The 101,699-nt window shown below is 41.9% G+C and overlaps 4 protein-coding genes across 5 annotated transcripts; 3 read left to right on the top strand and 1 right to left on the bottom strand.

The window, feature by feature from the left end:
- The first annotated feature begins 2,841 nt into the window (after positions 1 to 2,841).
- On the top strand, positions 2,842 to 27,514 carry xpo7 (exportin 7). Of its 2 annotated transcripts, none has more exons than XM_088356000.1 (27): positions 2,842 to 2,944; positions 5,912 to 6,058; positions 8,102 to 8,195; positions 8,271 to 8,503; positions 8,570 to 8,674; positions 10,468 to 10,633; positions 12,598 to 12,671; positions 12,746 to 12,865; positions 12,948 to 13,094; positions 13,658 to 13,830; positions 14,962 to 15,155; positions 15,243 to 15,348; positions 16,633 to 16,768; positions 16,997 to 17,070; positions 18,074 to 18,154; positions 18,338 to 18,401; positions 18,481 to 18,589; positions 20,942 to 21,048; positions 21,119 to 21,207; positions 21,291 to 21,398; positions 22,571 to 22,653; positions 22,737 to 22,951; positions 23,030 to 23,168; positions 24,548 to 24,705; positions 24,777 to 24,875; positions 24,948 to 25,075; positions 26,703 to 27,514. In XM_088356000.1, exons 1-27 carry the CDS (start codon positions 2,912 to 2,914, stop codon positions 26,794 to 26,796), a joined length of 3,276 nt encoding a protein of 1,091 aa, XP_088212126.1. In that variant the 5' UTR covers positions 2,842 to 2,911; the 3' UTR covers positions 26,797 to 27,514. The 2 variants fall into 2 exon arrangements, with proteins under 2 accessions (XP_088212126.1, XP_088212125.1); XM_088355999.1 differs by having other exon boundaries at positions 18,478 to 18,589.
- A 2,330-nt stretch (positions 27,515 to 29,844) lies between these two features.
- pbdc1 (polysaccharide biosynthesis domain containing 1) lies at positions 29,845 to 35,155 on the bottom strand. Its single transcript, XM_088356145.1, has 6 exons — positions 35,008 to 35,155; positions 32,555 to 32,620; positions 32,429 to 32,488; positions 32,211 to 32,351; positions 30,113 to 30,224; positions 29,845 to 30,025 (listed from the first exon to the last, which is right to left on the bottom strand). Exons 1-6 carry the CDS (start codon positions 35,035 to 35,037, stop codon positions 29,934 to 29,936), a joined length of 501 nt encoding a protein of 166 aa, XP_088212271.1. The 5' UTR covers positions 35,038 to 35,155; the 3' UTR covers positions 29,845 to 29,933.
- Positions 35,156 to 38,461: 3,306 nt separating this feature from the next.
- Positions 38,462 to 57,385, top strand: dmtn (dematin actin binding protein). Its single transcript, XM_088356146.1, has 16 exons — positions 38,462 to 38,618; positions 44,426 to 44,454; positions 44,529 to 44,606; positions 46,805 to 46,948; positions 47,960 to 48,004; positions 48,071 to 48,179; positions 49,424 to 49,468; positions 49,560 to 49,700; positions 51,771 to 51,868; positions 51,940 to 52,039; positions 52,115 to 52,170; positions 55,254 to 55,293; positions 55,369 to 55,376; positions 55,479 to 55,544; positions 56,633 to 56,713; positions 56,786 to 57,385. Exons 2-16 carry the CDS (start codon positions 44,446 to 44,448, stop codon positions 56,897 to 56,899), a joined length of 1,134 nt encoding a protein of 377 aa, XP_088212272.1. The 5' UTR covers positions 38,462 to 38,618; positions 44,426 to 44,445; the 3' UTR covers positions 56,900 to 57,385.
- Positions 57,386 to 66,727: 9,342 nt separating this feature from the next.
- LOC148350466 (uncharacterized) lies at positions 66,728 to 86,137 on the top strand. Its single transcript, XM_088320011.1, has 7 exons — positions 66,728 to 66,949; positions 75,137 to 75,247; positions 75,330 to 75,439; positions 76,891 to 77,172; positions 77,247 to 77,541; positions 84,519 to 84,597; positions 85,987 to 86,137. Exons 1-7 carry the CDS (start codon positions 66,793 to 66,795, stop codon positions 86,135 to 86,137), a joined length of 1,185 nt encoding a protein of 394 aa, XP_088176137.1. The 5' UTR covers positions 66,728 to 66,792.
- The last annotated feature ends 15,562 nt before the right edge of the window (positions 86,138 to 101,699 follow it).

The following is a 101,699-nucleotide window of genomic DNA, read 5'->3' as shown; positions in this document are numbered from 1 at the left end:
CCCCACACATACACCATAGCCCCCTTTTCTGCTTCCTCACGTGTTTGGAGTCCTGGAACAGAGGTGCTTAAAGTAAGATAAAAGAAGATAGGCATGGTGGAAAAAATATGAGGGCTCTTTGAACCCAGTTGGGCATTGTTAAGCATACTTACTAGAGAAGATATTTTACTTTTGACAATGCAGCCTACCTTTAAGGTTAATAACAAGAAAAAACAGCAACAACGTGAGGAAACAAATACAAAAAGATACAGACCTGCACCAATGCAGATTTGAATTTTTGTGCCAATCCAGGTAATCTTAGAAATCTATGCTGCTTTTCTATGTATATATGTTAAAACTATAAATATATGTTGAACTACCTATCCTTGTAACTCCACTCAGTAGCTTTACTTCCACATCCTCTCACATTTAGTAACCCTATAACTAGGTTTTTTTTTTCCTTGCCTTGCCTCTTAGGGAGTAGAGATAGAGTCCCTCTGCTTTAAATGGTGAATTGTCGCTTTTCAAGTCAATGAAAACCTCACACTTACCCATTCACACACTCTCACACATTAGGGATTCATTGTCTTGCCCAACACGAAGGAGCCAGGAATCGAACCTGCGACCCCATAATCCCAAGACGAGCGGTCTACCTCCTACTATGTTGGGAGAATTCATCTCCCAGAGGGAGAGGGCTTCCCACCACCAAATTTCACCCCCCAAATTTGGGATATTTGCTACTTTTTTCTTTTCTTTTTTGTGTATGTGTTTGACTTGCTGTCAGTCACCCCTCGCAAGGGATACGACCAGGATAGATAGATAGATAGATAGATTGAATGTTTGAGACTAACTGCAAATAAAGCTGTGACAATCTCAAACCCCAAATAAGATTAAAACAAAACAAAAACAATACATACCTTTAAATTCATACCTTTCCCCGGTGTTTTTTATGGTTTTTGATCATTTCAAATGATCTACGCCGTACAACATTTTTTACGGGAAAGTTTTTAGGAATGAATGATCTGGTTTTGACGATTTGGGCTCTAATCTGGATCGCTTCTATCTCTATAGCAGACGAAAACGTCACCATAAAATTGATATAATTGTCGCAGTACACTGGGATCAAGAATGTATTTGGTGGGTAAATTTACACAAATTATCTCATCTCATTAGCCGTACCGCTTATCCTCAGTAGGGTCGCGGGGGGGGCTGGAGCCCATCCCAGTCATCTTCGGGCAGTGGGCAGGGGACACCCTGAACTGGTTGCCAGCCAATTGCAGGGCACACGGGGACAGACAACTCACTTGCTCATTCACACCTAGGGACAATTTGGACCGGCCAATTCACCTGAAATGCATGTCTTTGGAATGTGGGAGGAAACCGGAGTGCCCGGAGGAAACCCACGCAAGCACGGGGAGAACATACAAACTCCGCACAGGAAGTCTGGAGCTGGATTTGAACCCACGCAGGAGGTTCCCATGACATGAACTGTGCCGCACAAGCGCTAACCACTGCGCCGCCGTGCTGCCCTACACAAATTAGATTTGTTTTTATTCTATGAGCAAATGTGCACTGCGTTGCGTTTGTAAGGTTTGTTAAGGGGAATTGGCTGAGGTTGACGGATATGCTAGATAACGTTGACGTCATTCATGATAAATGCTATCAGGGCCACTTGCGTTTCGTTTTTGTATGCTGTTAGATTACATAACCCAAATGACGTCATGATAAAAAAATATTCGTTCAACTTTTTAATGTCACCTCACACGACAAAGCCCACCTTTAAGGGTAGTAGTATAAAAAATAACTGATATTTACAAATAAATAAAGTAATCATCCCTTGACATTTATTGCACATTCCCGTCTGAGAATTTTACAGAAAAATGAGCTGCAGTTTTAAATATGTCCACTTGATGTCGGCAAAGCCAGAAGACAATCACACAACAACTGTAGCTGTAATAATAATAATAATAATAATAATTTCCTTGTATTGTCATTCTGTGTAACAATGTACACAGAACGAAATGTCGATTGCATCTGACCCGATGCAGCCGCAGCCAAGAGAGGGCGCCGCCGACCACTTTTTAAGTCTTAGGAATGACTCGGCCGGGGCGCGAACCCGAACCTCCCAGTCTCAAAGCGGGCGCCTTACCGTAATTATCGCTTGTCTCTGTCACTTTTGTTCCCTCTTTAGTTTCGCTCTTTCCTTCTCTTTTTATCTCTTTCTTTGCCTCTCTTTATTTTATTCTCTATCTTTGTCCCTCTTTTTCTATCTTATTCTCTGGCTCTCTCTCTTTCTCTCTCCCTGTTCCTCTTTCTCTGTCTTTTGCTCTCTGTTATTCTTGAGCTTTTTTTTCTCTTATTCTTTTTGCTCTTTCTCTTCGTCCCCCTTTCTCTATGTACTCTTGCGTTATCACTTTCTGTTTATCTGTCTTTCTCTTCTCTCCTTTCCCTCTTTCCCTTACGGTCTCTTCCCTCTCTCTTCTGTCTTTCTCTGTTTCTCTCATTGTTTCTTTTTGTCACTCCTTTCCCCCCCCTCTTTCTCACATTGTCTTTCTTTTTCTCTCAAACCTACTAGTCCGCCCCCGTGAGTTTTTCTCCTACCACGTGGCCCCTGAGGTGAAATTAGTTTGACACCTCTGATCTATTAGGACTAGACTTCATGGTCCTAAATCGTCTACCTGGGGACATCAATTCAAACAAGTGTGTAAAAAGTGTCTTCAAAATGTTTTCTGAGCTCTCTTGACACAGTGAAATCTGTATAGTTCATCAAGTAATGACAATTTTCTTGAATTTGTGTTGTTTGTCAGTTTCAACAAAACGTTGTTTGTATTATTTTTCAAATGTAAAAAACGTTGGCTACAGGACGTGTCGGCGGGCTGCCGCAGGGGGCGCTGTCGCGCGATTGACGATCCATAAGGGGAGTGAGAGGTGCATGAAATGGGGAAAAATGGCGGATCATGTGCAGGTGAGTGAGGGTTCGGCTTGTTTGTGGCCCCTGTGCTGTCGGTGCACGACGGGTGAACGTTCTCTCGAGGCGGCCGCGGGCATCAGGAGGTTCCGGCGAGCAGTCCACGCGCGGAGAGCGAAGGTCGGGCCGCCCGCAGTCGCTCAATACGCCGTGGGCGCCTTCGCCGTTCGACAGCCCGCCGTCGCGTGGCCTGCTGTCGCAACATCGGCTGCGCGGGATCTCTGCGTGTAGCGCCCCGGGAGCAAGCATGTCCTCCCCGGAGGGACGTCGTTTCAATGACCGCCTCGTAGACCGCTAGGAATGGTGACTCTTGGGGGCGGCTAAGCGCTCATGCTTCTTTCGCCCGGAACGTCCACCGTCTGCACCGCCATGGCGGTCTGGCGTACACCCGCAAAACACCCGAGTCCCACTTTACTAAATTTTTGCCTCATGTCCTGTTGTGAAACCTATCACTACAGGTTCCGAGTCGCTTGATAGCCATGCTAACGTTAGCTTAAGCCAAGACATCATGTTGTTTTTCCGTCCGGTCGCAAACACGCCACCTGAGTGAATTCTACCCTTTATTATACCGGGCTGAGAAACATTCAAATACACAGAGCTATTGCGCGCGCGGGTGTGAAAACGAGTAAAAAAAGCTTCCATTTCCTGTCGTGTTGTTTATGTTGGTTACTAAGCAGCGCCGCTTAGCCTGTTAGCGCCAGTTAGCTAAGCTATGCTATGCTAAAGTAAACTAAGCGCCGCTATTTCTAGTTTCATACTCCCGCTTTACGCTTTTACAGCGCTGACCGGTCAGATGTGTCTGTCGTCATCTGGGGCGCGCTTAACTCCGGCAAGTGGATCCATGCTCCGCAAACTCTACTGTTCTTTCTAATGAACTTGGATTGACGTTCGATACGGCGCGTCTTTGCAACTCGTCTGTTTTTGATATATAATGTACGTTATTCAAGCTCTTGCAGTCCGTAAATCATAATAATGAACCACACTGATGCTTGACTAGCTTGGACACCTGTCTTGCTACGATAGCATCAATATTATTAGTATTAGCGTCAAATCTGAACCAGCTGCTTCGAGAATGCACTTGGTGCAATTTTGGTTCAAGAAAACAGCTACTACTGTATTTTCTACATTTTAAGGGGCCCTTTCTGTGTACCAAAGTTATTTTTAGTAGATAATGAAGACAAGCAATAAGTAAAAATCGAAACAAAGATGGACCATAAAAACAACGAGATAAGAGATAATAAAAATGTCGCTGCTGGGTATTAAAAGCCACCATAAAGAAATGGGGTTTCACCCTGGATTTAAAGAGGCCCAGGTCAGAAACGAGCAGCATCTCAACTGGGTCCTGATTCCGGAGCCTGCGGGTTAGAAAACGAAAAGGCTCGCTCACTCCAGCCTTTATATTTGGCCTGGATACTTCCAGCAAAAGTTAATGCTTTGACCTCAGAGCTCTACCAGGATTTTTGTTTGTGGATTCCTTAACCACGAGGGTCGTAGGGGAACCATTTCCTGTGGTGTGTCTTGGGCAAGTGCAGCCCATCCCTCGCTAGGCCAAAAATACGCACAGTTCCAAGCTCATAAATGTGATGAGGCAAGGCCATTAAGAGATTTAAGAAAAAAAAAAAAATCAAATCAAATCCAATAAGAACAAAGAGACAATGAAATGAGTTAAGAACAAGAGAGATGTGTGCATGTCTGCAGGTGTTGGGTAAAAGACTGGGAGCAGCGTTCTCCACATGTACAGGTCGACTGAGGGAAGACTGTCAGACGCAAACATAAAGTGCATTACAATAGTCTAACCCTGAGCTTATTAGGGCATGGATAGTGTTCTCATAAGGCAAACTGGACTATCAGGCACATGGAAATAAAACTACAGTAAGAGCTACCAAATTTGTTTTTCTATGACTGTTGCTCAATTTATACAACTAAGTTGCATATGAGTGCAATGATTGATCAGTCCAAAAATGTTGCTGACCAAAATCGCAAAACATTGTATGCGACAGGTTCTTTATAAAAAGGCATACAAGCTAATGCGTCTTTGTAAGTCATCTGTAACACTAGCGGCCTAGAGGATAAATGTCTGCGCTTTTACCACCGCAACCCCGGTTGGAATCCCGTTGCATTCAATGATTTGCTATCCCGGTCAGCCAAGTTTTTAGATGAATCATTGCACAAATAAGAATGCTGTAAAACCTCGTCTAGTAACGCTCACGTTTAAAATGCTGTATGCATTTCCAAACATAACTAGTTTGCAGTATAAAACGCGCACCGGGTTGTAAGGCACACTTCAAAAAATTTTGTTTTATTTTTTTATTTAAAAGTTTTTTTTTTTTTTGTAATCGTCTGTAGAATGCAGTAATAATTCACCCTTTTCGTAACAATGGCAACAAAAATGATTGCAATTCTATAAGTTTGTTTTTTCTCTTTGCCAAAATGAACTTTGATACACCAACTCTCTCAAACACCGAGCTAAGGGCAATTTAAAATGTTCTGAAAAAAACAATTTCTTTTAATGGTCGACATGGTTATGTGTAAATAGAAAATGTTCGAACCGAAAATTTCCCGAAATATACAAGAATAATCAAACACTACTTATTATTTACAGTCTAATAACTTAAACCATTATTCATTTTAACATGGTTTTAGCACCAATGCTGGGAAAAAAAGTCTGGTTACTAAAACTCTCCAATTAATTCCAAACAGCACTTCTTAAAGAAGACCCAGAGCATGGCTATCAATACATATTTTGTCTTTTTTCCCTGTTTTATTTAAATGAGAGACCATTGCTAAAGAAACTCTTTGGACGCAACAGTGGTAGTCAGCATATCAACCGGCAATCAAGTTGATTTCATGCAAATTTGTGTGGCAGTGGATTAAATCACTCGTGTAGCATTCGTCACTGACGCCCCATGCGTCCTCTTGCTTGAGTGTGTTTATTACTGATAAGCGCTAACTGTGTCACTGCAGGGCCTCGCCCAGCTGGAGATCCTGTGCAAACAGCTGTATGAGACGGCCGACACCGCTGTGCGCCACCAGGCCGAGAAAGCTCTGGTGGACTTCACCAACGGGCCCGATTGCCTCAGCAAGTGCCAGCTGCTGCTCGAGAGAGGAAGTGTGAGTCTGCCGCAAACTTCGCCACTCAGCATACACGAGCACCAGAACTCACTTAGGCTAGACTAGTAAAAGACCTATTGTTAATTCTGGGCTACAGAGTGCACCTGATTAAAAGCCGCATGCGCAAATTTGACAACAAATCTCAATTTGTTCTTAGTACGAGCCGCACCGTAATTAAAGCTGCAGGCTTATACAACCAAAATAATAAACCAATTCCGTCCATATCTTACATTTTAATTCTGCCAAAACTGCTATCTTATACAGGGAGGGTGGGAATAAAGTTAATCTATTCATGCACCTCACAAATTAAATGACTATGCATTTGGCTATCAATGGGAGTCATAGTAACTTGCGATGTTTACCTTTGCGTCATTGTATGTCTTCACTTTGACATTCATTGTACTTGGCAGAAATCCCGATGCTTTGTTTTATTTAAACACACTGGTCTACACCAGTTTTAAGCCAGCTGATCGGCATTGGCCAGGGCAAACGGCCTCCAGATGATGCGGGGAGCTCAACACTGGGCCCCATTGGGCATTACAGATGCTGAGATCCGCAGGAAGGGCCTAGCACACGTTTGCAGTTGCCGCTAAACCCTCGTGCGACTATCCGCCCCACAAAAAAAAGAACAAACCACTCCACATTTAAAGCCGCCATGTTTAAAATATAGGAAAAAAGTTGTCGCTTTCAATCCATAATTAATGGTAGATCATTTTAAAACTAAGACAGAACTGAGACATTTTAAGAAATTGCTTTGCTGAGGCGAGTGCTAACATCTTTCCAAAGGTTAGACACAAAAACTGAGACCAGAACAAGATCCAAGCAACTTCAAAAGTGAGACACCAAAAGATATAAAGGGATTCCAGTCTTTGACAAGACTGACAATAAATTAAGAAGTTGAGAAGTGGGAGATTACACTATTGGCCAAGGGTTTGTATTGTACAATAGAGCCTAATGCTATGAGTTCAATTTGTGTAAAAAAATCTATTGGCAACCTGGGGTCAGTCTAGCGTGACAAGATTTGCATAGAATTGAACAGGTCCGAGTGTACACTTAGAATGCTCAGTTTGGGTTTCGTATGGGCATAATACAATTTAGCACACTGACAAAAAGATGAAGCTGCTAATTGTCCCATGTGTGAAAGCAATGCAGCCTAGCGCCTGTTACGGCTTAGGAGGACTTAATCAATTTTTGAAGTGGTTTGAATTGGCGGCCGCGGCGAGTACAGTGCTACATTTTCATTTGAGCTTAATTCACTCAAAGATTGTGCTTTTAGCTCAAATTGCTCGTGTAATGTTAAATTTTGCCAGGCGGAGTGACTGAGCATGCATACCAGATTGTATGATTTCCCCGTATTTTATGCGTTTTTTGATAATTTCAAATTGTGTACGCCGTACAATTTTTGTATACGGGCAAAATAAGGACCGATATCATCTTGCTCATTTGGGCTATAACCCGGATCGTCTTTGTCACTGGTAGCAGACGACAACGTCGTAATATGTTGCGAGTAAATAGGTGCCGTGTTTGTAAGGTTTATTACCGCTTAATAAGGGGAATTGCAACAATTTATGCGGGAGCAATAGTTTGCATACGCAAAATGGAATGAGCTGGTGCTGGTAGTGAGCGGTCTGGGGTGGTCTCTTGATAGCCTCTTGGACTGCTTGTGAACTGGACTTTCCTAAATATTCGAAGCAAAATATTTCTTCCAAATATAACTTGCATACCGAAATTCTCATCTTTGAAGGTGTTCATATAAATAGGTACCACTATATTAGTACTAATGTAGCCCGACCCGGCCTGCGGGTATTAAAGCTTGGCCCAGCTCAAACCAGGCCAAGTAACTTGATTAGAGGGACCAAAGCAAATCTGAATTTTCATATTTCATCTGTGAGGAGGATTCTTGTTTTTGGCTGAATCCGCCCAGTTCAAGCCTGGCTCGGGCCCAAGATCTTGCCTTCAACTGGTACCTTAAAATGAAACTACTGTGAACCCAATAAACCTGTTCCAATCATGTTGCATGGCGGCTCCTGTGTTTGTCTGCAGTCGTCTTATTCGCAGCTGCTGGCAGCCACCTGCCTTTCCAAACTGGTGTCAAGGACCAGCAACCCACTTCCCCTGGAGCAGCGCATCGACATCCGTAAGTAATAGAAATTGTCTAGATTCTTCCGTCATCGTCATCCTGGGGCGAGTAAAATTCGAAATTTGCCGGTAGGGAACTATGTGCTCAACTACTTGGCCACACGGCCCAAGCTGGCCGCCTTCGTGACGCAGGCGCTCATCCAGCTGTACGCCCGGATCACTAAGCTGGGTTGGTTCGACTCTCAGAAGGAAGACTACGTATTCCGCAATGTCATCGCCGACGTCACGCGATTCCTGCAGGACAGCGTGGAGCACTGCATTATCGGCGTCACCATCTTGTCGCAACTCACAAATGAGATCAACCAGGTATGAAAAGGCTTTGGGCTACCTGGTTGTTTGGGAGCTGGAGCCAAAGACTTCTTTTGTGGCTAGGCGGACACTGCGCACCCGCTGACAAAGCATAGGAAGATCGCCTCGTCCTTCAGAGACTCGTCCCTCTTTGACATCTTCACACTGTCCTGCAATCTCCTCAAACAGGCGAGTCATCACAGTTTAAAGAGTAGAAGTTCGCGTTACACTACTCTATTGTTATTGCATAGTTTGCAAGCAGCACACTATGCAAATTTCCAGAGAAGACAGCACTGTTTTCCTAAGGTCACTATGGTTAAAAACAAAAATAGCACAGAAAATGCACTTTTCTTTTACACTCATATTGCATTGAAATTTATATGCTGGTCTGAAAAAGTGCAATTAGTTATTTTTCCAAAATTGTGCATCCTTAGTTACTAACTTGCAGTGGTCAAACAGGTGATGGAAGTGATAATTGAGTAATCTTTCAAGTACTCAAGTAAACAAAAAATGACATTCAGTCCATTTTGTATGAAAAATAAGTACGATATACTAGACGTAAAATTTTAAGCCCGAGCCTGATCCGAATTTCAGGACTTTTTTTCTAACTGCCTTTTTTAAAGATTATTTTTATCCACCCGTCATTCTTTGTCTCTCAAAGTTCTGCGCTAGACTCTTAAAGACCTACTGCTGCTGTGGTTGATGTCCCAATTTTCAATTTGTCAAAATGATGGATGGCCTCAAAATTTTCATGTCAACTCTTATGAAAATCCGTCAATCATGAAAAAAAAAGACTGTTAATGTAACCTCACTACTTAACCGACAATTGCGTTAATATTTATGTAGTCTTGTTTAACTTGGATTTTGTTACAAAAAAACCCAGGCTTGCTTCAGGGTAGGTCTAGAAAATAAAGCTCGGGCTGGGTCGGGCTTTAAGACATGCGGGTCTGGCTGAAATTTTTTCACCCCAGTCTAACACCTCTCCAACAAACCATCATACAAAACGTGCTTTATATAAGATTTAGCTACTGGTTTGGCTCATACCATGTCAGAAAATACAATGATACATTATACATACATTGATCACTATTTTCCAAAGTAAAAGTAAATTTCTGAATTGAGGCCAAAATGATATTCGTCCAGAAAGCAACATCTTTCAAGACCCCCCCCCCCAAATGCTCAATAATCTGTTGAAGTAACACCCACAATGCATACCCTCTATTATATTATTGTAGAAATATTCTCTGATTTTAAGTGTTTTCCAAATAAACTAAGTGGCCCCTATACATACGAGAGTAATTGGTTCCGGGATCGATCGCTTATCTAGAAATTCCCGTATCTTGAACACATTTTCTCCATAAGAAATAACTGAAAACCAATTAATCAATTTCCAGCCTTCCAAAATAATGTTAGTTAACCATTAATAGCTATAAGAATAGTTTCCTTAACACTTGAAACACATTCATATAGTAATTGAACATAAAAACACAGTAATACGATACTAGTGAACATGGGAGTTTATTATGTCCACTTACCATGGAGGAAGTCGGCGGTGGCTAACGGAGGTAGTTGCGAGGTGGAAGAGGAGTGAGGGAGCACTAGAGACTGTTGATGTTGACAAGAGTGTGTGATTGGGTCTGTATGGCAGGAAACTCGCGCGTTAACTGGGATGAGTTGATTCTGCTGGTGAGCGGTTTTAAGTATTTGGCCTTCCAGTGATGGTGTTTAAAAAATTCCCATAACGTGGATTTCATCTCGTATGCTTTATCTCGTGAGATTCGTATCCTTAATTTCTTGTAGAGAGGCTTGCATGATGAGGGTCCACTGTACTAGCCATTTCGTTTTTCTATCTTTAACGCAAAGTTATTGACTTTTCTGATCAAATGTTCATTTGGTGCAGAAGATTTAAACCTGGAAGTAAGAAACTAGGTTGACGAAAACTATATCTCAAATATTTACGATTGTTGGGTCATTTTCACCAGGCGTCCGGCAAGAACCTAAACCTAAATGATGAGTCGCAGCACGGGCTGCTGATGCAGCTTCTCAAGCTTAGCTACAACTGCCTCAACTACGACTTCATCGGGACGTCCACAGACGAGTCGTCAGACGACCTTTGCACTGTGCAGATCCCCACGTCCTGGCGCTCAGGTAGGCGCCAGGCTGGCTTCCTCGTGGCATGCTCTTGACATTACTCACTAACATCAACCCGTGCTTGTTGAACTGAAGTTTAGTATAATTTTGAGTTATTTGCTTGCCATTAATGATTAAAAGCCCAGGCGCTGCACTTGATGCGGTGAAAATAAAAAAATGTATACATTTGTGATATTGTCTATTCTAGAGTTTCTTGACCTTGCCCAGGCACACTTGTTTTTTATTTAAAAAAAAATCTCAATGCACACGTCTGTCAAATGTTTAAAGAATAATTGCCCTCACCAATTTAATGTTGTTTTTTTATCTGAAATTATCGAGTTGCCTAAATTGACCGTATTGCTGGTCTTTCTTAGCATTCGTGGTTACCGTGGCTCTGGAAGTAATTCAAGTTATCGATAGTTGTTGATAACAATATTTTTAAAAGTTTTGAGTTGATAAGTTTATAGTTTAATAGACACCTAAATTAAGGAGAGAAGACGTTAATACATTTTGAACTTGCAAGGAGAACAGGTGAGGACTGAACACAAAACAACCACAATGCTAAATTTTAAGTCTATTCTAAAAGCACTCCCGTGAACCCTTTTAAAAAATCCTAGGTTACAAAAAGCAGATCATTCTAAAGGGTGTGGAAATCAAAGAACAGGAACAATTTTGGCTGATAGTAGTTAGCAAATTCGCTTAACACGTGAAAAGGTCCCCAGTTCTAGACCGGGTGTAAACGTTTGTTGGCCTGGAGAGGGACAGGCGCCACCAGGCTGTACTTGCCCAAAAAACAACAAAATGGAAATGGTGCCCCTACGACCATGGTTGTTAAGTGATCCAAGTGAAAATAATGTAAACATTTCATAATAGTCACAATAATGAACTGGCAGTCATGTAATCTTCTCGTAGGTGTCCAATATCAAAAAACGGATAAATTCATCACAACTTTTACTATATTTTAAATGTGCCAAAATAATCGGCTAGTGGAACAAAATTCTTCTTTTCTAACTATGTGTACAATATTTCTACTTAATTGGGTATTTCATTTTTTCTTAAGCAACTTCATCAAACGAAATATGTTATTTGATCTATTTCCCTGTACTACCTCATAAGCAGATAATCAGCAGTGTTTCCCATATAATTTTAAGAATCCGGGTGGTAGACCCTCTAGACCAGGGGTGGCGAAAACGTGGCTCTTAGAGCCGCATGCGGCTCTTGGCCAATAAGAATCCGGCTCTTTGCCTCATATTTTCTATATATTGTGGCTCTTTCCCTTGTTTCATGTTTAGTTTTTTTGTGTATTGAGAGTGGACACTTTCTTTGAAATCAACACAAGAACAATACTTGTTGTATTAAAAGGAGAGGAGTGTGTTATGGTAAATAATATGTTTTCAATTGTGTGTGTTTGTCATGGCAGGTCAGTGCGTGGTGTGGCTTTTTGACTCTCACAGTAAAACGTTTCGGCTCTTTGTGTCAAACTTGTTCCCCACCCCTGGTCTAGACTCTCTGGTTCCAGGGGCATGCTCCCCTGGGAGAACATTTTTTTTTTACATTTTATGTTCAGTTGACTTACAGATACATAGTACAAATACACACAATGGCATTTGTAATCATTTATATAAAGAGACATGTTAAGTTATTATGGGTAACTTCATATTTAAAAATTTGAAAATTTAAAATATATTTTTAATAATACAACTTTATAAGACTTTGGTGGGACAAATTAAAACCTGGTGGTCCGCCAGAATCTGCCTATGGTATGGGAAACACTGATTAGTAATCTGGTGCCACCTACTGATATGGATGAATGTTACAATTACTCAACTGATTACTGGAAGAAAGCATAGTTACTGAACGAAGGCATGCTAAGAGAAAATTGAGCAATTTCTTTTGGCACACTAGACAAGGTCTCGCGGCACACTGCATGTAAATTACTGGTCTATTTTATTATGTTTCTGACTTGGATGATTTTGTCACAGCTTTCCTGGATTCTTCAACTTTGCAGCTCTTCTTCAACCTTTATCACTCTATCCCACCGTCTCTCTCCCCATTGGTGAGTGACATGGTCAGCGCTCTACATTAGCATCTCTCCCGGAGCTGACATCCTCTCTGTCTGTGTGCGTGCAGGTGCTGTCATGTCTAGTTCAGATCGCTTCCGTCAGGAGGTCCCTCTTTAACAATGCAGAAAGAGCCAAGTTCCTGTCTCACCTGGTTGATGGCGTCAAGAGGATACTGGCCAACCCACAAGTGCGTCTTACCTACTGGGGGGTGTTGCACTTTTTGTGTGTGTGCACGCGTTTTCATGACCCTGCACATGCAACCCACCCAGTGTCTCCCGGATCCCAACAACTACCACGAGTTCTGCCGACTGCTGGCGCGGCTCAAGAGTAACTACCAGCTGGGCGAACTGGTCAAGGTGGAGAACTACCCCGAAGTCATTCGGCTCATTGCCAACTTCACAGTCACCAGCTTGCAGGTAAGCCACAGGTCATTGCACAATAAGTAAAAATTCAACCTTAAAGACTCACCAATGAAAGAATATTTACTAAAAGGAACAAGTGAATTAACGTATTGGATGGAGTCAACCTTTGGACATCATGCTCTGTTCCAATCATATTTTATTTGAAGCAGGGGGTTGGGCGTGAGTTTAAAGACTGTGATTCAGGAAGGCAAGCGGAACATAAATTCTTGTAATAATTTCTCTGTCGATTTTGCTCAACAACAACAACAATCTTCTGTCTCAGAGGGCAATAAGAATCTGCGAATATTTATGTTGGAAATCTCAACTTAAGTGGCTTTAGCAAAATTTAAATCCAAACAACAAATTCTAAAAATGATTAATCTGAGAATAACCCTTAACCCTTGGGACAAGGAAGCAAAGGGTAAATAAACTGCTGGAACGGTTGATTAGCAGGATAAGATGTGGAAAAAACAACAAGAAATCCCAACTGGAAATTAACGTTGATACTGATGAACATTTGAGCACAGTCGCTTAATTTATGTCATCCAGTGTGATGGTTTTATGCATGTCTTTTTCAGCACTGGGAGTTTGCCCCCAACAGCGTGCACTACCTGCTGAGTTTGTGGCAGCGCCTGGCGGCATCAGTGCCCTATGTCAAAGCCACTGAGCCGCACCTGCTGGAGACCTACACCCCCGAGGTCACAAAGGCCTACATCACGTCGCGGCTGGAGTCGGTCCACGTCATCCTCAGGTTGCCCCTCCCCATTCACCCAGAGAAAGCACTACAGTGGTCCCTCTACATACGAGCAAATTTGTTTCAGGATCATGCTTTTGGAATAAACAAATTCCTTCACATGAAATAATTAATGAATAACTGTCCTGTTCCCGACCTCCTATAAGGATGTACGTCAACCCTAAATAGCCATAAAACACATCTTCCTGATTACTAAAAGCACATTCACTCCTTGCACATTTGATCTCTGCACTATTGTTACTTACAGTGTTATTACTTACAGTGTTATTGTTTACAATATAATGGTACTGTGTACTGTGTACCTGACTTGTTAACCTGACTGCCCATCTTGCACATCTGGTTAGCGTCTCTTCTTGCACTATCGGCACTATGGTAAATAACACAATACAGCTTTATTTATATCTGTACACTGAAGGACACTGAGGGAAACTGTGGGAGTCAGATCCATCGACATTTCGTTCTGTATACACGTGTACTAGAATGACAATAAAGTAGATCTGAATCTGAATCTGAATCTGAATAATTAAACACAAAAAATACAGTTATAAGGTAAATGACAAAATAAAGAACAATTTATTCGAGATCTAAAAATGATATGTCTTTAAAAAATTCACCTGCAAGATTACATCACACATGTAAATTGCAGATATATTTGTGGCTCTGCAAAATATTGATTCACGACTGATTTTTTTATGGTCCCGGAGAAATTATAAAATATGATTTGAAAGTTCTTGTATTTGGCCATGAAAATGATGCACGAAGCCTGCGTAAAAATCGTAGACAGTCTGTTTCGTTTAAATTGACATCATTCTCCTATTTTTCTCTTATAACACCTGACCATATCCTTCTCCAGAAATGAGGAGATGCAATACGATAAAAACAAACTGCATAATATAAACAAGTCAGTGGGATCACCCTGATGCTGAGGGTGAGCGGTGTCGGGCGGTCTCTATTTTGAGCCCCCGGGGCTTCTCATGAACTGGATTTTCCCTTATAAAGCAACCAACGTTTTTGTTTAAAAAATTAATAATAATAATAAAAACGTGTGTAGAGGTGCTCGTATAAAGGGGTAACACTGTATCGACGTTAGCTCCCATTTGTATTTTGACAAATTGTGGTGCTTCGCAGGGATGGGCTGGAGGACCCGCTGGATGACGCCGGCCTAGTTCAGCAGCAGTTGGACCAGCTGTCCACCATCGGCAGGTGTGAGTACGAGAAGACGTGCGCCCTGCTTGTGCAGCTTTTTGACCAGGCGGCACAGAGCTACCAGGAGTTGCTTCAATCCACCAATTCTGGCGCCGCTGACGTCACTGTGCAGGAGGGTAAGTGGCGGGCGAGCGGCTGGGCTGAACCGGTTTGCTTGTGCCCGCTCTTCTGACCCTCTTTCTTTCTCTCCTTCCCCCTGGCAGGTCGCCTAACATGGTTGGTGTACATTATTGGGGCCGTTATCGGTGGGCGCGTGTCCTTTGCGAGCACAGATGAGCAGGACGCAATGGACGGGGAGCTTGTCTGCCGGTACCTGGCCTACCCTGTCTCTTTTTAATATCCACCTATCACACCACTGTAGCTATATCTAGTGCCATCTCTCTAGATATATCTCATATATTTCTTCCTCTATCTTGTTCCCTTCCATCACTTTTGTAGATATTTCTCTATAGTAATCCCTCCTGTTCGCGGGAATGGCGTTCCATTAAAGCACCGCGATAGTAAAAACTACAAAGTAAAAACCTTAATTTATTAATTATTCTGTTATACATTGAAACCAAAGAGCAAACCAAATTTACAAGCTCAAGCATTTGATTCACAAATAAAATTAGTGTACCATATAAACCAGCTCGTTGGCCTTGGGGTAGGGCGCCTGCCCTGAGACTGGGATGTCACTGATTCAAGCCTCAGCCGGGTCATACCTAAGACTTACATTATTGGTACTCATTGCCTCCCTGCTTGGCATTAGGGGTTGGAAGTGGGGGGGGTTGGTCACCTAATGACTCCCAACACATCAGTTGGGTTGGGCGAGGGGGCTGGGAATCCCCTCCTCTGTATCGATTTCCCAGAAAATAACGTCTTTACTGTGAAATGATGATTTTATGCATACTCTTCCCACTTTATTGCAGTTCTGTATCGATTTAGGACACGATTTGCTTCGCATTTTATATGTTCCCATTACGTGGACCTTATGAAAATAAAGTGTCTCGACGATAATCATTGTTTATTGAGCTTCCATATAAAGGATTATTTAGAGATTTACACCTTGAATCTAAGCTATAGTTGAAATCTTATCCTATGTTCATATGTACTGTACTCTCGACAGAACAGTGCAGCTCCACATATAGAAATACAAAAAAATAATTGCTCGAAGTCTATTTTATCTCAGAGCTTTTTGTATTGATGAAAAGAGCCATATATGGTCATAGGTACCCGACCTCTGTTTTATCATGTGTAGAAGTCAAACTTTGTTGGTGAAAGGAAGCATCTTTCTTTGCCTTTTGGGCCCGGTCGCAGTAGATCTAAAGTTCTGGTGGCTTTTGGAAAAACTTGAAATTTAACAAGACCTGCATGTATGTAATGTGGTTCATCAAGCTGTTCTTTCCTTATTGGTTGTCTTTTTCCTTCCAGTGTCTCTTCTGTCATTTGTTCCATCCTTCCTTTCTTTCTGTAGACTTCTTGTTGCTCTTGTCCTTGTGTTTCCTTCCTCATTCCCGTCGTGATCGTGTCTTTTGCGTTTCTCCCATGCGATTCCTTGTGGCGTTTCCTGGGTTTGGGGAGTAAATGCTCCTTGCTCTTCTTTCTCCCGTTCAGGGTTCTTCAGCTGATGAACCTGACCGACTCGCGGCTGGCTCAAGCAGGCAACGAGAGGCTGGAGTTGGCTATGCTCAGCTTCTTTGAGCAATTCCGCAAGATCTACATCGGCGACCAGGTGCAGAAGTCGTCTAAGGTGAGCGGGACACCTGACACAAATCAGTCTTTTCTTTCATCTTGTCCTTTATAATTTTATTTTGTCTTGGTCTCTTTTTCATCCTTGTTTCAACTTTGTCTTCCCCCCACTAACTTGTGTTCTCTAATTTCCTTCGGTCTTTCTCTTGGCCTGTGTAGGGTCAAATTATTATTCTCTTTGCTGGTGATTTTTGCTACCTGGCTAATGTGCAAACACGTTTGTTTACAGCTGTATCGCCGTCTGTCAGAGGTGCTGGGCTTAAACGATGAGACCATGGTACTGAGCGTCTTCATTGGTAAAATGTGAGTGAAATTAACGCCTGCTTTCTTTTACTTACTACTAATTCTGTAACAAGATGTAATAAGTACACTATAATTCGTTGGGCATCCGCAAATAATTCAATTTTTGAACCATGTCTGTTGTCATAATTTGAACATAGTGTTGGGGTTTTGGATGCTGTGACCTTGACTGTGGAAATGTGTTCTGATATACAGCTTGGTTGTATGGAGTTCAGTTGAGTAGGGTGGGGTATATTCAGTCTGCGGAACCAAGTCTTTAAAAAAACTCAGCATGCATTTCTTGTCATTCACCAAAACAATTGTTTTCAAACAAGGCTTTTAATGTTTTTTCTGGGTACATTTTTTAATCCTTTGCCATGTTATGCCCAGCAGTATTTGAAGATCATTTGATAGTTGTAACGATTTGAAAATTGTCTTTCCTGAAGTTAAAGTATTACGAGTTTGCAAATGAATTCATGAAGAAGATATGTAGCTCATGTAAAAGGTCTTTAGATCAAATGTTATACCACCTGTTCTTTAGTTTTGGTTTGAGACTGTTTTATTTGAACAAATGCGACATCCTAAAGCTACAAACTGAGCACTTTATACTAATTTACCTTTTTAAGGTCTTGGAAAACTGCTGGCCATATGAAAAATAAACCGCAGATATGAGCAAGAAAAACAATCTTTGTTTTTGTGATCTGAATTCGGTGCAGAGTTCTAAAGCAAAGAAAGAAGCATGATTTGGAAAAATATTCATAGGTTTTTTTTTTATATATTGGACATTTGTCTCCTTCTTACTTGTTGTACTTTATTTTTCCTTGTAATACTTTCAAGAAATTCCTAACATAATATCAAGGATATTTCTCTTTGTGGCTTTCCCCTCATTCTTTTTTTTTATATATTAGACATTAGTCTCCTTCTTACTTGTTGTACTTTATTTTTTCCTTGTAATACTTTTAAGAAATTCCTAACATAATATAAAGGATATTTCTCTTTGTGGCTTTCCCCTCATTTCTTCCTCCAGCATTACCAACTTGAAGTATTGGGGACAATGCGAACCTATCACCTCAAAGACCCTGCAGCTCCTCAACGACCTCTCTTTGGGATATCCTTCTGCATGTCACATTGGCCAGCTTGGTCCATATTCAATAGAAAACAGCAGGGCAAATCAGTCACAACAAAATAATTATTGACAAGCAATCCTCTCACAACAATTTAGACTCCTCTTTGACCCTTACATCGGCAGGTTGATGTCCTAGTTTGTAATTTCCTTGACTGCCACATGCACGTACAGCAGCGTCCGCAAGTTGGTGAAGCTGAGCGCTGTGCAGTTCATGCTTAACAATCACACCGTGAGTATTTGCGCCACCCGATAGGTATCAGTACCACCACAGCGACACTACGGCTGTCTGTTTTCTCGTTTGCCAGCAGAGCGAGCACTTCTCCTTCCTGGGTGTCAATAACCAGTCCAACCTGAGCGATATGAGGTGCCGCACAACATTCTACACCGCTTTAGGACGCCTCCTCATGGTCGATTTGGGTATGTATGGCTAATCGGACCTTAGAAATTTGGGGGATAGTTTGTTTTGTTTTCCAAACAGTAAGGCGCACCCGAAAACCCCAAATTGTCCAGAATTTCAAATGTCTTGTATAAGGACAAAATCGCATATGCGTAACCAAATTTGTGCAATTATTGATCAGTCAATACATTTTATTACCGGTGAAAACGAGGAACGGACTGCAATGGCATCAAATCCTAAGCATCAGGCCTCTAAAGACATGGATGTTTGATCACAATTGCTTAACATTGGGTGCAAGGGGAATCAAACACAGATCGCTGCAGGGAGAGTGCTGGGTCCTATCCTTTGGACCACTAGTGATACAGACAACACATGAAAAGGCATAGGGTCTTGTCTGATTATCACACTATTGTTAAGTCTCGATACCAGGTATGTTGGAGTAATGAGAAAACAGAACGTGATTAAGATCTGTGTTAAATTTTCACTTTTTCTCAGCGCAAACTAAGCATTGTATACTGACAAACGTTTTGAACAAGTGCAGCCATGCGTGTATCTTTCAGGACAACCTAATTATTTCCCACTAAGTCTTTCTCTTCAGTCAGTTCAATATGATCGAATTACTTCCCACAATGCCTTTCTCTTCCGTCAGTTCAGAATTGTCCGCGCTTCATATAGACTTTGCGAGTCGGCCATACAATGTTGTATATCAGTGGTACCACAAACCATTTTCATGTCTTAAAAATATTTCTGCAGCTGCGCTCAATAATCAACAGCTTAATACCGTGACTAAAAATAGTGTGCTAATAATATTAAACCTAAAACTTTTTTTATGTGTTGTCTGTATCCCCAGTGGGTAGGTTGAATCCGTTTTGATGAAATTGTGATCAGTGATATAATCCTACTGATACAACAATGGACAAATACTGTCCTTTTTTATTTTTGTGCAACCCTTGTTGTTTTAATTCCATGCGCCTCATTAACCGGTGTCCCTTATAGTGTGGAAAACACAGTAGAAGTTAGCCAACTCAGCAGTGTAGAAATTGGTGCCTTTCTGGAAAGTTGCTTGGCACAATTAAATAAACAGAGCACTGTTTACTTTAGACCACATATGTCAGAGTCAAGGCCCGCGGGCCACATTAGGCCCGCGAGAGGGTTTTACCTGGCCCGCGTGACGATATCAATATATTATTAGATCCGGCCCGCAGGCCGCTGCAAGCCAGCAGCCCGCAGTACGCATGAATACTACATTTCCCACAATGCAACGGGGACACGCCGAGCGGGAGCAAAGTGGGAGGCGGTTTGATTTATTCAGCAGTCGATCAGCAGCAGTCATTAGCATAACAGCAAAAATTAGCCCACATATACCCATCAACAATGGCTAAACGGAAGGTGGACACTGAAAACCGGGGCTTTCAAACAAGGTGGGAGTTGGAGTACATGTTCACGGAGGTAGCTGGAAAAGTATCAGCGTCAGCCTCAAACAAGTAATGTAGAGTTGTAGTAATACAGTACTGTATATAAATGTATGTAAATACAGTAATAATACAGTAATGTTTCCTGTGCAATTACACATTTGAAGTTTTTACTCCGTTCAAGTTTAAAAGTTAAATATGCACATAAAGAAGGTCTTGTTTTTTGTTGTTCCCCTCGGGAATTTTAAAGCTTTATTGTCTATGTTGACTATGTTGTTTTTGTTTGCCGACTCTGTCCTGGGAGTGTTTCTTGTTTTTCGGCTTTTCATGGAAAATAGATCTTGATGTGGACAACAGTCTTTTGATAAAATTGTCACCTATTTAGCAGAGAAAATGACTTTTGATTCTTATTATTTGTTAATCAGTAATTCCTTTTTTTCACACTAACCCAGAGAAAGCCCAGAAAGGAAAGTCAATGTACATTTGAGCAGGACAGATGAGGTCCAGTGTGTTGATTGCTATTGGTTTTAAGTAACAAGAGATTTTTGCACTTTATTTTATTGTATTTCGAGGCAATATTTCTTTTTAATAATTTCAGATGATTGAATGATAGAAAATGGTTATGAGTTGTTGTTATGAGATATGTTATGAGTTTTTTATATAAAGGACATTTGTATTTTGTGCCTGCTGAAATTAAAAATGACTGACAGAGTCATAAGAAAATATTGCTTTATTTATACAATCATATTGTAATATATTTGTTGTGTTTTCAGTAGGTTAAATCTTGGTTTCAGTAAAGATTGGACAGTCCGGCCCTCGGCTTGTAGCCAAATGTTTTATTTGGCCCTCCGTCCATTTGACTTTGACACCCCTGCTTTAGACCTTCCCTCTAGCTTTATCCATCAAATAAAATGCTTTTGAAATGCTAACATTTTTTTACCAAGATACTCGTCTTTGCAGGTGAGGACGAGGAGCAATTTGAGCAGTTTATGCTGCCGTTGACGGTGGCCTTTGAAGCAGTGGCTCAGATGCTGAGCACCAACACCTTCAACGAGCAGGAGGCTAAGGTGATGCGCGCTCTCACATCTAGCTAGTCAATCTCCTAGCGCGTATGCCTGAGGGAACTTTGTCTTGCAGAGGACGCTGGTTGGCCTCGTCAGAGACTTGCGAGGGATCGCATTTGCTTTCAACGCCAAGACCAGCTTCATGATGCTCTTCGACTGGATGTATTCTTTGCAATATCTGCTTAGCATAGCTTCACTTTGCTTTCCTGGATGCAGCATGATGGATCCTTGACACATGCGGACAGATACCCGTCTTACATGCCCATCCTGCAACGGGCCATCGAGCTGTGGTACCACGACCCAGCGTGCACAACGCCCGTGCTCAAACTCATGGCGGAGCTTGTTCACAACAGGTGGGTGTGTATGTGTTGTCTATGGCAGGGTTTCTCAACCGGTGGGTTGTGTCAAAAGTAGATGGTGGATCTGTATTCAGTGTGTTGTTGTCCTTTGCCTTGGCTAAATAATGCTACAAAAAATAACTGAGGGTCAATTACACTCCATAACACAATGCTTCACAATTCAATTTCACTCATTTTTGTCATGTTATTCTTCAAATTCTTTAAAAATGACAAATTAATATTTTCCTATTCAAGGTATTCCTCATAAAACATGTTTTTTTGTGATGCCATTGGTATTTTTTTTTTTTCCCCACTGATTTTCAACCCCACTTGTAATAGAATCTATGTACCGGTAGGTCACGCATTCGAGGTTTAAAAAAAAAAAAAAATCATTACCTGTGAGTAAAGGTAAGATCTTGGACCCAGAGCTTGATTCAAGATTTTGGTTAATGCGTGATTGACTTGGTTTTCAATCATTTAATTTCTGTTTTGTACTGGGTTTTTCCTCTTTCTGTTACTTTTAAAATAATTTCTTACTGTGTTATGAATGTAAGTATAGTAACCAGCACTAGATGTAGCTATTGATAAGGGAATGAGAGCCATTACTTGTTTACGGCAGTGACCAAATGTTATTGAAATCAGTTGTATGCGATGCCATGTAGGTTGTTCCAAAATAAACAAGTGTTCATCTTCCCTCAATCAGTAAATTCATGACACACTTGTTCATTGTTCTTTTTCTTTTTGTGATCGATTCTGTGTGGCTCTTGCAGCCACGGGGGAGGGTAGGCGGGGATTCCAGGGGGTTGCCAGTTTTGGCCAAAATTACCCTCCTCCCTATAAAATATGAAAACTGAGGTTTAATTTGGGTTTGGTCACTCAAATCAACTTAATTTTTTGGACTCAGGCTTTAATAGCCACAGGCCGGTTTAGGTTGGGCAAAGTTTTTTAGGCCCGAGTTTCTACCTGGGGCACATTATTAGCGTTAATTGAAACCATGGCCATTTATCATCAAGGCAAATCATACAAAGCAATGGGCGACGTGCGCTTTTTCAAGATGCAACCACTTGCGGTCCGTTTTGAGACGGTAAAAAGAATGGTGATAGGAATTCTCAAACGTTTTGGAAGCCACTGCCAGTGGCGTCCTTGTTTGCGTTCATCTGTAGGCTGAGTTTGACCTTTTGTCGCAGGTCACAGAGGCTGCAGTTTGATGTGTCGTCGCCAAATGGCATCCTGCTCTTCCGAGAGACTAGCAAGATGATCACAACCTACGGTGAGAGGCCTTTGAGTTTGAAATATATATGTGGTCCTGGTCCGAACAATTGATGGCATTTACATGTTTTATCTGTTGCTCAGGCAACCGCATATTGACCCTGGGCGACGTACCAAAGGATCGCGCATATAGTGTGAAGCTAAAAGGCGTGAGTGTGTGCTTCGCCATGCTCAAAGCGGTACTGAGCGGCAACTACGTCAACTTTGGCGTCTTCCGGCTATACGGCGACGATGCCTTAGACAACGCCCTGCAGACCTTCATCAAGTTGTTGCTCTCCATCCCTCACAGTGACCTCCTGGTCTGTGATCAACACACATTAGTGACACGCCCTACTGCCACCTTTTTGTAACACCGTCCTTTCATCTCCACCCTGCAGGACTACCCCAAACTCAGCCAGTCATTTTATTCCCTGCTGGAGGTCCTTACCCAGGACCACATGAACTTTATCGCCAGTTTGGAGCCTCACATGGTCATGTACATTCTGTCCTCCATTTCCGAAGGTCTTACTGCACTAGGTATGTTTTTTTAAGCGATTTACCTTCATCTGAACATTTTCTCTATTTGCCTATTCCGCATTGCATTGGCCTTAGTCGTTCATAGATATTGGCACTTCTTTGGCTGTTTTTAGGGCAGACCAGTTAGAATAGAATAATAGTGGGCAAACAAATAATTTTTTGCTAATTAACAATTTCCAAAAAATGGTTTGAAAATGTGCTTGTAGGATTAGGGCAAGTAATTTAAGTTAAATTCGATCTACTTGACGTTGTTGCTTATAAGTAAAATCTTTGGCAGTATCGGCAGAATGCATGTTGGGGTTGTTTACAAGATTGAATTGAAATAAACACTAAATACTTTAATGAAAATTATAATAATTGCAATAAATACTAAATACCAGGGATCTACCCCAAAATGTGACATGCTTAGCCCAAAAATGGGTGAAAAAAATTAAAAACATATTTAGATGTATAATTTTTCATTTTGTTTTGATGTGCAAACAGTCACTGTAAAATACTACAATTCAGGGACAATTTATTTTTATTATAATTATTTTTGTATTATTTGGTGCTGATTTTTTCACCCAATAATAAAAAAAGCAATACGTGTTTTTAAAAAATCCTGTTGGGCAAAAAAGTGGGGTTTTGGCTTGATTCCTAACTACTTATAATTTTTCTTGTGTTCTCTGTGCGTCTACTTTAAAAAATGATATGCAAATGCACGACCTTATAACGCTAGGGAAAGTCCAGAAGCACGAAGTTATTCGATGCAGGCTTCTGATAGGCTGCCGAGTATGCAAACTGCTAAACAAGCCAAAATTCCGAAATTTCCAAACCGAAAGATTTCGAATCGGAAAAAAGCAACAGTTTGATTTGACAAAATGAAAAAATATAAAATAGAATAAAAAGGTTTTTGTTTTTTTTTTTTTTTAAATAATTGAAAAAGTTGTCGGCCACCCGGGCAGAGACATTGTGTAAGTTGTACGCCCGACGTAAAAAAGGCACGCCCCAGGCGTCCGGGCAGACATTATTTCAGACACTCTCATTGTAGATTGCTACTATTGTTGTGGTATTCTACACAATTATGTCTTGGTGTGAATAGATAGGTGCCGGATTGTGTTTGCCATGTTTGTTATCACCTAATAAAGGGAATGACAATCATTAATAAGCGGAGCGTTTAGCTGAGTTTGACACATGGGGTATTAGCATTGCTTTTATGAGTCATTTGAAGGAAGCAAAATGGGATCAGCAGTTTTAAGTGTTAAAATCGACCAATGAAGTAAGCACAAATTCAAATTGATCTGTTATTAGCTCTTTATTGGAGTTTTTTTTATTATTTTTTATAGAAATACTGTAAAGTACAAAATTGCTGGGCCTAATTTATTGTGTGTGACCGGCAGACACAATGGTTTGCACGGGCTGCTGTTCCAGCCTGGACCACATGGTGACGTACCTTTTCAAGCAGCTCTCACGCTCCACCAAGAAGCGAGCCACGCCCATGGCTTCTGACGAGCGCTTCCTGCACATCATGCAACAGCACCCAGAGATGATCCAGCAGGTAAGCTAAAAAAAAATCTGGTCTAAAAACACTGGCACCATTCTGAGTGCACGCTTGCCCTTCTGGCACAGATGCTGTCCACGGTGCTGAACATCATCATCTTCGAGGACTGCCGCAACCAGTGGTCGATGTCCCGCCCGCTACTGGGGCTCATTCTCCTCAACGAAAAGGTGAGGCACGAGGTTTGCCGGCGAGCACGGATCAAAATGTTGACGGTGAGGCGTTTTGTGTTTGGTGCGCAGTACTTTGCGGACGTGCGAAACAGTATCGTCAACAGCCAACCGCCAGAGAAGCAGCAGGCCATGCACCTCTGCTTCGAGAACCTCATGGAAGGAATCGAGCGCAACCTGCTCACCAAGAACAGAGATCGGTGAGAAGTAAATCCTTTTAGTTTAAATGCTTTAATTTCCACTTTATTTGGTGAGTATTGGCAATTTTTTGTGTTGTCAAAATAAAAAACAAATGCATGGGTGCAGTGTATCAAATAAGTTAAAATCGAACATGTTTACTCATGAACCACATATTCAACTATATGTTTAAAAGGTTGGTGTTTATTTTTTTTTTTTTAGCACCTTGTAAAGGTAAAAAATAACTTAATTGATTAAAAAAAACACCAGGTATAAATACATGAACTATAACATAAACATGCAATTATTTAGATACACTCGGGTCAAAAAACTAGCATATATTTTACTCCATAGTTGAAAATTTGTTACAATTTAAATTCAAATGCATTGATCTGGTGCATTTTAGAGCAAAATCAACAAGCTAGATTGATGATGAATTCGTGACCTGGTAATTTATTGAATCGTAAACATAAGTCACTCCCACAAAGCTTGGAGTTCGATGCAAAAATATCTGCTCAACATTTGTTAAATCAAAAATTACTGGTGTTGTTCCGATGTTGATGGGGTCATATTTTTAAGGTATCGTATGAGCGAGGAGATGTAAATGGTCTGCATTTATATAGCGCTTTTCGAGTCAATGAAGAGATTCCAAAGCGCTTTACAATGTGCTTCACACTTACCCATTCACACACACACTCACACACCAATAGGGAGTCAGCCATGCAAGGCAACTACCTGCTATCGGAGGCATTAGGGATTCAGTGTCTTGCCCAAGGACACTTCGAAATATAACACTGAGGAGCTGGGAATCAAACCTGCGACCTCTTGATCCCAGGACGAGATGGATCATATCACCGACATGAGTTTTTGATTGAATTGAATCTCATATTTGGTTATCTGGTAAATTACTGTATTAAATATCGGTACCGCTGCTTTTGTGATTGACAGGATGCCGATTCTTCTTCAATGGTTTACAAGAGGTTATTGTAATATACAATTAATGAACTACAGTTAGGGCCCGTGTCCACCAAAGCGTTTTTCTGCGCAGAGTGAAATTTTCTCACTGCAATGCCGGTGCACCGCTTTTGTGCTCAGTTGCAAAAGTCGTCGGTGCAACAGGGGGCTGCACAGAACGCTTGGCACAAAGCTTTTTTTTTTTTTCTTTTTGGTTGCCGATAGCTGAAAAGTGTTGGACTTTGGGAAAACGCAAAGCTTTTCAATGTTACATTTTACCTAGCTGTCTAATCACGGTGCAGGCGGGACGGGACAAACACAACAACATCTGTGAGAGTGTGTGCTTTACCACAGGGGGTGGGGTTAATTAACCAAGATTCATTCTGACTGACGAGATGCGTATCAAAAATAACACACCATGGCGTTTGCAATCATTTATATAATGTGTTTTTGATTAACTTTGCATTTATATATATTAATACAAGTTCGAGACTGTGGCAGGACCAATTAAACCCTAGCAGCCCGCCAAATCTTCCTAAACATGGGAAAGGTTGCCCAGCGTTATAGTTCGACTCCAAATTGCTCAAGCTGTTGGGGAAAAAAAAGCTAACGGCATAGTTTAACCCAACGACATATCGACTCTTCATCGCTTGCTAGCATGGCCCAGAAGCCAACTGTGTGTCGATTGTGTCGCAGGTTCACGCAGAATTTGTCGGTGTTCCGGCGGGAGGTGAACGACAGCATGAAGAATTCCACGTGTGGCGTCAACAGCAACGACATGATGAGCTGACATTCCTCGGGGACATCGCCAAACACACCGGTGGCGCGCGGCCCTGACCTTGCCCGCGACCTCGGGCCAATCGCGTCACGCCCCGCCCCCTCCTTGTCGAAACGAGCATACAGAAATATATACAGATCTATTTTAACGCCAGTCAAGGAGGGGAGGTGGGCGGGGCTTGGCAGGTGGCCGGGCCCCGGGTGGGGGAAGAGTAACGCGCTTTCCCGCCTTGTATAGAAAACGACCAAGTCGAGTGTACATTTTGTTTGCTAACGTTTTCAAGGATGTTTATATGACGTTGACGGGACGATGGCGCTTTTCACGGTGCGGTCACCAGAAAACGAGAAAGGTGAGTTGTCATGTGTAAATAATCTTTGAAGGCACGTCCATTTTGCACTCCTACAATTTGGAAACACACAAAAATACATTTATGCGAGAGATGGGTGGGTTGGGTCAGTCGGGTATCCATCTTGGCCGGGTCCATTTCCTAGTACGGGTCGATGGATGCGTTGCTACCTGAGAGTGCTTCTTCCAACTTTTTGTTTACTTTCTGGATTCCTGGGACCAGGTTCTGGTCCTTTGTGATGTGTGCGTCAAGGTGCTGTGTGGAACACAAGCACCCCCGGGAATTTGTAAGGCGTTGTGGCGCGACTTCCCGGTTTGTGACTGATGTGAATGTGGAGTAGCTGCTGTGTTGTGACTGCAAATAAATCACCTCCTTTTTACAAGATGCTTTTGCTAATCGAGAGTTCTGGTCACGCGATGCAAGATGCTACACCGGGGGGGGTCGGGAACCTATGGCTCGGAGATAAAATTATACTTGTGCCAATCTCATCTGATAAGATGAGTCTTGCATGCATAACTGACGTAGCACTATTAATATTACTGGTTTGGTCCAGTCTATATAAAGAGATGACTCCCTTCTACAGTTTACAGTTGAGGTTTTGCCTGAGGAATCCTTTACATTGAGGCTCAGGAGATAATGGTAGAACACCTCAGAAAAACTAAACAGCAAAGCACAGGGCAATTACATGAAAGAAACTATTGACACCGCAAACTTCTGTCAGCACTGAAGGTAAATAAGTCGGTATCCTTGTTTGCAGTAATTTGTGACATTTTTACATATGTACTCTGCTCGCACCTTGTTTTGAAACAATTATTTATGGATTAAAAATGGGGTCAGAAATGAGCCTCAACGAAGTTCAAAGTGGTATATTTGTTAATGTGGGGCACGGGCTATGGCATTATTCTGAAATTTAATCAAATCATCTAACGTCACACAGTTAAATAAAATTGCTAAAAATAATAAGAATTTGAAGATTTTGGTAGTTTTGCTGAAATTGGTCTTAAAATATATGGTATGGCTCTGTAAAAAACATATTTCTATATAATCACCTTGAACTCATGTAGGTTTTAGATCAGGGGATGGTGCAAGAATTGTCTACAGCCCTTTTAAACTTTGTGATCAATAGCTATTCTAAAAAATGACTTGACCTCATATACTTTGCTATTATGGCCCTGGGTAACAAAGGTTCCTGGCACCTGTGCTACACAGTCACGTATGATTGAAGAAGCAAGTGTTTTTTGGGTAGGTGGGTGTGCTAGTGTACCGAGTGACCACTTGGGTCAAATCCTATGATCACTTAGCAACTCGCAACCAGGGTTGGGTAGGGTTACTTTAACTGGATTACTTTTGGATTACTCCAATACCAAATATGCTAATAAAAGACAAAAGAAACTAAATATGAATAAAATGACTAAATTTTGTGCAGGCTTGGGGAGTAACGGAATACATGGAACGGCAAAAATGATGTTGGCAAGCTGTTTGGATTTATTTTCATTTTGTTTGTCGCATTTTATGTTAGTTTTGCTGGAGATCAAAGCCAGGAGAGAAAGCTTACCACGTGTTGTGTCATAATTTTATTCATATTTAGTTTTTGTCTTTTATCAGCATATTTGGTATTGGAGTAATCCAAAAGTAATTGAAAGTAATCCAGGTAAAGTAACCCTACCCAACCCTGCTCGCAACCAGTCTTAAGAGTAATGCAATTACTTGGTGATAAGTACTGGTGCATTGATGACATTTTATAATGCCAATGTCGTTTACTTAGAGATTTTACATAGAATTTTAATATCTAATCCACCCATTATTCGTCCACTCGTGTTATTTAATGAGTCATTTGAAAAGTAAAGCCTGCGATCCTAACTTTAAGCCAGGAGATGGCAGCATAGTAACACATTTATTTCTTAGCACAGTATAATTAGCACTCCCTGCCCTATACAATCTCATCTAAAACGTATTTGCTACTATAAAATACTGAAATCCGGGTCAGTTTCATGCACATGATGTGTGTCACCTGTAGCGAATTATAGACTGTGTGTGGGGAGGGGTATGTAGCTTATACAGAAACAACAAACCAAAAGGAAATCAATAGGGCAAATGTGAGCACAGGATTTATGGTTGAGTGATGAATATTAATCGTATTTGTAAAATTATTTTTGCAATACACCATGCCTAGAAAAAAGAAACCATCTTGGGCAGTACTCTGCTTCGGAGGAGGAAATTTTGGGTATGAAGCCCAGAGGCAAATGGATATGGAGTGTCTCGGCTAAATGTTAGCAAGCTTTCCAGATTACACAAGACATATGAAGGGCTCAACGCTCCTACAAATTGTACAGTAATCCCTTACTATATCACGGTTTGGTTACTTCACGGATTTTAATTGTGGCCATTTTTTTGCAATTTTTCAACATTACACAAGAAATATGAACGAGCCGTTGCTTCCACGGTTTAGTTTTCTGAACACGTTTTCTATTTGTTATGTGGCTTCAATGAGTAAGATAATTTGTGACCAGATAATTACTTTCAGGGGAATGCAATACTAGTAATCTAAGGGGTAACAACATTACTTTTAAAACAAAGTTATTAGTAAGGGTAACTTTTTTTCATTGACTCGTCCAACAGTGTACCACACTTAAGCCACTCCCACTTATTCGTCGCAGTTGTGTGCCATTTACGGCCTTTTTGCAAGATGAAAACATTTTTCTCACTGCACCAAACACCGTAACATTTTTCCCTTTATTAACAAACTTAACACACTTTGGCACATCAGTAAAAGAAAATATTTTTTGAAGACAGTGCTTTTGGGTTAACTTTTGGAGGACTTAGACGTGAAGACGGTGTCGTTTAGGCCTTCTCTGTTTCGGGCAATTTCCACAGCAAAAAACTGGATCCTGGTGGCTAGAATAACAAAAATAGTAAGCCCAATGGCAGCCGACCAAAATTGCTCAAAAAATAAATCACAACGGACTGAATTATTTCCCCTACCAAAGATAGTGTTGTCTTCAGTGTAGCCCTTTTGACTGTCCAGTCGCAGCAAAGTTCCGTAGTTGAAGTCCTCCACCAGGCCTTCGTAAAGGTTACAGAAAGGGCGCCATCTCTGGACAAAATCGGGATTACAATTCGTATCTAGCGGTGAGCTGCTTTAATTAGGCCTAAAGCAGTGGACAACATCCTTTAATGTACCACAGACCGGGTTCATGACTCCTCTCGCGGCTCAATCATGAGCCCAATTCCACTGTAATCACTCACTAGGGATCCACATAGGAAAAGGCATTACTTTTTATCTTATCAAACCATTCTCTTAGGCTGAACTCTTTCCCCAAAATGCTCCATTACAACGTAGCACTATGTGTAAAAATAGTGTGATAATGACAACATAAATTTAATGTATTTTCCTTTGTCACCTACAATCCAAATGACCTAGAATTTAGGGTTCAGCGCCTTCACTGCCGCAACCGGGGTTCTATTCCCATTGCAGTCCAGTCAATACTTAGCAAATGAGGTCAGTGATATTTTAAGACGGATCAATCATTACTGTGATCTACTACCGTAGTATACTATCCTACAACCTCGGATTAGCGCACACCCAAACTTTGAGTTATGTTTTGGGTTGAAAAAAAAACGCATTTAAACAAACGAATATATATAAGCATAAAATAATGCCGATCATTTTTCTTTCTGTGCAGTCTGATAACAGTCCTTGGCTTGATGGTTTCTGACCACTGCTCTAAGTGGGGTAAGATCAGGCCTAAAATATTCAGCCAGACCCTACCCGTGGGTACTAAATCCCCTTGTAGCCCGATAAATTAAACTTGATTGAGGGACCGAACCCGTAATTAATTTAAAATTTCATTTAGAGGACTTGGGAGGAGGTGGGGTGCCTTGCGCAAGAGTTAGATCTAATCCATTGCACAGATCCTCCACGAAGCAAAAGAAACAATGAACAATGATTGGTGGATATATATATATATATTTGCTGGTTCGCGCCTCGGCCGAGTCATACCTAAGACTTATAACATTGGTAAAAAAAAAAATGGCGGCGCCCTCTGTTGGCTGCGGCTGCATCGGCTCGCTACAACGGGTCAGGTGTATCGACATTTCGTTCTGTGTACATTGTTACAAAGAATGACAATACAAAGGAAATTATTATTATTATATATATATACACACACACACATTTTTTTTTAGTTGGCGAGAGAAGCCAGTTGCAGCCCAAACTGGAACATAATAATTGGTATTTTAGGCCCAACTCAAATTTTGGGCTGGGCTCAGGCTTAAGATCCTACCTCTAGCTTTAAGGCACGCCCCCCCTTACAAAAGTGAGATTCAACCCAAATGAACACTGCGATATTTGACCATTACATCTCGCTGTATTGTCATACCAAAGAAAACGAGTGCTACAAAGCACAACGAAGGATACAAACTATGGAAACTCAAAATGACCAAACCGCATCATTTTCTTCTCATTGTTTTGCCCAGCCTTAAAGTTTGGTATTGTGGACAATCCTGCCAGCTCCCTCCCTCGGTGAGGCTCAAGTTCAACAAAAAACAAATTTCTCGACCTCAGTATGTAAAATGCAAATGTTAATGATTGTGATGATGAAGTTATTTTCCCAACTTAGAGACGTTAAATACTACACATTGTCCCTTTAATTATAATTAACCACACCATCAGGAAAACCACACCGCTTCATTCTCAAGTTTCCTTTATGCCCCTTGAATAATTATATCTCTATGATGGATAAGCAATTGGCTTTTGGGCAAATAGAAGCAAAAACACTTGTCTGAACATATCACAAACTATGGACCAAAGTAATGAGTGATAGTGAAATTACGTGTAGAATCTGTACTTTGGTATTGGTTACCACAGTTTTGTGAGCTATTGTAGGAATCTGGTTGGTTGGTTGCATCCCTTAACCACTAGGGTCCTATGGGCACCATTTCCTGTGGTGTGTCTTGGGCAGGTACAGCCTGGTAGCACCCATCTCCCTCCAGGCCAACATGTTCCGCGTGTCAGGTGAATGTTCTAACCACTACGGAAGCCCGGTAGCAATCTACAGAAGAAAAAGGTATCGCAACTAACCTCTTTGGCCTCTGCCGACTTGAGTTGTTCCGGGTCTAGGACTTTGATATCAAGGTCCCGGAATGTCTCTCTGAAGGTGGAATAGATGTCATCGTCCGTCTTGGTCAACTTGAGGAACTTGGGATCGACTGAGGAGATGAGCTGAAGGACAACACAAAACAAACTTAGAGCTCTTTACCATCAACGGCACATTTTCGCACCATGACGACGGCACTCACGTTAAAGTAAACTTCAGCGTGATTGTAGGCTTTCATGGCCCACATGACTTCCAGACGTTCCTAGAATGTAAATTGGAACATACGCTTGGTGTAAACGACCCACGAAGGCCTAGCAGCTTTACTCACGTCATTCCCGTAAGCTTCGGCGGGGAGAGAGAGGGCGTGCGCCGCAGCAGAAGCTCCATCAGGACCCTGAGGACCCAAAATGACATCAGGGGGGTAGCAGTACAACCAAGAGCAATGATCCAACACAAGGTTTTCTTGCGTGTCAACAAACACCATTTTACTCGTGTGTGTATAGGCAAACTACATCCTGCGCTTTAAATACCATAGCAAAAATTGAGAAGGAAGGAAACGTGGCAAACAACGAAAGTCAAAAATGGGGTACGAGTGCCATTGAAGTGCTGCTGGAAGGTACAGAAAATGGTTTAAAAATGTTATGTATTTTTAAACAAGATGTGATTTTAAGGTTCTGTTGGTAGTACAGTGGAGCCTCGGTTTTCAAACGCCTCTCAAATCGAACAAATCGGTGTCCGACCGAAAATTTCGAGAAATTCTTGCTTCGCTGTTCGGTCAAAAAAAATTGGAGTTCGAACGACGGTAATGCGTGAGTGCGTACGCTAGGGTGCGATGCTGAGCGGCGTACGGGTTTTTTAGCCCCTTATTATGCCTCCGAAGAAAGTCAGTGCAAGCAGCAAAGTTGCTACAGGTGAATAAAGAAAAGTAGTGTGTACAACTATTGCATTTAAGAAAGAAATAATAGCCAAATATGAAGGAGGTGTGCGAGCGCCTTCTACTGACCACCACAAAGGTAAGAAATCCTATTCATAAGATTACGATAACGCGAAGGTACGATTAGCCTGGGTTAGCTTTATGTTTACGCTAAACATTCAAGGTAAACATTCAGGGTGTTGGAACGGAGCCCAACATTGAGGGTGTTGGAACGGATCCCCCTATCCAATGAACCGCTCACCACTTGTTGTGGAGACCCGGGTGCTAAATGACTTGTAACTATCTGATTTTTTTTATTTTTACATTTTCATGTTAGGGGAATCTTTCGTACGGAAGATAACGCAAACGTATGATTAGCCTGGGTTAGCTTCATGTTTACGTTAAACATTCAAGGTAAACAAGTCCATTGTTTTTAATGGGAAAAATGATTTCGGTGATCGAACGAATCGGTTTTCGAACAGGGTTCTGGAACGGATTATGGTCGAGAACCGAGGTTCCGCTGTATACAAAATCATGCATGGACTTGCTCTCTCATATCTTTCAGATTTAATTTCCCCGTATGTTCTGGTCCGGAGCCTTCGTTCTGAAAATGCTGGTCTACTCGTGATCCCAAGAGCCAAGAAGAGATCCGCAGGTTCGAGAGCGTTCTCCATTCGGGCTTCGGTGCTGTGGAATGCTTCAGTGGAAATGTTTAAATCTAAGCTTAAAACACACTTCTATTCTATAGCATTTGAAAAACCTTTATTTTATGTTGACAACAATTGTGTATTATTTGCCCTCATGTAGGTTTTAGATCAGGGGATGATGTCATAATACTCTGTAGTTTACAAGTCTTTGATCTGTGCAGCCCTTTGAAACTCTTTGTGATTAAGGGCTATATAAATCAACATGACTTGACAATTGGGATTAATTTCTTGATTTGGGTCGCAGTTTATTATTAGGATGGAAGGGTGGTTGAGTCAAACCAGTTGTGTTTTGCTGCTGTTGGTGTCGGTGGATTTGTTCAGGCTGAGGACAGTCGACTTTGGCCTGGACGGATCTATTGACACTAACAGGGATTGTTGTATAATGAAATTGTGGGTGTGTTTGATTTTCGTGAAGGTTTGTTCGGGCCTCGCTTTGTGTTTGCTGTTGAAAACGTGGTGTTGGAGTATAGTATTGTGAATGTGCTTGGTTGCTGTTGGGATTGTCATGATTGTTTTCTGTTTTTGGTGTCAGTGAATTTGTTCAGACCAAAATCCAGACCAAAAATAATCGACTTTGGCCTGGACGGATCTATTGACACTAACAAAGATGTTGTATAATGAAATTGTGAATATGCTTGATTGCTATTAAGATTTTCGAGAAGGGTTGTTCAAACCTCACATTGTGCTTGCTGTTAAAAAAGTCATATTGAAATATATTATTGTGAATGTGCTTAATTGCTGTTGAGATTGTCATGATTGTTTTTTTTTCTGTTATTAGTGTCAATAAATTTGTTCAAACCAAAAAAAAGGTTGAGAACCAGTGCATTAGACCGAAAGCTAATGTGATCTTGCTTATTTTTTCAAGAAACCTGAGTTATAATTCTTACTACGATGTGACAGTATCGTGACATGGGTTTAGTTGCTCATTTTAGTATTGGGACACATCAAACCACCGTAGGGGGTCCCCGAATCTCCTATTGGTTTTTGGGGATATTAGAAGACTGTCCCCCAAAGTCACACGTGCTGCTGATATTACAAGTCGACGTGTCGTCGCTTTTGGTTTGGAAAACAGTTTGCCTTAGCCACCCAGAGAGAACCGTCTAAAATGAATAAGCCGTCCACCATTTTCACGTGTCTTCACATGTTTTGGGGTTTTCTTACCAGAGACGAGAGACTGTCACTCGACGCCATCTTGCCACCACAAAGTTCGTCTCCTGAGCGAACATGACCAAACGGTCTTTAAAGATAAGATAAATGATAGAAATGTAGGTACTGTTTTTTTTCGTTGGGGGTTCTCAGTGTGTTTTACAGTGTTTGGAATCTGATTTTTATTTCGTTGATACTTGTTCGAAACGAGCCTAGAAGGAAATGCAACCGAGCAAACGTCTTACTATTTTAAACATCTTTGATTTTGCGGTGGCGTCACGGAATATTTGTCCCGCCCCCTCACGAGCTAATTTCTCTCTTCTTTTCTTTTAAAAGGACATTGTGTTTTAGCGCCCTCTAATGGTAAAAACATCCTTCATTAAAGGGACAGTGTGCAATATTTAGTGCTTACTCGTGGTACAAAAACTTTTATTCAGTAGAAAAAAACATTGATTTTAATACTAGGGAATAATACATGAACTATCATCATGTTAATTTAATTCTCTTATTTCTGCAATATTTTTGGAGTGTTTTCATTGTAGTATTTCCGTAGTATTCAGTATTTTGTAATATTATTGTAGGTGTATTTTTGTGGTATTTCTGTTGTAGTATTTCTGTAGCAGTATTTCTTCCTTCTTACTGTAGTAGTATTTTTGTAATATTTCTATAGAATTTTTTAATTTTCGGAATGAAGTCCAAAATAATGTTTAAGATCCCTGTTTTTAAGCACTAAAATTGACATTAAGTTTTATAGTAATTTGTAGTATTTTTGTAGTATTTCTATGAAATACTTTCCTTTTCTGAATAAAATGAAAATAATATATTAGGTACCTTTTTTTTAAGCACTAAATTTGATATTAATTTATGTAGTAATTTGGTAGTATTTTTGTAGTATTTCTATAAAATACTTTCCTTTTCTGAATGAAACCAAAATAATATATTAGGTTCTTGTTTTTAAGCACTAAATTTGATATTAAGTTTTATAGTAATTTGCTAGTATTTTTGTAGTATTTCTATAAAAGTTTCCTTTTCTGAATGAAGTCAAAATAATATATAAGGTCCTTGTTTTTAAGCACTAAATTCTATATCAAGTTTTGTAGTGATTTGGTAGTATTTTTGTCGTATTTTAATAAAATACTTTCATTTTCGGAATGAAATCCAAATAGTATATAAAGGCCCCTGTTTTTAAGCACAAAATGTGATCTTAAATTTTGTATTCATTTTTGTAGTATTTTTGTTTTAGACAAACAAAGGGAAAATGGGGAAAAGGTTGGCAATTTTTACGAGTAGTACTGTACTTTATTTACTATTGTATATATTATCATTATAAATTGATCATTTTTGTTTGGTGGGCCGTATAAGGAAGCCTGACGGGCCGCGGGCTTTAGTTTGCCCACCCCGGTGTAAGTTATGTGTGTGGACAGTATTGAATTGGGTTTTGGGCCGCTAAAACTAGGTCCCGGGTGAGGACGGGCCAAATGGGGGTTTCTCACAAAAACAGCACTAATAGAATAATTCCTGTGTTCTTAAAGGGACAGTGTTTATATTTGTCCACTAGATGGCGCTGTATTGTGTGGTGCAACCAAAAATGAGTGCAAGACTACGTTCTACAGGGACTGATAGTGAACACCGCGGCCCGAATAGAAAATACTCTCGAAACTGTGGTTCCATTGAAAAACAACGGCGATCAGATGATGAAAGTGCTGTATTTGAGTCAAAGAATAGAAGGGGGAAATAAAGCAAAAAAGGAAATTGGACAAAAAGAAAGGAAAAAAGAAAACTAATTAAAGAAAAAGACAAAAACAGAAAAAAATGCAATTTTCTCTCTTTTTCTTGTTTTTTTTAATATTTAGTTTTATTTTCCTTTTTTATTAAGTTTCACTTTTGGTCTTATTTTTTCTTCTCTCTTTTTCCACTTTTGTCTTTTTTCTACTCCTTTGTAATGTATTTTTCTTTTTGTTTATCTTTTTCTTTCTCTTCTTTTCAAAAGTAATAAGGTCACCTTGAGTCTCCATATATTATTTTCTTCTGTCGTGCTTTTAGCACTCGTTTTCAGTGGCACGACAGAATACGGGGACTTCTTGTGGGAAAACAAGGAACACTGTCCCTTTAATTTTCATTTTAAGGCGGGGGCTTCAAACTATCCTCCCGAGGGCCACAATTGGCCCCCGAGTCATGATTTTGAGACCCCTGATGAAAGGGGAATCCATAACTTAAAGGTCCACTATTCAAATACGACCTTGAAAAGCAATCGTGTCACCCCAAAAGTTATTCATTTTTGAATTCATTTAGATTTTAAAAACGTCCCTATTTTAGATTGCTGGAGTTTTGGGGTGTTTACAGTTTGTTCTGTGGGTTTTTCTCATAAAGTGTGGCAACAGTGAGTTTGCATTGTTTAATGAGCCATTAGATAAAGGAGTCTTTAGCGATGTACATCCAAAATGGGGTCTGTTGGTGTGGCGCCTTGACTAAAAACTATGGTTAAGACTGTGCCCTATATGTACAGGACCGTACCCAATATCAATTCAGTGCTGTTCTAGCTTTTTACATGCTAAAATTGTATATTCTCCAAGCACTACTAAATAATTTTGCCAATTAATTCTCATTCTTTTATCTATTTTTCTCTCCTAAGTCTTTATCATGCGTTTTTCCTAGAGTGTCTTGCCTAATCTTATTTTAATCACCTTATTATAAACTATTTACCTATTATAAACTACCTTATTATCAATGACAATATAGATCATCTCATCTCATCAGCCGTACCGCTTATCCTCAGTAGGGTCGCGGGGGGCTGGAGCCCATCCCAGCAATCATCGGGGCAGTGGGCAGGGGACACCCTGAACTGGTTGCCAGCCAATCGCAGGGCACACAGGGACAGACAACTCATTCGCTCATTCACACCTAGGGACAATTTGGACCGGCCAATTCACCTGAAATGCATGTTTTTGGAACGTGGGAGGAAACCGGAGTGCCCGGAGGAAACCCACGCAAGCACGGGGAGAACATACAAACTCCGCACAGAAAGTCTGGATTTGAACCCACGACAGGTTCCCATGACATGAACTGTGCCGCACAAGCGCTAACCACTGCGCCGCCGTGCTGCCCCAATATAGATCATTCTAATTGTAAAATAGAACATTTTTTGATGACATATTCTTTCCTTGAGATGCCTTATTGGTATTTTGGTTCGAATTTGTTTTGTTAAGTGTGTTTTTTTTACTTTAAAACCCTAGTGTGTAATATTTGACCCTAAGATGGCACTGTATTTTAAAAGAAACGGTGCAACTATGTAAAAATGGACACAACTTCAGGACCAATTATTATTAAATTTTTTTATATTAACATTGTTATGGTAGCGTATGTATCTTTGCCTAGTATTCGAATTAAGTGTTTTTGTACCACAAGGGGGCATTAAATATTACACACTGTCGCTTTAAAAATGTTTTGTTTTCGTCTTCCGTTAAACGAGCGGTCCAGGTTGCTGTTCAGACGTGACGTCACCGCCTTTTCCCCTTACTCCCTCCCGCTGCGCCTCTGGATTAGTCACGTGACACCTGCCGTCGCGCGTGCACGACACTGGACCGCGTGCACGAGCCTCGACGCGCGCGCCCATCGGCCTGGATCAGGTGAGAACGGTTCTCATTCAAAAACAAACGCGTGATTTGATGATTTAGAGGTTTATTTTTTAATTATTACGTTGCGTTTGGGCTCAAGGTCACGTGACGCGATGCTCTCGTCGTGCGCGCTCATATACGTGCGCGTGCGCGTCTGTTTCATCCCTTCTGTTGTGGTCCTGGGAGCGATTGGTCCTGTTTGGCTTGAGCCAGGCCCTTTCTCAGAAAACGGATTTCTGGTCCTCCTCCACTTGATTTATTGTGCGTGTGTGCGTGCGTGCTCTATTATAAAATCAAACAAAACAAAAAAAAATTGGTCTTCATCAGATGCTTTGAAATGCTAACTAGCAACGCTATTGAGCCAAAGAAGGCTGGGATGCAAATGCTAAAACCAAAACTCTACAATTGGGAGGCAAAGGGGATCCTTATATTGGTATTTTAATGAGTACATCTGGCTCAGGGATAAAACAGAACTTAATTGCGGAATTATTTGCTGCAAAGCAGATTTGTTGCATGCATAGCTGAGACAACAGGATATATAGGGCAAAATCTTAGACGAAGGTGGTTTTTAAGATTTAATTCCCCCTATGTTCCTGCTTGGAGCATTCGCACTGAAAATGCTGGCCTACTCGTGTTTCCAAGAGCCAAGAAGAAATCCGCAGGTTCGAGAGTGTTCTCCATTGTTCTCCGCTCTGCCCTATGAAATTTGATCTTTAACCTCAGTGGAAGTGTTCAAATCTAGGCTTAAAACACACTCATATTCAATAGTTTCCGAATGATGTTGACCTCAGGGAGCTCTCAGCCGAATACTTATAACCTATATTTCATGTTAATAATGTGTGTATATTGCCTATCCCAAGAGCCAAGAAGAAATGCCTCAAGAGCGTTGTACCTCGCACGTCAAGTGTTAAGCGTCATTACGAGACGAAACATGAACATTAATTCAAGGACGGGTCTGGAAAGGCGGAGACATTAAAACAAACACAGACCCTGAAAACATTTGTCACTGCTACAAACGCCACCACTGAAGCAAGCTATCACATTGCTCACTGCATAGCAAAGCACGGGAAACCATTTACTGATGGCGAATACATTAAAGGTGTGTGTGTGTTCCAAGTTTTGATAGTTTCTGAAATAAGATTTTATTGAGCGTTCCATATCACTTGATTTTGATTGTAGTTCATTGTTGATGAAGAATTGTTGAAGTCATGGATGTCTACAGGCTGTTCCACATGTTGCTCACAGTCATTTTTTAGTTTGTTGATGAACAAGAATAGTGGAAGATAAATTGATTAGATATACAATTTCAATGTATATCCATGTTGTATATTCGGACTGGTGTAAAAAGACAGCTCTGTTGGATATAAGAAAAAAATTGTGCGAGTCATTAATCTTGGTGTGGCACACTGATTTACAAGAAACTTTGAAAGTGGCACTCCACACCAAAAAGGTTGCTGACCCCTCATCCAGATCAAATAAGTCCATCGCCTAATTAAATATTTTCCATGTAACAAGTAAAGTACAAGCAAGTAAACAACCTATGGCTAAAGCGAAATCATGGCAGGCGTTTGACTGTGTACCTGAAATCACCACCCGAGGCTATTTTAAAATCGTATCGGCCTTGAACCTGGACACAAGCCTGAAATCCACGAGCAGACACCACAGAGAGTAAAAGCTGTCCTCCTTCACCCAACAACCTCAAAGCAGAAACAGGAAGCACCATGAATTTTGGCCTAAACAGGAATTCCTCCTGTTATTCAACCATTTCCAAGAACAAAAGCTGAAGCCGTCTGACACCCAGTTCTTAGTTTGCTATTCCACTCTGTCCAACCTCCTAAGACCTGATCTTCTTGTTTTTTGAGCATTTATGTCCATGCATATGGATGCCAAGTCTTTGGAGGGTTAAGGGTCATTTGAGGGTTTATGACTGACACAGGACATGACCAAGTATCAAATAGGACCTGCCAGCTGAAGCATGCCCTGGCTGATTCCAACTGAAAATGCTTTCACCAAACATTTTGGGATGTTCTGCTCGCTTCTTCTTTACCACCCTCACCTGAACAGATCATAACCTGAATTTAATGTATTTCAAATAAAACCGGGACTTGTTCTGTGGACCTTTAGTAGGACCTGGACTTGTGTTGGACACTGCGAATTTGATCAAGACTCATGCTTAAGACTCGTTTTGCACACTTTTGGTTAGGCCTGGACTCGTTTTGAAATTGTCCAATTAGACCTGGATTCCTTTTGCAGACTTCCAATTGAATTGGGACACTTTTTGTGGACTTCCAGTGAGGTTCGAACTCCTTTATGGATGTTAGACCTGCACTCGTTTTTAAGACTTCCAACTGGATTACTTATTTTGAAGACTTCCAATTTGATCAGGATTTTCAATGTATCCTGGACTTGTTTAACAGGATTCCAACTTTCAACTGGACTTTGACCTGTTTTGCACACTTCTAATTGTACCAAGACTCATTCTTAAAATCTGTTTTGGAGGCTTTTGGTTGGTCCTAGACTTATTTTGCATTCTTCCAAAGAGACGTGAATTCGTTTGGTAGACTTCCAATTGGTTTTGGATTTCGGGTAAGGCTAAAACTCTTTCACGGATGTCCCATTAGATTTGAACCTGTCAGTGGACCTACAACTGGATTGATAATTCTTCTGTAGACTTCCTTTTTAATCAGGATTATCAATCTGCCCTGGATTTACGATTGGGTCAAGACTTGTCCTGTGGACTTCCAATTCAACTAAAAGCTGTTTTACATAATTTAAGGAATCAAAACCCATGTTGCAGTCTTCCAATTTGACCACTGTTTGTTTTCCAGCCTTCTAGTTGGACCAGGACTTTTGTGAACCTCCAATTTGACTGGTGCTGAATTTGCAGACTTCCAATTCGACCAAGATTCATTTTGTTGACCTTCGATTGGACCAGGACTTGTTTTGTGGATTTTTCATTTTGTGAACTTTAGACAAGACTGGTGCTGGACTTATTTTGAAGGGTTCTATGTAGACCAAGACGAGTTTTAGACTTTGATTGGACCAAGACTTATTCTGTCTATTCTGAATTAGAATGGTACTCATTATTTTGCAGCCTTCCAGTGAGGCCGGAACTTCCTTAATGGATGTCTAGTTAAACTTGAACTCCTTCTGTTGACTTACAACTGGATCAGGACTTCTTTTGTATGGGTTACCAATTTGATCTGGACTTTGAATCTGACCTGGACTTGTTTCACAGACCTATTATTGCATCAGAACTCATTCAGTGGACTTCCAATTCAACCATTCTGTTTTACATTGTTTAAGAAATGAAAACTCATTTTGAAGTCTTACAATTTGAACATTGTTTGTATTGTAGCCTACTAATTGCACCGGGGCTTTTGTGAACCTCAAATTCGACCAGGATTCTTTTTGTTGACCTCCGATTCGTCCAGAACTTGTTTTGTGGACTTCTCATTCTGTGAACCTTAAACAAGACTTGTCCCAGACTAATTTGATAAAAAAGTTCTATATAGACTAAGACCAGTTTCAGAATTAGATTGGACCAAGACTTATTCTCTCTCTTTCGAATCAAAACTTGACTCATTTTGCAGACCTCCAATTCTTCTGGAATGTGTTTTGCAGACTTCAAATTGAACTGGCAATTGTTCTGTGGTTCCAAGTGGACCAGGACTCAGATAACCCCAGTGGAGAAACATCTGATCACTTGGATGCACAAACTGACAGATGAGACCTCAAATTGACAAATGCCTTCCAGAAATCGCTTTCCTGCCCCCCCAGCTGTTGCTCCGCCTCCCCCTCCCTTCCCTGTTTATCGTCCCTGCCAGCCTGGCCGACGCCCTCTGCACTTATCTCCGTGGTTACGGTGTGCGGCTCCCATCGTGTATTTTTGTGTGTGTGAGTGTGCAGTGATCTTCATCACAGTGCATTAGTGGCTAGGAGACTCCGCCCACTTCTCCATCCATCTTCTGACTGTCCTCTGCAAGTGCATCTATTTGTTGCGGTGACACATCAGGCTTGCTCAAGTCCCCCATAAAATTCTCAAAAAGCCTAATCGAACTTAGCTAGGAAGAGGTCCATGATTTTGCCTTTTTGTCCATGGGCAGTGTTGGGCACATTAGTCAAGCCAAGTTATGTTTATTTGTATACCCCCTAATCACAAGAAGTCTCAAAGGGCTGTACAGACTACAATTACACCATCTCCTGATCTAAAACTTACACCAGGGCAAGGATAAACTCAAAACCCCCATTAGAAAAGAAGAAACCTTGAGAATTGGCCGCACATGAGGTAATCCCCTGTCCAGGATGACTAGGCTGCAAAGGATGTTGCAAGGGCATCAACAGACAAGAGAAAGCTCTTGAACTTTCAGATTTCATCTTGGCTCTTGGGATCACTAGTGGACCAGCTTTTTCTGAGCAAAGGCCCCAAGCAGGAACATGAAGGGATATTAAATCTTTGGTGTGAAATGACTTGAGCTGGTCAAGTAGAGTAGCAGGTGGATGTAGGGGTTCGGGCATGGGTGAATTACTGAAAAGTATTTGAGTTACAGTTATGAGTTACTCCATTCAAAATGTAACTCAATTACTCCTCAGATTATTGACACCAAAAAGTAGCGTGTTACCGCGGAAGTAAACATCTAGTTACAAATTACCGTATATACTCGAATAGAAGCTGCTAAAAAATAGCCACATAACGTCAAGGACCCGCTTGGGGTGGCATGGAAGCACAGAGCGCAAAAATGGATTAGTGCAGAAATGGATTTTTTATTAAGATAGGGTCCGGTACACTGGAAACAAAGAAGAAGGCTTGGAACGTGGCAAAGGAGGCAACAAACTAGCGTCAACCTGAGAAAACAGAAAATTTAAATGGTGAAGAGAGAGGTGAGATTGGAAAGTAATCAGGACAAGAGACACCAGGAGTGGGTTGGAAATTAGAGCCAGGAAGTGAGTGACCAAACAAGGGAATAGACAATAGAGAGGGAAAAAAAGAGGAATCAAACCCGACACCAGGACTATGACACATAATAAAATAGTGTAAAAAAACAACTACAAAAAAACGAGTAAAAGAAAATGTATAAATCAAACTCTGGATTCCAGTGAACGTTTCATACTTTTTTGGGCAATCTTGAGAGTTTGTAAAAAACACTTACCTGAGACACCCTATATCCATATTGTCTCTAGATTTTAAACCACTCAAAGATCTCCATTTCTGGGTACTGATGATTTTTTTTCTCCAGGCATGGTGTATTGCCAAAATAAAACTTTCCCAAAAAAGATCAAAATTCTGCCCATTTTTACCGTAAATTTGCCCAATTAATTTTTTGCAAAAGTCACTCCCCCCCTCCTCTCTGCACGCAGCCTACCATTAGCTGCTGGTGACACCCAACAAAATATGTGACTATGAGCTGACTCCCTGATTTCACTACTTTATTTTATAGTTGAAAATTCGGGAGGATATCTACATGAGGAGAAATCATGCATTCTCGCCACAATAACTATATTCAGATGTATTTTATAGATAAATATAAAAATCAAATAGTAACAATAAGGCGTTACTGAACTCATTCCTTCCAGGAATGCGTACCCTTATAACACGTTAGTCCCAAAGCAGTCCGTGGATAATGTAAAACTTTTAGATGGGCAAGAACCGATACCAGTTTTGAATAGTGCGCCGATCCCTAGCTTTATTTCGATAGCATAGATCAAACGGGAAAATGCTTTAATCTTGGGTGTTTATTCAAAATGCTCCAAGGAAAATTTGCAAATCAAATTTCACTTCCTGTGCTGGCGTTCTGATGCAATACCTGTTTGGCTTTCAGGTTTCTGTTGATCTTCAAGCATGGACAAGGTGAGGGGCCACGTCCAGGAAGGGCCAGTTAGCATTGTTAGCTTGCACCGACTGTGCTGGCACTTGTCTTTCAGGTGGAGGGGCATGCGGCAGCTCCGGCCACCTCGTCGCCCTGGCGAGGGCCCGGCGCACCGTTGTCTCCCGCCAACACGGTAGAACAACTACTTGCTAGGCCAAGGGTCAGCAAAAAGTGGCTCTTTGGGGCTCCCTAGTGGCTCCTTAGCGCTTTTGCAAAAATGTTTGATAATGGAAAATCATACCGTTTCTGTAGGAGGACAAACATGACGCAAAGTTTTTTAATATTTTCTGGTGCATATAGATATCAATCAATTCATTATCTGCACCGCTTATCCTCATTGGGGTTGCGGGGGTGCTGAAGCCCATCCCGGCCATCTTCACGCAGTGGGCAGGGGACACCCTGAACTGGTTACCAGTCAATCGCAGGGTACACAGAGACAGACAACTCACTTGCTCACTCCCACCTAGGGACAATTTAAACGGGCCAATTAAGCTGACATGCATGTTTTTGGAAAGTGGGAGGAAACCGGAGGAAACCCATGCATGCACGGGGAGAACATGCAAACTCCACACAGGAGTATCCGATCCTATGACCTAAGAACTGTGCGTTTCCAAACATATGTTGTCATGGGTTTTTTTTTTTTTGGTCCAGTTTGGCTTTTTCTCAAATTTGCCAACTCTGCTATCTCTAAGGCAAATTTGATGGCAGGGGTCACCTACATAGTAACTATAAACCCCTGAGTAGTTGTGACGTGCAGTCAGGGGAGACTGTGCCTCACCTGTCATCATTGAAATATGAAATACAAAATATATTAAATGGTTTTATTGATTTTGTGTTAAAATTCTATCTCAGTAAAACATGAAATGAAATGATCTGCATTTATATAGCTTTTCAAGTCAATGACTTCCCAAAGCCCTTTACAATGTGTATTTCACAATAGCGGCCTTGTATTGCAGCTATGTTAGACGCTAACCTGCTTATTGGGGGTATTAGGGGTTCAGTGTCTTACCCAAGGACACTTCGACATGTAACACGGACAAGCCGCGAACTGGGATCCCTTGATCCCAAGACGAGCGCTCTACCTCCTGAGCTACTGCCGCCCCCAAATGTTTGATTTTATTTTTCAAAAACGTTGAATTTTCACATCATAATATTGGGCAGCACGGCGGCGCAGTGGTTAGCGCGTGTGCAGGCACAGTTCTAAGGTCTTGGGAACCGCCTGAGTGGGTTCAAATCCAGCTACCGGACTTCCTGTGCGGAGTTTGTATATTCTCCCCGTGCTTGCGTGGCTTTCCTCCGGGCACTCCGGTTTCCTCCCACATTCCAAAGATATGCATTTCAGGTAGATTGGCCCGTCAAAATTGTCCCTAGGTGTGAAAGAGAGAGCGAGTTGTCTGTCCCTGTGTGCCCTGCGATTGGCTGGCAACCAGTTCAGGGTGTCCACTGCCCAATGATTGCTGGGATGGGCCCCAGCACCCCTGCAACCTTACTGAGGATAAGCGGTGCAGCTAATGAGATGAGATGAGATGAATATTGTTACTGCAACTAGAATGTAATGTATTACTGTGCTAGACCAAACCCAATTTACAGGCTCTAGTATTTGTTTAGCTAATAAAAGCACTGTACTTTAGAAACATTTTTTTTTTTTTACAAATAGCTTGTGTATTGTCAAATTTTGTAAAATCATTCTTGCTGTTTTATTGGACATCTGTATGGATAAAGGACCAGATCCAGTTTACATGATATTCACCGGCCATCATGTGGACATAATGGAAAACTGCATTTATCTATTGGTTCTGTCCTACAGAAACAATTTATTTTTCCATTATCAAACATCTTTGAAAAAGTGTCAGGGAGCTACTACAAAGCGCCAAAGACCCGCATGTGCGTCCAAAGCAAGTTTAGCGGATCGAGAAGTCCAACTTTGTTGGTGATATAAAGCATCTTCCTCTATTTAGCATATCAGGATTTAGAACACAATGTTTGATGAAAATTCACAAAGTAGCCAAACCATGATACAGGAAGGGATTCCTGTATTCTGATTTGGCACGCACCAGTGATTGGTCATTTTCCTTGGAAATTTTAAACTGTAAGCGATGGAAAAGATCAGTGGAAGTTAGGGTTTTATATAGTATATGTTTTTTATCTGTTATTTAAGAAATACTTATCAAACTGGTAACATTTTGCACGGATCAATAACAAAATAATAGCTCTCAGCTTTAAGATGCTAAGTGACCCCTGTTCTACAGTGACATGTGTGAGTGTCCCTATTTCTCTCCCTGTATGTCCTTCCCCTCACCCTGCCTCATCACTCCCGTCCCTTTTTCTTAGGGACAAGCAGACGAACAGGCGGTAGCGTACCGCGACCTGGCGGCTATCCCCCGCGACAAAGCCATCCTGCAGGTGGAGAGGCCCGACCTCATGACCTACCAACCGCACCTCAGCTTCTCCCCACTCGACCCCCCACGGAGACAGGTGACTTCACCACACCTCTGAGGTCAAGTAGGGCTGCAACTAACTACTATTTTATTAGTTGACTGATAATCAACTCTTGAAGCAATTGGTCTAATAATCAGATCACTATTATTTTGTTCCTTAATTTAGCATAAAGTTGGTTTGATTAGGTCTATGATAATGATATTTATTCATGGTTCAGGAATCCCTTACGGTGTCTTGGGGAAGTTTTTTGGGTCGAGGTTTGCTCCCCCACATGGAACAGATATAACTGGTTCCCATGGTTACCAGTAGCAGAAGAAGCCTCCTTATTTGGCTCATATACAGCGCCTTCATCATCTGGTCGCTGTAGTTTTTTGATGTAATGCGTCAAACAGGAGAGAAATTGGTACAATGAAAAATACTGTACATCTTTTATTGAACATACAGCTTATCTCTTTAAACCAAGAAAAGGTTCAATCGCAGCAGTAGAACAGCAAATAAAACAAATATTATGTGCTACAATGTCTGTAACAACATAACCTAGCGATTCTCAACAGTTGGAAATCACATGGTCTTAACAAATGAGTTGTTCTTGAGACTAGACGCATTCAATTTCAAATATGTTTTTCAGGCACAGTCTGGCATAACATTAAAGCTCTCTTTTGTCACAAAATATATGTAAACTAAATGTACGTTCCATGTCATCAAAGCATATTGGCTTTAATGTTATTTGAATCTTACAGAGGCGAGTCAGACTCTGTTTATGCTAACTCTTTATAAATTTTGGTGCATTGAAGGTACATCCCCCCCACTGGGAGGTGGCCAGAGTGAAGAACACACTCACATTCACCAAGCAATTATTCCCCTTTGCTCTTCCCTATCTGACACCAACATTAAGGCCACGGATGCCATCATTTCTGAATATTTCCGCTCGCGACAGTAATGTTATTCATTGTCAACTATTCCTACGATTGTTTTTTCTCGACAACGTTTACTCATCGCCCTGATGTCAAATGACCATATCAATCACACGTCTTTATGTCTCCCCAGCGCTCTCTGTCTCCTCCCGCCGCTTCACCGGCTATGTCTCCTGATGTAAGAGCCACCCACACCAAATCTCTTCCTTTTACCGGATCACCAAACCCCCAATCTTTTTTTTAGGCCAAAGGACGGAGAGCAGAAAGTGACAGCGGCTCCCCTGGAGGCTCCACGCTACAATTGCACGCGGGGCGCAAAATTAGCGCCAGCCTGCAGCATTTCCATCGGCCAGGTCTGCACACACATACGCACACACTCACAACAAACACAAACACACTAGTTATAGGCAAAGTGAAGCCTCGTGAACAACAACAAAGTAATTATTGTTTTTTTAGGTACATGTTTCATTAATATTTTGGGTACGAATGTATTTTTAGTTTGTGGCTATTTTAAAGCAGTGTTTGGGGATGTATAAGCCTACGTCGCTTATATATACACACACGAGTTGCGGTACATTACTTGAAGTTGATTTGGTTCTGCTGGTCATTTTGTTTTTTTGATGAACAAATGAATCTATACATCTCTTCTTAAAACTGCACAATCCTTTTATTCAAAGAATTTGAGAATGTTATGATTGCTGATGCAAGGCACCTGAGTCTGCTCCATTGGCGCCAACTGCCTCGGACGCTGATTGCCTGCTTGTCTCCTTTTAAACTCCCATCTTCCTGTCACCCGTTGTCAGTCCGTCTGCAAACCTTAGCTACACTAGGCAAGCCTTCCGACCCTGACTCTCTCCTGTTCTGATTCCTGTTTGATTCCCGGCTCCGACCCCTTTTTCTGAACTTTGACTGCGTTTTTGCTCCTCCGTCCCGGCCACCGATCTGTTTTTCCCCGCTCTCGGCACTGCCTTCGCTCACCACGGAAATACCACTTCCGCGTCTCAGTACCAGCTCCCCACGATCAACGGTCTACCGATCGTGTATACTACCCTTTCCCTTCTTCCTAATAAAACTAAGAGAAACCCACGCAAGTGGGTCCTGTCTTCGTTCTGGTCCTGACAGAGAAGTGGAATTTATTTTCTTGAATTTGGTGGCAGCTTGTCATTAGAGTGGAGTGGTGGGTCCTCAAGTGCGACCAGTTGAGAACCACTGCTCCATAGTTTTATAACTTCACAACACGTCACCAATGCGTAACAAGCTTAGCGCAAAACAAGGCCTCGTTTTCACCGGTAGCGTGACACTACATCACCACACACACTTTGAAACAAGCAGGGTTGGGTAGGGTTACTTTAACGTGACTACTTTCAATATTTAGTTTCTTTTGTCTTTTATTAGCATATTTGGTATTGGAGTAATCCAAAAGTAATTGAAAGTAATCAAATTAAAGTAACCCTAACCAAACCTGTAAACAAGGCTTCTTTTTCCACACCCGCTTTTACCCGACACGAGCTTCGAAGCCGGGGTTCGTTTTGCCCATCACCAAAACACAAACACCTGCAAAACCACACACTTTCTGAGACTTTACCTTTTTTTCCAGACAACGGAGCCAACCTGTACAGAAAGCCCCCCATCTATAAACAAGGTGAGTTCTCCCGAATTCGTTTGTTAGTCCTGCCTTTTTTACTATGGCTCCACCGACTAACTTTGTCCTGTAGAATGTCCCAAGATGGCAGATGGCGTCTGCGCCGTCGGCTTAAGCGGCGGCGGTGTCATCCAGGCAGCCAAGTTCCCGGCCGCGCAACCTCCAGACCCTGAGCAGCCGTCCAAGATCGAGACCGAGTTTTGGCCTTGCCCCCCGTCGTTGGCCTCTATGGGTGAGCGCAAAAATTGTGGGCTTTGACAGGAAGCCGGCTGAACTGACTTCCTGTTCGTGGGCATGAAAATCACTCACCTTTGGACAAAATTCTCCATTTTGAGGGCAAAATGGGTGACCTATGCGAATCTTGTAGATCCGAGGAGAAAATCTTTTGAGGGGGGCAGGACGTTTCCCGAGATTTTGCAGAGAGTGAACCGACGTTTGAGGTGGTGCGTTTCAAATAAAATTAGTACAGGCCAAGCGAGCGGGAGTATTTGTAACTATCATGTTGATTCCAATGATCCTCACCCGTGAAAGACACAGTGAAGGATGAATCAAACCAAACGTACGCGTTTAAAGACTTAATGCAGGATAAAATAAGGCAAAATATGAAGAAAGTCTACAGATATGCTACAAAACCCATTACATTTTTCCCACGATTGACAGTAGTAGTGCAAATGTGTCTCTGGGGATACCTTTAGCCTTGTTAGGCTGGTCTGGAGCAGGTAGATATATTACTGTAAAAACTGAGCCAAGCTAAATTGAACCTTCTTTCATGCTACTGACTTGAGGCTAAATTCAGCCAAATTAACAAGCATATACAGGCTTAATCCCTTATCTTGGTTTCGTGCAATAAAATTCAAGGTGTGTGTGTATGTAGATAGATAGATAGATAGATAGATAGATAGATAGATAGATAGATAGATAGATAGATAGATAGATAGATAGATAGATACTTTATTCATCCCCGTAGGGAAATTCCCACTTCCAGCAGTCTCCTTTGTTGTTTGTTAACAGATTAACAGGATGCCCTCAGGGTGCTTTGTTGTAGTTTAGCCACAGCGGAGTGTATGACGTCACACGCTAGTCCAAAAGTTCGACGTCCCTGCGGCAGATGGAAATCTTTGTGCCCAGGGACACACCACCTCGTGTTAGCGAGTCCACCTCCTCTCCGCTTCCCGCAGGCTTTCGTGTCTCTGTCTAACAGCGCTGAAGCCGGATAGCTCCGGGTGGCTTCACGTTAGCGTCTAGACGTGAGCTTGTTTTTGTGAAACACAGCAAACTGCAGTCCCTGCGCGCTTTGATATTTTTCACCAGCACAGCCAGTTTGTCTGTCTTATTTGGTTGAGAGTTCACATTAACCATGATTACGGACGGTACTGAAGACTTATAACGCCGCTAGCTGCTTAGCTAGCTTCGGCTCTCCATCTACGATAGGGGCCCCTCGTCACGCCGGCACGAGAATTCTTCAGGGCAAGGAGTTGATTCCTTGAATAAACATATTTTTGTGCGTTAAAACCTATGTCCATAGGATAGAAAGTAATCCAAAGTATAGTTGTCAATTGGGACGAAAAACCCCGAAGATAGAAGCAGGCAATAAAAACAATAAATGTGTGTGTGTTGCCTCCTGCAGATCACTAAAACACAGTATGGGTCAACAGACCTCAATAATTTGTCAGGTTTTACAGTGTACCAGAACATACTAGAGGTAAGATTAGACCCCCCAAAAAAATCTAGCCCATCCCGACCCGGTCCGCAGGTATTAAAAAGCCCAGACCAGCCTAAGCCCGACCAATTAATTTGATTTGGGGGACCGAGCCCAAAGCAAATCCTTCCATCCATGATCTGCACCCTTTATCCAAAGTAGGGTCACGGGGGTGCTGGAGCCCATCCAGGGGACATCCTGAACTGGTTGCCAGACAGTCGCAGGGCACACAGAGACGGATGATTGGCTTCCTCATTCAGACTTAGGGCCAATTTGGACTGGCCAATTAACCTCATATGTATGTTTTTGGAATATGGGAAGGAAACCAGAGTGCCCGGAGGAACCCCACGCCGGCACGGGGAGAACATGCAAACTCTGCTCAGTAAAGTTTGATCCAAGAACTGTGCCGCGAAAGCAAACCCAAGTTTTCATATTTTATTTGAGAAGACTTGGTAGTTAGGAAGGGTGATTTTGGCCGACTGGACTCCTATTGTGTGCCCGCTTCTCTGTTTTTGACATTGGTGCGGATCTTGCATCTACTCCACACATTTCTCACCTTGTTAACCCCTGACCCATTTTCATGCCTGTGTCGGGCTTTGGCAGAAATCGAGCGCAGCAGGAAGAAAATAGAGGAGGAAGACGATGATTTTGAGGACCTGACGGACGAAGCCAAGGTTTTGCAGGAGCAGGAGCTGGAAAAGGTCGGAACCCGGTGACATCGCAAGTCGAGGCTAAGTGTTTGTGTGTGACCGAGCCAATCGGGTGTGTCCAGATCAAGTCCAACCTGGGTCGTTTGATCCTGCGAGAGGAAAAGGAGAAAGGAAGTAACTTCCGGCGGAAGACGCGCTCTCTGCCCGACAGGACGCATGCCGGTGAGATGAAGCTGGACGGCGGGCGATTTGGCAGCGTCCACTCTCTCAAAAACACATTCCATTTCCCGTCCGCAGGTCTGTCCACCGGTGTGCCCAAGTCGCCAGCGCTTTCTGGCTCAGGGCTGAGCAGAGTCAGTTTTTTCTCTCTGGGTGTTGTGCTCATTTGTGGTCACTTCCTGTTTGTCGCTTCATGCCTCTTGCTTTTCATTGATAGGTCGTGCTTCTTATTGCTACTTCCTGTTTGATGCAACTTCCTACGACTTCTTTGTTTCCACCTTAATTGTTTTGTGGTCTCTTCTTGCTTTTTTTGTGCCACTTCCTGTTTGTTGTTACTTCCTACATCTTTGTTTCTGATTCCACTTTTACTTTTTGGGTGGACACTTCCTACTTTCTTCTGCCACTTCCTGTTTGTTGTTGCTTCTTGTTCTTTTTGGACACCTCTGCTTTTTAATCTTCGTTTTTGTTGTCAATTCTTGCTCTTTACTCCTACTTTGGCTATGTGTTCATTTCCATTTTTTGTGGTCAGTCCCTCCTTTTCACTGCTACTTCCTGTTTCTTGTTTCTTCCTGTTCTCTATGGAAACTTCTGCTTTTTAATGACACTACCAATTTTTTTTGCTTCCTTTTTGTTGTCAATTCTAGCTTTTTACTGCTACTTTGGCTATGTGTTCATTTCCTTCTTTTTGGTGGTCAGTTCTTGGTTTTCACTGCCATTTCCTGTTTGTTGTTGCTTCCTGTTCTTTTTGGACACTTCTGCTTTTTAATGACACTCCCAGTTTTGTTTGCTTCCTTTTTTGTTGACAATTCTTGCTTTTTACTCCTACTTTGTCTATCTGTTCAATTTCCTGTTTTTTTGTGGTCAGTTCCTGCTTTTCACTGCTACTTCCTGTTTATTGTTTCTTCCTGTTCTCTATGGAAACTTCTGCTTTTTAATGACACTACCAATTTTTTTTGCTTCCTTTTTGTTGTCAATTCTAGCTTTTTACTGCTACTTTGGCTATGTGTTCATTTCCTTCTTTTTGGTGGTCAGTTCTTGGTTTTCACTGCCATTTCCTGTTTGTTCTTGCTTCCTGTTCTTTTTGGACACTTCTGCTTTTTAATGACACTCCCAGTTTTGTTTGCTTCCTTTTTTGTTGACAATTCTTGCTTTTTACTCCTACTTTGTCTATCTGTTCAATTTCCTGTTTTTTTGTGGTCAGTTCCTGCTTTTCACTGCTACTTCCTGTTTATTGTTTCTTCCTGTTCTCTGTGGACACTTCTGCTTTTTAATGACACTCCCAGTTTTGTTTGCTTCCTTTTTGCGGCCAGTTCTTGCTTTTTACTGCCAATTCCTGTTTGTTGTTGCTTCTTGTTCTTTTTGAACACTTCTGCTTTTTGATGATGTTTTGTCTGCTTCCTATTTTTTTGTCAGTTCCTGCTTTTTACTGCTACATCCATTTTGCATCCATGACCTTTTTTATGCAGTCAGTTCCAGCTCCTTACTGCTATTTCATGCCACTTGCTTTTGCCCTATCTCTGCTGTCAGTTCATGCTTTTTACCCATTCTCCCTGTTTGTTGTAACTTTGTCTCCACTTTAACTTTTTTGGTGGACACTTCCTGCTTTTTCCTGACACTTCCTGTTTGTTGTTGCATCCTCTTCTTTGTTGACACATCGCCTTTTAAACAATGTTTTTTACTGCTACTACGACTACTCATTTACTATTTTTGCAGCCATTTCTCGCTTCTTTCTGCTACTTCCTCTTAGTTTTCGCTCAATATTTGTTTTCACTTCCTGCCATTTGCTGCCACCTGAGATTTATTTTCACTCAAAGATTTTTTTGTAGTTGGTTACTACTGCATACTTCTTCATTATTTTCATTTCCTGTTGTTGTGGTTGCTTTTTACTACCACATCCTGTCTGTTTTCATTTTCTATTTCTCAATCCCGGTTTGTTTTGGTCACTTCCTGTTTGTTTTGGCCACTACCTGTTTGTTTTTATTTCGTGTTTTTGTGGTCACTTCCTGCTTTTTCCTGTCACTTCCTGTTTATTTTTGCTTTGTTATTTGTGGATACTTCTAGTTTTTGAACAGACTCCCTGTTTTGTTTGCTTCCTTTTTGTTATCAATTCCCGCTTTTTACTGCTACTTACACATTGTGTTTGTTTCCTGTTTTTGGTGTTCAGTACCTGCACCGTACTGCTACTTCATGACACCTCCTTTTACCTTATCTTTGTTGTCCTGTCTTGTTTGTTGTCAGTTTCTACTTCTTACTCATACGTCCTGTTTGTTGTAGCTTCCTACAACTTCCACTTTTGTGGTCACTTCTTGCTTTTTCCTGCCACTTCCTGTTTTTTGTTGCTTCTTGTTCTTTGTTGAGACATCTCCTTTTTAACACTACGCCCAGTTTTGATTGCCTCCCGTTTGTTGTCAATTCCTGCTAATTACCGCTACTTTTGCTTTGTGTTCGTGTCCTGTGTCTTTGTGATCAGTTCCTGCTTCCTGTTGTTTTTTCCTTAGATCTTGCTTGATGTTTGTAGTCACTTCCTGCCTCTTACTGCTATCTATGCTTTGTTTTCACTTAAAGTTTTTTTGTAGTCAGTTACGACTTTATATTGCTACTTATTCTTATACTTGTTCTCATTTCCTGTTTGTTGTGGTTGCTTGTTACTGACAGTTCCTCTTTGGTTTTACTTCCTATACTTCCTTTCTTGTTTGTTGTGGTCTCTTCCTGCCAGACATGGGGACTTGAGACTTAGTGACTTGGACTCGAGTCGACTCGAGTCGCTGTTTTTATGACTTGTGACTTGACTTGGACTTGGCAATCTAAGACTCGGGACTTGACTTGTGACTTGACTTGCCCAAGAAAAAAATACTTGGGACTTACTTGGGACTTGAAGGTGAAGACTTGAGACTTACTTGAGACTTGCACATGTGTGACTTGGTCCCATGTCTGCTTCCTGCTTCCTGCTTCTTGCTGTTACTTAGTGTTTGATGTAGCGTCCTATTTTCTGCTGCCACTTCCTGTTTTTTTTAATCCTTTTCCTGATTTTTTGTGGTTTCATTTTGACGTCACTTCCACCTTTCTGTTGTAATTTCCTAAGGTTTTTTTTTTTTTTAATATTTTTATCTCATCTCTCATATTTTATTATGGGAATATTTATGCTGTTGTCTTTATAATGTTTAGATGTTGAGTCAAATGAAAGATGCAATGATATTGTTTGGTGCAATTATTTTAGAGGCAGTCGGCTGAGTTTTCCCGTGAAGCCTCTAACACAGGTAGGACCCTCCCTGTGTCATTTTGCTAAACAATTCAAGTTTACTGATCAATTGTGTGTTTTCGTGTCTCCACAGTGGCCCAGGTAAGGGTACATGTATGATGCATTGCCAATGTTAAGAAAATGTGCATGCTTGTGTGTGTATAGTACATACTGTATTATGTTACGTGATGTGTGTGTGGACAGAATGGCGTGCAGCAGCACGATCATCTGGACCGTGGGACATCGCTACCAAGCATCTTGGAGCAGAAGGTGAGATCACTTATTAGGTTATTCAGTTTTTGTTTTGGACAACTGTAAAGGAGATCTCTTAGGATGCCAGTTCCTTATTTTGAGTATTATTGTGCACAGTTGTTTGTCATTTTGACAATCATATTGCTGTTCTTTGACCTCCACACCCCGTGGGGCTGATTGCTTTTTGTAACCCTGAAGATTTGATAAAGAGAGGTCTCACAGGAGAGCTTTAGTACGGTAAAGGAGAATTTCTTATCTGAAGATTTCGCTTCCTGTTCTCCTTGGAAGTTCAAAATTCATTAATGTATAGACGCTCCCCTACTTACGACCATCCGACTTACGAAAAACTGTAGATCCGAAAAAAAAAAAAAACGGGATTACAGTACAGGACAGTACTGAAGTGCTTCTTTCCGCCGCTACCGGCATGTGGCGCTGTGAGAGGTCACCCAGCATCCAACCAGAAGAAAAAAAATCTGCTTAGAATAGAATAGAATAGACCTTTATTGTCATTGTTACCTCTTCCTATTGTGTGTAAACATACTATTCTGTATCTCCAAATCGCTAAGAACTTTTACTTTTTTATTGTTTAATATGTCATGCATCCATTCAGTATGGTTGGTGTAAAGTTTAAAGAGGAGGCGAGCGGTTCTATTTAAAATGAAAGTGGAATAAGAAAGCTTGATGCGGTTGAGAAAATGGTTTGAATGTTATTTTTTGGCCACTTTTTACTCCGGAGAAAGACCTTTTTAAGCGCATCTTCTAAAAGTAAGTTAAACTGAACTTTTTTATCTTTTATAGAGCATATAATTTTATGAAATGTTTATTTTTTAGTACAAAACAATACTGGTTACTTATATAAACCTTAAACATACAAAATATAGCACTGGAGCAACTTACGGACAAATTCAACTTACTAATGATCGCCCAGAACCTCGTTTGTAAGTAGGGCAGCGTCTGTATTCTCTCCTTGTATTGAGTGTCTACTAAAGTTTAAACCTAACAAAACTCCCATCATTTTGCTGCAACACATGAAAACTGGTGCACCCGGATGAACCTGAACAAAGGGGCTAATTTGATGCTTGATACTGCCTGTTTTCTGCTAGCAGGTTTATCCCTATGAAGCCCTGGTGGTAACCCACAGGGGACGCTGCAAGCTCCCACCTGGAGTAGATCGAACTCGACTGGAGGTGTGAAGCGGACTAGGGGATTTCTGACACGTAGGGGGAAACCGCACCTTATTAATTTGTATGTGTGTGCAGAAACATTTGGACCCCGAGCAGTTCCAAGACGTTTTCGGGATGAGCGCCTCAGAGTTTGAACGCCTGTCACTATGGAGACGAAATGAACTCAAGAAGAAAGCATCACTCTTCTGAGAGGCCAGGCCTCAAGGATGACACCACGTCCTGATTATCGCACTCACACGTGCATACGCACTGCTTACTTGGTGACCTGCTTCTAACAAACTAGCTGAGGAATCCAACAATTGCTTGCTACTCACACGCACGCATGCACCAGGCTCATATTGGGAAGCATTTTGGCCCGGAACATACGTCCGCTATCATCCACCTGTCCTTATTATTTTGTATGTGGGTAGGGTTACTAATAAGTCCACTTGAAACCATCCCCCCTCAGCACACACACACATGCACACACACTCTTAAAAAAATCAGATGTGACACGATGGCTTGGTTACATACGCATGTTAGCAAGGCGACAAAGGAGAAGAGGAGGTGAAAGCCCCGAAGAAGTGTGTGAGATCATGAAGGATGGATCTTTTGAGAGTGTTTCCTGGTACAAGTGTGTGTGTGTGTGTATACTTGCTCATTGGTTGTCTGCGTTCAAATAAAGGCAAGAATATGCAAAAAGAGCTTGCTGCTGTCTTTTATTTTATTAGATAACACGCAGCCCCTGACAAAATCCATTAGTATGAATCACACTGCCAATTTTAAGGTGGTTGACCAGTTGGTGTTTTTCCAATTGTTAGTATAAAAACTATATTACAAATGTGGCGTTTACTAAATTGTTCGAATACGTTTTCTGACTCCAATCAACCAAACACAAACTTCATTCTCCTAGCAATGCATGCTCGTTTCTGAATGGGAAAATGAACAAAGGTAGCCGGCATTTTCACACGGGGGGGCGGATTTATTTTCTCAAGTGAATACCATCGAATTTAGCCGAATTATTGTCTAATTAGTCTTCGTCGAGCCTCCCTCTCACGATCTCCCATCTCTCGTCTCTCCTTCCGTCTTTTCACACGTCGGGGCGTCGGCCACCCCCCATGGGCGGGCCAGGAACCAGCTTCACCACCTCCTCGCCGAAAGGCGCCCCCACGTCTAAAAAAACTCGCAACAAGAAAACTTTTCAGCCAAACAATGTCTCCTTTTTCGCATCTCAGGCTCCTCTGGCGTCCGCCCTTGTCCCCGTTCATTCTTGTCTAGGCTACAATGACCTCGCCCTGCAGCTCAGCCAGTGAATATCTTTAGTATTTAAATGTAATTTGTATTTGATTGTAAAAAATCCCTTATAGTCAAATTAATAAAATATAAAATCCTTCACCATCCATCCATTTTCTGTGCCGCTTATCCTCACAGGGGCCCCCGGGCTGCTGGAGCCCATCCCAGCTATCTTCGGGCAGTGGGCTGGGGACACCCTGAACTGGTTGCTAGCAAGTTGCCGGGCACACAGAGACAGACAACTCACTTGCTCATTCACAACTAGGGACAACCGGTCAATTACCTGACATGCATGTTTTCCGAATGTGGGAGGATACCCATGGTACAGGGAGAACATGCAAACCCCGCACGGGGAGACCAGGGTAGCTGGAATTGACCCTTAGACCTCTGAGCGCTAACTACGCACCCAGCCTCCGCGCCGTGTGTTCCCTTATTTCAATACATTTCAAGGTATGCAGTATAATATTCGACCACTAGATGTCACTCTATTGTGTAGCGCAACCGCTACACAATAGAGGTGATTTAGAATGAGAAGTGGCTTGGGTTTGATATAGAAAACATTTAAAAACGAAAGCTAACAGTGGTTTTAGTAGGAACTCAACTCGATACAATTTGTTTTTTTCCGGATTAATTAAAAGTGCACAGAATCTCTTTCTAAATACATTTCAAGGTATGCAGTATAATATTCGACCACTAGATGTCACTCTATTGTGTAGTGCAACCGAAAACAAACTACAGACTTAAAGTGACCAAACTACACTCTCTTTCTTGTTTTTTACTTCGACTTTCACAATGTTTTTATACCCTTAGCAGCAAGATGATGAACAATCATGTCAGCTCCCTTTAGGTGAGCCCCAAAAGATGAAAAATCAACTTTTTTCTTGCCCTACAAATATTGGAAAACGCAGAAGTTATGATTCTTTCAATGAATGGAAACCAAATGCTGTCACCGGCCGCTGGAGGGCATTGTTTAGGGCAGGGTGTGGATAGCGTGGAGAGTTGACTTGGGTGTCAAAAACCATTTATTCACCTGTTAAAATAAACCATTCACACATGCCAAACAAGAAACTCGTGTTTTTTTCTCCTGTTTGTGAAACATTCCCTTGTCATCTGGGATGATACTATGTAGATGAGGTTACTTTTATAGGCTGGATCAGAGCCGGCCCCGCAACCACTAGGGGGCCCCCAAGAGGTGTTCACTTTTTGGGTCCCCATTCGGACTTTGTGTGTCCACTCAAAAATACTTCTACAGAAATATAAGAAAAATACTACACAATAAGTACAAAACTAAATGTCAAATATAGTGCTTGAAAACAGGGACCTCATATATGATTTTGCTTTTATTCTAAAAATAAAAAGATAGTATAGTATTACTACAAAAATACAACTACAATAATACTATATTACAAAATACTATTACTGAATTATTTACTCCAAAAATACGACAAAAAAACAACTACTGTAATATTACAAAAATACTCACGAAATATGACAAAAATACTACTATGAAAATACGACAACATACTTTGGAAATAAATCAATTATGCTTCTAGTGAAAAACAAAAAATACCAAGACATAAAAAACTACTAGAGAAATATTACTATAAATATACTACAACATAAATACTGCAAATTACACCTATAGTTATACTACAAAATTTCTCCTATGGAAATATCACAAAAATACTACAAAAATAAAACTACAGTAACACTGTACAACAAAAATACTACAGATATACAACAACCATTCAAATATGGAAATACTACAAAATACAACAAAGATAGTACAAAAATACTTAAAAAATAATACTACAGGAATACTACAAAATACTATAATCCTAAAACTACTGTAACAATACGAAAATACTATAAACATACTTCAGACATACATAAAAAATCTACTTTCGAAATACAACAAAAGTAGTACAGAAATACTAAAAAAATACTACAATGGAAATACTACATAAAATCATTTCATAAATACTACAAAATAGTACGAAAATAAAACTACAATAACACTACAGATAAACTACAGAACTTCAATAAAAATCTGACTTCAGAAATATTAAAAACAAAATTTAAAAATCCATAGTAATACTTCAAAAGTAAATAATCCTTAACAAATTTAAAGTCAACAACACGGAATCCATTGGAAAAATTCTATATTGACCACAAAAAAGAACAGAGACGTTTTTCGGTTCAGATTTAGGGGTAGCAGGAAGTGTCTGGCTGTTTTTTTCTTTTTTTTTCATTTCACTTGAAGCACCAATTTGTAATATTTGACCGCTAGATGGCACTGTGTTATTTGTTACGAGCGGGGGCCGGTGAGTCACGCCAGAGCGTGACAGCAGGATGCCGGAAGAACATGGTGCCGATGTAAGAAAGAATTCCACGGTGAAAAGAAAACAAAAATTTCAACATTTTTTTATGATAAAACTATACATCGGTATGATCGTGTTCCCCCCCAAGTATTCAAATGAATATTTCTTTTACCGGATGAAAGTATTTTGTACCACTAGGAGGCACTATATATTAGAAACAGTCCTTTCAAAGTGATTTAGGATCATTCAACACTATTCAGTAGTCTTCACATGTTTGTTTTGTTTCAAGCCTATTCTGTCTTTTATAAGGAAAGAGAGTTTTTAAAATGTTTTCATTTTGGGGGGTACTCGAGCACACCCAAAAGCAGGCTGGTTACGCCCATGGTTTAGGACAGGTGTGTCAAACTCATTTAAGCTTGGAGGCCACATGGAAGAAAACAACTCTTACAGGGGCCGGTGTGTGCCCTTTTCCGACTCCTCTGCAGATTCCTCCCCCCCTCGCGTGAACGCGCATTCTGCTATTCTGCTGCGCTTCCAACAAAAGCGATCATATTCTATATAAAACGCTTATTAAAACAATAAAGCGAGCTAATTATAACAATTGGGAGATCCTAGTCTATATAACGCGTTTATTTAAACACTAAAGCGCGATATAACGCGTTTATTTAAACAATAAAGCGCGAAGCGCGATCGTATTCTACAAATTGCGTTTGTTAACGCGGATGCAAAAGTCACCAATGTCAATGTACGCTTCCGACAAAAGCGATCGTATTCTATATAATACGCTTTTTAAAAAAATAAAGTGAGCTAATTATAACAATTGGGAGATCCTAGTCTATATAACGCGTTTATTTAAACAATAAAGTACGATCGTATTCTACAAAATGCGTTTGTTAACGCGGATAAAAAATTCACCAACGTCAATGTACGCTATGATTTCCGCAATCACAACTAATCGTACACAAATAATATTTATTTGATTTACTATAATATCCGTATGTAATGTCTTTTTCATTGTGAATGAAACCCTGGTTGCATTGGATCCCGCGGTGTAAACAAATTGTTGTTGTTTTATTTTTCATTTAAAATCGGACTTCCCTGTCTATACTGTTTGGAAAATAAGACACACTTTAAACCTTATTATGCTCTTTGGTTTTGGGATCCAACTACAGAGGAATACCTCCACTATGCGATGTGTTACTAAATAGGTGTTCGACCAATCTAGTTCGTTTTTATTACTACTATTAATAATAATAATAGTAGTATTATGAAAAACGTCTGAAAGTTTTCAAATTCACTGTGCTGACATATTGATGCCACAGAAGGTTACTCTACAAGTTACAAGTCTGTATCTCCAACAGAGTCTGTTTTAGCAGGGGGGGAGGATTTGGGCAGGCAAAATTCTCCCCCCTGCTAACTCCTGAATAAAAACTCCAAATGACCCCAAATTCACTGTGCAGACTTATTAATGCCACAGAAGGTTACTCTAGAAGTTACAAGTCTGTAACTCCAACAGAGTCTGTTTTAGCAGGGGGGGGGAGGATTTGGGCAGGCAAAATCCTCCCCCCTGCTAACTCCTGAATAAAAACTCCAAATGACCCCAAATTCACTGTGCTGACTCAATAAAGACACAAAAGGTTACTCTAGAAGTTATAAGTCTATATCTCCAACAGATTCTGTTTTATTAGGGGGAAGGAGATTTTTTTTCCTGCCCAAATCCTCCCCCCCACTGTTAACTCCTGAATAAAAACTCCAAATGACCCCAAATTCACTGTGCAGATTTATTAATGCCAAAAAAAGATACTCTAGAAGTTACAAGTCTGTATCTCCAACAGAGTCTGTTTTAGCAGGGGGGGGGGGGGGGGGGGGGGGGGGCATTTGGGCAGGCAAAAAGCCTGCCCAAATCCTCCCCCCCTGCTAACTCCTGAATAAAAACTCCAAATGACCCCAAATTCACTGTGCTGACTCAATAAAGACAGAAAAGGTTACTCTAGAAGTTATAAGTCTATATTACCAACAGATTCTGTTGTATTAGGGGAAAGGAGATTTTTTTTCCTCCCCAAATCCCCCCCCCCCCCCCCCACTGTTAACTCCTGAATAAAAACTCCAAATGACCTCAAATTCACTGTGCAGACTTATGAATGCCACAGAAGGTTACTCTAGAAGTTACAAGTCTGTATCTCCAACAGAGTCTGTTTTAGCAGGGGGGGGAGGATTTGGGCAGGCAAAATGCTCCTCCCCCCCCCCTGCTAACTCCTGAATAAAAACTCCAAACGACCCCAAATTCACTGTGCTGACTTATTAATGCCACAGAAGGTTACTCTAGAAGTTACAAGTCTGTATCTCCAACAGAGTCTGTTTTAGCAGGGGGGGGGGAGGATTTGGGCAGGCAAAATGCTCCTCCCCCCCCCCTGCTAACTCCTGAATAAAAACTCCAAACGACCCCAAATTCACTGTGCTGACTTATTAATGCCACAGAAGGTTACTCTACAAGTTACAAGTCTGTAACTCCAACAGAGTCTGTTTTAGCAGGGGGGGGGGAGGATTTGGGCAGGCAAAATCCTCCCCCCACTGCTAACTCCTGAATAAAAACTCCAAATGACCTCAAATTCACTGTGCTGCCTTATTAATGCCACAAAGGGTTACTCTAGAAGTTACAAGTCTGTATCTCCAACAGAGTCTGTTTTAGCAGGTGGGGGGGGAGGATTTGGGCAGGAAAAAAAATCTCCTTCCCCCTGCCAAAACAGAATCTGTTGGAGATACAGACTTGTAACTTCTAGAGTAACCATCTGTGTCTTTATTAAGTCAGCACAGTGAATTTGGGGTCATTTGGAGCTTTTATTCAGGAGTTAGCAGGGGGGGAGGAGTTGGGCAGGCTTTTTGCCTGCCCAAATCCCCCCCCCCTGCTAAAACAGACTCTGTTGGAGATACAGACTTGTAACTTCTAGAGTAACCTTCTGTGGCATTAATAAGTCTGCACAGTGAATTTGAGGTCATTTGGAGTTTTTATTCAGGAGTTAACAGTGGGGGGGAGGATTTGGGCAGGAAAAAAAATCTCCTTCCCCCTAATAAAACAGAATCTGTTGGTAATATAGACTTATAACTTCTAGAGTAACCTTTTCTGTCTTTATTGAGTCAGCACAGTGAATTTGGGGTCATTTGGAGTTTTTATTCAGGAGTTAGCAGGGGGGGAGGATTTGGGCAGGCTTTTTGCCTGCCCAACCCCCCCCCCCCCCCCTGCTAAAACAGACTCTGTTGGAGATACAGACTTGTAACTTCTAGAGTAACTTTTTTTGGCATTAATAAATCTGCACAGTGAATTTGGGGTCATTTGGAGTTTTTATTCAGGAGTTAACAGTGGGGGGGAGGATTTGGGCAGGAAAAAAAATCTCCTTCCCCCTAATAAAACAGAATCTGTTGGAGATATAGACTTATAACTTCTAGAGTAACCTTTTGTGTCTTTATTGAGTCAGCACAGTGAATTTGGGGTCATTTGGAGTTTTTATTCAGGAGTTAGCAGGGGGGAGGATTTTGCCTGCCCAAATCCTCCCCCCCCCCTGCTAAAACAGACTCTGTTGGAGTTACAGACTTGTAACTTCTAGAGTAACCTTCTGTGGCATTAATAAGTCTGCACAGTGAATTTGGGGTCGTTTGGAGTTTTTATTCAGGAGTTAGCAGGGGGGGGAGGAGCATTTTGCCTGCCCAAATCCTCCCCCCCCTGCTAAAACAGACTCTGTTGGAGATACAGACTTGTAACTTCTAGAGTAACCTTTTTTGGCATTAATAAATCTGCACAGTGAATTTGGGGTCATTTGGAGTTTTTATTCAGGAGTTAGCAGGGGGGAGAATTTTGCCTGCCCAAATCCTCCCCCCCTGCTAAAACAGACTCTGTTGGAGATACAGACTTGTAACTTGTAGAGTAACCTTCTGTGGCATCAATATGTCAGCACAGTGAATTTGAAAACTTTCAGACGTTTTTCATAATACTACTATTATTATTATTAATAGTAGTAATAAAAACGAACTAGATTGGTCGAACACCTATTTAGTAACACATCGCATAGTGGAGGTATTCCTCTGTAGTTGGATCCCAAAACCAAAGAGCATAATAAGGTTTAAAGTGTGTCTTATTTTCCAAACAGTATAGACAGGGAAGTCCGATTTTAAATGAAAAATAAAACAACAACAATTTGTTTACACCGCGGGATCCAATGCAACCAGGGTTTCATTCACAATGAAAAAGACATTACATACGGATATTATAGTAAATCAAATAAATATTATTTGTGTACGATTAGTTGTGATTGCGGAAATCATAGCGTACATTGACGTTGGTGAATTTTTTATCCGCGTTAACAAACGCATTTTGTAGAATACGATCGTACTTTATTGTTTAAATAAACGCGTTATATAGACTAGGATCTCCCAATTGTTATAATTAGCTCACTTTATTTTTTTAAAAAGCGTATTATATAGAATACGATCGCTTTTGTCGGAAGCGTACATTGACATTGGTGACTTTTGCATCCGCGTTAACAAACGCAATTTGTAGAATACGATCGCGCTTCGCGCTTTATTGTTTAAATAAACGCGTTATATCGCGCTTTAGTGTTTAAATAAACGCGTTATATAGACTAGGATCTCCCAATTGTTATAATTAGCTCGCTTTATTGTTTTAATAAGCGTTTTATATAGAATATGATCGCTTTTGTTGGAAGCGCAGCAGAATAGCAGAATGCGCGTTCACGCGAGGGGGGGAGGAATCTGCAGAGGAGTCGGAAAAGGGCACAACACCGGACTAGTAAATCAAAGAGATAAAGAGAGAAGGTGAGAGAATGTGGAGCAAGAGAGTGAGATAAAAAAAGAGACAAAAAAAGTCAGAGAGAAAGAAAGAGAAAGAGAGAAAGACAGAGTGAAAGTCTCATCTCATCTCATTAGCCGTACCGCTTATCCTCATTAGGGTCGCGGGGGGGCTGGAGCCCATCCCAGCCATCTTCGGGCAGTGGGCAGGGGACACCCTGAACTGGTTGCCAGCCAATCGCAGGGCACACGGGGACAGACGACTCATTCGCTCATTCACACCTAGGGACAATTTGGACCGGCCAATTCACCTGAAATGCATGTTTTTGGAATGTGGGAGGAAACCGGAGTGCCCGGAGGAAACCCACGCAAGCACGGGGAGAACATACAAACTCCGCACAGAAAGTCTGGAGCTGGATTTGAACCCACGACAGGTTCCCATGACATGAACTGTGCCGCACAAGCGCTAACCACTGCGCCGCCGTGCTGCCCCAGAGTGAAAGTGAGAGGGAAAAAGAGAGAAAAGAAGAAGACAGAGAAAGGAGAGAACAAAACACAGAGAGAGAAAGAGAGAAGAATTAGAGAGAGAGAGAGAGAGGGAGAGGGAGAGAGAGAGAGAGAGAGAGAGAGAGGAAGAACAAAGAAATAGAGAGTGATGGAGATTGAGAGAGGAAAAAGAGAGAAAAAAATAAAGAGACAGAGAAAAAGATAAAGATAAAGAGAGAGAAATAGAGAAAGACATGTTGAAATAGAGAAAGACAAAGAGAGAGAAAAGAAAAAGAGAAAGACAGAGAAAGAAGAGAAAATACACAGAGTGAGAATGAGAGAAGCTTTAGAGAGACAGACAACGTCAAAGAAATAGAGAGAGTGAGAGAGAGTGCGAGAGAGAGAGAAAAAAAAACAGAGAGACATAGAGGAAGAGAGCGGAAACAAGAGAGAGAGAGAGAAAAAGAGAGAGAAGACTTGAGAAAGAAAGGGTGAGGGTGAAGAATTTGAGAAGCAGAGGGGGAGGGAGAAGAAAAGAGAAGAAATAGAGACACCATGGAGAGGAAGAAAGAAAGAGAAGAAATAGAGACACCATGGAGAGGAAGAAAGAAAGAGAAGAAATAGAGAGAGGGGTAGAAAGAGCGAGAGAGGAAAGAGAGTTAGAAAGAGAGAGATAGAGAAAGAGAGAAAAGGAGTGAGAAAGAGGAATAAATACAGCTCCAGATGCTTTGTGAGTGGTGCCTGGCTTTGGCAGCATCCAGTGGACATATTTGAAACTCCAAGTCATTTATTCTCTTGTGCTTCTCTCAGCGTATTCTCGCAGGCCGGATCAAACCCCTCGACAGACCTGATCCCGCCCACGGGCTGCATGTTTGACACCTATGGTTTAGAAGGAAACCGGTTATCATCTGTGGGGAGCCAGTCGCTGTCGTTAACTTCTAAGAGTCGTCTCATAGAGCCGTTCCGTTGGCAAATGACACATCACTACTCCATTGGCCCGCAATTCTGGAGGAGCCGAAGCGTACTAAGCCACGCCTACTTCTGGATCCAATTAGCCAATCAGCGCCGAGAGACTCACTCAGAAAAATCCCAGGTGCGTCTGGCTCTTGTTTGGCCTCCTTTCTTGCGGAACCGGCAGCACCTCGAAAACCGAACCACCGAACCGAGCAGTCCAGAGCACGCCAAACCTGATCCGACCCGACCATGTCGGGACCCTCCCGGTGGATTGGGGCCTGGTTTTGGGTTGCCGTGGTGACTCTCGTCCGCCTCTCTCCGTCGGACGGGACCGGCTGGGATTTGCGTCCGAGTCCACGCGACCAAGTGGGGTTCTTCCAGGTCCCCGTTTGGAACTTTATGGCAGGTAAATAACAAACCGGATCTCGGAAGCTTCCCAAATAAATTTGTTTGTGGCGTTTTATTTAGACACAGCACCAAAAACATGGGGTGCGTCGTTTGAGGTGTCCTTAAAAAGTTGAGAGTTAAATATTGAGTATGTGTCAACGATGCATACCTGTCAAGCTCCAGGGCTCCACGCCCTTACAAAATGTTGTATTTTCCCTTACAAAATACAAAATAATTTTACACCATATGTTTTTTTTCCCAAACGTGTTTATTTATGTAGTTTAACATGTTATATTTTATATGTGTTTCGTTATATCATATATATCGTTAATTAACATTTTGTTGTGAGATACTGAGTTGCTCGACATGAATGAGGTTTATTATAAAAAAGTTCAAAAATTAGGTAGCTTGGACGTTCACTGTAGAAGGAAAAAATACATACAAATATAATGAAGTAAAATTATACATTTTCTTATTCAAATTATTTATTCATTTTCTGCAATCTTTGTTGGTAATATACTGATTAAAGGGATAACCACAAACCTGTCTTTTTTCATTTTCTCCTTTTATACTCCTTTTTTTCTTCTTTATACAACATAATAATTCGTAAAATAAGGCATTAAAGCAAGTGAGCCGTTCGAGAGCCGGCTCTCTTTAATGAGTTGAGCCGAAAAAGCCGGTTCTCTAAAAAGAGACTGACTTCCTTTCACTACATAACTAGCACATGAAATCCGATGTTTTTTAAGAACACATGTATTTCAAATTTACTCAATCAACCCCGCCTGTTGTTTTCAGATCAGAATGACTTACGGCGTTTTAATTCAGGTTCGGCCATTGCGACTTGATGATTGTATCCCAAGAAAATTCAAAACTTTGTTGTAATGTAGGCCTACTGCTCTGCTTTCGCTTTGTTCACGTGTGATCGGAATGATGCATGATGGGAAATCCCCAGGCGGCAGACGCATGCGCACAGTAGCATCAAACCGCTCGCTTCGTTTGCAACGAAAAGAAACGATTCCGAGAGAGACACTTCCGCGGTGAACTCCTTTGACTTGATTAATTTGCCGTTTCGTGATAGTCGGTGTATACCGGATGGTACCCATAATTGACAAATTCGCGTTTTTCCGTACAGATTTTCTTGTACGTCGTACACGTCTTAAAATGCATGATAAACGGACTTTGTACGGCAAAAACGTACAGGTTGACAGGTATGACGATGCCCAACTGAGTTCAAAGAGCCCTTATGCTTTATTTTCCATTGCGCCTATCTGCTTTTCTTACTTTTATCAGGCCTGTTCGGCGCGGAACAAACCCCAAAAAGATGAGAAAAAGAAGTGCATTTAAGAAATGCACGCAAATCATGTTACTCTGCTTTCACCTCCTGGTTTAAAGTCAGGATTTCAACCTTAAGTTTTCAAATCCTGCACCCCACTTCATTTATCATTAACAAAAGGAAACAATCAACTATTTGTACACAAAAAAACAGCAGTACAATACAATAATACAATATTTAACCCTTGTGGAATGCAGGAAAGCTTGGTAGGGTTGTAATCCGATACTTACTAGTTACATCTTGGAAAATAGTCTGTGGCGTAATCCAAAGACCATAATGTTGCAGTCATGTGATTTGATTACTTTAATACATCCATCCATTATCTGCACCGCTTATCCTCGGTAGGGCCGCGGGGGTGCTGGAGCCCATCCTAGCTATCCTGGGGCAGTGGGAAGGGGACACCCTGAACTGGTTGCCAGCCAGTCGCAGGGCACATAGAGACAGACGACTCATTCTGTCCAATTAATCTGACATGCATGTTTTTTTGGAATGTGGGAGTAAACCAAAGTGCCCGAAGGAAACCCACGCAAGCACGGGGAGAACATGCAAACTCTGCACAGGAAGGCAGGTAGCTGGATTCGTCCCACGACCTCAGAACTGTGCCGCGGACGCGCTAACCACTCTGCCGCCGTGCCGCCCCCTTCTCCAATGTAAATTTTGCGAATAAAAAACAAAATATTCATAAACACGAATACTAAATTTGGTTTAAGATAAATAATGTAACCTTATCAAGATAATGGGAGGGAAAACAAGGTTTTGTAGTCCAACAGAATAAGTGCTTACATTCTAACCATGTAGTAGTTTATTAAGCAGAAATTAAACATTCTAGTTCACATGGCAGTCAAGATATGGTCTGTTTTAGTTTATATAAAAAGAACATTAAAAACCAAATATTGTTTTTAAGACACCAAATCTTCTTAATTTCCATTAAACTCTGGGATGTCTTGTGTCCAAGTTCAAATTTTTTACATTCTCACAATATAACAATACAGTGATTGTGTAGTGATTAAGAACACCAATTAACTAAAGAACTACACAAAGACATAAATATTTACTAAATGTTCCTGAATGCATCAGTAGCATGCAACTGTGCTGCCCTCACGAAACTGCAGGCTCACGCCAATTTAACAAAATGAGTGCTACATTGACGGAGAAACAAAATACAGAGTGCTTTTACCTGCATCACAATGTATGAGTTGCTCATGATCATAGACACAATTCTATCGGCGCATTACAAATATGTAAAATTGTAATTCTGCAAAATAATCCTTATTTTAACGAAACGTAACTAATTTAAAAACGTCCTTATTTTCTTTAACTGTGACAGAATACAATTTCATTTTTAAATTATCCTAACTTTGTAACACCGCTACCTGTATTCCGTTGCTCCCCTACCCTGAATGCAGGAACATATTATATACACTTTCATCTTTTGTTGTACTTTCAATGAAAGAGACAAATGGACAAATATCTGTCATTGGCTTTAAGGACGCATCAAACCCCACCTTTAGGGTAGTGTTAAATTCTACTGAATAACTCCCTGCAACTGAAAATGTAAGCTACATATTACCCAACACTATATAGGAGAGATTTGTCTCGAAAACAAATATCAGCGTCTAAAATAACGTCTGCCCGAACGCCCTTGGGCGTGCATTTTTTACTCCGGGCATACATCTTACCAAACGTCTCCGCCCGGGCGGCCGGCAACTTTTTCAAGAGAAAATCAAATCGAATAGCTTGGTGCTTCCAGACTTTCCCGAGCGTTATAATGTCGTGCATTTGCATATCATTTTCCAAAGTAGATGCACAGAGAAGACAAGAAAAATCGATAAGTAGTTAGGAATCAAACCAAAACTTCAGCCGCAGAAGATTCAAAAGAAGCGGACAAAATTGATGACGCTACAAAACGTAAACGTACATTAAAAGCATCGTGGAAAGAGGAGTTCACGTGGCTTGTAGCAGACGATGCAACGCAAACATTGCATGAATGAAGATGAGTAAATACAGGTACAAACTGATGGTTGATGGAAAACAGCGATGTCATATACATGCAATGAATGTTATAAGTGGATTTATAATAAACTTAATTTTAAAGTGTTGTTCTGTTATATATTATGATTGTCAAGCCTTAATACTTTGCAACAATGTGTTTTTTGCGATTAGTCGTCTTATTATGTTGCAAGTTGTGAAAAATGGGGCAGGCAACTTTTCAGAGCTTTCTGCCCTGGTGTCCGGTAACTTTTTGTCATGAGTTTCGGACACTGCAAATATATTCGTAATTTACTCAAAATCTAAAATTCATACGTCTTGATAAATGCACACACAAGATTAAAAATTGCCTATGTGCATCAGATATATTTGTGGCTCTGCAAATTAAATGTCGGTTTCAGATCAAGCGACAGTGTATTTGTGGCTTATGCAGTCCTTTGAGACACTTTGTGATTTAGGGCTGTACAAATGAATGTGACTTCACTCGGCATGATTCACACTGGATTTTTTCTTTTAATGGTACTGGAGATTTTGGAAAATTTGTCTTTGGCAGTCCTTAAAAGGGCTTGAATTAAGCCATGAAAAAAAGTGTACCAACCCTGTATGTGTATATAGAGTTCAGTTAGTTTTCTTTATACCAGTAAATACTTTTAGGACTTGCACTAGGGGAGAGGGTAAATAAATGAATACATAAAAGAGAAAAAAAAAAGAAAAATAAATAAATAAATAAAAATATATATATATATATATATATATATATATATATATACACACACATTGTGTCTGTCTGTCTGTCTGTCTGTCTGTCTGTCTGTCTAGAAACATCTGGTGCCACAAAATATTGAAAGTCTAAAAATATTCATTAATGGCTCAGTGATCACACTTCAAGTTCATGTCCGAATAATGTAACCTGACATGAATTGCGCAAGGTTTTTGGGGGAATTGCTATTGTCCCAAAAAAGGCATTTATTGAAGAAAAAAAGCACTTTTTTGACTAATTCAAAGCTCTACTTAGGCCATATGAAACGTTCACCTGTAAGCTGAATCTGTTTATGTATACAGTTCAGATAGTTTTCATTATACAGTAGTCACTGTAGGACTTGTATTGTCCTAAGGGGCTGAGGGTAGCTGGTGAACAAATGAATAAATAAACAATATGTGTATGGATAGATCCGGTACCACTGAAGATTTTGAGTGGTTGGAAGTAAAATATATTCATAAATGGCTGAGTTGTCATACTTAAGTTCACATCCAGATAATGTACGCTGACATACATTGTCACAAAAACGGATGCCATGAGGGTTGAAGGGTCCATGTTATTGCATAAAACCTATTTATATGTCATTGGTATATTCCCATTATTTTCCGAAAGTCTTTGACTTCATGAGCCCTGATGTCATGTGAAGAACAACAGCACCCTAGCAAGCCAGCCTGTTAATTACTTGAAAAGGGTTTGAGTGTTTTAAGCAAAGTTCTGGTAGTGAAAAATGCCTAGGGCGTTGTGTCACAGGGGGGTGGAGCAACGGTACGACAAATGGCAAGCGGCCAAAATGGATCAAAATGGCAAAAAATAACACAGAGAACTAAACACAACAGAGGCTAAACAAGCCGGGACACGGCAGGCTAGATAGATGCTAAAAATGGCTAACCGGGACCGATTGCTGGAAAAATGGGAGTTTGGCCAACCAAAAACATGCAGTAAGCAGCCAAGATAAGCGGGAGCCAACAACAACAACAAAAAAACTACGGCAACAAACACGAACACAGCCAGGGGAAAAACGAGTAGCGTGTCATGCTAGCCAGCTAATAGGGCTAACCATGAAGCCTTTGGTAGCCTGCGCTCTAGCGGGGCAGCTATCTGGACAACATAATATAAATTGCAAGACACGCGGTGAAAGATACATAAGGAAAAGTCACAATCACACACCCAAATGGAGGCAAGCGCAAAAAAGGAACACAGGCTGTACATAACTGCATCTAAACTTACCGCATACAACTTTTGATGATCAAGCACGCAACCCGGACAAAACAGTGAGAAGTCCATCGGCACGGTAAGCAAAGTTCCAATTCCTACAGGCAAAAATGAGCGCTATGCATTCACTGTTTAATACAATCTCCGTCGGTTTTTCAACGGGGACCCGCCATTGTTTTGGTCCTTGTTGTCTTCCAGTGACGTCACAGCTTTGGGGTATATGAGGTCAAACTGTCTACTTTGAGAGTTAATTTCTTGAAATATATGGTGCGTGGAATATTATGGAACATATCTGCATGATCACAGGGAGGAACATTACACGTTCTGTGCCTAATTGAAAAAAGGTCTTTTGTAATCCCTTTAAAGGTATTCCCTAAGACCACATTTTTTTTTCCGGCCAGGCACAGAACATGAAGTGTTCCTCCTCACGATTATGAAAATATGTTCCAAAATATTTAAAAAATCAGCTAATTCGAGAAATTTGGTCTCAAAGTGGATCCATCTAGTTTTTTTGCTGCAGAGCTATGCAGTCATTGAAGGAACACATTTTTAAAATGGCGAATCCCATTAATACAACATGTAATGCAGCTCCGAAACAGACAGTAATTGTGGTTCGCAGAGATTTAGCATTTTTCATTTCTGTGAGGAGATACTGAAACTTTGCTTACCCTGTCACTGGGGGCCTTGTGACAGTTTTGTCTGTGCTGCATGCTTTGACCTCAAAACCTTTGTGGGTTTACCTGCCGTTGTTACAGAGTGCATTTCTCGTTTGCCTTCGCCTCATTTTAGGTAGGCAATTGTGGCTTTTTGCCGCGTGTGTTGCGGAATGTATGATATTTTCCGTCTGACTCCCCGTTAGCGTCGGAGCTGCCGGGGGCATCCTGATATGTATGTTCTTGTTTGGCGCTCATTGGCCACACACTGTTTTGTTTGGCTAGCTCACCTGGCTTAAGCGGCAATTTTGCCGTGTCCCTTGGTTTATTTACGACCAGCATCGCGTTTGTCACCATAGCCGTTTTTTGTTGCTGATTCCCGGTTAACCGGCTGCTCACTGCATGTTTTCAATCAGCCAGCCTCGCGTTTTTCCGCCGAGGCTGTGACCCTGTTTCGTTGATCGTTCCTGGATAGCCCCAGTTAGCTCTCCATGTGTCATTTATGTGTCGTTTTTGTCGGTTGGCACCTTTTTGGCTGCTCACCCATTGTCGTACCATGACGGCATCCACCCGAAACGCAACACCTAAGCATTCTCCACAAAAAAAATACCAAAACTTGTTGTAAAACACTCAAAGCCTCTTTGCTAATTAACACGTAACTCAATAGGGTGCATGTGTTCCTCACGTGACGTCACAGCTCAGGAAGTTGAAGACGGGACACGCTATCTTCAAAATCCATTATCTCGAAAAATGATATATATACAGCTGAAATATATATTATGCAAAAAAACATATGCGATTACCTCACATTTTGAACGTTTTAGAATTTGGGAATACCTTTACACATGTGCCAAAAGGGAGTTGGGTGAAGGCAAAGATTTTATGTCCTAACCCTATTCCATATTTTTACCTTGCAGGGGAAACATTCGTATTTAAAATCAAAACGGCAAAACCGAAACTTCCCCACACAAAGGAAATTTACAAAATAAAAAAATTATGTTTCCAACTTGTATCACTAGTGACTCCTATAACATATAATACCCAAAGTAACACTTGATATATTAATCTTCTTTAGTAAAATTATCCAAAATATGTATAGTATATGATTGATGTATGTATTCTTTTTTTTTCCCAAGCTTTTTCTTTTCTTACACCTTTTCTTTTTTTTCTTGCTTTTTATTTCTGACTTCCTAGCTTTTTTTGTCTTTCTTTTTTTTTCCTCTGTTATTTTGTTGTTTTGTTGTGTCTTTTTTTCTCGTCTTTATTTAATTTGTCTATTTCCTGCTTTCTAAGTCTTTTTGTGCATAATGTAACATCATAATTGGTCATATAAAGATTAGAGCAGGCATATCAAAAGGCCGCGGGCGGGACCCGGTCCGCTGGATGATTCAATCCGGCTCTACCAGTATATAGTATTTCCAAAAAATATTGATCGGTGGTTTCTATAAAAAGTTATTTTTTAAATGCATGCAAACAAAAGTTTCTCTCCGGCTGCTGGAGGGCAGCATTGAGTTGAAGTTATAAATAAGCCAATAAAACACATTATAGTTGAAAGGGGCTGTGTGTGAGGCAGATGGTCAAGAATAGACAAGTCTGAAGAAGTGAGTTTTGAGTCCGGATTTGAAAGTGGAAATTTTGGAGGTCAGGCGGCAATGAGTTCCAGAGCTGGGGGGCAGAGCGTCTGAAAGCTCTGCTCGCCATGGAGCCGAGGGCAGGGTGTAAAGTGAGATGGAGGAGGATCATCTGAGTGTGTGGGATGGAGCAAGGTTATGAATGGCCATGTAGGTGTAGAGCAGGATTTCGTAGTTGATTCAATGGGAGATTGGGAGCCAGTGGAGTTGCTGAAGGAGAGGGGTGATTTGACCGCGAGAGGGGGTTTTAGTGATGATGCGTGCAGCAGAGTTATGGACCAACTGAAGTTTACGAAGGGACATCTGTGATTATATGTAGGATAGCTTACTAATGTAGGCTGAATAACAAAGTATAATATTCATAAATACTGCTCAAAATTTGGAGGTGACATTCTTTTACTGATCTGGCCCACCTCAGAACAGAAAGTCTGGATCTGGCCCAAGAGCCAAAATTGAGTTTGAAATCCCTGGTTTAAAGCAACTAAAACAATCTAAAGAGCCGTTTGGTAGCCAAAAGAGACTGCTCTTTCTAGTGGGCTGAGCCGAAACAGCTCATCCTCTAAAGAGAGTGAGAACTCCTATCACTACAATGTTGGATTCCAAACGTTGTCTTATATGCGCACTACAGTGTCAGGACATGAAGGTTCTTTGGACCTGACCCGGCCGCAGTTCCTCTGCAGAGACGCCAGCCTTTGGGTCCGTTTTTACCTGGCCAAGAAGTCTGAACCGCGGCTGGCGGGTAAGTGCCTTCAGAATCTGATTCAGCTTTCGGTTCCGCTTCAAAGGGCACATGTAAACGTTTTGCGCTCGGGTTTATGCAGATGGAACTCTGCTGCTGACACTGCCTGACAGCTCTGCTGCTTCCGTTCGGAGGTTCGGTCCGGTGCTGCTGATCAAGCTGCCCTACGATAGCCCTCATCTTCAGCTGCTGGTAAATGGAAGCAATGGCTTATGTGTGCTCGGTATTTGAAATTAAATTGATATATATTTCAGGCAAGACATTTTTTGCATATATAAGCAAGCACAATATTTAAAGGAAAACCAAATCAAACAACAGTGCCTTGCAAATTATTTGCTCCCACAAAAAACGTTTTGACATACAGACACTGCCCTACATAGGAACGAGATAGTTCCTTAGTTGAATTTGTTCGTAAGTTGCTTCAGTGCTATATTTTGTATGTTTAAGGTTTATATAAATATGTTTTAGGCTTGTATAAGTAACGTGTATTGTTTTGTACTAAAAATTAATATTTCATAAAATAATATGCACTATAACTTTTGTAAGATGGGCTTCAAGAGTTAAACGACTTCCTCATCCGTTGTAAAAAGTGGCCGGAAAAAAGCGATCTAACCATTTTCTCAACCGAATCAGGCTTACTTATTCCACTTTCATTTCAAAAGAAATGGCTTGCCTCGTCTTTACACTTTACAACCACCGTATTGAATGGCTGCACGAAAAAATAAACAATAAAAATGTCAAAGTTCTCAGCCCGCTGGAGATACAGTATAAAATGTTTACACACGAACTATGAAGAGGAAGCGGATTTCTTCGGGGTGGATGGTGTGGGTGAGCTCTCACAGCACCACCACACGCCGGTAGCGGCGGAAAGAAGCACTACAGTACTGTCCTGTACTCAGAAAAAGGTGCACATAATACAAAACCTAACTTACAGCAATGTCCGAATATTTTTCAACATCCCCAAAAAAATGTTCGGATCTACAGTCTTTCGTAACTCGAATGTTCCCCGCATCTGTACTGTCATGTTTCAGGCTTCAAACTAATTAAAACGTTTACGAGTTTTTATTTCAAAGAATCAACAAAATGAAAAGAAACCAAATTTATTCAACCCTTTGCATTGTGCTAAAATGAAAAGTTGGTGTTGCAAAATAATTGGCCCCTTTTGAGTTGATGCCTTGTAAAACCTCCTTCTGCTGAGATCACAGCCGCAAGTCTTATTGGGTATGTCCGCTATATTTGGTACGGTTGCATTTTAGTCGACACAGACCTGGCTCAATCAGTGGATACCCAATGCTTGCGTGCATCTGGACAGCCACTCTCTAAATCGCTTTCTTACACTAAAAGAAAATAAGGACGTAATCTCGAGGCAAGACTGACCCGTGGGGGCTTTTAAGAAGAGGTGTTGCTACTTTGTAGTTTTTTACATATTCCAGGGTGTTCAGGTTCCGATTAACCGCAATGACCGACAGATTACTGTACACAACAACACAGTCCTCTGGCCCCTTAGCAAATTACCTAAAAAATCCCACAATTAAGTTTTTGCTCAGCTGTCATAGCATATCTATTGAGGTGACTACGTTTGATGCTTAATTAATACAGATTATAAAAGAAAGCCTTTGTAACAGCAAACATTTTCTTGTCAGGTGTCAAATGAAAGACATTTCCACCAGCTCGAGGTCTTTTATTTTGACAATGTGCTGCACTCCAGTGTGAAGGCACTGGCTTCATGCGAAGATCCTGCCACTGCCCCAAGTCCGACACCCACCTCAATCCTCTGCAGACCCACGCAAATCCTGGTTCGGCTGCCTTTGGGCTCCAAAGTGCTGAGGGTCAAAGATGTTGATCGTCGCTGTCAAGTCCATTCTGTGGTCAACACGGTGGTGGCAGGTTTTGCGTTGGTGCGCATCTCCACTGCCGCCTATATGGTAAAGGAACACTAAAATGAGATCCTTTCCGAACACAAAGACCTCTCATCATTTAACCGCTTTTTTCTTTGCAGGAATGTTTGAGAGAAATTTATTTTGAGTTGCGGGGAGAAATGTTCAGTATGCTGGCGGCTTGCAAGAACGCATACAGTAAATCCCCACACAGAGTTCAACCAAGATCTGTTCTGGATGAAGATCACTGTGACTATCAAACTACAGTGGTACCTCAATGTAGTATTGCTGCAACAGCTGCATCCAAAAGAGACTCTGCCATATTTGAAATGTGGGGTTATTATGAAATTCCCTCAAGTCCGTTTAATGAAGATAACACAGAGGACACACCTGAGGATGTTGCACCAACTCAATCAGGTGCGTCTGGTCAGGCAACAAGACCCTGTGCCGCAACGACTCTCCCACCTCCTGATTTGGGAAGTTTGTCCAATGATTTTGGTTCAGTAAATGCTATAACTAAAGAACAATGTTCTGACACAACGCAACAGCGTCTCTCAGAGGATGGTCTTGCACCGACTCAATTGAGTGGTCTGGCAACAAGACCCCATGCCGAAACAAGTACCCCTCTGCCTGACTGCGAAAGCTTGACTGATAATGTTGCTACAATAAATGCTATAACTAAAGAACCAAGTTCTGAGACAACGCAGCAGCGTCTTTTAGAAACAACTGCAGTGCACTTTGCTGCAACAATTTCACAATTTCATGTCGCCTCCTTAACAGCATCGCCATCTTCAACGATTGCTCCTTTTACAAAAGCCATGCCTGCTCCAAATACCTTGAAAGCTAATCTGTATGCCCCAACTAGAGTGATGTCAACAATCTCCCCATCCACAGCGCCTTTACACAAAATCCCTTATACTCTACAACTACTTGAAGACTATTCTGCTACTAAAACTACACTTTCTGCAATCTCAAGTCGACTTTCAAAAACAAAAATGACCTCTTTGTCCTCAACCTCAATTTCCACACCTGGCATCACTTCATCCTTGTTATTGAACAAATTAACTGAGACTCCTTCTTTCATCACCTTATTGGCTGCATTTTCCAATACTTCAGTGACCATGACCAACCCCGCTTCTACCTCAACTCTTGAGCCCACAACTAAACGTTCTGCAACCACAACTCCTTTACCAATACCATTAAGTCCTGAAATAATTACAACAAAACAGTCTTTGACTAATGCAGTTGTGTTAACCACTCCTATGTCGACAACTACAAGGTCCTCAATTATTTCTTTGACCTCACCTCCTACTATGCCCCTACCACAGTTAGTAGCAAATATCTTATGCAAAAACCATGATCCCACCACCACATCTCCTATTATGGTATCGACGGGAATTACAACCGCTAAAGGCCTAACTCTGCTTTCTAGATCTATGATGACCACAAGCACATCTTCTTTGATCACTGGCGTCACGAGTCCTGTTCCAAGGACTAACCAAACATATCCAAAGTCCAGATCCACTGCTCCTGAATTGGTCACAGTAACCTTACCTTTGACAAGCAGAAATACTCCAGTACCAACAGTCAATATTTCAAACATGACTACAAAGATACTAAACACACCTTTTTTCCCCAAAACAACCGCAACTGCTTTAAGCATAACCAGCTCTACCGTAACTTCTTCTGTACCCATGTTTTCTGCTTTTGTCACAATTCCGACCACAAAAATGTACTCTGACACACCACCACACGCTTTGCCTAAAGTCCCTAAAGTGCTGTGTGCTCAAGCTAATCCTGTATTGCCTGCAACGACTACCTCAGCTATAAGTGCTGCAAAGCCAAAGTCAAGTGTTGCTCATACCATGAGGAGCTCTACTTTTACGACAAAGACTGAACCCACAATAACTTCTACTCTGATTTCACCTACAACTGCAATCACAACCGCCGCTGCCTTTCCTATGCTTTCGACAACAACCATGAACATTCTAACTGAAGCCATGAGTTATGTTACGTTACCAAGTGCCACTACCGGAGCGCAAACTGATGCAACCACTGCAGCCACCAAAATGCCATTTACTGTTACAAACACAACTACTCATGCAACAACTTCATTTATTACTTCCCCCACACATCCATTGACCGATACTACGTTCTCATCAACATCAGACCCTTTACTCACAATTGCATCAACCCTTTTACAAGCCCCATCAACTTCTGGATCCACATCGAAGCCTGTTTTTGTCAGATCTCTGACCTCCACAGCCGCATCGCCCAAAAAATCCGCATCTCCTACAAAAACGCATGCAGCCACATTACCACAGAATGTGCCTAAACTTTCTCCGGCTCGGTGTGCTGCTGCTAATCATGCCTTGAATGCAAGAATTGCCAGGACTACAACTGCAGGTGTGCCAACATCATATGCTAAACCTAAAATAAGGACAACTTATTTTCCAATGCTTACTACAAAGACGGTTACCACTATTCGCAAAGCTGAAAGTGTCCCCATAACAACTTCTACTTATGGAGCACCAACTGCTGCAGCCACTGTGCAAAATGAAGAGGCATATGAGGTTCCTACCAAAACTTTATCAACAACAACTTCATTTACTGCCGCAACCACATCTTTATTAGGCAAAATTGAACTTTCACCAGCCTTTCATTTTTTACCTAAAACCATATCAGCCCCTTCACAAGCGGCTTTAACTCCTGCTAAATCCATGATGTCTTCTGCTTTTGTCACATTCCTGACCACTACTACAGCATTGCCGAAAGCCACATCATCTCCATCAGAACCGTACTCTGACAACAAACCACAAACTGAGGCTGTAGGTCTTCAAGCTCCATGTGCTCAAGTTAATTCTGTAACCACTGCCTTGACCTTAACTACTGCAATGCCAACATTGTCAACTGATTTTACCATGAAGACCACTGCTTCCTCTACCAAAACAATTTCATCCATAACTATCTCTGCTTTGGTTTCACCTACAACTGAAAAAATAACCTCTGCAACATTACCTACACTTTTGACCACAGCCAGGACTACTACGGCTGGAACCACAAGTTATTTACCAATAATAACCTCCACTAATTCTCAAAAAAGACCAATTCATGCTCCAACCGAAGCATTTCTTTCAACAGCATTTACTGCCGGATCACATGGATCAATTGGAATAACATTCTCACGGGACATTTATCCTTCACCCAAAACCACATTATCCTCTTCACAACCCACATTGTCTTCTGCTATACCTAGGTTCATGTCTACTTTGTTACCCTCACTGATCACCGCCAGATCACTTCCAGCAACTAGCTCAGTTTCTACAAAACTATATCCAGGCAGACCACCACAAATATTGCCTGAAGCGCCTCGAGCTCCTTGTGCTCCTGGTTATCCTGCAACCACTTTCCTGACTATTACTACTGTAAAGCCAACACTAACCATAAGGACTGCTACCTCTACACGAAATGTTATACCCAGAACCACCACTACTTTGACTTTGCCAATGAGGAAAATTAGAACCCCTGCAGCTTTTCCACAGATGTTCAAAACAACTACCTCTATAGGGACACCAACTGTTGCAGCCATTATGGCTTCCAAAATTGCAACTCTTGTTCCAAATGCAACTATTGCTGAAAAAAGTGCATTTACAGTTGAACCCAGGTATAAATCAAATGCAATTCCACTCTCAACAACCGTAGTTCCTTCGCCAGCCACATCTATTTCTAATTTCCTTGGGTTGATTTCTGCATCCATCACATCTCTAACCATGACTCCAGCAATGTCAAATAGCCGCTTTTTTCCTACAAAACTTAATTCACACCCCCAAACACAAACTGTGACTCGAACTCCTAGAAGGTCGTCTGCTTTTTTCTCATCACTGCTCATTACTAAATTATTTCCAGCAACCACCTCATCTTCAATGAAACCTTCCACTGACACACAATCTCAAATTCTTCCTAAAGCTCCTCAGGCTCCATGTGTTCATGCTATTGCGGCCAACTCTGCTTTGGCTAATACTACTGGAATGCCAACATCAGGTTGTGTTTCTACATTAATGACCAGTACCTCTTCTGCCACTAAGATTGTACCCAGAAACACATATACTTTGACTTCCCCTATAACCAAAACCACAAACTCTGCAGCTTTTCATAGCATATCTACAACAACCATGACTTCTGTGGCTCCAACAAGTGCCTTACTCACAACTACTTCTGAAGCTCAATCTGCTAGTACTGTCTCATTTCCAAATGCACTCACAACTACGAGTCTTGTACTAAAAAGTACTCCTCCCAGGAAAAAAAATACTCCTCATTTGATAACAGATACTTTGCCAGAGAAGGCGGTTCAAATACTCAATAATACAACAGCACTTATGAGACCTACATCAAGCGCAGTGGCAACATCAAGTGTTGTACTTACAACAAAATCTGCATCGGAGAAGCCAAGTATTACTGGACTGTCCACTGCAACTAGTGCCACCATGAATACATATTTCATAATGACTGCATTGCCAATAACAGTATCTCCGACCTCAATAACCACTTCAGCTCCAAAATCAACTCAATTCCTCACTGTATCCACTATTCCAACTATCACTGAGACCACGACTGATGCCAACCTAACGTCAGCACTTTTGACAACTGTGATGCCCACAACAAGCTCATCCCGAATGAACGGCTCATTTCAAACTAAAAGTTCTGCGCTTACAAACCCCTCAGGGACTGCTCTGATCACTAGGGCAGGTTTTTCAAATTCAAGCGCAAAGGTTTCACGAGCCATATTGTCTTCTACTGTACCCACGTTGTTGTCTGCTTTTTTCACATCTTTGATAACAACACAATCATTTCCAGCAACGACATCATCTACTATGAAACTTATTTCAGACAGACCTCCAAAAACATTGCCAGAAGTGCCTCAAGTTCCATGTCTTCCTGGTTATCCTGTAACCACTTCCTCAACTATTACTGCTCCAAATCGAACACCATGTGCCGATTCAACAATTAGCACCACTTTTTTAACCACAAAGATTGTACCCTCAACCACCTCTAGTTCGACTTTAGCTATGACTCAAATCATAACCTCTGCAGCTTTTCGTATGTCTACAACAACCACTATAGGAACAACAACAGCTGCAGCCACTATTATTTCCAAAATTACAGCTTTTGCTCCAAATACAATTATTTCTGCAACAAGTACATTCACAAAAGGACCCACATATCCATCAGATGAAATTATCCTACCAACAACCATAGTTCCTTCTATAAAACCATACTCACACAAATTAACACAAACTGTAGTTAAAGCTCCTTTAGCTGCCTCTATTCCTGTATTGCCTTCACTGATTGCATGGACCATAGCTGTTCCTAAGCCCACATTAGGCACTACATCTACCAAAGGGGACAGCACTTCTACCACAAATGTAGTAGCTACATGCACTTCTACTTTAAATTCACCTACAATTGAAACCACAACATCTGAAGCTTTTCGTCGCCAAGTTACATCAACTGTGACTACTTTTAATGTAGTGACAAATTATGGCATGATAACAACCTCCACTTTAGATGAATCAACTGCTGTACCCGCTATGATTATGAAAATGACAATGAACGCCCCAATCACGACTATTACTGCAACAAATCCTGCCGCTCCCACATTTGGCCAGACCAATATGACTCTCTCACCAGCCAAAGATCCTTCACCCAAAACTACCTTTGCCCCTTCACAATCCACATTGACTTCTAATGTACCCAGGTCATTTGCTTTTGCTCCATCACTAATCACGACCGGATCATTTCTATCAACCACCTCATCTTCTATGAAACCCTCCACAGACTCACCACAACAAAATTTGCCTGAACCTCTTCAAACTCCACGTGTTTCTGTTACTCCTGCAAGCACTGAATTGACTAGAACTGCCGCAATGTCAACATCTGGTTCTGCACCCACCACTAGGTCTTTTTCCTTAAAGATTGTACCCACGACCACCTCTGTTTTGACTATGAATGAAATCACAACCCCTTCAGAATTTTCTACAATTTATACAACAACCGTAACGTCACATTTGACCAAAACAAAGTTTTCTTCACCCCGAACTACATGTTGCAAAACCACTGAAACCACAACAGACTCTGGTGCTGTTACCTCAACTGCTACTGTTTTGATGAAAAACATTACAACCAGGATGGCACATATTTCTACGGTCATACCCAACCTATCTACTCCTGAACCCCCATTTTCACAGGCCACTATTTCAGTCTTACCAATTACGAGTCCTGGAGTCATAACCTCCCTTGCCCCTTTAGGAACCCCTGATACATCCATTCAAAATATAACTATTCCTGCATTTTACAAAGTAATATCTACTGCTGCATTAACTTCCACCCATACCTCATTCACAGGGACTGTTCCTTCTACAAGAAATACAGTGCTCATGTCCACACCTCATGTTGTAACTACTGTTAAATCTACCTCTTTTGCTGTTCCTCTACCAACAATTTCTGCATCCTCAACCAGACCAGGGTCCATAGCCACAACGTCCACCACATATCAAACAGTTTCTCCTATCACAAGTACTGCAGCCATTACATCTGTCCTGACTACATCTGCTAAAAAAACAATGCCTGTTTTTTTCACGATTGCAGTTTTGAAAAAGAGGACTGTTTTGTCAGCAAGCTCATCTCCATCCACAGTGATCACTACTGCTTCTAAAAAAATAAAAACTACAACCTCTTCTACAGTTCCCACAACCACTCCTCTCACCACAGTTAAAATACCTAAGACTAACTTTGTTGTGGATGTTAACCGTACTATTTCTCTAAATCCTAGACATCCCAACAGCTCACCAGGGCTGACCAGAAGAATTGATCTCATAACAACCTTGGGCCCTCCACAAACATTAGCTACTGCAAGTTCCCCAACCACATCAATCGGAACTACATTGAGCACAACTACCCCTACTGTGTTATCTACTGCTGTTCCCACAATCGTATCCTTAAAGAAAATACCTACAACCAACAATCCTCGACACATAGTTTCTTCTTTGTCTCGAAATATAAGTCCCTCAACTACCTCATCTTTATCTATTGCTGCATCCACAACTTTGCCAGCTACTTATCTAGGTTTCCCTATTTTGACTCTTGGACCCAAAACCCACTTAACTAAAGAAACGTCAATTTTTAATATTTCCACAAACACTAAAGCCCTTGTTCCCACCCCAAGTATGCCCGCATCTACATCTGCTCAGTCTTTATTTACATCTTTATCCACAACTACTCAGGCGACTATTTCAATTATACCAACCATAAAACCTGAACCCACACATGCATCAAACCCTACATTAACATCAAATTTACCTCCAATCACAACTCCTCCTTTTTGGTTAACATTTCAGGCTTTGACCAAATTAACTACATCAACCAGCACTTCCACTTCATTGATGATGCCAACAACTACTTCTGCCACAACATGCAGTATTGTACCAACAATATCCACACGTCTTGTTCAAATACCCATTTCAGGTGTTTTATCAACTCAGTCTACTAATAAAGTGCAAAAAACTACTGCACCAGCCCAAATACCTGCATTTACTTCTACTCTAAGTCCAACTTCTACAAAAACAAGTGCTTTACCCTCAACTACAATCCATACAACACATGTAAACTCTCCAACCAACAATGTGATGCACACATCTTCCATTTTTCTATCCTCTATTCTTGTACCTAAAACTACTCAAGCCACTACTTTAGCGTTTCCAAATGCAAGCCCTGAACCCCAAATCATTGTTCCCCTTTCAAAATCCCAATCAGTATCACTTTCATCCACTACATTTCTGGTCACAACAGCCACACCTCACATCACATCAAGTCAAATGCCTTCAACTACAGTGAGAGCTATAACTAAGATGTTTACCTCAAATATTTCTGTTGTACCAACAAATTCTTTTGCCACAACGGCATTTACTCTAAGTGAAGCCAAACCCTCAACATCCTTACCCACTGGAAATAAAACTACACAGTCCCTTATGTCTCACTCTCCAACCGTGATGAGTATAACCAGAACCAGCTATCCTACTGCCACTGCATCTGCTGCAATATCTACGATACCTTCAACATATGTGTCAACACGTGTGCGAATAACTGCTGTAATCCCAACCACCCATTCCAATGGCATGAGGTCGGATCCAGCCACTAGAGTACGTTATGCACCCACAAAAACTACTCATGCTGCAGTCACAAGAAAAACTCCTACAACTTCATCTTCTGTATCCCTAGTCCCATCTTCACCTATGACTAATTCTAAAGTCACAAATTCATTATTCGCAACCACTTATTGGACCACAACTTCTCTTGCTCAAACTTCACTTTTCCTAACCACATCTCCTTCAATGATCAATTCTGTTCTTAGCCCTGTATCCACAACCACCCCCACACCTGCAACTGCTAAAGTAACAAATTCACTTTCAATGTCTACTTTTCCAACTCTAGTTAACACAAAAAGCCAATTCTATACCAAGCTGATAAACTTTACCCAGAGAAAAAGTCCTTTAACCGTAACTGCCTCCACCCCTTTTACAATGTCTACTGCATTGCCTTTGACACAACCTGAAAGCACTGCCATCCTTACTACCGTGTCTTATAATGGATCCACAAGACCATTTCAAGTACCAGTAACTCAATCATCAGCAATGCATGGTACTACTTCCCAAATAAAAGAAACACTTGAAATCACAAAGTCTACAGCCCCAAGTTTAGCTGTTATATCCCCAGCTCATAATACATCCGAAAAAAATGGTTTGTCCCAAAGCACACCAACCATGTCAGGTCAATCTTTGATTAACCTTTTGTCAACCAACGGTCTAGCTTCATCCACCTCAATCAAATCTACAACATATGCATCAGGACAGACAAATATCTTCCTGTCAACCCCAGCTATCAAGTCTACACATATTCCACCAGTAACAAATCACTTACCAGATCAGACAAATTCTTCCCTATGGTCATCCACAAGTAGAAAAACAAGTGGACTGGCTCCAAACATTTCAAAAAGGTCTTCAACATCTTATGTAGGAATAACAACTGCCCCACAAACTCTGTTTACTACTTTTCCTGTGCTCGAAACATATGGAGCATCATCAGCATTTAGAAAACATGAAACTGGTAGTCTAGACCCAACCACTCCAATTCAGTCTTCATCAATCACTTTAACTATGAAAACTTCTCAAGACAAAATTAGTAATTTTTTAAAATTGGAAACCTCTTTTAACACATTTGACACACCCACTAGTCCCACTCAATATTCTGCTTTTGTTTCTAGATCTCATCCAGTATTGAGTACATTTCTTGGTCCAACATTGTCTTCACTGATGGTAAAATCCAAAACAACCAGTAGTCTTAATCCAAACAATGCAATGCGGTCTACACCATGGACTTCAGTAACGAGTCCCAACAAAACTGTAACCTCTCCAGTATTTGAAACACCTCAGATAAATTCAGTGGTGAAGGCAACAAATGAGACGTTTCCATTAAAAGAGAGTGTAACTGGCAATCAGATTCTAATTACTTTAGTCAGTCCTACATCATTTCCTTCAACAAAGTCAATGTTGTCGCCATTTTCCATCTTATTTGGGTCTGGAAAAAATGAACCAACTTTTGTCGTGCCAACAACTAGTAGGTCAGCTCAAACTACAGCAATAACGTCTACAAAATCTGCTCTTAGAATATCAAAACACACCCAATCTATAAATGGATCTTCAACATTGTCTGAGTCAACTGGAATATTTATTCCAGTATCACGAGTAATAGGAGAAACCACAGGTTTGACTCAAATCACCACAAGCATGTTGAAAACATCACGATCTGGTCGGGTTCCACCCACAGCAGTATTATCCATGTCACATCAGGGAATGCAAATGACCTCTGCCCCACAAAGGCCTACTTCTATTCTTCCAGCAGTACCAGAAACACCTAGTAGGCTTCCCTCAACCATTGTCAACCTGCCTACTAAATTTAAAAAGGCAACTTCCTCCAAAGCCTCAATTATTACAACTGCTCTTCCGATGGTGACACATGAGACAAGTGATTCAACTAAGGGACTATGGACAGCTCCAGGAATGACACAACTTTTGACAGGGACAACATTACTGGCAAATGCCAAAGGCCCGCCTACACCGACTGATATCCAATTTGTAGGATCCAGTTTAGGAACAATCCCCACTTTCTCTTACACTTCTTTCCCAACATTTTCGCCAATTTCGACAGCTGTTGGCAGAACCCGTATTATGACTTTATCCAACACAGGAACCACAGTAGTAACTGAAGCACTATCTACATCTGCGTTCACTGCCTCAGACAAATCAAAGAGCAGCCAAAATTCAATACTCGCAATCCCAACTACAGTATCTACTTTAGATAAACCTCACTCCCAAGATCTAACAATTTCTATGTGGACCATGTCCCCCATGACGAGGTTCCTATGGACTAAATCAACTGTGACAATGATTGCAAAACATCAAACAGCAATAGATTCAACTTCAACCCCTGCAACACTGTGTAAATCTACTTCAGTGAAATCTTCCTCCAAAGCAACTCCAACTAATATCATGACTGCAACATCTGGGAAAGCTTCTCTGGGCACTGCAACACTTGGGGCAACAATTGGTCCGAGTTCACCAACCATCCTGTTGACAACCGAGTCAGCTAAATTAATTTCTTTACTGAAAGAAATTAGCAGTAATTCTTCCTTATCGACTAAACGTACACTCAATTTGGCCTCAGCAACAACATTCTCAAAATATACCACTTTCCCAGTGACTGTGGCACCTTGGATAAGTGTTCGTGAGACTGCAGCACTTGGTAAAACATTCCCTGAGAGTACAACTTTAAAAACATCCAAAGGATTTACTGACTCCATGACATCAGTGTCTGCATTATATGCTCTAACAAAACTTACTTCTGAAGCATTGATATCTACTTCTGCAGAGACAAATGGTGTATTTTCCTCAATTTCTGCACTCCCCCCCACCAACGGATCAGGAATGACAAGTCCCTCACAAGAACCAAATCCAATTACTCCAGGGAATGAGATGACCGTTACAACAAGTAAGATGACCAAAACATCCAGGACTCCAACCACTGAAAAACAAACTAAGATGCCCACCTTTATGATAACTTCCAAAAAGACAGCTTATAAAGAAACCTCGATACCTGAAACAACTGCTCTGAAAAAGTCGGTACTTGAAACTCCCTGGAGTCAAATTCCAACCAAGGCCAGGTCTCTATCGACTTCTCAAACCACAGTTTCTTCCCAAACTCTGTCTACTCTTTTTCCAGCATCTGCCACACAATGTTCATCAGTGAGCGCAGCAATTGGAACAACCAATATTCTAACACCAGCTAAAATGTTGTCAACATCTTATACAAGAACAACAGCTATCTCAGGTTCACAAACAGTTCGCACTTTAGTTATGGCTATGCCTGAATTAACTGTGAATCTCGCTCCAACAGACACTCTTGCAATGACTACTCATAAAATAAATAAAATATTTGCAGCGACTGCAAAACCTGGTATAGCTTACACCACTGCAGTCCTTTTTGTGTCCAACCAGTGGGAAAAAAATCCCTCTTCCGCTCAGGTTGCTCTTAGAAAAAATGATCAGATAACTACAAAATTTTGGACTACTCTCTTTGGGATAACTTCTTTGAGGTCTAAATCTACCACAGGTCAAAATCCAATCACTTCAGATACTGGATTGCCTGGAAAAATGTTTTCAATAAGTGCACTTGGAATAACACCAAATATGACTACGATCTCAACCGTTGAGTCTTCATCATCATCAAAAATCGCGATTTCCTACAAAATTCTGCCAAGCACTTTTTCAGCATCGTCGGTTCCTCGAACATTTTCAATAACGCCAAGGCCTACATTTATTGTTATGACAACCCCTATATTAACCAGTTATCTGTCGCCAACAGCTGCCATTTTAGCAACATCTCCCTTTCAAGTTCCTATGACAGAATCTCCAGGCACTGCAATAGCTATAAACATTTCTGGGACTTCTACACCCGTGTCAATTTCTGGAATGACTGCAACATTTGAAACTAACATTGCTATATCTCCATCTAGTCCAGTCCGGTTTATGTCCCATCTTAATACAAAAAAGTCCTCTGGAGAACCAACATCTGCTCTTATGGAGTTTCCAAGTAAAACATTTCCAGTGACAAAAACACAAAGGACATCAATGGGTATGACATCATTTAATGAAATCCTTGGAACTGCAAACCCTGCTCGAGCTCAGACTGCTGATGTAGAAACATCAACATTAAAAACTAGTCGTAAGTCTTCAACCACTATAAATCTGCCTACAGCGTCCACTTTAGCAATGAAGACTCCCACGCCAATTTTGGCTAAAACTTCTCCAAGGACCCTAGCAACAACTGGGACAGCTACTACATGGATTCAAACACCTATAAGGCTGTCTATGTCTCAGAATGCAACAATTGGAAGAAGTGTTCCCATACCTACTAAAACGATGTCTTTGCTCACCCTTGGAACAAGAATTCTATTGGCACCAAAACCTGCATTCGCAGTAACTGAAAAACCTTCAAAATTCACTAGTCCACCTCATATCACTTCAATACAGCTTATATCTGCTTCAAAAAAGACCACTCCGTACCGAGTACGGATAACTTCTTCAGGGATCGAAACCACCTATTTGACTTCTCATCTAGCTCAGGGAAGTTCCTTAATTACTGCAATTTCTGATTCTGAAGCTTTTCAAACAATCACCCGATACATTCCAACGCCTGCAAACCCGTCTACACCCTATCCTGTTGCAAAATCTTCGTCAATAGCTATGACATCTTATTTTATAGTGACAAAACGACCATTAAAAAGAGGTAGTCATACTACAATACGATCTGACGCAACTACATTCCCATCTTGGACTATAACAATGACAAGTTCTGATATAACTTGTAGTGGAAAGCATGGCCTTGATCATCTCTGTGGCCTCAAGGGTCAGGGCCACAAATGGGGCAACAAGGGCCAGGGTCACCGCTGGGGCAACAAGGGCCAGGGTCACCGCTGGGGCAACAAGGGCCAGGGTCACCGCTGGGGCAACAAGGGCCAGGGTCACCGCTGGGGCAACAAAGGCCAGGGTCACCGCTGGAGTAACAAGGGCCAGGGTCACCGCTGGGACCACAAAGTCCAAAGCTTCAGGGGCAGTAAAGTACAGGGTCCCTTCAGACCGCCAGCAAGTTTTCCAGTCTTAAGTCATTTAACAACTACCAATTTAATTCAAAACATTTTCAGGTCCACATTTCCATCAGAAAAAGTAGATAATACTCCTATATTTACTACTAACCCAAAAGCAATCAATAAAGGTGACAGATTTGGCCACCGTTGGGCTAACAAGGACAATGGCCACCGCTGGGCTCATAGAAGCCAGGGCCACCGCTGGGGTCACAAAGTCCAAAGCTACAGGGGCAGTATAGCAAAGCGTCCCTCTAAAAGGTTTCCAGTCCCAACCAATTTGAAAAACAACATTTTTGCCCCAAACCTCGTCAGGTTGCCCTATCCTACAGAGAGTGTAATTAACCCTCATTCTCCAACTACTACTTACCCAAAGACCATCAATAAAGTTGACAGGCAGCCCATCCACCGCTGGGCTCAGAAGGACAATGGAGACCATTGGGCTCAGAAGGACAATAGCCACCGCTGGGCTCAAAAGGACACTGGCTACCACTGGGCTCAGGAAGGGCAGGCCCACCGCTGGGTTCACAAAGCCCAAAGCTTCAGGGGTAATTTAGCAAAGGGTCCCTCCAAACCGCAAGCAAATTTTCCATTCTTAACTCCTTCAACAACCAGCAGCCTAACTCAAAACGTTGTCAGGTCCACAATTCCACCAGGAAAAGCAAGTAATCCCCCCTCTCCAACTACTACTAAGCCAAAGGCAATTAATAACGTTAAGAGTAGAGTTGGCCACCGCTGGAATCAGGACAAGGGCCACCGCTGGGCTCAGGGAGGGCAGGGCCACCGCTGGGGTCACAAAGCCCAAAGCTTCAGGGGTAATTTAGCAAAGGGTCCCTCCAAACCGCAAACAAGTTTTCCTGTCTCGACTCACTTAAAAACTAGTGGTTTCATTCAAAACCTTGTGGTGTCCACATTGCCAACAGAAAAAGCAGGCAATTCCCCTTCTCCAACTACGACTAATCTAAAGGCAATCAATAAAGGTGAGAGTAGAGTCGGCCACCATTGGGCTCAGAAAAACAATGTCCACCCCTGGGCTCATAAAAACGATGGACAAAGCTGGGCTCATAAGAACAATGGCCACCACTGGGCTCAGGAAGGGCAGGGCCACCGCTGGGGTCACAAAGCCCAAAGCTTCAGGGGTAATTTAGCAAAGGGTCCCTCCAAACCGCAAGCAAATTTTCCATTCTTAACTCCTTCAACAACCAGCAGCCTAACTCAAAACGTTGTCAGGTTCACAATTCCACCAGGAAAAGCAAGTAATCCCCCCTCTCCAACTACTACTAAGCCAAAGGCAATTAATAACGTTAAGAGTAGAGTTGGCCACCGCTGGAATCAGGACAAGGGCCACCGCTGGGCTCAGGGAGGGCAGGGCCACCGCTGGGGTCACAAAGCCCAAAGCTTCAGGGGTAATTTAGCAAAGGGTCCCTCCAAACCGCAAACAAGTTTTCCTGTCTCGACTCACTTAAAAACTAGTGGTTTCATTCAAAACCTTGTGGTGTCCACATTGCCAACAGAAAAAGCAGGCAATTCCCCTTCTCCAACTACGACTAATCTAAAGGCAATCAATAAAGGTGAGAGTAGAGTCGGCCACCATTGGGCTCAGAAAAACAATGTCCACCCCTGGGCTCATAAAAACGATGGACAAAGCTGGGCTCATAAGAACAATGGCCACCACTGGGCTCAGGAAGGGCAGGGCCACCGCTGGGGTCACAAAGCCCAAAGCTTCAGGGGTAATTTAGCAAAGGGTCCCTCCAAACCGCAAGCAAATTTTCCATTCTTAACTCCTTCAACAACCAGCAGCCTAACTCAAAACGTTGTCAGGTTCACAATTCCACCAGGAAAAGCAAGTAATCCCCCCTCTCCAATTACTACTAAGCCAAAGGCAATTAATAACGTTAAGAGTAGAGTTGGCAACCGCTGGAATCAGGACAAGGGCCACCGCTGGGCTCAGGGAGGGCAGGGCCACCGCTGGGGTCACAAAGCCCAAAGCTTCAGGGGTAATTTAGCAAAGGGTCCCTCCAAACCGCAAACAAGTTTTCCTGTCTCGACTCACTTAAAAACTAGTGGTTTCATTCAAAACCTTGTGGTGTCCACATTGCCAACAGAAAAAGCAGGCAATTCCCCTTCTCCAACTACGACTAATCTAAAGGCAATCAATAAAGGTGAGAGTAGAGTCGGCCACCATTGGGCTCAGAAAAACAATGTCCACCCCTGGGCTCATAAAAACGATGGACACAGCTGGGCTCATAAGAACAATGGCCACCACTGGGCTCAGGAAGGGCAGGGCCACCGCTGGGGTCACAAAGCCCAAAGCTTCAGGGGTAATTTAGCAAAGGGTCCCTCCAAACCGCAAGCAAATTTTCCATTCTTAACTCCTTCAACAACCAGCAGCCTAACTCAAAACGTTGTCAGGTCCACAATTCCACCAGGAAAAGCAAGTAATCCCCCCTCTCCAACTACTACTAAGCCAAAGGCAATTAATAACGTTAAGAGTAGAGTTGGCCACCGCTGGAATCAGGACAAGGGCCACCGCTGGGCTCAGGGAGGGCAGGGCCACCGCTGGGGTCACAAAGCCCAAAGCTTCAGGGGTAATTTAGCAAAGGGTCCCTCCAAACCGCAAACAAGTTTTCCTGTCTCGACTCACTTAAAAACTAGTGGTTTCATTCAAAACCTTGTGGTGTCCACATTGCCAACAGAAAAAGCAGGCAATTCCCCTTCTCCAACTACGACTAATCTAAAGGCAATCAATAAAGGTGAGAGTAGAGTCGGCCACCATTGGGCTCAGAAAAACAATGTCCACCCCTGGGCTCATAAAAACGATGGACACAGCTGGGCTCATAAGAACAATGGCCACCACTGGGCTCAGGAAGGGCAGGGCCACCGCTGGGGTCACAAAGCCCAAAGCTTCAGGGGTAATTTAGCAAAGGGTCCCTCCAAACCGCAAGCAAATTTTCCATTCTTAACTCCTTCAACAACCAGCAGCCTAACTCAAAACGTTGTCAGGTTCACAATTCCACCAGGAAAAGCAAGTAATCCCCCCTCTCCAACTACTACTAAGCCAAAGGCAATTAATAACGTTAAGAGTAGAGTTGGCCACCGCTGGAATCAGGACAAGGGCCACCGCTGGGCTCAGGGAGGGCAGGGCCACCGCTGGGGTCACAAAGCCCAAAGCTTCAGGGGTAATTTAGCAAAGGGTCCCTCCAAACCGCAAACAAGTTTTCCTGTCTCGACTCACTTAAAAACTAGTGGTTTAATTCAAAACCTTGTGGTGTCCACATTGCCAACAGAAAAAGCAGGCAATTCCCCTTCTCCAACTACGACTAATCTAAAGGCAATCAATAAAGGTGAGAGTAGAGTCGGCCACCATTGGGCTCAGAAAAACAATGTCCACCCCTGGGCTCATAAAAACGATGGACACAGCTGGGCTCAGGAGGACAAGGGCCACCGTTGGGCTCAGGGGCCCAAGGGCCACAACTGGGCTCAGAAAGGCCAGGGTAACCGCTGGGGTCACAAAGCCCAAAGCTTCAGGGGTAATTTAGCAAAGGGTCCCTCCAAACCGCAAACAAGTTTTCCTGTCTCGACTCACTTAAAAACTAGTGGTTTCATTCAACACCTTGTGGTGTCCACATTGCCAACAGAAAAAGCAGGCAATATCCCTTCTCCAACTACTACTAACCCAAAGGCAATCAATAAAGGTGTGAGTAGAATCGACCACCGCTGGGCTCAGAAAAACAATGTCCACCCCTGGGCTCAGAAGGACAGTGGCCACCACTGGGCTCAGAATGGCAAGGGTCACCGCTGGGGTCACAAAGCCCAAAGATTCAGAGGCAGTATAGCAAAGGTTCCCTCTAAACCGCAAGCAAATTTTCCATTCTTAACTCCTTCAACTACCAGCAGCCCAACTCAAAACGTTGTCAGGTCCACAATTCCACCAGGAAAAGAAAGTAATCCCCCCTCTCCAACTACTACTAAGCCAAAGGCAATTAATAAAGGTAAGAGTAGAGTTGGCCACCGCTGGAATCAGGAGGACAAGGGCCACCGCTGGGCTCAGGAAGTGCAGGGCCACCGCTGGGGTCACAAAGCCCAAAGCTTCAGGGGTAATTTAGCAAAGGGTCCCTCCAAACCGCAAACAAGTTTTCCTGTCTCGACTCACTTAAAAACTAGTGGTTTCATTCAAAACCTTGTGGTGTCCACATTGCCAACAGAAAAAGTAGGCAATATCCCTTCTCCAACTACTACTAACCCAAAGGCAATCAATAAAGGTGAGAGTAGAATCGACCACCGCTGGGCTCAGAAGGTCCATGGCCACCACTGGGCTCAGAATGGCAAGGGCCACCGCTGGGGTCACAAAGCCCAAAGATTCAGAGGCAGTATAGCAAAGGTTCCCTCTAAACCGCAAGCAAATTTTCCGTTCTTAACTCCTTCAACAACCAGCAGCCTAACTCAAAACGTTGTCAGGTCCACAATTCCACCAAGAAAAGCAAGTATCCCCCCCTCTCCAACTACTACTATGCCAAAGTCAATCAATAAAGGGGAAAGTAGAGTTGTCCACCGCTGGGGTCAGGAGGACAAGGGCCACCGTTGGGCTCAGGGGCCCAAGGGCCACAACTGGGCTCAGAAAGGCCAGGGTAACCGCTGGGGTCACAAAGCCCAAAGCTTCAGGGGTAATTTAGCAAAGGGTCCCTCCAAACCGCAAACAAGTTTTCCTGTCTCGACTCACTTAAAAACTAGTGGTTTCATTCAACACCTTGTGGTGTCCACATTGCCAACAGAAAAAGCAGGCAATATCCCTTCTCCAACTACTACTAACCCAAAGGCAATCAATAAAGGTGTGAGTAGAATCGACCACCGCTGGGCTCAGAAAAACAATGTCCACCCCTGGGCTCAGAAGGACAGTGGCCACCACTGGGCTCAGAATGGCAAGGGTCACCGCTGGGGTCACAAAGCCCAAAGATTCAGAGGCAGTATAGCAAAGGTTCCCTCTAAACCGCAAGCAAATTTTCCATTCTTAACTCCTTCAACTACCAGCAGCCCAACTCAAAACGTTGTCAGGTCCACAATTCCACCAGGAAAAGAAAGTAATCCCCCCTCTCCAACTACTACTAAGCCAAAGGCAATTAATAAAGGTAAGAGTAGAGTTGGCCACCGCTGGAATCAGGAGGACAAGGGCCACCGCTGGGCTCAGGAAGTGCAGGGCCACCGCTGGGGTCACAAAGCCCAAAGCTTCAGGGGTAATTTAGCAAAGGGTCCCTCCAAACCTCAAACAAGTTTTCCTGTCTCGACTCACTTAAAAACTAGTGGTTTCATTCAAAACCTTGTGGTGTCCACATTGCCAACAGAAAAAGTAGGCAATATCCCTTCTCCAACTACTACTAACCCAAAGGCAATCAATAAAGGTGAGAGTAGAATCGACCACCGCTGGGCTCAGAAGGACCATGGCCACCACTGGGCTCAGAATGGCAAGGGCCACCGCTGGGGTCACAAAGCCCAAAGATTCAGAGGCAGTATAGCAAAGGTTCCCTCTAAACCGCAAGCAAATTTTCCGTTCTTAACTCCTTCAACAACCAGCAGCCTAACTCAAAACGTTGTCAGGTCCACAATTCCACCAAGAAAAGCAAGTATCCCCCCCTCTCCAACTACTACTATGCCAAAGTCAATCAATAAAGGGGAAAGTAGAGTTGTCCACCGCTGGGGTCAGGAGGACAAGGGCCACCGTTGGGCTCAGGGGCCCAAGGGCCACAACTGGGCTCAGAAAGGCCAGGGTAACCGCTGGGGTCACAAAGCCCAAAGCTTCAGGGGTAATTTAGCAAAGGGTCCCTCCAAACCGCAAACAAGTTTTCCTGTCTCGACTCACTTAAAAACTAGTGGTTTCATTCAAAACCTTGTGGTGTCTACATTGCCAACAGAAAAAGCAGGCAATATCCCTTCTCCAACTACTACTAACCCAAAGGCAATCAATAAAGGTGAGAGTAGAGTTGGCCACCGCTGGGCTCAGAAAAACAATGTCCACCCCTGGGCTCAGAAGGACAATGGCCACCACTGGGCTCAGAAAGTCAAGGGCCACCGCTGGGGTCACAAAGCCCAAAGATTTAGGGGCAGTATAGCAAAAGTTCCCTCTAAACCGCAAGCAAATTTTCCATTCTTAACTCCTTCAACAACCAGCAGCCTAACTCAAAACATTGTCAGGCCCACATTTCCACCAGGAAAAGCAAGTAATCCCCCCTCTCCAACAACTACTAACCCAAAGGCAATTAATAAAGGTAAGAGTAGAGTTGGCCACCGATGGGCTCAGGTGGACAAGGGCCACCGCTGGGCTCAGGAAGGGCAGGGCCACCGCTGGGGTCACAAAGCACAAAGCTACCTTGGCAGTATAGCAAAGCGTCCCTCTAAAAGGTTTCCAGTCCCAAATAACATTTTTGCCCCAAACCTTGAAAGGTCTCCCTATCCTACAGAGAGTTTAATTAACCCTCATTCTCTAACTACTACTTACCCGAAGACCATCAAGAAAGTTGACAGGCAGCCCAGCCACCGTTGGGCTCAGAAGGACAATGGCCACCGCTGGGCCCAGAAAGGCAAGGGTCACCGCTGGGCTCAGAAGGACAATGGCCACCGGTGGGGTCACAAAGCCCAAAGCTTCAGGGGTAGTATAGCAAAGGGTCCATCCAAACCGCAAACAAGTTTTCCTGTCTTGACTCATTTAACAACTAGGAATTTCATTCAAAACCATGTGTTGTCCACATTGCAAAAAGGAAAAGTAATCCCCCCCTCTCCAACAACTACTATGCCAAAGGCAATCAATAAAGGGGAAAGTAGAATTGTCCACCGCTGGGCTCAGGAGGACAAGGGCCACCATTGGGCTCAGGAGCACAAGGGCCACAACTGGGCTCAGAAAGGCCAGGGTAACCACTGGGGTCGCAAAGTCCATAGCTTCAGGAGCAGTTTAGCAAAGGCTCCCTCCAAACCACTGGCAAGTTTTCCAGTCTCAACTCACTTAAGAACTACCAGTTTCATTCAAAACCAAGTCAGGTCCACATTTCCACCAGAAAGCGCAGTTATTTCCCCTTCTTCAACTACTAAGCCAAAGGTAATCGATAAAGGTGTGAGTAGAGTTGGACAACGCTGGGCTCAGGACAAAGGCCACCGTTGGGCTCAGATGAACAATGGCCACCACTGGGCTCATAAAGGCCAGGGCCACCGCTGGGGTCACAAAGCCCAAAGCTTCAGGGGAAGTATAGCCAAGGGTCCTTCCAAACCGCTATCATTTTTTCCAGTTTCAACTCCTTTAACAACTAGAGGCTTAACTCAAAACTTTGTCAGGTCTATATTTCCACCAGAAAAATCAATTAACACTCATTCTCAAATTACTTCTTACCCAAGGGCAATCAATAAAGGTGACAGTCAAGTTGGCCACCGTTGGCTTCAGAAGAGCCCGGGCCACAGCTCAGGTCACAAGGGCCCAAGCTACAGGGACAGTAAATCAAAGGGTTCCTCCAACTTCCTATCACATTTTATAGTTTCAACACATACCACAATTGGTTCACCTAAAATCCTCGTCCAGTCAACATTTCCACAGGAAAAAGCCAGTACCTCCCATTCAACAACTACTTACCTAAAGAGAATCAATGAAGGTGACCTGAGACAGGGCCACCGCTGGGCTCATGATGGCGAAAGGAACCGCTGGGCTCACGAAGGCCGCGGGCCCCGCCTGCCTCACAAGGGCCACAGGCACCGCTGGGCTCACGAGGGCCACAGGTACAGTTGGAGTCACCAAGGCAGAAGTGTCCTCCCTCTTACCAAGTAAAACTGTGAGGACACCTACAATTACCTGTACTTTGAAATAATTTCATGATATCCATGATAAATCTCCTTCTGCAGTATCCCCTGAGGTCTTGTGTGTCTCCATCATCAAGGCTGTTAAGAGGTCCAACCTTCTGAAATTCCTCCTCAACCTCACTTCAGCCCTCCACTTGCCCTAAGAGCTGGAACAGCTAGTCCTGCATCAAACTTTCCTCTCAATTCCATCATTCAGAAATAATCGCAGACAATGAAGGTGATGCCACGGATACCCTGAACAATGATGCCCCAGGCTAAGAGCTAAAAACCATAGTCATCATGATGAGAAGACAGGCGATTGGAGCAGTCTTTCTGACCCTAAAGGGCAGGCAAGATGAAGCATGAAGCTGCAAGAAAGACTCAGAAGGGCCTGGGTAGAGGCTCCCATATTGTACTACAACCAAGAGACACTTGATGGCAGGAGCCATCATGGTGGCCATGCTGCTTCAGTTCACTGTGTGCTTTCAGGTCAAATGTTTCATTTTAGAAGTTATGCTCTTGAAATAAAGTTTAAGATAATTTCCTGGTAATCTTTACTTATGGTTTTAGTTTTTGCTTTTTTTCTGCAGTCATCACAAAATTGCTTAAACCTATCATGAGTTGGTCCTATCATCAAATCTGTGCTGGTGCTTTTATGAGCTTAGCTGATTTGATCATGTAAAGCAGGGGTCTCAAATTCTCAGAACTCACGCCATTTATGTCCCGCTTGACCATAGTTTGTGGCCCCAGCCTTAATATTAATTTAAAGGTGGGGTGCGTCGTTTAACAAATCTTTAAAAAGTTGAAAGGGAAGTATTCTCTACTCCGTGTTTGCAATCCCCAACTGAGTTCTAAGAGCCATATTGCTGTACATGCAAATGGCTTGGTCTTGTCGGGCATTCAACTTGGGCAAGGTTGTTGGGGTTGTGGTTTGTTGACTTGTCAGCATAAGAAACAATTGCATCAATCAAAGCGTTTGTTCCGATAGAAGATTGGATTCGGCTGCTTGGAGTGGTCGGTGATCAGAAGCTTCTGAATTCAATTTGGCCACAAATGTTTTGGGGTATTTCTTGGTTGGTGCCTTGACATGAACCTAGCTAGCTCACTTTTAGGTTTGCCCTTGCGTGGCAGCGCAAAAGGTATTGCATTAATAAGTTACTGGTGGGCAGTGCTGAGCAAGATACTTTAAAAATTAATTATAGTTACTCATTACTTCTTTCAAAAAAATAACTGTTGGTAACTGAAATGCTCTATAGTAAAAGTAAATAGTTACCAGGAAAGTCTGTTACTCTAAAAAGTTAAATGCCAGAAAATTAACTTTTCTAAACAGTATTTGAGTTAGTTGAATAGAGAACAGACAGGTAGTTGTGCTATAAGACACATTTTACCTACATTTCACACATATAGGCAGCATGGCGGTTGAGTGGTTAGCGCATCTGTGGCACAGTTCTGAGGTCATTGGTTTAAATCCAGCCATCCTGTGCGGAGAAGCGAGTAGTGGCCTTGCATGGCTGGCGCCGCTATCAGAGTGTGAGTGTGTGTGTGAATGGGTAAGTGCGAAGCACTTTGGGAGGTCTTCAGTGACTTGAAAAGCGCTCTATAAATGCAGACAATTAACCCTTTATTGAGGGCATTAAGTATTTATTGCACCTCACCAGCACCAGACTTATCCTACACGTGAAGTGCAAAAAATATAAATAATAAAATAGCAATCGGCAGTAAACCATATGAAAGGTGAGTTTAACAAATGGAAAAAGGAAGCAAAAGATAGAATACAATAGAAAAAAGACAAGATAAAAGAGTAACTTAACGTTTGTATATAAACACATTAACACTGAAAAACGTGAGAATTAAAGTATAGATGAATCTGCACGTATTAAAAAGAAAATACAAAACAATTTAAACCTTTTTTATACTCAACAAAATTAAAGGATCCTCAGAAAAATGCCTACTGACCAATCATAAGAGGAAAAAAGACGTTTTGGAGGGAACCAGCTGTTGACAGGTGGTGAGTAGGCTCCATTTCTTTACTTTCAAAAGCTGTTTCATGGAGACAATCCATTCGCAAACAACGCAAGTCTGTTGCCGCGGCATTCAGCCATGACTCGGTCCTCATTCGCCTTTTCTTTCGGTACATTTGTACATAGTCAAGTGAAGTTCAATTGTATAGCCCTTAGTCACAAAAAGTCTCCAAGGGCTGCACAGAACACCTTTATTTTTTTAATCTATATCCATTATTTAATGAACTATATTTTCAATCGCTATCTTAATATTGTAGCCGCTATTTTGAATGCTGACATGATCCGAAAAGACGTGACGTACACAACTTGAGGGAGAGCGAAAAAACTCGCCGCTAAAGACTGTCAGGTTCTGCAGCCAAAGTAACGCGCCGCTTTTGACCGTCAGTAACTGTACGGCAAAAAAAATTGATTACTCCATTAATAAATAAATAACGACGGTATTCCCCACACTTCTGGAGATATGACAGGCCCAGAACAAACTATTGGACATATTTAACCATTAAGCAACCTAAAGGGACAGAGTATTAATTAGTTCCTTGTTGGGAATTAAATATTAAATGTATCGTTTACCAAATTGTTTAAATTAGTTATCTGACTCAATTAACCAAACACAACCTACATTCACTCTACAATGCGCGCTCATTTCTTAAAGGAAAAGATGAACAAGAATAGCCGACATTTTCACACGGAGGCAGATTTAATTTCATAAACAATTGAACTAAGAGAACTCCATCGAATATGGCCGAATTAGCCAAATTAGTGTCGCTCGAGTCTCTGTGTAGCCTTCTCTGAAGTCCTCTAGCTTTCTCCTCTCGGCCCACGTCTTCCCGCAAGATGGCGTCTCGACTCGTCCCATGGGCGTGCCAAGGAAGCCCCCCCCCTGGGTGTCGCGATGTCTGGAAAACTCAAAACAACACAGAGCGTTTCTACATCATCAGGGCCTTGTTCTCAAAACATCGCCTGCCATCCTCGTCAGAGTCCTGTTATCAAAATTCCCTAGTCAAATTATTTTGCATTTGGAACAGCGTGACCAAAAAAAAATAGCCCACTCGGTGAAAATCTTCATTGCACCCAATAAATGTAACCTGTATTCAATCGTATAAAATACTTTATAGTCAAATGTATAAAATCCTTCAGCCTCCTATTTAAACAATATCTAAAAGAAAAATACAGTTGATTTGATTAGCTAAATTATCATAGAAACATGTATATTTTAAGTGAAAATTTTGCATGTATTTTACGCAACATGAGCCTTATCTGGAGGAAGCGGACATTGTCGGTTGTGCAGTTTGGTCGCTTTGAGATTCCGTAGTTTGCATCCTATGTGCTTTTTAGCACTCACTTTTGGTTGCACTACAGCGACATCTTGTAGTCAAATACTACTCACTGTCCCTTTAAGATGAAGCAAAGATAGTCATGGCTTTTGAAATTTGGCTCGGACAATAAACAATATTAATGAATCTACTGTGTGGATTTCTTAAAGCAGGATT

Source organism: Urocampus carinirostris, chromosome 16 (genome assembly GCF_059441175.1).
Source record: "Urocampus carinirostris isolate Australia breed hairy pipefish chromosome 16, RoL_Ucar_1.0, whole genome shotgun sequence".
Classification (NCBI taxonomy): domain Eukaryota; kingdom Metazoa; phylum Chordata; class Actinopteri; order Syngnathiformes; family Syngnathidae; genus Urocampus; species Urocampus carinirostris.
This window is presented reverse-complemented; position numbering and strand designations above follow the sequence as displayed.

Bases quoted from the DNA above. Each gene is read 5' to 3' on its own strand.
- xpo7 (XM_088355999.1), top strand. From the start codon at position 2,912: ATGAAATGGGGAAAAATGGCGGATCATGTGCAG. The intron at 13,095-13,657 runs GTAAGCCACAGG...TGTCTTTTTCAG, and splicing joins TCACAGTCACCAGCTTGCAG to CACTGGGAGTTTGCCCCCAA. The intron at 25,076-26,702 runs GTGAGAAGTAAA...ATTGTGTCGCAG, and splicing joins CTCACCAAGAACAGAGATCG to GTTCACGCAGAATTTGTCGG.
- pbdc1 (XM_088356145.1), bottom strand. From the start codon at position 35,037: ATGGCGTCGAGTGACAGTCTCTCGTCTCTG. The intron at 32,621-35,007 runs GTAAGAAAACCC...TTGGGTCCTCAG, and splicing joins GTGACAGTCTCTCGTCTCTG to GGTCCTGATGGAGCTTCTGC. The intron at 30,225-32,210 runs GTTAGTTGCGAT...GATTTTGTCCAG, and splicing joins AGTCGGCAGAGGCCAAAGAG to AGATGGCGCCCTTTCTGTAA.
- dmtn (XM_088356146.1), top strand. The intron at 46,949-47,959 runs GTGACTTCACCA...ATGTCTCCCCAG, and splicing joins TCGACCCCCCACGGAGACAG to CGCTCTCTGTCTCCTCCCGC. The intron at 49,469-49,559 runs GTGAGTTCTCCC...CCAAGATGGCAG, and splicing joins GCCCCCCATCTATAAACAAG to ATGGCGTCTGCGCCGTCGGC.
- LOC148350466 (XM_088320011.1), top strand. From the start codon at position 66,793: ATGTCGGGACCCTCCCGGTGGATTGGGGCCTGGTTTTGGGTTGCCGTG. The intron at 66,950-75,136 runs GTAAATAACAAA...TGCGCACTACAG, and splicing joins CGTTTGGAACTTTATGGCAG to TGTCAGGACATGAAGGTTCT. The intron at 77,542-84,518 runs GTGCGTCTGGTC...TTAACATTTCAG, and splicing joins TGTTGCACCAACTCAATCAG to GCTTTGACCAAATTAACTAC.